This window comes from Macaca fascicularis, chromosome 6 (assembly GCF_037993035.2).
Source record: "Macaca fascicularis isolate 582-1 chromosome 6, T2T-MFA8v1.1".
Lineage (NCBI taxonomy): Eukaryota > Metazoa > Chordata > Mammalia > Primates > Cercopithecidae > Macaca > Macaca fascicularis.
The window spans coordinates 135545005-135689183 of NC_088380.1; the positions used below are offsets into that span (position 1 = coordinate 135545005).

At 36.8% G+C, this 144179-nt stretch overlaps 2 protein-coding genes across 5 annotated transcripts in view; both read left to right on the forward strand.

Moving 5' to 3' along the window:
* The first annotated feature begins 12431 nt into the window (after positions 1-12431).
* On the forward strand, positions 12432-97127 carry SLC27A6 (solute carrier family 27 member 6). Of its 4 annotated transcripts, XM_045394194.2 has the most exons (11): positions 12432-12612; positions 13133-13876; positions 26191-26394; positions 29665-29823; positions 31110-31234; positions 56320-56514; positions 64004-64094; positions 67868-68066; positions 69035-69132; positions 70581-70711; positions 74113-74643. In XM_045394194.2, exons 2-11 carry the CDS (start codon positions 13396-13398, stop codon positions 74287-74289), a joined length of 1860 nt encoding a protein of 619 aa, XP_045250129.2. In that variant the 5' UTR covers positions 12432-12612; positions 13133-13395; the 3' UTR covers positions 74290-74643. The 4 variants fall into 4 exon arrangements, with proteins under 4 accessions (XP_045250129.2, XP_015307331.2, XP_065402783.1 ...); XM_015451845.4 differs by lacking the exons at positions 12432-12612; positions 74113-74643 and adding an exon at positions 97000-97127 and having other exon boundaries at positions 12787-13876; XM_065546711.1 differs by lacking the exon at positions 12432-12612 and having other exon boundaries at positions 12787-13876.
* Positions 97128-133220: 36093 nt separating this feature from the next.
* ISOC1 (isochorismatase domain containing 1) overlaps positions 133221-144179 on the forward strand; it is a 20070-nt gene continuing 9111 nt past the window's right edge. Inside the window, exons 1-2 of the mRNA XM_005557680.3 lie at positions 133221-133545; positions 144073-144179. The exon at positions 144073-144179 is cut by the window's right edge and continues 13 nt beyond it. Coding sequence (XP_005557737.1) covers positions 133237-133545; positions 144073-144179 — 416 coding nt within the window. The 5' untranslated portion in view covers positions 133221-133236. The remainder of the gene's footprint in view (positions 133546-144072) is intronic.

Sequence of the window (144179 nt, forward strand, 5' to 3'; positions counted from 1 at the left end):
AACAGACACAGAAAATTATTTGGTCCACCTGGTCAGATAGGTATGTTCTGTAGAGTATGAGTCATTATGTCAGGTGGACATCATTAGGTGACCCTGAAGCTCAGATTTTGTATGCTTAATATCACCAGTAGTTCACCAGTATCATGCCAAGGCACAGGTAGAATGCCAGAAATAAGCTTTTCTGGTAAAATGTGACTGAATTAATTAGGATTTCTCTAGAACCTTTTCAAAAATAGTCCTGAGTTTCAAGAGGCACTCAGATACCTCACCTTTGACCAATGATGTGCCCAGATGACAGCAGCCAGTTCTAACTGTGCTTCTACTCTTCCCATTAAGTCCTCTAGCCTGAGTTTCTTCTGAAATGTTATTGATAGAAGATGTGTCCCTTATACTCTAATTTTTAGAGATAGGTGCAAATCACAAGTCTATTTCAGTTTTCAGGTTATTCGAACAGGGCCACAAGATCTGTCACTGACTGTTTCTTGGAGACCTATAGCTGTGATGGAGTAGCAGGCTTTCTCCATCTTTTTCTGTCTTTCATTAGCCAAAAAAACCAAAAACCAAAAAACAACAACAACAACAAAAAAAGTCAAATTTGTAATTCTATTCATGACATTTTCAGATTGAAAATAGTCCAGATTAGGCCTTTTGGAATCTTTCTGTGAGTTCAGAAGTTAATTGTAAAGAGTTGACAAGTTTTTCTTGTTGAAAACATCAGACATTCCTTGTGTGTAACCATTAGGTTTTCATTTGATATTATATAAGGCAGCTCATGAACTTTATTGATTTAAGGAGCCAAAATGTGTGTGCCTCCTAAAGCAAGTCAGGACATACATTATTATAATAGTTTGGAGAACAACTTTCTTTGAAGTGTGTGGCCTGAATTTTGAGGCCACATTGCTCACCATATCTCTCATCTCTGAGAAGGTCTATTTGTTTAGTTTAGCTTTTGCTTTAAATGTGTTTTCCTAATTCGCTATATAATATAAACAGGAAATTTAGTACTGCAAGGAGCATAAAACTGATATGGATTTTGAATTATATAATTTCATGTCAAATAAAACAAAATTTACATTCTATAGGCATGAAATACTTAAACAATGGCCTTAGGATATAGAATAAAAACCTTTACAATAGATAACTTTAGTTAACTTGTACATATTTGTGAGAACATCTTATGTATTTCCTAGTATTTCCTACTTTTCCTTATTGAAATGTAGTCTTATTAGAGACTTCTTTTTCACTTGCCCAGTATTCTCATACACCGATGCAGTACATGCCAATGGTACAACCAATACAAAGGGGAAATTGTCAAGATCCAGAAAATTCACAGATGTTTACCCTTTGACTCAGCAATCCCGTTTCTAAGAAGCTATCCTAAAGTTACAGCTAGAAAAGTGTGTAACATGTACAGACTCATTAATTGTAACACTATTTGTAATGGCAAAAAAAATGGAAGCAAGCCTAAATGTCTGTCAGTAGGGAGGGAGTTGAATAAGTTATTATATTATCCCACAGTGAAGTATATGCAACCATATCTAAAATGAAGAGGCTGCCTGCATAATGATAGGTTGTGATCACCAGGATCCTTTAAGTGAAAAAGGCAAGCGGCAGATCACTGTATACAGCAAGCTATGTTTTGTAAAATAAAAAAGGGAAAAATATAAATATGTATGTATTTCTTGTATTTGCAGAAAGAAATATTGGAAGAGTGAACTGAAAGCAAAAATTACTACTATAAATGCACTGGCAATAAGGGTGAAAGGGTTAAGATGAAAGCCAAATTTTCTGAGTTTATATGTATGTGTAAAAGATATATATATTTTAAACTTAATGTTTTACATATTTAGAATATGATAGTAAAAACAACATTAAAAAGCACTTGTCAATTACAGAGACAAGTATTGCAGGAAGTCTTCACTTTGCAAGTTGATTGTTGAGGAAAGAATTGACTCTTCCACTCATTTTATTATAAGAACTGTATTTCAGAATAATCATATGATTCTTGTTAATAAAATAAAGCTGTTTTTGGAGATAAATGTCAGCTAGTAGGATCATTTTTCAACTCTATGAAATAATTGATTCAGGCAATCAATGGGCAATCACTAAAGGATACTAAAATAATTGAGTGAAAGATTGATAGAAAACTGAACATTCACAGAGGGTCCAAGTACCCCTTCCTGGTACTTGTGCAGCAGCACACTGAAAGAGGAAAAACGTAATCAAACGTGACCACCTGAAACCTGTAGTCAGGTATCATCATCAATAGCAATGTGTTGTCCAATTCACAACAAGCAGATATTAGGTTTATCCTGATGTAATATGACATAAAGTACATAGCATCACCTATGAAGTATTCTTGCCAAAACGTTTAACGTGAGTTTCATGAAGACTGTAAGTATAATTATCAGTTTACATGAAATTAAACATGGTAATTAGACTTAGCATATTTCAGGGGTAATTAGGGGACAGAGTAACACATTAAACGAGAGCAGGGAGAAGCAGTCAGACCAATGCAGAAGGTGGGACACTCTACAAGATCTGTGACCTGTTCTAACAAGTAAACCTCTGGCAAATATAAAGAGGTTGTGATAGGAAATTGATTCTAGTTTAGGCAAACAAACTCTATAATACATTATGAAAAAAATTAAATGTGAACTAAATATTAGAAGGTATTAAAGAATTATTAATTTTATCAGGATTGATCATGGTATTGTGATTAGGTAGGAAAATGTCTTTTTGTCAGAGATGCACCCTGAGATATTTTGGGGGAGAAATGCCATGTCGTCTGCAATTTATTTAAAATATCTAAAGATAAATGGATACGACAATTTGAATATAATACTAACAATCATTAAACTTGTGTGATGAGCATGTTGAGGGGGTGGGTCAATATTTTATTGTTTCTACCATTATGTATATTTCACATTTTTTATTTAATGAAAAGTTAAAAATTAAAATTGAAACAAAGAAACAGCAACTGGCTATGACTTTCCTGGGCCCATTTTCCCTTCCTGATGGCCAGGAGAGAGCGAGAGCTGAAGCAGCTGCCTTGAATTCATAAGCGGAAACCTCCAGTTGGCAGAGTGGTGCCAGCCCTGGGCCACCAGTGCTAAACCAACTGCCTACCCAGGGAAAGATAATTATTATAATCAAGTCATTGAAAAAACATTTTAAAAAAATTCAGTGCTGTAAAATTTCAGAATATATTCAGGTGAGATTTCCACTGTACATCTCAGAATTCCCACTCTCCCCTCGTACACCCTCGAGACTAAATCTTAGACCTTTTGAGAAATCCAAGAGTGGGAGCACATGGAACGACTCACTGCAACACTGGAGCATTGTTAATTCCTAACAACAGTTGCCAGAGAGTTTCTTTGATTTACTTCACTAATGATCAAATGAGCTTCCTCCATGTAGGTGGCTTATAAAATAGAAAGGAAGCTGGCTTGAGGACTCAGTGTCCTCATTTATTTATTTACATAAATATCTTTTCCAAACAGTAAATTTTGTCAACATCGAGAAAGGGGAATTGTCATAACTGGAAGTATCTGGACATAAGACAGCTGTTTAAAAAAAATGAATAAAATACATAAGTAAAATATCTTCTTGGCAGGGTCCTGACTGCCATAAATTTCTAGGCATAGTTTGTAATGCGTGGTAGAAGTGATGGTTAAATATTTCATTTGTTTGGAAATTGTTCTTAAGTCTATCATTATAGGACCACTTATTTGGTGCTATAAAATTTTTATATTTTAAGAAGTGTTTGAGGTGTCAGACATGTAGTAATGTTAACAGCCCCCAATTCTCAAACAGCACACCTCTTATTTTTTTTTTTATTTATTGTACTTTAAGTTCTATGGTACATGTGCACAATGTGCAGGTTTGTTACATACGTATACATGTGCCATGTTGGTGTGCTGCACCCCTTAACTCGACATTTACATTAGGTATATCTCCTAATGCTATCCCTTCGCCGTCCCCCAACCCCACGACAGGCCCCAGTATGTGATGTTCCCCACCCTGTGTTCAATTCCCACCTATGATTGAGAACATGCAGTGTTTGGTTTTCTGTCCTTGTGATAGTTTGCTTCAAATCATGGTTTCCAGCTTCATCCATGTCTCCAAAAAGGACATGAACTCATCTTTTTTTATGGCTGCATAGAATTCCATGGTGTATATGTGCCACATTTTCTTAATCCAGTCTATCATTGATGGACATTTGGGTTGGTTCCAAGTCTTTGCTATTGTGAATAGTGCCACAATAAACATACGTGTGCATGTGTCTTTATAGCAGCATGATTTAGAATCCTTTGGGTATATACCCAGTAATGGGATGGCTGGGTCAAATGGTATTTCTAGTTCTAGATCCTTGAGGAATCACCACACTGTCTTCCACAATGGCTGAACTAGTTCACAGTCCCACCAACAGTGTAAAAGTGTTCCTATTTCTCTACATCCTCTCCAGCATCTGTTGACTCATGACTTTTTAATGATTGCCATTCTAACTGGTATGAGATGGTATCTCATTGTGGTTTTGATTTGCATTTCTCTGATGGCCAGTGATGATGAGCATTTTTCAGGTGTCTGTTGGCTGCATAAATGTCTTCTTTTGAGAAGTGTCTGATCATATCCTTTGCCCACTTTTTGATGGGGTCGTTTGATTTTTTCTTGTAAAGTTAAGTTCTTTGTGGATTCTGGATATTAGCTGTTTGTCAGATGGGTAGATTGTAAAAATTTTCTCCCATTCTGTAGGTTGCCTGTTCACTCTGATGGTAGTTTCTTTTGTTGTGCAGAAGCTCTTTAGTTTAATTAGATCCCATTTGTCAATTTTGGCTTTTGTTGCCATTGCTTTTGGTGTTTTAGTCCTGAAGTCCTTGCCCATGCCTATGTCCTGAATGGTATTGCCTAGGTTTTCTTCTAGGGTTGTTATGGTTTTAGGTCTAACATTTAAGTCTTTAATCCACCTTGAGTTAAGTTTTGTATAAGGTGTAAGGAAGAGATCCAGTTTCAGCTTTCTACATATGGCTAGCCAGTTTTCCCAACACCATTTATTAAATAGGGAATCCTTTCCCCATTTCTTGTTTTTGTCAGGTTTTTCAAAGATCAGATGGTTGTAGATGTCTGGTATTATTTCTGAGGTCTGGGTTCCATTCGATTTGTCTATGTCTCTGTTTTGGTACTAGTACCATGCTGTTTTGGTTACAATAGCCTTGTAGTATAGTTTGAAGTCAGGTAGCATGATGCCTCCAGCTTTGTTCTTTTTGCTTAGGATTGTCTTGGCAATTCGGGCTCTATTTTGGTTCCATATGAACTTTAAAGTAGTTTTTTCCAATTTTGTGAAGAAAGTCATTGGTAGCTTGATGGGACAGCATTGAATCTATAAATTACCTTGGGCAATATGGCCATTTTCATGATGTTGATTCTTCCTATCCATGAGCATGGAATGTTGTTCCATTTGTTTGTGTCTTCTTTTATTTCATTTAGCAGTGGTTTGTAGTTCTCCTTGAAGAGGTCCTTCACATCCTTTGTAAGTTGGATTCCTAGGTATTTTATTCTCTTTGAAACAATTGTGAATGGGAGTTCACTCATGATTTGGCTCTCTGTCTGTTCTTGGTGTATAGGAATGCTTGTGATTTTTCAACATTGATTTTGTATCCTGAGACTTTGCTGAAGTTGCTTATCATCTTAAGGAGATTTTGGGCTGAGATGAGGGAGTTTTCTAAATATACTATCATGTCATCTTCAAACAGGGACAATTTGACTTCCTCTTTTCTTAATTGAATACCCTTTATTTCTTTCTCGTGCCTGATTGCCCTGACCAGGATTTCCAACACTATATTGAATAGGAATGGTGAGAGAGGGCATGCCTGTCTTGTGCCAGTTTTCAAAGGGAATGCTTCCAGTTTTTGCCCATTCAGTATGATATTGGCTGTGAGGTTTGTCATAAATAGCTCTTATTATTTTGAGATACGTCCCATCAATACCTAGTTTATTGAGAGATTTTAGCATGAAGGGCTGTTGAATTTTGTCAAAGGCCTTTTCTGCATCTATTGAGATAATCATGTGGTATTTTTCATTGGTTTTGTTTATATGATTGATTACATTTATTGATTTGCATATGTTGAACTAGCGTTCCATCCCAGGGATGAAGGCAACTTGATTGTAGTGGATAAGCTTTTTGATGTGCTGCTGGAGTCGGTTTCCCAGTATTTTAATGAGGAGTTTTGCATCGATGATCATCAGGGATATTGGTCTAAAATTCCCTTTTTTTGCTGTGTCTCTGTCAGGCTTTGGTATCAGGATGATGTTGGCCTCATAAAATGAGTTGGGGAGGATTCTTTCTTTTTCTATTGATTGGAATAGTTTCAGAAGGAATGGTACCAGCTCCTCTTTCTATCTCTGGTAGAATTCGGCTGTGAATTCATCTTGTCCTGCACTTTTTGGTTTGTAGGCTATTAATTATTGCCTCAATTTCAGAGCCTGTTATTGGTCTAATCAGGGATTCAACTTCTTCTTGGTTCACTCTTGGAAGGGTATATGTGTCCAGGAATTTATCCATTTCTTCTAGATTTTCCAGTTTATTTGCATAGAGGTGTTTATAGTATTCTCTGATGGCAGTTTATGTTTCCGCGGGATTGGTGGTTATATCCACTTTATCCTTTTTTATTGCATCTATTTGAATCTTGTTTCTTTTCTTCTTTATTAGTCTTGCTAGTTGTCTATCAATTTTGTTGATCTTTTCAAAAAACCAGCTCCTGGATTCATTGATTTTTTGAAGGGTTTTTGTGTCTCTATCTCATTCTGTTCTGCTCTGATCTTAGTTATTTCTTGCCTTCTGCTAGCTTTTGAATGTGTTTGCTCTTGCTTCTCTAGTTCTTTTAATTGTGATGTTAGGGTGTCATTTTTAGATCTTTGCTGCTTTCTCTTTTGGGCATTTAGTGCTAAAAATTTCCCTCTATACACTGCTTTAAATGTGTCCCAGAGATTCTGGTATGTTGTGTCTTTGTTCTCATTGGTTTCAAAGAACATCTTTATTTCTGCCTTCATTTTGTTATGTACCCAGTAGTCATTCAGGAGCAGGTTGTTCAGTTTCCATGTAGTTGAGCGGTTTGATCGAGTTTCTTAGTCCTGAGTTCTAGTTTGATTGCATTGTAGTCTGGGAGACAGTTTGTTATAATTTCTGTTCTTTTACATTTGCTGAGGAGTGCTTTACTTCCAACTATGTGGTCAATTTTGGAATAAGTGTGATGTGGTGCTGAGGAGAATGTATATTCTGTTGATTTGGAGTGGAAAGTTCTGTAGATGTTTATTAGGTCCAGTTGGTGCAGAGCAGAGTTCAAGTCCTGGATATCCTTGCTAACTTTCTGTCTCATTGATCTGTCTAATATTGACAGTGGGGTGTTAAAGTCTCCCATTATTATTGTGTGGGAGTCTAAGTCTCTTTGTAGGTCTCTAAGGACTTCCTTTATTAATCTGGGTGCTCCTGTATTGGGTGCATATACATTTAGGATAGTTAGCTCTTCTTGTTGAATTGATCTCTTTACCATTATGTAATGGCCTTGTCTCTTGACCCTTGTTGGTTTAAAGTTTGTTTTATCAGAGACTTAGGAATGCAACTCCTGCTTTTTTTGTTTGTTTGTTTTCCACTTGGTAGGTCTTTCTCCATCCCTTTATTTTGAGCCTTATGTGTGTCTGTGCAAGTGAGATGGGTATCCTGAATACAGCACACTGATGGGTCTTGACTGTATCCAATTTGCCAATCTTTTAATTGGAGCATTTAGCCCATTTACATTTAATGTTAATTTTGTTATGTGTGAATTTGATCCTGTCATTACAATATTAGCTGGTTATTTTGCTCGTTACTTGATGCAGGTTCTTCCTAGCACTGATAATCTTTACAATTTGGCATGTTTTTGCAGTGGCTGGTACCAGTTGATCCTCTCCATGTTTAGTGCTTCCTTCAGGAGCTCTTGTAAGGCAGGCCTGTGGTTACAAAAGCTCTCAGCATTTGCTTGTCTGTAAAGGATTTTATTTCTCCTTCACTTATGAAGCTTAGTTTGGCTGGATATGAAATTCTGGGTTGAAAATTCTTTTCTTTAAGAATGTTGAGTATTGGCCCCACTCTCTTCTGGCTTGTAGAGTTTCTGCTGAGAGATCTGCTGTTAGTCTCATGGGCCTCCCTTTGTGGGAAACCTGACCTTTCTCTCTTTAACATTTTTCTCTCTTTAACATTTTTTCCTTCATTTCAACTTTGGTGAATCTGACAATTATGTGTCTTGGGGTTGCTCTTCTCAAGGAGTATCTTTGTGGTGTTCACTGTATTTGCTGAATTTGAATGTTGGCCTGCCTTGCTAGGTTGGGAAGTTCTGGATAATATCCTGAAGAGTGTTTTCCAACTTGGTTCCATTCTCCCCGTCACTTTCAGGTACACCTATCAGATGTAGATTTGGTGTTTTCACATAGTCCCATATTTCTTGGAGGCTTTGTTCATTTCTTTTTACTTTTTTTTCTCTAAGCTTCTCTTCTGGCTTCATTTCATTCATTTGATCTTCAATCACTGATACCCTTTCTTCCACTTGATCGTATCGGCTACTGAAGCTTGGCATGGGTCATGTAGTTCTCATGCCATGGTTTTCAGCTCCATCAGGTCATTTAAAGTCTTCTCTACAATTTATTCTACTTAGCCATTTGTCTAATCTTTTTTCAAGGTTTTTAGCTTCTTTGTGATGGGTTCAATCATCCTCCTTTAATTCAGAGAAGTTTGTTATTACCAATCATCTGAAGCCTTCTTCTCTCAACTTGTTAACGTTATTCTCCACCCAGCTTTGTTCTGTTGCTGGTGAGGAGCTGCATTCCTTTGGAGGAGAAGAGGTGCTTCTTTTTAGATTTTAGATTTTTAGAATTTTCAGCTTTTCTGCTCTGGTTTCTCCCCATCTTTGTGATTTTATCTACCTTTGGTCTTTGATGATGGTGATGTACAGATGGGGTTTGGTGTGGATGTCCTTTCTGTTTGTTAGTTTTCCTTCTAACAGTCAAGACCCTCAGCTGCAGGTCTGTTGGAGTTTGCTGGAGGTCCACTCCAGACCCTGTTTGCCTGGGTATCACCAGCAGAAGCTGCAGAACAGCAAATATTGCAGAATGGCAAATGTTGCCACCTGATCCTTCCTCTGGAAGCTTCATCTCAGAGGGGCACCCAGCATATGAGGTGTCAGTCAGCCCCTACTGGGAGGTGACTCCCAGTTAGGCTACTCAGGGGTCAGGGACCCACTTGAGGAGGTAGTCTGTCTGTTATCATATCTCAAACTGCATGCTGGGAGAACCACTGCTGTCTTCAAAGCTGTCAGACAGGGATGTTTAAGTCTGCAGAAGTGTCTGCTGCCTTTTGTTCAGCTATACCCTGCCCCCAGAGGTGGAGTCTACAGAGGTAGGCAGGCTTCCTTGAGCTGTGGTGGGCTCCACCCAGTTCGAGCTTCATTGCCACTTTTTTACCTACTCAAGTCTCTGCAATGGCAGACCCCCCTCCCCTAGCTTTGCTACTGCCTTGCAGTTAGATCTCAGACTGCTGTGCTAGCAGTGAGCAACGCTCCGTGCACGCCTCTTATTTTTAATGTTCAGTTTGCTTCATGAGTCCTTGTGTTGAGTAATAATCTGGACAATGATTATTCATTAATACAAATAAACATTAGATTATAGGAAGAGTAAACTTCCCATGAAAACCAAAGTTATCATCAGATCCTAAAAGCAGTAATTAAAAACTGAGCAGGACCCCATTCCCAGGTAGAATTGTAAAGTGGATGACTCCTACATCCAGCATTCTCCCATTCATTTTCAGAGCCATCCAACTCCCTCACTCACTTCACTGCCATCCCCTTTCCCAAGACCCAGCTGCAGTCTAGATAGTCAGTTTCTTGGCCCATTTCAAGCACTCATCATGATGTTTAGCCACCAACCCAGCATTGTTTGGCATCTTTCTAAATTTCTTGGTTTTTACTGAAACCTCCCATAATCCAAATGATGACTGCTATAGAATTGCATCAGAAGACATGAAGACAAGTGATTTGACAGCACAGAGTCAGAATGCTTAGGCTAGAGTGGCAAAATCCTGTGGGCTCCATGTCTGTCATATGTTGCTATTTGTTCAGTCTTACTTTGGTCTACTCACTAAACAATTTGTCTTCTACAGAGCTGAGGGTGCAACGGTGGTCGGTAGTGGGTTAAAGAGGAAAGTCAAATCAGAAATGAAGAAGGGGTTGAGGAGACCATATGTAGATTAAAAATAAACTTTTTTTGGCATTGATTTTCATTTAGTCACAATATTTTTATTTTCAAGTTACATTAAAGAAAAACATACAGTCTTTATATTTTCTAAAGGAGAACCAGAGAAATATCACACTATTCCTATTCAAAAGTAATGTTAGCAGGAATGTCTAGACTATTTCTATGTGTTTATTTCTCTTTATTTTAGTGAAATAATAGATTTACTCACTTGCAACTAACTGTCGCTGTATTTCTCCCATTTCAAAATACTAATTATTCTAGCTAAAAATTGTATTTATTTTACTTAGCTGCCTTTGGTAGCATTTGAAAGTGAATGCAAAATTTCTGGACAAAATAGAAACAGATACATGGGCTAATATAGGTATATACACAATACTGTTAACTGTCCCAAGATTTTTCATTGATTACCTCTTCCATGGTGAGATTTCAGGCATAAAATTGGTTTGGGTTAGTACAAATTCTGGCCCAACATATACTTACTTGTAGTTCTTCCTAATAAATCAAACAAGCTCACATTTATGGTGCTGAATATATTCTAGATTCATTGTATCTGTAATTGCTAAAAATTTAGTTTCATGCCTTAGGATGGTATTAGAATGTCCATGATAAGAAAAATAAGTGTAGCAAAATGAGGTTTTTTTGTGAATTTAATTTTATTCATTTTAAAATGTGGTCCTCTATTATAAATGGCATTCCCTTCCTTCTTTAAAATGTTGAAATAAATCCTCTCTTTATGAAACAATGGTAACAGTAGATGGTCAGTGTTGTAATGTGTGCTTAATGTTTTAAATGTAGCAAGATAAAAGAAATGCCACGCCTATCTTTCTGTATCTCCTCTGTAGAAGGACAGATTTGACTCATTAAAACTACAAAAGTCTGAGACCAACTGCTTCATATTATTTTGTGTTCTTTAAATGTTATTTGGAGGTGACTTAAGTAGACTAAAGCTAGAAGAGAAAACAATAGAATGTCAAAGACGTTTTTCAAGTTGTAAACTAACATTGCAAGTTATAAGCTACTTGATACTATTTTTTAATTAAAAAGATATTTCTGAATCGAAAAGATCAGAGCTTCTGAGTAAATTTAGAAAGCATTTTTTTGTCATTTACAGAAAAGGGCTTTAAGAGCCTATGTTCCTTTGGCTTTCAGAGAGCTCTTCACTGTGACTTCAAAGTAATCATTTTCAGATGAATAAACTGGAGCTCGTCTTTGGAATTATCAGTTTTTCTTTTATTACAGAATCTGAGGTTAGCCAGAATCCATCTGCAGAACATAAGGCAGAAGAGAGAAACACCTGACAAGCTGAGGCCATCCTTAATTATTTTAACACATGCAATTAACCATTTATATTCACTTAAAAGCAGACAGCTAGGATGATGGTGTCTGCTAGAAAAAATACGTGTAATGAAATGTTCTTTAGTTTTTTTATCTTTAGTACAATTTCATCTTCGTATAAAACTTTGTTATCCATTCCACTAACTTGTTACTTCTCCCCACTCCCTTTAGAATCCTTAGTTTGAAGACATAATTCTTTAAATGATCTGTCTCGGGGAGGGGGGAATCCTGTTATTTTTAAGGACTGAAAATAGCATTATAAACTTCGTTTTATTTTTAAATATGAATATCGACTGAAGCTGTCAATCAATATTGTTGCCAGATTTTGTAAAATGCACTGTCTTGGCCCTCTAACGACAGAGTTCTAATATAAATGTAAAAACCAATCTATCAATATGTTTTCCAAAAATACTTTTTGTAAAGAACAGTACAGTTTTGTGATGTGTCCAAATATGCCTTTCTTACAAAAATTATTGGATCTGTCCAGTTCATAAATATTCCTTCCCTCCCTCCCTCCCTGCCGCTCTCTCTCTCTCTCTCTCTCTCTGCAGTTTTTTGGTGTTTGTTCTTTTCTTTCCATTCTCTAGTTATTAACTGGTTCAATGGGTGACCTTTTGTGCGACACTGTTCTACCTTACCAGCCTCGCCAGGGCCCCCGCGCCGCCCAATTCTAGCAACCCTGGTTCTCCTGTGACCCCAAGCCTTCCAGATCCCTAGGTTTCCCCCCACGGGACTGTCACATTCTTCCCCGCCAGAGACGCCAGTCGCGGGCCTCCTCCCTGGGGTGTGAGCAGGTCGGCACGACACACTTCTCCAGACGCGCGCCCAGGGACGAGCTGGCGGAGGGGCCCAGGCAGTTCCAGCTGCGGCACTCCAGTGGAAGTGGTTGGCACTGAGCCTGGAGGCCGAAGGAGGGGGGCAACACTCCTGCCGCGATTCGGAGGAGAGCTACACTAGGCCAGCCTAACGACACTCGGAGTGCGAGCTGCGGCTGGGGTAGGGGCAGCCCCTTCCAGTGGGCGTGTGGGTCACCTAGGAGCAGTTCTCGGGGACCCGTTGCATCCGAGGGACTGGGCGGGGTTGGGCGGGGCTGGACGGGGCTGGACGCGGGCAGCGCTCAGGAGTCCTGGAACTCGCTGGCCCTGCGGCCACGGGCAGAGGCGTGGTCCTGAGCCCCTGCGCGGTTTCTGGTGCGTAGAGACTTTAAATCACTGCGCTTCGCAGTCATCATCACCCCAGCTTTTCTCGGCTGGAATTCAGCCTCCAACTCAAGATCACGGGAAAGACTACCTGAGAGGAGAAAAGCTTCTGTCCCTGTACCTTCTTCTGAGGGTGGTGAGGTTTGTTTAGGGTCGCAGAATCAGGGAGGACTGACCCAGCCCTCACAGAAAAGAGGGCTGGAAAGTCCTGGAGAACCCGCAGAGCACGGGCCGCTGTCGCGGTTGGGAGGCGAGGGCGCAGCGCTGGGGTGGTAGATTCCGAGACCCCTGAGGGTGGCTGTGTTGGTTTCTCGCAGGAGTCGGAGGCTCCCTGCTCTCCAGCCGCCCAGTGACCCAAGATTAATCTTCAGCACCACTTGGGGCGACCTTTTCAGTGCAAAGCTCTGATTCTGTTTCTCAGGATTCCTCCCCACCCCATTCCGCCCCGGAAAAGCTGACAAGAACTTCAGGTGTAAGCCCTGAGTAGTGAGGACCAGCGGTCCCCGCGGAGAGCTGTGCCTGGAAGAGAAGGACGCTGGTGGGGCTGAGATCAGAGCTGCCTTCTGGTCCCGTGGCCCCCATGCTTCTGTCATGGCTAACAGTTCTAGGGGCTGGAATGGTCGTCCTGCACTTCGTGCAGAAACTCCTGTTCCCTTACTTTTGGGATGACTTCTTATTCCTGGTGAAGGTGGTGCTCATTATAATTCGGCTGAAGAAGTACGAAAAGAGAGGGGAGCTGGTGACTGTACTGGATAAATTCTTGAGTCATGCCAAAAGACAACCTCGGAAACCTTTCATCATCTATGAGGGAGACATCTACACCTATCAGGATGTAGACAAAAGGAGTAGCAGAGTGGCCCATGTTTTCCTGAACCATTCCTCTCTGAAAAAGGGGGACACCGTGGCTCTACTGATGAGCAATGAGCCGGACTTCGTTCACGTGTGGTTCGGCCTCGCCAAGCTGGGCTGCGTGGTGGCCTTTCTCAACTCCAACATTCGCTCCAACTCCCTCCTGAATTGCATCCGCGCCTGTGGGCCCACAGCCCTAGTGGTGGGCGCAGGTAGAGTATGGGGTGTGGTCTGCTTATACAGAATGGCAACCCACCTGCTTTCCTACCTTTTTTTTTTTTTTTCTTTAGGATAATTCATAACTAATATTTTGGGTGAATGAAGTGTGCATGTTAAGAGTACAAAATAGTTTTACAATTCTATGCTGATTTAACACCTATCTCCTCCTTTCAGGCATGCAGTTTCAGAAAACTTTTATGAAATCTCTGCTTTCTACCATTTTGAGACAGGGACAGTTTCACTGCTATTGGTACCTTCAGTGAGTGCACGAACACACAGAGAACTTGGTCAGTTCTAAATTTTATCAGCTCTGACAAAATGATGAATAGGAAAGTTATCTGACTTCATTGTGACACACCCACCTACCTCTAATTGTACATTATCAGCGATGACTACATTTGCAGAAGAGATATGTTTAATGGAAAGTACATTAATTCCTTTCTTCATGTCTGCTCCTATTTTATACTGTCTGCAAGCTAGGACTTGCCTAGCAAGGCTGTGCTCCCACCTGTGAGCCAGAAAGTGGGCTCTTGGCAGACTCTAGGACCCTTTCTATTTCTTCTTCTGATCCATGCGTGCATCTTTTTCTTTTTTTCACGAAGTTCTACCCTTCCTCCTCCCCCTTCCTTGGAGTTAGGACATCTTAGGCTACAAATATTTACCCTGAACTGTAAAGAAAAGCCTGGGGTTTAGTGGCTAATTAGTAAAGAACCTAGGAAGATGGGTTGCTTAATGAAATAGAATTGAAATATGAAAAATGATACTTATTTGGTGTAATCTGAATGGTTGATGCAGATTCTTCTTCAATGGGGAAGGAAGGTGCAGAAAGAGGAAGATCAATTGCAAGGACCATAATGAAAATATTTAAGTATTTTAGATTAATAGATACATACCAATATCTTGTATAAAGTTTTTAAACTCACAGAATATGGAAAAATATATTTACACACTGGTGATCTCTAAGGTATAGAATTTTTCAAATAACCTTTATCATATAATATTTATATATCAAACAAAAATGAGTTAGGCAGTATACGGAAAATGGGTTAGTCCTTCAAGGCTATCACTCTTCCTAGTTCTTTTCAGTTCAACTTGTGGTCTGATAAAGTAAAAAATGTTTACTTTTTCTTATTTATATATTTATTTATGTATTTATTTATTAATTATTACACTTTAAGTTCTAGGGTACATGTGCACAACATGCAGGTTTATTACATATGTATATATGTGCCATGTTGGTGTGCTGCACCCATTAACTCGTCATTTACATTAGGTATTCCTCCTAATGCTATCCCTCCCCCTGCCCCCAACCCAATGACAGGCCCCAGTGTGTGATGCTCCCCACCCTGTGTTCAAGTGTTCTCATTGTTCAGTTCCCACCTATGAGTGAGAACATGCGGTGTTTGGTTTTCTGTCCTTGTGATAGTTTGCTTCGAATCATGGTTTCCAGCTTCATCCATGTCCCTACAAAGGACATGAACTCATCCTTTTTTATGGCTACATAGTATTCCGTGATGTACATGTGCCACATTTTTTTAATGCAGTCTATCATTGATGGACATTTGGGTTGGTTCCAAGTCTTTGCTATTGTGAACAGTGCCACAATAAACATACGTGTGCATGTGTCTTTATAGCAGCATGATTTAGAATCCTTTGGGTATATACCCAGTAATGGGATGGCTGGGTCAAATGGTATTTCTAGTTCTAGATCCTTGAGGAATCACCACACCGTCTTCCACAATGGCTGAACTAGTTTACAGTCCCACCAACAGTGTAAAAGCGTTCCTATTTCTCCACATCCTCTCCAGCACCTGTTTCCTGACATTTCAGCCATTCTAACTGGTGTGAGATGGTTGTCTCATTATGGTTTTGATTTGCATTTCTCTGATGGCCAGTGATGATGAGCATTTTTCTTGTGCCTGTTGGTTGCATACATGTCTTTATTTGAGAAGTGTCTGATCATATCCTTTGCCCACTTTTTGATGGGGTTGTTTGAATTTTTTCTTGTAAAGTTGTTTAAGTTCTTTGTAGATTCTGGGTATTAGCCGTTTGTCAGATGGGTAGATTGTAAAAATTTTCCCCCATTCTGTAGGTTGCCTGTTCACTCTAGTGGTAGTTTCTTTTGCTGTGCAGAAGCTCTCTAGTTTAATTAGATCCCATTTGCCAATTTTGACTTTTGTTGCCATTGCTTTTGGTGTTTTAGTCCTGAAGTCCTTGCCCATGCCTATGTCCTGAATGGTATTGCCTAGGTCTTCTTCTAGGGTTTTTATGGTTTTAGATCTAATGTTTAAGTCTTTAATCCATCTTGAGTTAATTTTTGTATAAGGTGTAAGGAAGAGATCCAGTTTCAGCTTTCTACATATGGCTAGCCAGTTTTCCCAGCACTATTAATTAAATAGGGAATCCTTTCCCCATTTCTTGTTTTTTTCAGGTTTTTCAAAGATCAGATGGTTGTAGATGTGTGGTATGAGGTCTCTGTTTTGTTCCATTGGTCTATCTCTCTGTTTTGGTACCAATATCTTGCTGTTTTGGTTGCTATAGCCCTGTAGTATAGTTTGAAGTCAGGTAGTGTGATGCCTCCAGCTTTGTTCTTTTTGCTTAGGATTGTCTTGGCAATGTGGGCTTTTTTTTGGTTCCATGTGAACTTTAAAGTAGTTTTTTCCAATTTTGTGAAGAAAGTCATTGGTAGCTTGATGGGATGGCATTGAATCTATAAATTACCTTTCACGATAATGATTCTTTTCATGATACTGATTCTTCCTACCCATGAGCATGGAATGTTCTTCCATTTGTTTGAGTCCTATTTTATTTTTCTTGAGCAGTGGTTTGTGGTTCTCCTTGAAGGCGTCCTTCACATCCCTTGTTAGTTGGATTCCTAGGTGTTTTATTCTCTTTGAAACAATTGTGAATGAGAGTTCACTCATGATTTGACTCTCTGTCTGTTATTGGTGTATTGAAATGCTTGTGATTTTTGCACATTGATTTTGTATCCTGAGACTTTGCTTAGGTTGCTTATCAGATTAAGGAGATTTTGGGCTGAGATGATGGGGTTTTCTAAATATATAATCATGTCATCTTCAAACAGGGACAATTTGACTTCCTCTTTTCCAGTTGAATACCCTTTATTTCTTTCTCCTGCCTGATTGCCCTGGCCAGGATTTCCAACACTACGTTGAATAGGAGTGGTGAGAGAGGGCATCCCTGTCTTGTGCCAGTTTTCAAAGGGAATGCTTCTAGTTTTTGCCCATTCACTATGATATTGGATGTGGGTTTGTCATAAATAGTTCTTATTATTTTGAGATACATCCCAGCAATACCTAATTTATTGAGAGTTTTTAGCATGAAGGGCTGTTTAATTTTTTTGAAGGCTTTTCTGCATCTATTGAGATAATCATGTGTTTTTTGTCTTTGATTCTGTTTATATGATGGATTAAGTTTATTGTTTTGCATGTGTTGAACCAGCCTTACATCCAAGGGATGAAGCCAACTTGATCGTGTTGGATAAGCTTTTTGATGTGCTGCTGGATAAGGTTTGCCAGTATTTTATTGAGGATTTTTGCATCGGTGTTCATCAGGGATATTGATCTAAAATTCTCTTTTTCTGTTTTGTCTCTGCCATGCTTTGGTATCAGGATGATGCTGACCTCATGAGTTAGGGAGGATTTCATCTTTTTCTATTGATTGGAATAGTTTCAGAAGGAACGGTAGCAACTCCTTTTTGTACCTCTGGTAGAATTTGGTTGTGAACCCATCTTGTCCTGCATTTTTTTTTTGGTTGGTAGGCTATTAATTATTGCATCAATTTCAGAGGCTGTTGTAGCTCTATTCAGAGATTCAACTTCTTCCTGGTTTAGTCTTGGGAGGATGTATGTTTCCAGCAATTTATCCATTTTGTCTAGATTTTCTAGTTTATTTGCATAGAGGTGTTTATAGTATTCTCTGATGGTAGTTTGTATTTCCGTGGGATCGGTGGTGATATCCACTGTATAATTTTTTTATTGCGTCTCTTTGATTCTTCTCTGTTTTCTTCTTTATTAGTCTTGCTAGTGGTCTATCAGGTTTTTTTTTTTTTTTTTTTTTTTTGATCTTTTCAAAAAACCGTCTCCTGGATTCACTGATTTTTTGAAGCGTTTTTTTTGTGTCTCTATCTCCTTCTGTTCTGCTCTGATCTTAGTTATTTCTTGCCTTCTGTTAGCTTTTGAATGTGTTTGCTCTTGCTTCTCTAGTTCTTTTAATTGTGATCTTAGGGTAGTGACTTTAGATCTTTCCTGCTTTCTCCTGTGCATTTAGTGCTAAAAATTTCCCTCCACACACTGCTTTAAATGTATCCCAGAGATTCTGGTATGTTGTGTCTTTGTTCTCATTGGTTTCAAAGAACATCTTTATTTCTGCCTTCATTTCATTATTTACCCAGTAGTCATTCAGATGCAGGTTGATCAGTTTCCATGTAGTTGTGCGGTTTTGAGTGAGTTTCTTAATCCTGAGTTCTAATTTGATTACACTGTGGTCTGAGAGAGAGTTTGTTATAATTTTTTTTCTTTTACATTTCCTGAGGAGTGCTTTACTTCCAACTATGTGGTCAATTTTGGAATAAGTGTGATGTGGTGCTGAGAAGAATGTATATTCTGTTGATTTGGGGTGGAGAGTTCTGTAGCTGTCTATTAGGTCTGCTTGGTGCAGAGCTGAGTTTAAGTCCTGGATATCCTTGTTAACTTTCTGTCTCGTTGATCTGTCTAATATTGACAGTGGGGTGTTAAAGTCTCCCATTATTATCGTGTGGTAGTCTAAGTCTCTTTGTAGGTCTCTAAGGACTTGCTTTATGAATCTGGGTGCTCCTGTATTGGTGCATATATATTTAGGATAGTTACCTCTTCTTGTTGAATTGATCCCTTTACCATTTTGTAAGGGCCTTCTTTGTCTCTTTTGATATTTGTTTTTTTAAAGTCTGTTTTATCAGAGACTAGGATTGCATCCCCTGCTTTTTGTTTTGTTTTGTTTTCCATTTGCTTGGTAGATCTCCCTCCATCCCTTCATTTTGAGCCTATGTGTGTCTCTGCAGGTGAGATGGGTCTCCTGAATACAGCACACTGATGGGTCTTGACTCTTTACCCAATTTGCCAGTCTGTGTCTTTTACTTGGGGAATTTAGCCCATTTACATTTAAGGCTAATATTGTTATGTGTGAGTTTGATCCTGTCATTATGATTTTAGCTGGTTATTTTGCTCATTAGTTGATGCAGTTTCCTCCTAGCATCAATAGTCTTTACAATTTGGTGTGTTTTTGCAGTGGCTGGTACCAGTTGTTCCTTTCCATGTTTAGTCTTCCTTCAGGAGCTCTTGTAAGGTAGGCCTGTGGTGACAAAATCCCTGAGCATTTGCTTGTCTGTAAAGGATTTTATTTCTCTTTCACTTATGAAGCTTAGTTTGACTGGAAATGAAATTCTGGGTTGAAAATTCTTTTTCTTTAAGAATGTTGAATATTGGCTGCCACTCTCTTCTGGCTTGTAGAGTTTGTGCTGAAAGATCTGCTGTTAGTCTGATGGACTTCCCTTTGTGGGTAACTTGACCTTTCTATCTGGCTGCCCTTAACTTTTTTTCCTTCATTTCAACTTTGGTGATTCTGACAATTATGTGTCTTGGGGTTGCTCTTCTCGAGGAGTATCTTTGTGGAGTTCTCTGTATTTGCTGAATTTGAATGTTGGCCTGCCTTGCTAGGTTGGGAAGTTCTCCTGGATAATATCCTGAAGAGTGTTTTCCAACTTGGTTCCATTCTCCCCATCACTTTCAGATACAACAATCAAACATAGATTTGGTGTTTTCACATAGTCCCATATTTCTTGGAGACTTTGTTTCTTTTTGCTCTTTTTTTCTCTAAGCTTCTCTTATTGCTTAATTTCATTCATTTGATCTTCAATCACTGATATCCTTTCTGATATCGTTTCAATCCTTGATTGAATCGGCTACTGAAGCTTATGCATGTGTCATGTAGTTCTTGTGCCATGGTTTTCAGCTCCATCAGGTCATTTAAGGTCATATCTACGCTGTTCATTCTAGTTAGCCATTTGTTTAATATTTTTTCATGGTTTTTGGCTTCTTTGTGATGGGTTTGAACATCCTGCTTTAGCTCAGAGAAGTTTGTTATTACCTGTCTTCTGAAGCCTGCTTCTGTCAACTCATCAAATTCATTTTCCATCTAGTTTTGTTCCATTGCTGGCAAGGAGCTATGATCCTTTGAAAGAGAAGAGGTGCTCTGATTTTTAGAATTTTCAGCTTTTCTTCTTTGGTTTCTCCCCATCTTTGTGGTTTTATCTACCTTTGTTCTTTGATGATGGTGACCTACAAATGGCATTTTTTGTGTGGATATCCTTTTTGTTAGTGTTGATGCTATTCCTTTCTGTTTGTTAGTTTTCCTTCTAACAGTCAAGACCCTTAGCTGCAGGTCTGTTGGAGTTTACTGGAGGTCCACTCCAGACCCTGTTTGCCTGGGTATCACCAGCAGAGGCTGCAGAACAGCAAATGTTGCTGCCTGATCCTTCCTCTGGAAGCTTCATCTCAGAGGGGCACACAGCTGTATGAGATGTCAGTCAGCCCCTACTGGGAGGTGTCTTCCAGTTAGGCTACTCGGGGGTCAGGGACATACTTGAGGAGGCAGTCTGTCCGTTCTCAGATCTTAAACTCCCGGCTGGGAGAACCACTGCTCTCTTCAGAGCTGTCAGACAGGGATGTTTAAGTCTGCAGAAGTGTCTGCTGCCTTTTATTCAGCTATGCCCTGCCCCCAGAGGTGGAGACTACAGAGGCAGGCAGGCCTGGTTGTGCTGAGGTGGGCTCCACCCAGTTCGAGCTTCCCGGCCCCTTTGTTTATTTAGTGAAGCCTCAGCAGTTGCGGACACCCCTCCTCCAGCCTTGCTGCCACCTCGCAGTTCAATCTCAGACTGCTGTGCTAGCAGTGAGCAAGGCTCCATGGGCGTGGGACCCACCGAGCCAGGCACGGGATATAATTTCCTGGTGTGCCATTTTCTAAGATAGTTGGAAAAGCGCAGTATTAGGGTGGGAGTGTCCTGAGTTTCCAGGTACCATCTGTCACAGCTCCCCTTGGCTGGGAAAGGGAATTCTCTGACCCCTTGTGCTTCCCAGGTGAGGCGATGCCCCACCCTGCTTTGGCTCACACTCTGTGGGCCACACCCACTGTCCAACAAGTCCCAGTGACATGAACCCAGTACCTCAGCTGGAAATGCAGAAATCAACTGTCTTTTGCATTGCTCATGCTGGGAGCTATAGACTGGTCCTGTTCCTATTCAGCTATCTTGGAACGATAAAAACACAAATGCTTACTGTTGAGCACTGATTTTAATCTTGTTTTCACTACAGGAGGAAAGGGTCTGGGGGCAAATGTAAACTGTGCTAATAATTCACTACAGGAGGAAAGGGTGTGGGGGCAAATGTAAATTGTGCTAATAATTGATAAAGCTATAAGTTCTGTTTGCAAGGGCCAACCAAGAGGGCCACAGTGTCCCTGAAAAGATGGAAACATTCCAAAGCTGGTTTCCTGAAAGATTCATCTTAAAGTACATAGGACTGGTTATTTCTCAAAATAAAGCATTCAGACTTTTCTGTTGACTGAATTGTTGTTTAAGTAGAACCAATTAATTTTGAAATTTTACTTGTGCCAGCTTTTACTTTGCTTGCCAATAACTAATCACATTGTTTCCTTATTTTTGTTTTTAATACCAACAATCAGTTTTTGTATTTTAAAAAGCCACTTTGGGATACTGAAGTTTTAAGCCAAGACTATTTAGTTGATTGGCTCAGTAAGTAGGTTGCTGGAGAAGTCAACCATTCTTTCTGGCATACCTTCAAACATAAATGAGATATATGTTTTCCAAAGATGGAAAAATTCTATTTTGATTAATTAACAGATTTTGTAATAAGATGTAGCTTATATCATAGTCACTTTTATACTTAAAATACTGTATTGTTGGCATCTGGAATCTCATTGGTAAACAATATAAACATATTGTTTTTAGCACATTAAATTTCAGATTTCTTGGATTGTCATTGGACGTTTCTGATGGTGTACTATTAAATCATTATATCCCCACAGAGAGTATATTGAGGTAGAAAGATGAATCATGTGGTTCAGACAGAGGTAAGCCAGACAGACCCCTATAGCAGTAGGCTATATCGTACAGCCTAGGTGTGTAGTAGGCTATATCACATAGGTTTGATCAATGATTATCATTGGGTCTTGTGTGAATTAAATGTAAAGAACCCAACAGAATACCAGAATCATAAAGTATATTCAACAAATGGATGCAATCATCATTTTTAACTACGTAATGGCAGAGACAGCCACCCATAGTAAGGAGTCACTTTTGCCCAGGTCTCTTCATTTGAGATTTGTTGTATGGAGGGAAACCCACGTAGTGTGTTACACAACCCTATTGAGTTGACTTTAAACATCTTTCTTGTCCTCTCCAGTAGCAGTACATCCATAACTACTTCCCAACCCTCAGTGGCCAAGGTTGGAATGCACTCAGATACAAGTTTGGAGTGAGGTCACTAGCTCTTCTCTGGCCAAAAAGAAGAGGGTTCTTCTACTGTTAATAACTAAGAGGTCATGAGGGAAATAGCCCTGATGGGGTCCGAGTCTTGCAGAAATACTACCTTAGTATTCACTGCCTTTTAAATATATATATATGTATTTTTATATATTATATATAATATATATTAAATATATATATATCATTTACTTACTAATGATTCTGTCTGTAGATTGCTTTCATCTGCATTTGCTCTTCTAATTTCACCACTTTCTTACTGAAAAATAGCAAGCCAGATGCAACATGCCTTCTTGTGCCATTTCAGTAATAATTATTCATTGGCAACAGGTGATGTGTTCAAAATAACATCAAATGAAGTGTTTGACTTTTTCTTTTTGTGTGTAATTTTGGTTATAATAATACGTATAAATTATGTTATAATAATATTCCATCTGCTCCCCTCAAAAATGTGGGAACAACTGAGACTGAAAACACATAAACCCACTTAGAAACTTGTGTGCATATATTCAGGCCAGTTAAATCATGCCAGGGAAAAATATGTGATTGCAATAGAAAGATTTGTGCTTCTGTTATTCATCAATTTTATATCTCATTCCTTGAGAACTTTGCTATGTTAAGTGAGCCCCAACTCACCCTGCCTGGTTATACCCATTTGGGTAGGAAGAGGAAGGGTATGGTCTGACTTGGAAACAAAACACGCCAGAATCACTAGAAGCACTTCTCCCATGTAAGGACCTGGATTCCCAATCTGTTTCTCTCCCTTCCAGGGTCTGTGATCTCCTCTTTTCAGCCTTCAACTTTCTATTTAATGAGCTTGAGCTCATTGTATGTCATCATCATCACAACCAACAGTAGTAGTAATAACAACAACCTCTGCAGACACCATTTAAGGAGGACTGATTCTGGGTCAGGCACCATAATGAATGGTTTATATAGTCCATTTAGTTATCTCAGCAACTGTATAAGTTGTATGGAGTCACTTTTCAAAAGAGGAGAGGGAGACTCAGATAAATGAAGTGACTTGTCCAAGGTCACACAACTAGCAAGTATCAGAAGTGGCATTTGAATCCAGTTTCTCTGGCTGAAAATCCTATACTCTAGGGAATCAATCCAGAATTCCAGTGTTTTCCTGAAACTATATGTTTTTGTTTTTAAGCTGGTGGGATCCACAGTGTAAGTTGGAACCCATTCTTGTGCAGTTTTCCTGTATTCCAGGTGTTAACTTTTCTTATTCTTCACTCCCTTCTCACAGGTTCCAATTCCTGCTCCCATAAACAAATAATATAGCCAACACTTCATGTTGAATCCTTATATTTTTAAGGAAAAATAATTTATATTTGTCAGAACTGATAACATGATTGATGCATAAGCAATTTGATTCACAAATCTTTAAATTGTCTTGGCAAGCAACATATGAAAAATCCAAGAGGAATAGAAGTTTAATCAGCTTGTGTTCGAATAAAATTATTTAATCAGGTTAACATGACTTTCAGATGATGATTTCAACAGCAGTGTATTGCAAGCTGTCCAAATATGTATTTTGATATATTTTTCTAACACTATTATTAGTTTTTATTTTATATCGAGGAAAGATATGATATAGCAAAAGCAATCTAAAATTATTTTTAACTTCACAAATGATACAGTTTGAAAACTAAGTCAAATAAGCCATTTTCTCCAGCGTTCTTTGAGTATTGTTGTTAAAGCACATATAATATCCACTAACAGGAAAAACAAGTCAAATAGCTTAACTTCTAAACTGTATCAGAACAATGGGTTTTTGACAACCTAATTGCAAGCTTTGTGTTGAAAAATGGGTGAAATAGGGAAATAATTTTTTGAAATAATGTTTAAGGAGAAATTACTAATACTACCAGCTCTATAAAGATATTTTAAAGCTATACTTACTAAAAAGTATAATATCACCAAACTAGACAGAGAATTGAGTGGAACAGCCTGAGTTACCAATGGAAAAGAGAAGAATTATTTAATAAATCATGTTTAGATAACTGATTTTAAAAATACATGTAATGAATGGCAGTGTAGTAGTATAGGTCTTAAAGTTAACAGGATAGATTTCGAAGTCTAGTATATTTGAATGAAAACACAAACTATCATGTATTAACTTACGCAGGTCAGTCAGTTTTTTCTAATGTTCAATTGCCTTCAAATTCCTTATGTTCAGTCTCCTTAAAATGAAGATAAAACATACTTCCTAGAGTTAGTATGATTATTAATAAACTAATATTTGTATAAATAGCTGGCATATTAGTCATGATAAACTGAATTTTTGGACCTTATATGAAGTATTAATATCTATAGCTCAATATGAATTGCTTGAAGACATTGTTTATTTAAGCATCAATTTTCTTAGAAACCATAGCTACCCATGCATTATGTGACAAGCCTGTTGAACTGCTCTACACAATAGGGTGGTAACTATAAGCATGTGGCAAGATCTGTAATTTCACTTTGAATTCTAATGTTGCTTTGCAGTATGGAAAGCTAAAGTTAACCATTTGTAGCTCAATTTCATATTAGGTTTATTAGTGCCTAAAAGTTTAAAGTTGAAATGCTTACCAATGCATTAACAGCTATAATCAATCAATTCCCATCCCATATCTTTGAAAGTATTAGCTTGTTTTATGTAGAATAATATAGTTTTTAGTGCAGCATAAATAATATAATTCATACTAATGGCATATTAGAGGGATATATAAAATTTTTACCCATATATTTTGCAGTCTCAAAAATGTGAATAAGATCTAATGTTGATGAAGAAACAAGAAATCAATTTGTAAAATAAATGCTAAAGGATTTTACGCAGGGATTATAATTAACATTTTTGTACTTGCAACCCCACGTAATAAAGTACACTGCATGTGGGAGGAAAAAAATATGTAAGTTCTGAATGAACATGCTTCTTTGAAAACAGAAATTAAGCCTACAATGTAGACTTTGTTAAAGGTCATAGAAAATCCAGCTGTCGGGCTGGGCGCAGTGGCTCATGTCTATAATCCCAGCACTTTGGGAGGCCAAGGTGGATGGATCACCTGAGGTCAGGAGCTCGAGACCAGCCTGGCCAACATGGTGAAAACCCCATCTCTACTAAAAATACAAAAATTAACCAGGTGTGGTGGCAGGCACAATTCAGATCCAAAGTCTGAATTGTAAACATTGTACCCAGTAGGTGATTTCTCAATCTTCGCCTCTCTCTCCCACCCTCCCCCATTTTGGAGTACCCACTCACTTAACTTTTGGCTTTGGAATGATTTCTAAACCACAATGATCTTGTTTCAGAGCAGTCAGGAGATTCTCCCAAATGTTTTGCATTACAGTGAAACTGAAGAGTAACCTACAGACAGCTTTTTGGAATAACTAGCTACCGAGTTGTACTTCAAGGAAAATGTTCAGTGCAGTATCCTGAATTTAGATTCAGACAGAGTTTTAAATAGTTTTATTTAAAAATTGGCAGGGGAAAACCCATAATTTGAATAATAGAGTCTCTTAAATTCAGTCTGAATTGGACTGCTTGCATTGGTCTGTCAGGCGATAACTAAATTTCCCTTTCAGGTGGTCCTGTTGAAACAGAACCATAAAATGGCTGTGATATTACTTGTCCAACATGAGAAAGAAATCAGCGTTTTATTTACATTTGATCCCTGTTTCAATACACAAAAGCAACTCCAAAGTGAATGGTTTGAGATTTAAGGTTTGCTTACCTCTTCCCAACCCTTTGGCTTTTAGATTTGCTTGGAACTGTAGAAGAAATCCTTCCAAGCCTCTCAGAAAATATCAGTGTTTGGGGGATGAAAGATTCAGTTCCACAAGGCATAATTTCACTCAAAGAAAAACTGAGCACCTCATCTGATGAGCCCGTGCCACGCAGCCGCCATGTTGTCTCACTCCTCAAGTCTACTTGTCTTTACATTTTTACCTCTGGAACAACAGGTATGATCCAATTATTCTGAAGGCTAAAATGAATGCGACAAATTTGCAAAGCAATGGTGTTGGGCAAATTTCTACCATAGGTAGTGACCAACCATCTGAGAATGCATGCTTGCAAGAAGATGTAAGGATCTCAGATGCTAGAACTTTTCAACTTGAATGGAAAGTTAATTATTTTAACTTATACTTGAAAAGTCATCTTGTTCGTTTGGCGTTTGTCCCATTTGACAATATTTTCTTAAAGTTTGGTAGTACAAAGGGCACGGGAGTGTCCAAACACCCTGATCCAGTCTCATTGCTCAGTGTATGATACTTGACTTTTCAGGCAAGATCTTTGTTAGCTTCTCTGATCCTTAAATTTGTGATATCTAAAATGAAGAAATTAGTTTAAATAGTTTCTACTGATTCTTTTGGATTTAAAAAGTGTTTTAATGTACTTGAAAAAAACAGTTCTCTATATTCCTGTGTAAATTATTAAATCCTAAGCATAGTCCAGGTATAACTGCAATTTAGGCACCTGTCGCTGACTCTCCTGATTTTGGTTAGGGTAATTGAATTATATGACAAACAAGAAATCTTGAAGGCATTGCAAGTTTGGACAAAGATACAGCATAAAATCAAGTAAATAAACTTTATTTTATGTAAACAGCAGCAATAACAAAGAATAATAAAACTGCCTGAGAATTCAAAAGAAGGGCCTGGCACAGTGACTCACACCTATAATCACATATTTTGGGGGCCAAGGCAGGAGGATTACTTGAGACCAAGTGTTTGAGGCCAGCCTGGGCAACATAGTGAGACCCCATATCTAAAAAAAAAAAAAAATAGCCAGGTGCAGTGGCATGCACCTGTAATACCAGCTACTCAGGAGGCTAAGGCAGGATAATCATTCTATCCCAGAAGTTCGGGATTATAGTGAGCCGATTGCACCACTGCACTCCAGCCTGGGCAACAGAGTGAGACTCAGTCTTAAGAAAGAAGAGAAAGAGAATTCAAAAGATATGTTAAACTTAATTGATTTCTAGGAAAAACTGAGTGGTATTAATGGTAGCCTAAATAGGCTTTCATTATTAATTTGAAGATGATTGGTGATTTGACTTAGACATATTAAGAGTATTCTGTTACTTATTTCTTGTGCATAGGTTGTAAGCAACTATTGCATAGTAAAATTTTTCTTACATTTTAAAAATCTATTCAGTTCCTAATTGTAATCCCTTTTAGACTGGAGAATAGGATGTATTTTTTTTTTTATTTTTTTTACTATGATTAGAACAGCTTTGATAAATGAACTGAAAACTGCTAATATGTGTGTGGCTACTCTGTCCAGACTCAGGGAGCTTCTTTCTGAGATTCTTCAGGCTACCTAAACAGATCTACTGAATAATTACAGGTCTAGAAGTTCACAGATTGAGCAGATACACAGTCCCTTAGGACAAAAAGAATGGAACTAGAGATGACAGCTACAAAATTTTAGAAAAGGAGATGATGACTGAGTGTGGTGGCAGATACTGCAGACCCAAGAAGCTGAAGCTTATGGTAAAGCCTTGAAGAAAACTCATTTGCCCCCACCAAACCCCAGAAAGGCTCAGAAGTTGGGTACCAGGTACCTCAAAGAGCAGAAAATAAATGTGGAAATTTTATGGGAAGTTTGTTTAAGAAGGAACTGTAGTCCTGGATTGCTTCTTCCACCCTGATAGAAGTCCTGAGGTGTATTCTCTGGAAAAGATGAACTTCTGAAAATACCAGGAAGAACAGGGGTTTAAAAAGTAGGGGATATAAGAGAACATCTCCCTCTCTGTAAATATGTGTATATGTATATGTATATACATATATATATATAAGTTCTCTTTAATATATGTAACTTCTTTTAACACTTGACTGTTTTAATCATTAAGATTCTTGTCTGAGGAATCTGAATAGCCCATGTGTAAAAATTGAAAGACACTGATCATGATGGATTCCCCCAACAGAATGTTCTGGACAGTGAAACCAACTAGTAAATACGTGTTCTTCAGGCACAGAGATTCTAGTTAATGTTTTGCTTGTTTATTTTGTGTTTTTGTGTCTGCACTTTTAAACATAAACTGATAGTCAATAGTCTCCAGATATTTGAAAAAATCCTCCTGAATATATTCTAGATTAGATTGAGACCAATACAAACCAAAGATAAAAAGGATGTTGGAGAAAACTGACAAGATAGAGAGGAGAAATTTTCAAAAAATTGTTATTGCTAATATTCTGAAAGATGGGGACAAAAAGGGTCAATAATATAAAAATAACATACTTCAAAAAGAGGAATATTCAGAGAACACAAGTGTTGGAAAATAAATCTCTCAAAAAGTGAAGCAAAAGGTAAGAGTAGAAAAATAGGATAGACAAGATTAGGAAATTAGTGATTCTGTCCAGGAGGGCTATTTTTAAAAAAATCAAGAGTTCTAAAGATGAAAGGATGAACACACAAATAAATGTAACCAAAAAAAGCAATGAGGAAAAAAAAAAAACAAAAAAAAAAACAGAAATAATGAAGGAACGAGAAGAAGGGGATGTGAAATTTTTTTTTTTTCAAATTCAAAAATATCTAGAACTGTAAGACCTGAGTTGTCAGACTGAAAAGGTCTACAAATTTCCCAGCAAAATGGATAGATGAGACTGGTCCCAGTACAAGTCATCATGATATTATAGACTACTGAAAACTAATAGAAGATTCCAAAAATGAAATAATAGAAATACCATGTTGCATCCAAAGCATAAGAAATCAGGAAGACTGATAATTGCTCAACATATATAATGGAAGTCAGAAGATTATAGAGCAATGCCTTCAAAGTCCTGCATAAAAATAATTTCTTACCTAGAATTCTTTACAAGCAGCCATTCAAGTGTATGGGTGGAAAAAAAAGACATATTCAGACACATGAGGACTCACAAAAACTTACCTCCCAAATACTCTTTATCAGATAGCTACTGAAACCAAATGTGTACTACCACTGTAATTAATTTCTAGAATCTTAGATCTATACAGAAAGGCCAACTATAAAATTACATAGTGTTTGAGATACAGTCCTACTTAGCAACCTGTCAAAGGAGCGTTGCTAAAGTCAGAATGGCCTCTTTTACAAAGCAGATAGACTATGATATATTTTGTGTCAATTGCTAGTGTAGTTGTTATCAGCATCATCTTCCTTTCTATTACTTCCTTTCTAGTTATATGAATATGTATGCATATGTATATGTATGTATGTGTGTATATATGTTTCCCGTTTTCTTTTCTTCCAGGTCTACCAAAAGCAGCTGTGATTAGTCAGCTGCAGGCTTTAAGGGGTTCTGCTGTCCTGTGGGCTTTTGGTTGTACTGCTGATGACATTGTTTATATAACCCTTCCTCTGTATCATAGTTCAGCAGCTATCCTGGGAATTTCTGGATGTGTTGAGTTGGGTAAGGCTTTATTTTCTTTTTGGTAAGTTTTCAAAATGCCTAATAATTAGAACAAGTGTTTATTAACATTTGAAGCTTTATTGGTAGAATTTAGAGCGATTATATGCATATTATTTTATTATAACAATATTTATTTTAAAAAACCACACAATTTTATGGCATATTCAGTGTTTTCCTGAGGTGAAAAGAACAGTTTTCTGAGGATTTGGCCATGTAGCTGGAGCTGGCTATTGGCTGGGCTTCTCCCTCCTTGTGGTCACTCACCCTCAAACAATCTAGCCCCAGATTCCTCAAATGGTGTAGAAATGTTCCAAGGGAGTGAGTATGGAAGCTGCATACTTAAGGCCTACTCTGGAAAGTCACATAGGTTATTTCACCTTCATTCCATCGATCAGAGCAAGTCATGGGCCAGCCTAGATTCAAGATTCCAGGAGATATAGAAGCCACCTCTTGAAGGGAGAAGGAGCAAATATACATTACAAAAGTAAGAGCCTTGAAGAAATTGCTGAGGCCATCTTTGCAAACAATCTGCCATAGACACTCAATAAATTAGTTGGTAGAGCTCGTGACTCAGTAGATTCCATTCATAAACATGCAAGATTATGTGTCAGTTTCTAGACGTCACATAATATACAAACAGTGGAGATCATTTGCTACTTGTATTTGTCTAAAATGCTGTAATTTTTAGAATAGAATATTTAGAATATTATCAATATCCACCATAAATAAAGATGAAGGTCAAGACATTAAAATCTTCACTGGACATACATTGTTGTGAAAACTAGGTTCTGCAGTCATTTAAGAACTGTTTTGTTAGTACTATCTTGCCAATTCAACCTTACTAACAGTTGACTGCAAGATAAGTTGAGACTGCTTTAAAGTTTTAAAAATGAATAATATGTATACATTCAAATTCAAAAGTAAATGAATATTCTTGGCTTCTATGAAGAAGGATGACTCTTATCAATAGCGATGCTCTAATACTTTAACTCTTTTACTTATTTTGACTGTTGCTTTTGTCCTGTGTATTGCAAAAAGCATATAGAATTACAAAAATATAGAATAAAAAATAGAATTAAAAAATATAGAATTACAATATTTTTAACAGAGTTTTTGGACAATAAAATCAGTGTTTCCAAATGAGTTTGATACAAATTACTGACGATGAGTTATTAAAGTTTTAAAATGAGCAAACATATTCTAGACAGAAAAACATAATTTATGTTTTATGTTCATTCTGCCCTTGAATTTTTTTCCCTAGTGCCTGTTTTTGTGTTTTCTTATAGGTGCCACTTGTGTGTTAAAGAAGAAATTCTCAGCAAGCCAGTTTTGGAATGACTGCAAGAAGTATGATGTGACTGTGTTTCAGTATATTGGAGAACTTTGTCGCTACCTTTGCAAACAATCTACGGTAGGTGTAATCATTATCAGAAAAAAATATGTCAGAAAGAATAAGTATTAAGATAGAAAAAGTTATTTTTATTTCTTTGTTTATACTCTACCTTTGTTACTGGTGGGTCTTTGTTCTTAGAGCTCCCAAGATGGTGGCAGGCTGCTCCCAAGATGGTGGCAAGCCTTGTGTTCTCTCACCTGGGGTTCTTGGCTTCACAGATTCCAAGGAATGGAACTCTGGGCCATGCAGTGGGTGTCATAGCTCTATTAGAAGCCATGGGTCATGTAAGAGAACCCTGGAACCCAGCGACTAGTGTTCAGCTCAATTAGGACGAACCCCGGCACTTAGCAGCGCAGAAACAATGGTGAGCCTCTAGCCCCATGGGGAGCAGCAATGGGCACCTTGCTCGATTAGAAGCACAGCAGACACCCTGCGGGATCCAGAGGGGTAGAAGTCAGCAGCGGGTCTGCCACTGCGGCAACCACCAGTGGTGGATGGTGAGCGAAAACTCAGTTTGAGTCGGAATAAACGCGGACCAGAAGAGTGTGCAGTTGCAAGATTTAATAGAGTGAAACAGAGCTCCCATACAAGAGGGGACCCAAAGCAGGTTGCCACTGCCAGCTCGAATGCCTGGGATTTTATCCAGATCTTTGTCCCTCCCTCTGTGCTCTCAGGCAATAGATGATTGACTATTTCTTTACCACCTGCTTTTAGCCTAATTGGTATTTTAGTGAGCTCTCTTTACTACTTGCTTGTTCAGGTGTGAGCTGAGTTACAAGCCCGGTGTTTAAAGGTGGGTGCAGTCACCTTCCCCAGCTAGGCTTAGGAATTCTTAGTTAGCCTAGGAAATACAGCTAGTCCTGTCTCTCACCTTCTTTCAGAACATAGTTTAGCTGACTTACAAAGATGCATGCAATACCCCAAGATAAAATAAGACAAGTGAAAGAAAATAAACAGACAGCTATCCAAGAATGTACTAATGTGCTTTTTACTGTAGCAAGATAGGACAGACCCAAAGACTTTGTGTTTAGACTAATTAAAATTTCTATAAACATAACATGCAGCAGATTATGAAATTAGATTCATGCTATGTTTACAGAAAGCAATTATTCTAAGGTTAAAATAATCTTTTAAAATGCTGTTCTTTAAAAAAATAACTACTGACCACTGACACTGATTATAATTTATTTTCTATTTTTTCTTTTGAGTAAGTGATTATATTAGGACTTTTTTTTTGTTTTACTTTAAATTAAAAAAAAAAACACCTCATATTGCTTTGATTTGCACTTGTCTCCTTACCTGAAGAAGTCATTTCCACATTCTTTTGATCAACTGCCACCATCTGAAAAATAGAGAAGCAGAGACAGTTGCAATAGCCTGAAGTTTATCTTTATCGGTTCATTTTTTTTTTGCCCTCAGAAGTTATTTTCTGTTTCCTGGTTTCATTTATATCTCTAAATGCTTCTTCTTTAACTTTATGATTTTCTAAACATTCTTGAGACTATAAAGAAGTGACTTTCTTTAATCAAATTTATTTAATTCTTTAATTATATTATTTTATTATTTATTATTATAAATAATTCATCTTTAGTTATCTGATTATTTTACAAATAAAATCCGCATCGGCCCCTTCAAGAATGACAGTAGAGTAGGATATTGCCCTGCGTGGGGTGGGGCAACAGAACCTTGGTCTTTGAGACCCACCTTTCCTAGACTAGAGGATCTCACTTATCACCTCTGCCATCATCACACCTACTTAAGGCATGAATGGTGTGCTGGGATATCTTCTCTTCTTCTCTTTGGCTAAAATCTGGACATGTAACTTTTCAGTTACCCAGAGCACAGCTGACACTAGGTTGGAGGCATTTAAATAAGACTTTTTAAAGATACAAGATTACATAGGGAAGATGGACACACAAAAAAATGTGAAATTGGATAATCTGATGTACAAATTGCTTTGATTTATTTTGAGCTTGGAGTTTACCAAGGAGAAACCTCCAGTCGAGCTTCTGACCCACCTCCGTGTGGCAGAAGCCATTCTTACTCATTTTTTGTCTGGAGTGCTTCAAATAACTATAGATTCCATAGATTCATAGCCAAGACAAAGAGTTTCAGATAATTGTTTTACATTTTTTGAATTTTTTTCTCTTCAAGGAGACCTTACTTCAGATAAGGGATGTAGTCTTAAACTAAAGAACCCCAGTAATACACTTAGAATGCCATAACCTCACATATTTTCTCTTCTAGTTTTCGTTGTACTTTTTGGTAATGTGATATCTGGAGTAGGTTAATTTAGGGAATTAATGCCCTCCAGTAAGATTAAGGTCACCTTCAGATGAGATTTCATGACTTTAGTACAGAATACAGTAGGTGCTACCTAGTGAAGCTCATCTGTTTTCTAAACCACATGCTCCACCATTCCTGTTTCCTGTCAGCCATTAATGGTGACATTAGTTTGTGTAATGTCATTGATCAGTAAATATTTATCGAATGGTTGAATATATGGATTTACTTATTTCTAAAATTTACCAACTTAAATAATGCTGCATTTAGTGTCTTCATGCAATTGAGCTAATTTAGGTTTTCAGAAGTGAATGTAAATAGCCAAAGTATATGGATGCTTCTGCGATTTTTAGAAAATATTTCTAAATTGCTCTTCACAGTGGTTGAAGTGATTTAGAATCTCATGCACATTGTAGGAGTATGCCTGTTGCACAGTGTCTGTCAGTACTGGGTGTTATTAAAAATAGTGGTTTTCCAGTTGTGCTTCTTGGAAAATTAGAAGCTCTTTTAAGCTCCCTCAAAAGTTCCTGAAACATGGTGAGTCAGAGTAAAAGCAGGCCAATTTCCAAGGCCCACCCTTTCAAATATCATGAATTAAACCCAATTTCCTGAGCACCTCAATAATACTTTGTTTGAACAAAGGATGCCTCAGTGGTTTTTAATTAGAGAAGTAAATTTGAGTATTTACTTTTGTTTATAATTGTATAGACTAGACACAAACATATATTAATGTGCTCTGTTAAGATTGCTGGCAAGGCGGGAGAGTTTTCCAGCTGTATTTCCCTTTTAAAAATATCTCTTTTGTGTCTTGTACTCATTTATTTCTTTGGTACATAATGTTTTACCTTATCCATTTGAACTTCCACTTCATATAATAAAGATATTAATAGTTTTTCATATTGGTTACAAATCTTTTCTCAGTGTTTTCCTTTAAATTTTTTAATGAAATGAAATATTCTTTTTAACTCTCTGAATCTGTATTGCACTGATTTGGAGAAAAGATTATAGCTTCAGAGAATTAGAACTGAGCATTGAAAACAGAATACCTGATTGCTTTTTAATTAATTTAATTTTTAGGGGTGGGCATGGTGATTCATGCCTGTAATCCCAGCACTTTGGGAGGCCAAGGTGGGCAGATCACTTGAGGTCAGGAGTTTGAGGTCAGCCTGGTCAATATGGGGAAACCATCTCTACTAAAAATACAAAATTAATATTATTTAAATACAAAAATACAATATGGGGAAATGATCTCTACTAAAAATACAAAAATTAGCCGGGCATGGTGGCAACCACCTGTAATCCCAGCTACCCAGGAGGCTGAGACAGGAGAATTGCTTAAACCCATGAGATGGAGGTTGTGTGAGCCGAGATTGTGCCACTGTACTCCAGCCTGGGTGACAGAGCAAGACTCTGACTCAAAAAATAATAATAATTTAATTTTTAATTTTAATTTTTGACTAAATCTCTTTGAAGAAAAAATGATGTTTATGAAATAATCTGCAAATGCTTACCTGAATGCAAACTGAGGAAGAAAGAAGGAAATATATATATCTTTACCCAAAGGAAAACTTAACATTTTTTTTTAAGCAGAGAAGCATTGTACTAGCTAATCCCCTTTGTTGACCTCACACAAAATGAGTACAAGCTGTTCTTGGCATTAAAAATTAGGAAAAGGAGAAAGTCATTCTGTTATGACATCTTTTCCCTTCAAGGAGATCTTACATTTTTGCTGTCCAATATTCCTTTCAATGACATTCCCTTGAAAGGAAGGCACAGTTTCTGCTGCACAGCCAGCACATCAGTGGATTCAGGTAGAGCCAGAGAATGAACACATGACATGGTCCTGGTCCTCACCTTCAAAGAATTAAAATGGAATGTCTCATAAGCCATGGTTTGAAGCCCCACAGACAGTTATTTAAAAGAAAGCAAAACCATGTGTTTTTAAAACAGATTCAGATTTGTTGACAATCTCAGGGTAAGTAGCATATTCCAAAGGAAATTTACCTGCAGGCAGAAGTCACAGTGTGAGTTGAATGTTTATGTGTAGCTGCACAAAGACTCCCTAGGGTTGGTTTTCTCTGGCCAGAAGCATTTATCCATTCCCGTCTCTCAAACATGCACCCCATCCCTCACTGCTTTTCTTTTTCGCAACTCCAGTTACAAAAGTTATTTTGGCATAAATATTAGATGTACTTCTTTAAAACTGCTGGCAGCAGCGTTATCCAGAAAAAGAGACTGACTCCTGTTAGTCATGGTGAGATGAAGTTGTTCTTCTCTTCCCCTGAGACTAGGAAAGCAGCTCTCCCTCACTTTTAATCTACCAAGTTTTCTAGGTTACTAAAGCACCATCGTACAATCTGATTGGGTCTAGTTCTGTATTAATATTAATGTTGTCTTTAACATTGATTGGTGAGGAATGTGTTGGAACTGTAGACATCAGTAATCTTCCTGGGGAGTCTTGCTGCAGAGTTTGTCTTATATAAATAATTCTTCCTAACACAGTCAACAGTTAGCCATATCTAGGGATATATCTAGGGATAGCACCTTATATGTAACATATTCATTTACTCATTCATTCATTCATTCATTCATTCAAGTAATATTATAGGATTAGATATACAGGGACATGCAGGACAAATCAAACTGCTTCTCTCATGGAATTTATACTCTCTTTGATGAGGGGGAGAGAAAATAAACCCAGCAAACACAGAGGAAAAGTAATTACAGACAATGGCAAGTGTTATGAAGAAACAAAACAGGATGCGGTGATGGAGAATAATGGGCTGTGGGAGTAGGACATTGCCAATTAGACTGGGTGGTCAGAAAAGACTTCACAAAAATAGTAATCTATGAGCTGAGGACCTGATATGACAAGTGGGATCCAGGAACAGAAAAGCTGGGAGGTGGCAGTCATGACAGAAGAAACTGAAAAGGAAGAGGCCCACAGAAAACACCACCTGAATGTTTGAAGAGAAGGAGGGTGTGCCGGTAAATCCATTGACAAGATCTTGTAGGGCTTGAATCTTTGTAATCTTGAAGGAGAAACTTGGATTTTATTCCTATCAGGGTAGTTGAAAAAAGATGAAGGAAAAACTGGGGAAAAAAGTATACCAGTTTGGGATCTATTTTGAAGGAAAGCTAACAAGACTTGTTAGATCAAGGATAGGAAGTGAAGGAATGGGTAGAATCGAGGATAAGTCCCAGGTTTTGGCTCAAACATCTAGGGAAATTATGAACTATTTTCTGAGATAAAGAAAACTGAGATTCAAGGAATTAAAATTAATTTTTTAGATCTGTTAAGTTTGATATATTGTACATCCAGATGAAGAAGTTAAATAGGCAATTGGATGTAGGAAGCTGAAGCTCAAATAGTACAAAAAACGGGACCTAATTAGCAAAACAAGGACCTACAGTGTGATGCATGTATGATGCTTATTTTTCAAGCTACTATTTGTAGTTTGACATTTAGGCTATGTAATTTGTCTATATATGTCATTGTAGAACACCCACATTTTGACATTCTCAAGGCATAGTCTATACTTATTAGTAATGTATTTTCTAAAAATTATATCCCTCTCCCTTGTTTTGTTTTCTTAAAAGCTAAGAAATTCCCTGGGAGCCAGAAAACATCTTTATGATTCTGAATACTTTTGGTAAAGAATATTGAAATTTGACAAAATGTCTTACACTTGTCTCCCATTATAAAACGGGAGCTCTTTTAAAGTACCAGTGTATTCAATAAATATTTTTTATTCATTTTTAAACTATACAAATTGTGTTAAATTTTTCATGAGTAATGCTTAGACAATCCTGCAGTGAGCCCCTAAGAGTTTACAGGTTTTTTTTAAATTATTATTTTGTTTTGTTTTTCTGAGGCTGACAAGATGAAAATTTTGTAACACAAGAAGCAATTTATGGCAGTGTGAGAGTGTTTCAGTTTGAAAGGAAACCTGCTTTCTTTTCTCCAAAAGAATCTATCGTTCCTTCAAGAGTTTTCTTTGTCGTATCTAGATATGATTTGGGAATGAAGAAGATTCAGTAGTGCCAGAGAATAAGATTCCAATAGGAGAGATCGAATGATGCTAACTTGATCTTGGTATCTTGAACTTGCTTGTTTGTTCATTTGTTTTGCCAGTTACTTTTTGAGTGGGACAAAAGACAGTCATAGGCTAAAATCTTGGCTTTACCTTGTGCCTGGTTAAGTGCATTCTATTTATTCTTTTTTCTCTATTGAAAATGGGAATATTAAAAACATTTGCTCTTTCATCATATTTTCATTTTCTTAGTTCCTATGAGTGTCTTATCGTGTTTCCTCCTTTTCGTGTCCTGTAAAAGATGTAATCTATTAAAGTATTAACTTTTGGAAAACTTTTCCCACCATATCTTAGTAACTTTTTAAAACTAGTATTTTAAAATTAATGTAAACTATAATTGTTATCAAGATGTTCTGACATAGTTTCATTACAATTCTCTGTAGCTTTCAAAACAATCGATTTTGCCTGTAAGATCTAGTTACTTAAAGATATTTATGTATTTTTTATTATTTCATTCCCTAAGTATTTGAAGCATATTATTATATGGTTGAGAAAGTAATCTCTCTTTTAAAACCCGGTTTTCCTTAAATAAGTCAAAGATATATTTACGTTTTCATAATAGATACAAAAGCATTTAGAAAAGTTGGTAAGGTGCCAGAAACTCTTTTCTGCTTAGAAACTGTAAATGTAGAAATACAAGGGGATAACATAAATAGCTGCTAGCAGCCTAAATGCTAGTGGAATTGCACAGGAATTTGTGAATATTTTTGGGTGTTTTAGAACCATGTGTATATATTAAAGGCTTTTTATAAGTGCTAATTTTAATAGCTAATGATTCACATTTCATAGGTAGCAGTGCATGTAAAATATACACGTCTTTTTCTATCTGTCCTTTATGCTATTTATGCTAATTCCATTGAGGATACATATATCCCTTCTTTGTAAAATTTCCCAAGAAATTTAGCTTTATGTAGGAATCCGTCTGATAGTGCATTGGCTATGGAATCTAGTGACATAGGCTCAATTTCAACCTCCTGTTGTTTGACTTTCAGTTGCTCACTCCTCTTCTTTAAGCCATAATTCTTCTCTTTATATAAAATAAGTAACAATACCTACTTCTTCTAATTGACCCTTGATTCTCATAATCCAGTTATGAGATATATGTGAAAAACTGTAAATGAGGAAGCCAAATACAAATGGAAGGTTTTTAAACAAAAGGTAGGTTGAGTGCAGTGGCTCATGCCTGTAATCCCAGCACTTTGGGAAACCAAGGCAGGAGGATTGCTTGAGGCCAGAAGTTTGAGATCAATTTAGACAACACAGTGAGAGTCCCATCTCTACAAAAAAAAAAAAAAAAAAAAAAAGCCAGGGGTGGGGATGTATGCCAGTAGCAGTCCATGCTAGGGGGGAGGCTGAGGTGGCAGGATTATTTGCGCCCAGAAGTTTGAAGCTGCAGTGAGCTGTGAAGCTTGGGTGACAGAGCAAGACCTTGTCTCAAAAAAAAAAATTAGTAATGTTTTACATGAATGTATTAACAAAATTAGAGTAATTTTGTAGAATGTATTTATGAAATTAGAGTAATTTTGTAGGTATTGAAAACTAATTGGTCTTTGACTAATAAAAATTATGTAATACTGATTTTTAAATTCCATATAAATAGATTATGATTATTTTAAAATAAAACTTTAATAATAAAATATTAACAATTTTATGGTGACTTGTCACAAAAAGACTAAAAAAACCAGAAACCCTAAAAATATTATGCATGTCTCCTCTTAGATTCTGTATTCTTATTGTAGATGTGGTATATTAGTAGGATTTTCCCACATTTGATATTAATTTAACATTTAAAAACTTATGTCCAGGATTATTTCTTTGAGTATTCATTTGCTATTTTCTACATTGCCTATTCCTTAAATTGTCTATTCCTGAACTATCTTGCTATGGACACATAAAGTGAAGGTCAGGAATGGTTAATCTTTGCTCTGCAGTGAGGGCTTGTCAGGAAATACAAGAATATTCAGCAAATGATAGCCTACTAGAATTCTCCATGATCACATCATTTTTCCCAGTGGGGGGAAAACACAATGAATTGAGAAGATCAAGGATTTGATTACAACTTTTCTATTAATTTGCCATGTGACATAAGGCAATTCATTGAATTAATTTATTTGCCCCTTGGAGTTGGGGAGCCTGAAATTTAAGCCTAACCAACAACCATGTCTTATGAGCTTTGTGATCTTGGGCTAGTTCTTGTTCTTTCATCTATATAAGGAATGTAATAACAATTACATCCAGAAGTGATAGGATGATTAATGATTTAACTCCAATAGAAACAGGTTGACTACAATAGGGGGTGCTCTCTGGAAGAAGCCTCACAAGATTTTTTAATTATCATAGTGAATATGCCAAAACTAAAGATGTAGTCTTCAGCCTTCCAGGACCAGGACTCAATTTATCAGTACATGTCTTTAGGTTGGACTCATGTAAACCAGGCTCAAGAATGCCAGTTTATGACTTCAAAGTCTCCTCATTGCTGGACCTTCCTTGATCTTCTTGACTAAATGTTTGCATGCCCTAGACTCACTCTCAAACCTTTACTCTTTTCACTCTATTGTCACTCCATGGATAGACTCCTGGTTGCAAATACCATCTACAACTTAACTCTCAAATTGGTATCTCCAATCCTGTCTTCTCCCTTGATTTCTAGATTCCTACCTGACGTGTCCACTGAGAAATCTGACATCTTACCTCAAAAATAGCCAAAGTCCAACTTTTTACACCCCCGCTCCATCAAAATGTAATCTTTGTCTCCATCTTGACTGTCTTAGTTAATGGCAACTCCGTTCTTCCAGGTGATCAATCAAAAACCAAACCAAACCTAAACAAAAACCAAAAAACAAAACACAACAAAACAAAAAAATTAGGAATCTTCCTTGAAGCTTTCTCTTTCTCTCATACGTCCTATCCAATCCATGAGCAAATCTTTCAGATTCTACCTTTAGCTATATCCATAATCAAACCTCACCTTACAAATTACACTGTTATTTAGATGTAAGTGCTTCCTTCCTCTAGAAACTTTTGCAATAGCCTCTTCTTAACTCCGCTCTTGACCCCTAAATTCTATTCTTGCCATAGCAGTTGGAATGATTCTGTTAAAATATAAATTGGTAAATGTGAAATTACTACTCAAATCCCTCTGATGGTTTTACTTGGAAGAAAACCCAGATCTCTTCAGCATCGCCTGCATGGCTCTATGGGATCTGTTTCCTTCTGCCATGATCTCCCTGACCCCCCAGCTCCCCACATAGTTTATTCCTTGTTTACTCCAGCCTATCTGCCTCCTTGCCTTTCCTTCACTACACCGGGACTCTCCTCCCTTGGACTGTTCCTCCCCTAGATATTGTATAGGTCACTCCCTAACCCATCAAATACCTCCTAGAGTGGGCTTCTCTGACCTCAAGCTCCACAAATGTCTGTTGTGGTCACCCTACCAACTTGATGGGCTCCCTACCCAAAGTTTGGGTAGACTGATGTTATACATGCATCAAGAGAATACAAAAAGGTTAATTACTGACAGACCCTTCTGAGGAGAGAAACGAAGAGTTCCAGGCATGTCCAAAAATGGCTGGAGAGCAGGGGAAAAGACTGGCTCAACTTCTATGTGATAAAGGAACATCACTAGGGTGAAAGTTCCTGGACTTCAGGCCTGCATATGTTGATCTGCACATACCGCTGGTGCCCAAAGAAGGAGCACTGGGCATTCTTATCATCTTGCTGAAGATGAAAGGATAGTGATGTGGTGTGAAAGCTGTGAGCAGTCATGCCTGAAGAATGCAGATGGACACTGGATTATGAGGTCTGTCTTATTCTTGAAAGTGGCTTCTTTCACTGCTTTATTTTTCTTCCTAGAGCTTATAATTCCATTACATATTTTATATATAATCTCTTTATTCTCTCTTAATCTTCTTCCCTCCACTATTACATAAGTTCTATTATGTATTATTATATCCTTAGTGCCTAGAATGGTGCATGACACATAGTAGATCCTCAACATTTGTTAATATTTAAACAAAAGAGAGTAGCAAATAGAACAACTCCAGTTGCTGGGATACTCGTGTGCTCATGACCAACATAATCTTTCCCTAGTCTCAGACCTGCAAGGAAAGCTAAATTCTACAGAACGTTGGTGTTTCTGGAGGAGACAAAGTCCAACAAGGGAATTTGGATAAATCAAAGTTTCCATCATTGCAGGCAGGGAGTTGGGACTCTGATGCATTCAGGTCACTGCGGAAATTACCTTGCTAATGGGCCCCTGCACTTTTCAGAACTTTTCATTAATGAGCACTGGTATTTGTAGCTCAAGTGACAGTTTTTCTGAGTTTCTAGGAAAAATCAGCCTCCCTTCACATCTACAAATCCTTTTCTTAGGTGAGTTAACACAGTTATTCAAGTTAGAGCCAAGTCGTGCAGACTCTTGGAGCTGGTCTTTCTCTACAAGGTGCCTTTGAATGTTCTGGGTCTGGGGCATTTGCTTTTCCTCCACTGTTCTCCCATGTGCTGCAGGATAGAAAGCAGCTATTCAAAGTAGTCTGTAAGTGGCAGTTCCTATCCCTGTACTATTATGTCTGGAAAATGAGGAGTTTGAAATAAGCCCACTTTGTGCTGTAAGACTTGAAATCACAGAAGTCTTTTCAAACTATCTTTTGTGACTTAAAATCTTTGTTAAACTGATGGCTGTCATCTCTGAAACCATGGCCTACCCAAACTCAGGCTTGAGTTAAAGGCAACATTGAAAAGATTTTCAGGGGCAGCTGGAACCTGTGCTGTCTTGACCTTGTAGGCCACTCATTTTAAATGATACCAAATCCTTTCTTAAAAGAAGTCCATACTCTTTCCCCTCACCACTCCTTTCCTGCTTCAGTAAAAGAGAGTCTGATCTCTTTTAAGTCTGTTTTCTGCCCCAGTTCTCTGACATCCTGTTCACATTTAGTGTTACTTCTTATTGACTCTGCGATAGCCATTTGACTTGGTGTCCATATTGTTTCAGTGTATAATATTGGAGTGTCTGTGAAGAAAGCAAACTGTTGGAATGTATTGTCTTTCTTATTATTACATAAGGTGTGTTGGTGTGACACATGTATATGTATAATTGTGAGTAGGTTTTAGGAAAAATAAGTCTTATAATCCCTAACATATGTTTATATTTTAGATGATCTTTTAGGAGTTAGACCATGCTTTTATGCATTAAATGGTTAGTTATTTAAGGCTGAAGGCAGAAATGATTTGCTTCTTCGTTTTCACTATGAATTTGTTTCCTTCCTGTCTCTTCACCTATCAACAAACATTCTTTTGTTTCATGAAAAAATTAAAGTTGATATAAAATTACCTGTATTTAAATAGAGCTTGAGAGGTTCACTTTTCTTAGGCATATAAAGAGGTTATTCAGCCTGAGTATGTTAGAGATTCTCTGAGTAGGAATAACCACATGTTTTAGAAGAAAGGGGCTTTGTTTTTAGGAGGGCATTGTTAGAGGCCTGAGTATTTCGGGAAATGAATAAATAAATTCTTGACCTTGTAGGAGGTACCTACAGTTCAACTCACTGTGCAGCAGCTCAGCAGACACTGCTGGGAAAACATCTCTCAAAGAACCTTTTGAAGAAACCAGAGTTTTGGTTCAAGTCGATATGACTCCTTTATTGGTATCATCACATCAATTTGATGAATGGTCCTGAACGCTAGAGGGATATATCTATTGAAATCCAAGACCTTGGGATGTCTGTATTAAAAGCTCTGGGCCACTAAGCAAGTTCTCTTTTAAATTTTAAAAGGAATTTCAAGTAGTTGAAGATGAAATGAGCATTTTCTACATGTTTGAATGTGGCTTACTCAATGTGTGTATGCAAACATATAAGCATCTGACAAATAAAATTGAAATATTCCAATACTTTTTCAGCTTCATTGAGTAAAGAACAAAACCACTGAATTAGAAACTCATGTTTTGATGACTTCCTATTACTGAAGCCATGGGAACAGGATGGGTAAATAGAGAATGGGCTTTTGAGGCTTTTTAAAGCTGGTTTCCTCACCACTCCCTCCATCCTTCCCCATCTTGTTCCTTCCCTCTCTTGTTCCTTCCCTCGTACCTTCGTTCCCTCGTTCCTTCGTTCCTCCTTTCCTTCCTTCCTTCCTTCCTTCCTTCCTTCTTTCCTTCCTTCCTTCCTTCCTTCCTTCCTTCCTTCCTTCCTTCCTTCCTTCCTTCCTTCCATAAATATGTTGTGAACACTTCTTATGTAGCAGGTCCTATTGCAGGCCACGCTGTAAGTCATGGGGTACAGCAGAGGACAGAGCAGACAACAATCCCTGCCTTTATAGAGCTTACATTTTAATGAGTTCAAGTTATGTCTGTATCTTATGTGACCTTGGATCTGAACTTCATTTCTCCCTATGCAAAATGAGAAAAATGCTTCTTATTTTATAGGGTTATTGTGATGATTAACATGAGACAATACAATACTTTGATATGGGGACTCAAGCATGTTTTCTCTTTGTTTCCCCTGACCTAGCAGCCCACATGGGTTTTGCTCCTGTCCTGCATTCTCTGAATTTGTCCTCTTTCTTGCTCTTTCTCTACTTTGGTTTTTGAGTACCCGTGAGTCTCAGTGCCTTTATTTCTATGTGTACGCAAGTCTTATTTGTGTGCTTTGGCGTGTTTGCCTCTCACTATGTCTTTCTTTGTATTTGCCTCTGTATGTCTAGTTTGTGTCTTTCTTTTTTGATCTGTGTGTGTGTGTGTGTACGAGAGAGAGAGAGAGCAAGAGAGAATCTGTGTGCATACATCTCTGTCTCTGCATTTTTCTCTCTTAGAATGTGAGTTTCTCTCTGTCTCTGTGAATTTGTCTAAGTTTTAAAATAAAAGTTATGTGAAAAGGAATTTGAAAGAAAGTGACTTTATTCCAGTGAACAGTTTGCAGACTGGAAGATACAGCCTTTGTTATGAAACTTAGGTACATTCCAGAGAACAAAGGGAAGGTTGAGTTTTTATAGCAACAGTTCTGCTCAGGTTTCCAATCATGTTCATTTATGCAAATGAAATACTCAAACTTGCTGAGTTTTGATTGGTTGATGTAGCTGAGTTCTGACTGATCAATTCAAGCCACAGCTTATTGGTTGGTTCAGGAAAAATGAGCAATAAGAGTTAGCTATGAAAGCCTTAACAGTAGGCCAGTGCAGTAGCTCATGCCTATAATCCCAGCACTTTGGGAGTTTAAGGTGGGAGGATCACTTGAGCCCAGGAGTTCAAGACCAGCCTGGGCCATATAGTGAGACCCTGTCTCTACAAAGTTAAAAAATTAGGTAGGTATGGTGGCACATGCCTGTAGTCCCAGTTACTTGGGAGGCTGAGGCAGGAGGATTGCTTGAGCCCAGGGGTTCAAGACCAGCCTATGCAACATAGTGGGACCTCATCTCTACAAAAGTAAAAAATTAGCTAGGTGTGGTGGTGCATGCCTGTAGTCTTAGTTACTTGGGAAGGTGAGGTGGGAGGATTGCTTGAGCATGAGACGTTGAGGCTTGCAGTGAGCTGAGATTGCCCCACTGTACTCCAGCCTGGGTGACACAGTGAGATCCTGTCTCAAAACAAAACAAAACAAAACAAAACAAAACAAAACAAAACACCTTAGACTCAAAGTTAAGCAGATGTATGTGAGCTTTCTGAGAACTCAGAGAACGTGTGTGACCTCTAGTCAAAAAACAGCTCATTGGTTCTATTTTATGTTTAGGCCCAGTTAGCCACTCAGGACTTATCTTGAGGGATTGTCTCATTCAGGTTCATATTTGGATCGCTACATGAATGTGTGTGAGTATCTCTCTGTGTTCCTCTCACAGTGTGAGTCCCTCTGTCTTTGTGTGTGTCATACTGTGTTTAGGTTTCTATAATGTCGATTTGACTCTGTCTTTTTTTCTGTTTTGTTCATTTATATTCTCGCTCTCGTCTGCCCTTTCTCCCCTTGCTCCCTAGCTCTGACTCTGTCTGGCTCTGCCTCTCATCTTTTTCTCTTGCTCTGTGAGTCTCTCTTGCTTTCTTTCTCTCTAAGTCTCCCTCTCCTTCACTTTCACTCTCTTTCCTGCTTTTCATCAGTCTTTCACGCTCTCTGTCACTTCACATCTTTCACTTGTGTGTGTGTGTGTGTTTTTGTGTATTCATTTATTTAATTGTACTCATTATATTTATACATGCCCTCTCATTCCTATCCCAATATAGCTTAGATATTCAGTGATATTTAGGTAGCAATCTCATATCTCAAGAAGAATAAAAAGGAATAGAGATTTATTCTAAAGAAGCCGTAAGGGGATTTATGGACTGAGAAGAGGAGTTTGAAAAATTACAGATGGATATTGTCAAGATTTGGTTGTATTTTAGGTGATGTACCACTGATTTCACAGTATCTCAAAACTGATCAATATAAAACCAGATATAATTAACAACCATCAGGCCCTCATCTCTATGTTTAGATAGTCCGAGGTCACTTTTTAAGACTCTCTTTGCTGATCTTGATGATTTTTCTTCTCCAATGGTTGTCATTCTGCTGAGCCTGCTGTTCTATTTCCTTGACTACAACCTAGGTTCTCATCATCATCACCCTCATCGTCTTTTGCCTGAACTACTTCAGGTGCTATCCCTGACCCCACTAACTTTCCATCCATCATGCCAGGTGGGGGCAGGTTATTGTTCCATCATCAGTCTCTCCTTGATGCCCTCCCCTGGCTTCCAGTCTTCTTCCAGGGTTCACCAGTAGAGTTTCACAACATAAACAGTTGGTTTTTTTTAAAAGGCTCACCTGACCAATATTTTGTCCACCTACCAATATGCCCAATGTGTATAGGAAGTCATGCTTTTGAATGCTTTGACTAGGCTATTTTCCCCACTACATATATTAACTCCCAGTTATTTCTAATGGGATAAAGCCCTTTCCTGAGAAGGAAACATAAATGGAAAATACATGGGAATCTGGACAAGGAAACTTTATGAACCAATATTTGTAGCACCAATGTATTGGCCAATTAACCAGATGGTGCTTAACTTGTTTTAATACTAAGAAGTTTTTGCTATTTGGACTTTTTATCATTTAGGAAAAGGTTCAGCAAGCTTTTTCTGTAAAGCACCAACCAAGTGAGTAAATATTTTAGACTTCATGGGTTATACTGTCTTTCTCACAACTATTTAATTCCACCTATGTATCTCAAAAGCAGCCATAGATGAACCATAAATATGTCTGGTTGTGTTTTAATAAAATATTATTTGCAAAAACAGGATGTGGCTCAGATTTGGCCCCTGCAGGCTGTAGTTTGCCAAGACCCAATTTAGACTTTATGATAATATCTTATTATGTATTCCATATAGGTAAAATTTTCATTCCTGTGCACACTCGTTTTTTAAAGCTTTTTTTCTTTCCCACCTTTCATTTATGTATATGTGCATGAGTGTATGTGTGTGTGTGTGTGTGTGTGCGCCAAAAATATAGATAACTTTTGGGCTTTCTACAGGGTTTCATATAATTTTCATTATTATTATAAATAAAGGAATCATATTATTTTCATTTACATATAATTCCATACTCATAATTTGAATCAAGAAAACAAAAACCTAAAACATGTTACTAGTAACTTTCAAGAAATATCTCGATAATAGCAACACTAATTGTATCACATATTTTATGTAAATTATGTCATTTATGTTTTACTATTTTGTAAGTGTTATGTTTAGATTCTTAACTACCATTTAAAACAAGATTTTAGAGAATTGTTTTAAAGTATTTTGTGTATGTGTGCTTACTGAGTCAGCGTAAAGATGTTTGTAAAATTTTAGACTTTTATTAATTGAAGACCTTTTATTTGTAAATCTTATTTAAAGTGCAGTTGAATAGATTTAAAATTAAACTTTCATGAAATCTGAATTGACCATCATTATATAGAGTAAAAAATGTTACATCCTTGTCATAAAGTTAATTCTAGATGAATGTAATAGGTAAATGTAAAGAAGATAAGAAGAAAATAATATATAGAATTTTTTGCTTATATAATGGGAAAGAAAAATTTAAATCACATATTTAGTAGCAATATTAATAAGAACAGAGAATGATCCATTTAATTATTAAAAACATTGAATATAGCTGGGCACAGTCCGCCTATAATCCCAGCACTTTGGGAGACTGAGGCGGGTGGATCACAAGGTCAGGAGTTCAGGACCAGCCTGGCCAAGATGGTAAAACCCCGTCTCTACTAAAAATACAAAAGTACAAAAATTAGCCAGGCGTGGTGGCATGTGCCTGTAATCCCAGCTAGTTGGGAGGCTGGAGCAGAGAATTGCTTAAACCCAGGAGGCGGAGGTTGCAGTGAGCCGAGATCATGCCACTGCACTCCAGCCTATGCGGCAGAGCGAGACTCAGTCTTAAAAATGGAAACAAAACAAAACAAAAAAAGAATATAATGTTAAAAATAAAAATCAAATTAAAAGAAATAAATGCTTGTAATTATTTTAAAAAGTGTCAATCTTCTTAATATACTATTAAAAGACAAGCATTCAACTTGGTTAAAAACAAAGAAAAAGAAATTAAATACAAAATATTTTCTTATCAAATTGTAATTTTAAATTAAATGAAATGTCATATTTTTAAGAATTCTTCATTGAAGAGGTATCCATCTCCCTCTCCTCAATAAGATATAAATAGGAATGTCCTTGTTAGCCAACAATTTGGTAACAAAGCCATAAAAATATTTATAACTATTGGCTTCTTCCAGGGATCTGTCCTTATGAGATGCAAAAATTTATAGATAAAATATAAAATATTCACTCTACTGTCTATAATGATGAACATTTAAGAACAATGTAGCAATTCAGAAACAGATGATGAAGAGGTAAATTGTGATATAATTATATGATAATATGAGCGTGGAACATCATATATTTGAATGATAATAATTTAGAATAATGTCCAGAATTTATTAATAAATTATAATATATGGCCATATTATGGTGATTATAACTTTTAATGTATATATAGATATGTAACATAATATTCATATAGTGAGATTACATATTATTTCATTTTTTATTTTTCTGTATTCTCTAAATGTTCTCTGATGTATGTATATTTCAACATCAAAAGAAATACACATTTTCTTTTCCCACATAACACTAAACAATAGATCAATTGATCTTTCCTCATACCTTTCAAAGCATGATCTTCTGGGTTTTCTTTAAAGGAAAGACAAAATTTTTAAAAGAGATCTTGGATATTAGAGAAATGAATTTGATATTTTGGGACAAAAGTCTTGATCCTAGTTTTGAAAATTTGATTCTCTGTATCAACTAAATTTCTTAGGATGATTGTTTTTATTTAGCAAGCTTAATGGCTATAGCCCACACAAGTTAAAGCCTGTGGAATTTTGTTTATAAACCACCTTCATATTGGATTTCAGAGAATGCCAACGCATTTTATCAATAATGATACTTGCTAAAACTCATCTCATACCTGAAAAGCTTCCAAGCTTTTATACTATATAAAAGATTGTTCTCTGTTCAAGCAAAATAAATCCTCAGATTTGCAATGCTGCTGTTTGATGTGGGAAAATGGCAGTGGAAAATCCAAGAGCCAGTTCCATGCCAGGCAGGCAAAATCTGCCATGCCCATAGGAGGCGGGAACCAGAACAGAACTGCTGTGGGTTGTATTTACTGGGAGAAAAGAACCCTCTGTCTCGAAAGGAACTACAGATGGAGTCTTTTCTCCATTTGCAGAATAATTACCTTAAACCTCATTTGTGTAGGTCCAAGGAAATCAACAGGTGAGGGTGTTGTTTCACATAATTCCACAGTTTTGGCTATCTTATTATTTTCTTTTTTCTTTTTTTTTTTTTTTTTTGAGATGGAGTCACTCTGTCACCCAGGTTGGAGTGCAGTGGTGCAATCTTGGGTCACTGCAACCTCCTCCTCCCGGGTTCAAGCAATTCTCCTGACTCAGCCTCCTGAGTAGCTGGGACTACGGGTACCCACCGCCATGCCCAACTAATTTTTGTATTCTTGGTGGAGGCAGGATTTCTCCATATTGGCCAAGCTGGTCTCGAACTCCTGACCTCAGGTGATCCACCCACCTCAGCCTGCCAAAGTGCTGAGGCATAAGCCACCGTGCCCAGCCTCAATTGAATTTTTAAAAATCAAAACAGTGCTTTTACACAGTTATAAAAATGAAATAGTACTCTTAGAGTAAGAAATACCTCTGCATTATCAGTACTTGCTCTCTAGAAGTAAGCATCTTTAATTCTTCTAGGACATTTTTAGTTATTATTTATCTCCATATTTCTCAGTAAAGTATGTATTCTACTATTTTTTGATTTTTCCATTTTAACTGTCATCTACCTGGCTTCCTCCTCACATACTCACTATCCACACACATATATTTGTTCTTTGTCTGTGACACCAATAAAATTATGATAGTTTAAAAATATTTTTATGACCAGTTTTTAAATTATTGTAAAGAAGCGACAATATATAAATTTTATTCATAGGTGAGACATACTGTATTTATTTCATTACAACTTTTTTCCTTTTATTCCTTATAAATAATAGTTGTCTCATTTTTATATTTTAAATTTAGCTTTCTAATGTCTATCACAAATCCATCTCAAACTCCCCATCATAGCTAACATTTCTTTGTGTGTATGTGTGTCACTCTGTCGCCCAGCCTGGAGCGCAGTGGCACGATCTCGGCTCACTGCAACCTCTGTCTCCTGGGTTCAAGCATTCTCCTGCCCCAGCCTCCTGAGTAGCTGGGACTACAGGTGCACGCCACCATGCCAGGCTAATTTTTTGTATTTTTTAGTAGAAATGGGGTTTCACCTTGTTGCCCAGGCTGGTCTCTTAACTCCTGAGCTCAGGCAATCCACCTGCCTCAGCCTCCCAATATACTGGGATTACAGACATGAGCCACTGTGCCTGGAGCTAACATTTCTTAGTAAGATTTAATAACATATTGTGTGTTTTTAATAAATCGCATTTTTTAAAGGCGTCCCTCCTGATGTGCTGAATCAGTGAGTCACTGTCCTCCCAAATGTGAACAACATTCTGATTTCTCCCAGTATAAATTAGTTTTGCTTGTTCCTCAAAAACAGAATCTAAATGAAATTATATATATGTGTCCTTTTGACCTTGCTTCTTTGATTCAGCACTATGTCAATGAGATTAATCTTTGTTTTAAGGTATAGCAGTAGTTCATTTTTTCTCATCGCTTTAGTTATGGCAGGCAAAAAAAAAAAAAAAATGGCCCCTTCAAATATGTTCATACCCTAATTCCTGGAATGTGTGAATATGTGTGCAGTAGAAACATTGGCAAAAGGGATTTTGCAGATGTGATTACAGTTACAGAACTTAAAACAGGAAGATTATCCGGGTGGATACAATATAATCATATGAGACTAATTGAAAGCAGATGATTTTCTCTGGCTGCAAGCAAGGGAGACTCAGCATAGGGGAAGCTGGAGATTTGGAAGATGACGGGTACTCAATGTGTCATTTGTTGTTCTTATATGTAGAAGCCTATGTGGAAGAACTGGAGAGAGGCCTCTATGATCTAAGGGCAGCCCCCAGCTGATAGCCAGCAAAGAAAAGAGAGTCTTAGTCCTACACCCTCCAGGAACTTGATTCTGTCAAGAACCTACCTGAGCTTGGAAGCAGATACTTCCGAGAGTCTCCTAATAAGACCCTGGCCAGTCAACACTTTCATTTCAGTTTTGTGAGTCCTGAATCACACAATCCAGTGAAGTTGATGTGGACTTCTGACCTACAGACATTGTGAGATAGTAACTTGGCATTGTTTGAAGGGTCCAAGTTTGTGAAAATTTGTAGGGCAGCAATAGAAAACTAATAGAAGACTATTCCATTATGTTACTATAACACAACATTTAAAAAATATCTATTTTACTATTGATGGATTTGGATTGCTTTCAATTGAGACTTAATATGATTAATGATGCTAGGAACATTCTTATATGTGTCTTTTGGCAGATGTATGTACATATTTCTATTGGTAATTAGGAGTGGAATGGATAGGTTGTATTATATGCATATTTCAGCATTAGAAGATATTGCTAATCAAAGTGGCAGCAGTAATAGGCACTCCTGCCCATGGTCTATGAGAGTGCCAGTTGTTCCATGTCCTTGCCAACACCTGTTGGAAAATTTATAGTGCTAAAGAAGAAATCACAATGTTTGTAAATGTTTGTTGCTACTTCATGGTGTTTTGATTTGTAGCCTCTGATGATGAATGATGTTAAGCATATTCTCATATACTTACTGGATGCTTGGAGATATTCTTTGAGAAGTACCTGCTCAACACTGTCAATCATTCAAGCAGTCCATAAACAACACCATAGCTTCTTGATTGGCTCACCATATTTCCATAAAACTGGTTAGTAAGGAAAGAATGAACTCAGATGGATTTATACAGCACAGAAAGCATGATAACCTTCTGTTCACATCTCAAGTTCACAACAGTTCCCTCTCCCCACACATCCTATGGGGAATGCAGAGGTGGGCCTAGGTGGATGCTACATCTGTGGCATAGGTCTGTGCCTCAGCTGAGAACACTGCCCTTAGGAGCTTCCCAGTCATTTAAGGGGCTGCTGATAAACCTGTCCTTTCTTTATATCTGAGAAAGAGTTAATAAAGATATGCAAGTAAATCTTCTTGTATGTAAACAAATTTTCTACGAGAAGAGGAGGGAGACTTTACTATCATGGAAAGTAAATAAATTTTCTCTGTGACCCAAAAACCATCTCTAGCTTCCAAGCCTGTTTGCCACACAAATACCCTTGAAAAGATATGTATATAGATATAGCTATATACAGTTACATAAATATACATATACATACATATATTATAGTTCGATACAAATATATGCACATACATTATATAAGTATATATACTTATATATAAGTATATATAAGTATATTATATAAGATATATATCAAACTATTATTTATACATATATACTTTTTAAAATATAAAAATATGTATTTTTAATGTATTGCTTTTGCTGCATAGCATAATTTTTATTCTGTCTTATTTTTCTTATACAGTTCAGAATATTTTTTTAATTTCCATTGTAATTTTTTTCTTTTACCCATGGGTTGTTTAAACTTGTATTATTATTATGCAAACATTTGGAGATTTTCTAGTTTTCTTTTTGTAATTGATCTATGGTTTAATTTTATTGTGGTCAGAGAACATAGTTTGAATGAAGCCTAATGCTTTGAATTTGGCTGACACTTGCTGTAAAACTCAACAAATGATTGATCTATTTTTGATAAATGTTTCATGGGTACTTGAAAAAAATGTGCATTCTTCAGTGACTTGTTATACTGTTCTTTATACATACATTAGGTCAAGTTGGTTAGTTTTCTTTAAACTTCCATATTCTTATGGTTTTTTTCCTGCTTATTCTATCAGTAGAGAGATAAGTTAAAAATATCTCAGTCTATTTTAGCTCTGTCAATTTTTGCTTTATATAGTTGACTACATTCTTAGGTAAATAGAAATTTAAGGTTGCTATCCATACAGTGAATTGACCCTTTTATTATTATTAATTATCCCTCTTTATCTCCAGGAGTGTTTCTTTACTTAAGGTCTACTTTGTCAGATATTAGTATAGTCATACTAACTTCCTCTTGTATGGCTTACGTTTTTCCATCCAACTACCTTCAATTTTGGGCTCATGTAAGATTTAAGATGTAGTTTTCATAATCAGTATATAGTTGAATTTTATATTTTTATGCATTCTAAAAGTTTTTTCCATGATTGCATATTTAGTCCATTTACATTTGATGTATTTATGATATATTTGCTTTTATAGCTTCTATCTTCCTATTTTTTCTTGTTGTCTAATCTGTTATTTGTTCCCTTTCCCCCTTAATCTTCTTGTGAAATAATATTTTTATTATTAGTTTTCATTGATTATCTCTTTAATTATACATCCTTTTATATTTGTTTTATTTATTGAAGTATTTGTCTTTGAGTAATTACCTAGAAGGATACAAGATTAATTTTTAACTTACTACATTCTATCTTCAAATAGCATATTTTCCACTTCTTTACAATGCAAGAACTTTGTAACACTTCTCTTTTCTGGTCCTCTTCATTCCTTCCTGGTTTTTGTTTCTTTGCTCCTATATAATATTGTTTTCTTTGGTGCTAAGAACTGCCTTTAGTGTTCCATCTGTATCATTGTACTAAAAACAAAATATTCCATTTTTATTTGTCTGAAAACATGTTTTTCCTTTAGTTTTGAATAATTCTTTAGCTGAATATAGAATCCTAGGTTGACAATTATTTTCTTGTACTAGCTTTAAAATATTATCATATTGTCTTCCAGGCTTATGGTCATTGTTGAAATGTCAGCCTTAAATATTCATGTTGCCCCTTTGGAAACGATGTTTCTATTTCTTTCTGCCTGCTTTTAAAATTCTCCCTCTTTGTTTCTCTAATTTTTATATACTTTTTCTTCTTAGCAATTTTGCCAAAAAATGTCTAACTGTATTTCCCTGGTATTTAATCTGTCTGAGGTTTTAGTTGTGTGTGTGTGTGTGTGTGTGTTTTTTTTTTTTTTTTTTTTTTTTTTTTCATGGCTTCACGTCTTTCTATCACTTTTGGAAAATTCTCAGTTAAAATCTCTTCAGAATTACCTCTTCTCCATTCATTTTATTATTCTATAGGGCTCCACTTGTAGGTATTTTTGACATGTACTTTGTGTGAGGCACTAAATACCTGATGGCACATAGCTGGGATTTGTCAACAAAAGGCTCAGGTTCTAGGGTGATTAAGTGAGGATCCAGCCATTTTATTGAGATACTTCCAGAAGTCAGTATCTTTTCTCTTGGACTGACCAGTTTCCTTGATAGTAACTGAATAGCTTCCTGCTCTGGTATATGATTTGGGGTGTCGGAATTCTGATACCAGAGCAGGAGAAGAGTTTAGTGATCTCATCTTTTAGTATGTAGACTTTCATTTAACCCTTCTGTTTTCTATAATGTTAACTTGAAATAAAAATTTCATAGAGATGCATCTCTAAGCAAAGAGATTATCTGGAAACGAAAGATTGCAATTTGGAACACATAGAACAGCGTAGCCTCTAGGTGTGTCTGAGGAACAAAAGGAACGGCTGGGGTTTAATTGGGAAAACAAGCAAAGTTATATAAGCTGTTTTGAAGGAAGTTTCACTGGTACTGGCAGTGTCTTATTGGAGCTGGCGAGTTCTGATTGATGAGTGTCAACAATTACCAGGTAAGACTTAGAGTTACAGTAGGTCTTTGTGCTTTTGCTTTTCAATTACAAAAACAGTTTCTGGAACAGGCATGCATGACCTCGGTGCCTTTCTCCATGGCCTCCGAATCCATTTTAGTTGGGCATGATGTGAAGGACTCTATTTTATAAAATTAATTTTCACAGTAAGTTCCTCAACCCAAACTGGTGTCTGGTTAGACATCTCCAGAGACAAATTTCCAGTCTTTGGCCAATGTGTAGCAAGGGCAGACTCCCAGACGCTTTGTCTGTATTTAGATATTTAGTTATACAACTGCTTCTTAAACAAATTTCCTACTAGGCTTTCTGCTTTCCTCATTCTTTTTGATGCTTGCTTGACACTTTCAGGAGCCTTTGTTGGGTGCTAAGCTGCAGGCTTAGATTTCAGCCTTATCCATTCTGCTCAAACACATGTCCTTTTGTCTCTTCACTTTTCAGTTTCCAAAATTACCTCTCAACTCACTTCTGTTTATTCTTGAAAATTCATAGATTAAAATATTCCCTTTAAAACCATTTAAATGGTGTTTAGAGAAGAAACTGAAATGAATAATGTGATCCATTGATCATTTTAAATTATAGGTAGCAAAGAAGCCAATTTCTCTATTTTATTGTTGTTGCTGATTTATTATTACATCTTGTTATTTTGCATTTTTTGGTGATGATGGAGGTAATCAGAGCAAATAATGGATTTATTGTGACTACACTGATAATATATTCTTACTCTAATTTTAGGTGAGTGTAAAAGTTCATGTTAGTTAAAACATTACTTATTGAATATAGAACAAAATAGAATCCTATATCTTCCTTTAATTCTAAAATATGAACAAAAAGTAAAAATGTGAGAATATTCTAAAATAATAGTCACATACAGTTGCCATAATATTTACAAGTCAAATATTACTTTGATTCTATGGCCTCAAATTATTGTTTACTCTATGTTATTCACTGTGTATTAACTATACACTACAGTATATAAGGAAGACAGTTATTATTACCTTTCTTAAAATAGATGAATAAACTGAGAATCAGAGTTAGGAGTTAATATCTTGTTCAGAATTATATAGCTAATTACTGCTAAGCCTGGACATCCAAACTTAAGTATGTTTCATAATATTATCAAAGTAATGCTTTTTTTCTTCCTGAAAAATGCTTTCTTCTTTACCTGACATTTACTCAAAAAAGCCTTTAGTGATCTGCAATTTAGAATGAGCTGTTCCCAGATATGGAAAAACACAAACTGTATTATTCTTGGCCAGTGTTACTTTCATTAGAATTTGGACACAGTTCTGCAATAGACTTATACACATATTTTAGCTTCCCTTCTATTATTGCACAATGCAGTTTACTTCTGTGACATTTTTCATTTAAATAATAATAATGAAAGAAACAACTGGAAACTGGAATTAATTACAAGTAAAACATTTTCCTCTAACAGAGAGAAGGAGAAAGGGATCATAAGGTGCGTTTGGCAATTGGAAACGGTATGCGGAGTGATGTATGGAGAGAATTTTTAGACAGATTTGGAAATATAAAGGTGTGTGAACTTTATGCAGCTACTGAATCAAACATATCTTTCATGAACTACACTGGGAAAATTGGAGCAATTGGGAGAGCAAATTTCTTTCACAAAGTAAGTACAGCATTTTCCTTATTAAAGAAATACATTGGCGCGGTGGCGCACGCCTAATTCCAGCACTTTGGGAGGCCGAGGTGGGCAGATCATGAGGTCAGGAGATAAAGACCATCCTGGCTAACACGGTGAAACCCCGACTCTACTAAAAATACAAAAACAAAATTAGCCGGGCATGGTGGCGGGCACCTGTAGTGCCAGCTACTCGGGAGGCTGAGGCGGAAGAATGGCGTGAACCCGGGAGGCAGAGCTTGCAGTGAGCGGAGATCACGCGACTGCACTCCAGCCTCCCCCACCACCCCCCCCCCCCCCCACCCGCCAAAAAAAAGCACATTGAGGTCTGCCAGCTTTCTTGGATATTGTGCTTGTAAATTGTGGTAAATATTATCACCTTTTTTTTTTTTTTTTTTTTTTTTTTTTTAAATTTCTAGAAATAGAGTAGTGGCCTCAGTGTGAGAGACGAGGGTACAGGTTTTGTGAACCTCAGTTATCTTCCGTGTTTTCTCTCTCATGTCACCATAATGATGCCTTTTCTTGTTCAGTTTCCAAATTTAATGATGTAATTTATAAATAGCAAGCATAGGCCCTGATATATGTTAATTTGACTCTTTCCGTTTTCCTTAAGTGTTTTTATTCCACTATTTCTACTTATCTTTCAATGTTTATACCACTCAATTCTATACCGGCTTTTAATAATTTTAAAACTATATTAAGATACCACTAAAATCTTAAAAGTAGCCAAATAAATCAACTTTTTAGGAGGAGAAGATTGACAGCTGATTTCTCAATAGCAACCACAAAACACAAAAGACAGTGGACATTTACCTTCCACTGGCTTGGAAAAAATAACTGTCAAACTGGAACTTATATTCAACAATAATTTTTTCAGAACAAAGGCAAAAATAAACATAGCAGTCTCAACCTTTATAAAGCAAAACTGATATAGCTGCAAGAGAAAATAAATCTTCAATAATCTATAATAATAAACTGCTAATTGACATATGAAAACCCTGCATCTAACAACTGCAGTGTGTCTATTGTATTCAAACACTTTTGAAACATTTACAGAAGTTCCTGGGCCAGTTGGGTAATTCCAACAAATTTCAAAGGATTGAATATATTTAAATTATGTTCTCTGAAAACAGTTTAATTGTTGGTAGAAATAATTTTTGTAAAAGACAACTAGATAACCTCCTATATATTTGGAAATAAAACATTTCTAAATTTCCATTCATCAAAGAAAAAATCATAATAGAAATTAGAAGATACTGTGAGCTACCTCCTAATGAAAATATTACATGGAAAAACTTGTGCACTTAGCCAAGAATACCTGAAAATTGGATGGAGCTCAGTAACCATCTCTGTAAGTTAACTTTTAAAAGGACATCTAAAATAAACTCAAAAGAAATAAAAGGAAGGACGTAATAAAGAGCAGAAATTAATGACATAGAAAAAATATTTGGTGAGGAATATAAAAATAGATAGAAATATAATTTTTAAAAAGTAAAGAAATCGAATCTGATTGATAGAAGGCAGAAATAATATCAGGAATGGAAAAGGGAACATTGCTGCTGATACTTTAGACATTAAGACAGTAAAAGAGGATAGGTTGAATAAGTTCATATCAATAAACTTGAAATTATTAGATGAATTGGAAAAATTTCTAGAAATGTACAACTTACTAGAGTTGACTCGAATTATTTTATCACACTAAATGAAATAAATTCATACTCCAACATCTTCCCTTAGTTTCAGATAGCTTTCCCACTCAGGATAGTGAATATTCAAGAGCAAATGATTCCTCTCCTACAAACTCTTCCAGATAATGCAGAAGGAGAAAAAACTTCCCAACTCACTTTCTGACTCCTAAACCTGACATAACAGTGCAGGAACAAAAGTACTTCCTACAGGCACACATGTATGAGGAAAGTCTTTGTTTGATAATCTCTCCCCTCAGGTGTGTTTCCTTAGTGGCCTCACCTGTTCTCTGAAAGTAGCACTATCCTATATTATTGCTTTTGAGATTTCCAGAGCTCCCTACTCAAGCCATATTTAGAGCTGCTTTTAAAGAGATCTTTAAGAATCCCATAATGCGAACTTTGGTGCATTTTTATCACTTTCATCCCTAACTGCTTTAGCTTTATAGGTAAAGTTTTCTGTATAATAAACTGCCATACCTCAAAGAACACCTGGAAGCAACAAAGTATTTGCTTTTCTAATCCGTGGTGATTTTTTCAGTGTCTGGAAGGAATTGGCAGACATGTGTTTTTCATGCCGTAGCAGCTCACTTTTTCAGTCTAGTTGCCCAAAGCTAGTGTAAATAACGGTAATGCTCTAAACCTAAAGAAAATGCAAACTATTTTTATAATGCATTCTTTTGGGATTTTGAGGGTATAGTTGACATCTCAGAAATGCACTTTATTCTGAACAAAAGCATTTTGGGGAAAGTAAGTGCTGATTTTACTGAGTTTTACATTCCTTGCGGTTAATTTTCTCAATTCATTGCACTGGTTCCTTTACAAATTTGGTATTGATATTGAGCCGCTTTGTGAAGCTGAGTCATTCTAAAGCAACCAACAAGGGTATGATGATTTGTATTTTATATTACTGACTTTATTATAATTTTCTAATTCTTTAAATTTTCTGTCAACTGTAATAATGTCAATCATGTAAAAAGTCATGGTTGTCTTCAATTTATTTGGAAAACCTCTGTTTTTCAACTCATTTTAGTTTTCTTTTTCAGTTTGGAAATGAAAAAACAAAGTTGTGCCTAATACTACATGTCTTCTAGTCTGCCTTTTATCATTTTATTCACATGTTGTTTTCTTAGATAGTGGGTAACTAGAAAAATTTGGTTCAATGATTTTCTCATAATTAAGTGAGGAGATTTGATAAGTGTCTCTCAAAAATGCTAGCCTAATGGAGGCTCATGCTTATTATCTGGGAGGGAAGCAGTCTCCAGAGATAAAATGTTACAAGTGAAGTATAATTATAAGGCAGCAACAGAGTTCCTATAACCCATTGTCTTTATGTGCTACACTTACTATTTTAATGCATAAAACTGAAGAAATACTGTCCCACATATTCTCCCAAGGCAAACAATATAAAAAATTTAGTGACACCTTATTTGAGAGACAAACTCAAGTAGAATTATGAACTACTCTTTTTCTGTAGTATTTTCACCTGGGGAAAATAGGAAGAGTCAAACATAAAATACAAAGATAAAGCTTGAAAAAAGGGAGAAAATGAATCTAAATAAAAGGCAGATGAAAAAAATGAATGCACATTTTATACATACATGAAATAAAGCTCAGAAAAAAAACAGAAAATGAATCAAAAATAAAAGGCAGCTGGAAAAAAAATGAATGCACATCAAAATAGTAAGTTTCCCAAAACGACCAGGAAATGTTTAGAGAAACAATTTCTCACAGGCTTGAAAAATTGCAATAATATTCTCTTTAAAAATAAGAGCGCAGAAAAGAAAAAGGATCAAGGACAAACATAAATCAACAAAATGAACTAAAAAGTAAGCATGCTCAGCTCAAAGAAAAAAATAGAGGAAAAAATGTAAATATTACACAAATGAGCATCACATAAAAGAACTTAAAATCAAAAGGAATGTACATGTTGTTAGGGAGAAAGATGAGCGGAATTAAGGAGTCCCACAAACACAGTAAAAAGAGCAAGCAAATGATAATTTAAAAATGAAGAAAAAGGATTTTGAAAACATAGACAATGATCTGATACATCCTTAATTGGTGTTCCTGCAGAAAAGAACAGATCAAAGAAAAAAATAATTATTTCTACCGTAGTAGAAGAACATTTCCTTAAGGTACAAACTTGAATCTTTAGCAAAAGAGTACACTATATGGGGCAGAATACTTATAATAAAAATATATCCTGGTGAAATTATGAAACAAAAAGAACCTTAAGGAGATTTTGAGGTAGGAAAAGCAAAGGATGAGCAAAGTGTAGCACAGGTGAGGGTGGGAAATATCTCAGGCATTCTCAAAATAAAACACTCAAGGTTAGGAAACAAGGAAAGAGTTGACTTCACCTAAGAATTTTTCTAGGATGTTTTCTCAAAGTTTTAAGAAATCAGAATCTATAATACCCTCATATTTATAGGAATGCAATATTTCTTTGTAAAATTCACTGAATGAAAAATAATGACCAACTTGAAGATAAACCGTAACTTAGAAATGAAAGAATGACCTTCAGTTAAAATGCCTGATGGTGAACGTTGAGTCAATTCTCATATAGAAGATTGAACCACTCTGAATTGTTTTTACATGGAATAAAACTTGACAATGTAAAAATAATTATAACACTAACAAAAATGGGAGTTGGGAGGGAGGAAAGGAAGAAATGGTAATTCTCCTGTCATATTGGCAAATCCATAGATACAATGGGATTTAAAATTTAAATACCATCTAAACCTAAATTTAAAAATAATATATGAGATTAATAAAATGGCTCATTTCTTTAACCATTTTCATAAGCTGTTTTATTGCCTTAAAAGTAGGCATCTTTTAGGGATAAGAAAAGTTAGACAACTTCAAAATAAGAGAACAGTCCCCACAAGACCACTCATTTCTGACATCAGTTATAATTTCAGGAGTCCCTGAAGACCACTCTCAGGTTTGATAATTTGCTAAAAGGACTCACAAAACTCAGCTTATCACATCTAAAGGATCTAGATTATAATCATCCTAGGGATGTCATATGTAAGGCAGAATCCAGGAGGGTACCAAGGGTGAAGCTTCCAGATATGCTGTGTTGTGGAGTCAGAACAGCATTACTTTCCTGGAATTGTGTAAAAATATGCACAAACTAGTGCCAACTGGGAAAGCTCATGGGAGCCTTGATGTCCAGTCTTTCTGGGGGCTTGGTTGTGTAATTCAGGTTGACTGCTCACATGGCTTACCTCCATCTCTGCCCCTTAGGAGGTCAAGCTGGGTGATGCAAAGCCCCCAGCCTACCTCACATTGTTCATGTGCCTCAGAGACCCCATTCTAAATCATACTGTTGCCATCTAGTTGCCCAGAGGTCTTAGACAAAAAAATGCACTCCTATTAAGAATGATATTCCAAGGACTTAGAGGTCACCTCCCAGAAGCTGGGATCTTTTTTGGGGACAAGGTTAAATTCTTTACTACACAGGGACTGATAACTCTATTCCCGACTCTACCGTTATTTCACTTTGTGACTTTAACAAGTTACTTTTCTCTCGGTTCAGAGTTTCCTCGTGTATTAACGAAGGAAATTAACTTTGTGTTCCTTTTCCAACTCATAAATTTACAAATCTGAATCTGCAAAGATAGGTAGGTATGGATAAAACCTCCCAGGGCCAATGCGTACAGCTACATAGGTGTGTGTTCATTGCACAGTTCTGCTATGAATGGGACCCCCTGCAGCTGTGCTCCAGACATGTACACATACACACATACATAAACATGTACATTTGGGGGATTTTAAGGTGTGGCATCTATTTTTTGAATTTGTAGTATAATGCAGCCATTATACATGATTTTTGTAATATCATGAGGACCTCCTGAAGGCAGGAAGGAGAATAGAAATATTTCTAGCTGAGCATTAATCCTCTGCTCCAGGGTACTGCTAGAAAATGCTGTGATATATTTAATTTTATTTGAATTATAAAATTATTCAATTTCTGACCATCAAGTCCCCTTTTTCTGATAACAGACACACTGTAATTTGCTGTGGAATGAATCTCACCCACATACATGGTTGCCCAATTAATCTAAAAGAAATAACACTGAAGCTGACATCACAAGTCACTGGGCAAATTTTCCAAAAAGCAAAACATGTTAAAATAGGAGAAAAAAGAATAAGTAATGGACAGGGGTCTGTTCTTGTTTGGCCAAGATGATAAAGGCAGTTCCGGAATTTCTGGACTCTTTCTTTCTACTAGCCATTAGGCAAGTGGCCAATATCCTGTTATCCCAATTATAGACAAAGACCAACAAGATGCAAGTTCATATTTTAATAAACAGTCTTTATATCTAGAATAACAATATATTTGCCTTGTTGCCTCTTTCATTGGTCATTGGCTCTAATCCTAAAATAGGATAATATTAATTTCTACCTTAGAGGATGTTTTGATGATTACATTAAACAGTGCCCCGCATATAGTTAGTGCCCAATGAATGTTCATTGCTCTCATTTATATTTTAATTCAAATAATGCGTTGTGATTCAAGTTACATGCTTATTTTACTAATGCTAAGAACCAGAGGTATTTGCATTTAATCTTTGATGATAAATAATACTATTGCATCTATCTCAATCATCTTATCTTTTCCCACTTATTTGTTCTATATTTGTTCATTTTCTCCTGCTTTTCCCCCATTCATCTTTGTTCTATATTTGTTCATTTCTCTTCTCCTGCTTTCCCCCCATTCATCTTTCTTTATTATTATTTTATTTCACTTCATTTTATTACATTCATGTTAGTTTACCATTTTCTAACTGAGCTTGCTTAATTGCTGAGTAGAACCTCAGTTTTCTTATAGAATAAAAATGAGAGGGCTGGGTGAAGTGGCTCATGCCTGTAAGCCCAGCTGCATGGGGGGCTAAGTTGGTAGGATTGCTTGAGCCTGGGAGGCAGAGGTTGCAGTGAGACGAGATCTCCTCACTGCACTGCAGCCTGGGTGACAAGAGTGAAACACTGTCTCAAAATATATATATATATATATAGGAGGAGATTGGACTAAACCAGTCTGCAGTTCTCTCCCAGGGTGGGAATTTAGTGGACAAATGAGCCTGCATGACATGATAATATGGACATGATAGGAGCAGAGTAACTGAAAACATTTGGGGATGAGAGGAGACATCCAATTTTTGCTTCCTGATGTGATGGGTGTTTTCTAATCAATTTATCATCCCATACCGAAGAGTGTGGAGAAGCACTAAATGTTAGTTTAGGAGCATTAAAGTGAAAGGCTCAGGGGAAAGGTTTACAGGAAAAGGACAAAGTGGCTGTCAAGTAAACATACTTTTTAGGCATTTGATATGTTTTGGCTTTTTTGTTTGTTTGTTTTTTTAGATACTGTGAGGAAAAAATAAACAATACCATTCTTACATTAATGTAGCTTACATTTTAGTTCTATGAAAACTTTTCACTTCCAGGGCTACTTTAAATAAATGGCTGCGGAAAATGGTCCTTTTACGGGCAGTTAACAGACTATTCATTGAATGCCTGGATTGTTTCAGTATCTTGATTAAAATTAGTATTGTTTTGCTAAGTAAAGTGTACCACAAAAGAAATGAAAGTAAACGCCAGTAAATGACTGCTGTTTACTAATACCTTTAGTTTTGAGTTTTAAATATTTAATTTGCCTTCAGTAGAAGTTGTTTTAATAAATCCATATTCCAACATTTATTTCAATTAGCATAGTCTACTATAGTAGATGTCATTGCACAAGTAACTAAATGCTTGTTTCTATTTGATTTTTTTTTGTTTTGCAGCTTCTTTCCACTTTTGACTTAATAAAGTATGACTTTCAGAAAGATGAACCCATGAGAAATGAACAGGGTTGGTGTATTCATGTGAAAAAAGGTAAGACTTCTATTTGAAGACATCTTCTCAAGCAAAGTTTCTGATCTACCATATACAGATATCCCTTGGTATCCGCGGGGGATTGGTTCTAGGACCCTGGGTAGACACCAAAATTCATGGATGCTTGTCCTTATATAAAATGATACAGTATTTGCCTATGAGGTATGCACATCCTCCTGTATACTTTAAACAGGTTGATTATAATACCCAATACAATGTAAACGCTACATAAACAGGGTCATATGGTATTTTTTATTTGTATTATTTTTATTGTTGTATTATTTTACCTTTTTTCCCCAAATATTTTCTATCCAAGGTTGGTTGAATTCGCAGATGTGGAATCACAGATATGGAGGGCCCTCTGTGATTATTAGTGAATTTCAAAAGGAGAGGATGACGAGGTCCACTGTGTAATTTAACTTTGGAATTTTAATGCAGGTGGAACAATTACTTAGATGTTAAGAGCCCCAGAGGGATCATTCAGATAGTAAATTATTAAAATAAAAAAGTGGTAACTATTTGGCTCATGCTATTCTTAATCTACAACTTGTAGTATGAACAGTGGCAAATGTCCAATATCTAAATTAGTGAATTATTTCATCATTCTAGATATAGTGTAAAGTCAGGCCAACTTGGATTTAAACATGGTCTCTGACACTTAGAAATGGTGCAACTTTGGACAGATTACTTAACCCGTCTAAGTCTTATTTTCTTCATATGTAAAGTAGAAGTGACAATATTTATTCAGTGAGGACAATTAAATGGGATGTATGTATATTCCTGGGGGACCTGGTATGTGGCTTGTTACTTTCCTCTCCTCAGCTTCTCCCTCTCACTCCCCTCCATTCTCTACCGAGGTAGACTTTCTTACAATTTTAGGTTAGAAATTTTCATGAAAGCAAGTACCTCAATTAACTTGCTGCTGCATATAATCACATTAGAAAATAAAATGTAGAGATGTGCACTTAGAATTGTTTAGAGATCCAGTATGAATAAATCAGGCCAAAATTAATTTTTATTGCCTTAAAATATGTTGAAACTACATTTCAGAAGTGACTTCCTAAATCTTTACTTCAAATGTGAAGATAAGGTGGCAAACCTGTTTTTATTTTCTGGTAGCTGAAAGATGAAAAAAAAAAATGCAAACTTTGTCTATTAAAAAACAAATCTCCCGAATCTCTGAATTTCAAGCCTACTGGCTTTTATCACATGTTTCTCCAATTCTATTCTATAGACACTGGCCATGGAATTTCTGAGGAAAGTGCAAAGAACTTAAGCACTCTTTTCTACTGGTCTATTTCTTACAATTACAATAATATCTGATATTAAAACTTGAATCCCAGAACTGTGCTTATGCACCCTCAGGTTTTCTTAAAAAGCTGGTTGACCCCAAATATCTGTTTTTCTATTTTGGATTCTCATTATGAGCTACTCAGTATTTTTTCCATTAAGGCATTTTGTCTTCACAATGTAAATTATGCCCAACAAGAAAGATGTAAATACACTGTGACCTATTTAAACATTTGCAACAATTAGTTTGTCAGAAAAGAAACTGTCACCTGTATCCTGAAAACGAATAAAAGAAACCAAAGAACATACATTTTAAGGGAGATGTAAGAGTCTTGAAAAATTCTGAAATATAGGGAATGTAGACTGACAGAATATATCACAGAGGTGAGGCTTTGGAGTCAGATGTTCCTGGATGGATATACACACACACACACACACACACACACACATACACACGTGCGCACACACACACACACATATATATATATATACACACACACACACACACTCCTATTCCTGCATTTGACAGCTGTATGACATTGGGCAAATTCCTTTTTTTATGCCTCAGTTTTTTCACCTTAAAATGAAGATATTGGCCGGGTGCGGTGGCTCACGCCTGTAATCCCAGCACTTTGGGAGGCCGAGGTGGGTGGATCACTAGGTCAGGAGATCGAGACCATCCTGACTAACATGGTGAAACCCCGTCTCTACTAAAAAAATACAAAAAATTAGCCGGGCGTGGTGGTGGGCACCTGTAGTCCCAGCTACTCGGGAGGCTGAGGCAGGAGAATGGCGTGAACCAGGGAGGTAGAGCTTGCAGTGAGCCCAGATCATGCCACTGCACTCCAGCCTGGGCGACAGAGCGAGACTCTTGTCTCAAAAAAAAAAAAAGAAGAAGAAGAAGATATTATCAGGGCCTTTCTTGTAGGTTTGTGATGAGAATTAAATGGATTACATATGTAAAACACTCAGAATAGTGACCGTTACCCAAAAAGTGCTCAATAGGTATAATAGTGGTGATGATAATGATGGTGATGATGATGATATGATGGTGTTGGGAATGATGATGATGACGATAATGATGATGCTATCAGACGCTGCTGGAGCAGCGAAGATTTGCTTTGGCTAGTGACCTATGTGCCCTTGAAAGCCAGAATGACCAGGAGTGGGAGAAATGGGAGTCGAGTAAAGACTATTGACTGGGTGTGGTGGCTCATGCCAGTAATCCCAATACTTTTGGAGCCTGAGGTGGGAGAATTGCTTAAGCCCAAGAGTTCTAGATCAGCTGGGCAACCTGGTGAGACCTTGTGTTTCCAAAAAAATTTCAAAATTAGTTGGGCCTGGTGGCATGCACCCGGAACCCCCTCTACTTGGGAAGTTGAGGTGGGAGGATCGGCTGAGTCTGGTAAGACAAGGCTGTGGTGGGCCATGATCATGCCACTGCACTCCAGCTTGGGTCACAGAGTGAGACTTACTTTTTTAAGAGCCTTAAAAGACAGAAATCACTCTGTATTATAGTTTGCTGGACTCCAACTTCATCTAGTCACATGAACACTGCATTTCTTTATAGCAGGCATAGCAAGTGGACAATAGCCTTGAAGACTTCCAGAGCAGTGATTGCTGCTGTCCTTTTTTCTTTTGCCTTCTCTTCAAAGTAGCTTTTACCTTACAGATTGCTGAGAAAAATCTTAATTAATTTGAATAAGTTTGATTGGAAAATTATTTCAGATGTGTCTAAACGTAACTGAAACTAGTAAGTATCATGGAATAGGAAATCTTTTCAATGGCTCATCTCTTTCCCATCAAAGATTTCCAGAATAGCATACCAGAGGAATAAACCATTTTGTTATAATAAATAAAATGTATTTGTGTATTGGATGAGAGATAGTATTATACAGAAACCTTGCCACACAAAGTCATAAAAAGTTAAATTTGAGTTCTAGTTCCATTTATCTCTCTGAGCATAGCAGCTGTTGTCCCTCTTTGGGTCCTAGTTCCTTGCTGGTAAAATAGGGATTATATCAAAGGATTTCCATGCAGAATAAGCAAGGTGACATTTGCAAAGGGCTCATGGTAAATGCCCAATAAAGAAAATGCTATCGTTATGTTATTAACACTATTACTACTGTTGTTATTTATATAACAAATGTCAATATTATCTGTGGTAACATCTACATAATCCAAAACAAAAGTAGCCATTGGTCTATCCACCTGGGAAGTATAAGAAATCTAATGAGCCTTTTCTTTCCATTCAATTCCTTTTTATTAGTTTCTCCAAAGTAATTTGTATTTGTGGTAATCTATGAAAGGATGTGCTAGATATAGGCACCAAGGGTAAATGGTGTCAAATACAGAAATAGGTTCAGAGGAAGCTGAGATAAGCAGCATTGGTTGTGCTGGCCAGATATAATATAGATACATGCATGATGTGTGTAACAATAGTTTTAATCGAATGGCTGCAAAAATGTCGTTCTTTCTTGCAGGAGAACCTGGACTTCTCATTTCTCGAGTGCATGCAAAAAATCCCTTCTTTGGCTATGCTGGGCCTTACAAGCACACAAAAGACAAATTGCTTTGTGATGTTTTTAAGAAGGGAGATGTTTACCTTAACACTGGAGACTTGATAGTCCAGGATCAGGACAATTTCCTTTATTTTTGGGACCGTACCGGAGACACTTTCAGGTATGAAATATCATGGGATGCACAGCTTGTTCTGTAATTGTGAACCATGCTTCTATAGAAACATCAGAGACCACATATGCTTTAGCTTTCAAGGCAGACAGAGCCCTTTTATCTCCATGTCTTCTCATTAAAAAATTTATTGGCCATCTGTTTCTAGACTGAACCACAAGTTAAATTTTGTTGTGAAATTTTATAATTATTTTATTGAATCAGTTTAGAACAAATCAGTGAGCTTCTTTTTAAGGAAATAAAGCTGGCAGACAGAGGTAAAATATAAATGGTAGGGTTAAAACAAAAAGCCAGTTTGGTCAACTGTAGTCTAATTCTTGGCCTAATGATAAAAATTTTGAAACAGCAAAAATCCCCTTTCATACTTTTCCTTTTTTAATTCCCTAAGATTAGTTTAGGTCTATGAAATTATTTTGCTTTACTAGTCCAATGACTTGAATGAATGCTTGAATAAGTAACTTTCTACATCCTTGCCTTCTTGTACCGTGTTATAAGCTCACTTTATATAAAGTTATTTCAATTAAAACAAAATATTCATTCAAAAGCATTAAAGGAGCCAAAGGGGTTAACACCTAGAAACTGAAATGGGTCAGTGGATTAAAAGGCAACTAGAGCTTTACTTTCAATTCTTATCACCAGAGAAAAGGAATGTTTTGTACTTCATTGTTATTTTACAAAATAATATTTTTGTAATGATAATCCTTATAATTATTTTATTTTTATGTATATTATAGAACATAGAAAGTAATTTATACAATGAGATATAAAGTAATTTTAACTAAAAGACCAATGCTGATTTTGTTGAATTACCAACAAAGTGCTTTCTTAGAAATGCCTTTCAGCTTATGTTGGTCAGTAGGTGCTTGCACAGAGCCAAATACAAGACACTAAAACTAAAACTGGGTACCTAGTTTTTCCAATATAGGTGCACTAACTGGAATTTGATTTTTTTTATTTAGATGGAAAGGAGAAAATGTCTCAACCACTGAGGTTGTTGATGTTATTGGAATGTTGGATTTCATACAGGAAACAAACGTCTATGGTGTGGCTATATCAGGTATAAATATATTTCAGATTTGGGAAAGATTCTTAGAATAGAATTTCCACTATTCTGTAGTTTTGCAATAGTCTTGCTAATTCAACATTTTAATTTTTGTGTATTAAGATAAATATTTTATTACTGCCTTGGCAAGTAATGCCCTTGACCAAGCTAACAAAGTTCATGGTTACTTCACGGGGAAGGTACCAACTGAATTTTAATGCCTGTGTGTATTTTTAAGCAAAGCTTGAAAACTCTGATCAATGACTCACTACTAGGAATCAGTTACAGCTTTTTATTAGTCTATTATTTTTCTTTTTATGACTAGTGTTTGTACATACCACTAAACAAGAACATGTTCTACTTTAAATGTTTAAAAACACTTTTAGTTAAGATGGCTCTTTATAAAAATTACTTTTAAATTTGGACTCATTATCCTTATAATTATGCATATGAGGATTGTCTCATGATGTTGAAAATGTCACAGAAAAGTGACCAATTTGAAGTCATAAGACAGCCATTCTCCATTTTTCAGCAAATGCTTTTAGGTGCAGGGGAGATCAGTGATGTGAGTGTTTGGGTGGGAGAGCAGAAGAAGGGAATGACTACTTAATAAATAGCCACCGAGTGTTGGAGAAAGATTCCAGGACATTCTGACCCCTGTAAAGATCCACAGGTGGCATGATAATCATTAAATGATTTCTGGAATTAATTATGGAAATACGAGTTTCTAGTTTCTTAAAAATATGCCCTTCAGCTGGGGTGGGGGCTCACGCCTGTAATCCCAGCACTTTGGGAGGCCGAGGCAGGCGGATCATGAGGTCAGGTGATTGAGACCATCCTGGCTAACACGGTGAAACCCTGTCTCTACGAAAAATGCAAAAAATTAGCCGGGCATGGTCGCAGGCGCCTGTAGTCCCAGATACTCAGGAGGCTGAGGCAGGAGAATGGCATGAACCCGGGACGCAGAGCTTGCAGTGAGCCAAGATCGCACCACTGCACTCCAGCCTGGGGGACAGAGCGAAACTTCGTCTCAATAAATAAATAAATAAATAAATAAATAAATAAATAAATAAAATATGCCCTTCATATTTTACATTAAAGCTTAGGATATATATTTCTGCTGGAATATAGTTGCCTTTTAATAAATGTTTTCTTTCTTAATATTTGTTTTAGTGGTGGTAGGATGCAAATTCATTGTAATTTATAGTGTTGCCCATTCCATGTATTTCATTTCTGTAGTATAGGCAATTAGAGATAGACTCTGGTCTTCCCTGTCCTTAGATGTTTCTAGGGGGTAAATCATATGTTCGGGGAAGGATACAGACTTTTTTATGCTACTGTTGTCTTATTATTACTGAAATAGATTTAATGTCTCCATGTGTGCCAATTAGCATGTACAGAATTATCTTTTAAAGCTTATTTGGTACTTACAAATGGCTCTATTTGAAACTTTTTTTTTTCAGGTTATGAAGGAAGAGCAGGAATGGCTTCTATTATTTTAAAACCAAATAAATCTTTAGATTTGGAAAAAGTTTATGAACAAGTTGTAACATCTTTACCAGCTTATGCGTGTCCACGATTTTTAAGAATTCAGGTAATTTTAGCAGCGCAGTTTACTATTAAATATAAAACCAGGAAACAAGGAGGTAGTTTAATTGCAAAATAATATCGTATCTTTTAGATAACATGTGAGTTATGTGAGAGGCGTGGCATGTGGAGTTGATGCAGATCGACGCCATATTTGAAGCCTAATTATAAAGGGGGCATGGTGAAATGCTAGGGCATACCTGTCTTTGTCCTAATTATAGAATTGCTCTCTTCCTCTTCAGTCAGGACCTCAGAGCAAAATGATGGTCCCAGTGACAGTGGCAATCCAAAACCACATCTTACTTACGTCTTGTGAAAACATTTGGTGCTATGTGCCTAGAATTAGGTTCCATTAAGGAGACATCAAAGAGATGGCAAGATGTGTGCAGAACATAAAGGCATTTGGCTTTAGGCAATCCTGCTTTTAATTTTTATTGCTGTTCTGTCCAAATTCCCCGTCACCTGGACCTTCCACATGTGAGAAATTCTGAGCTTATTTATTCTGGGATGAGGACTTAATCTCTTGTTAGGTTACTGGTAGAAGTACAGTAAAAAGAAAACAAATATCCTTAACTACTGGGTAACTTTACTTATTTATTCAACCATTCGTTTATTTAATATTTTGCATCAAATATAATTTCCCCAAATTAGTACTCATCATCTCTTAACATCCAACCACACAGATATTTTTTTTTTCTGAATACATTTGTTATTTCACTATTAGACCCCTAGTGGAGCAGTAGCCTGTATCATAGTCAGGTTTATAGTATTTGCCAAGCAATCACTGCAGCCAAGTCACTGCTTATTCCATGGGACACATCCTCTGAACTATCATAATACATATTTCGTTTGCCTTTTTTGTTTTGAGTTTTTACATTGTCTCAGATTATTTTAACAACAACCCTCTGAAACACTAAAGGTGAGTAACTATGAAGCAGAAGTAATATATTTTCAATGAAATTTTTTGAGATAGTTGTAGATTCACATGCAGTTGTAAGAAATAAGAGAGAACTTGTATATCCTTCACCTGGTTTCCCCCAAGGATAACATTTTGCAGATCTGTTACAACCAGGATGTCAACATAATCCACCCATCTTATTAAAAATTCTCCTGCTTTACTTACACTCATTTGTGGGTGTATATTTTCTATACAGTTTTATCACCCATGCAACTTCATGCATTCATGACCACAGTAAAGATATGAACAATTTCAAAATCACAAGTTTCCCTCATGTTGTCCTTTTACAACCATACCAATCTCCCTCTTGTCCCTCCTCATCCTAAGCCCACCCCATAAGTAATATATTTTGATGGAGTAGAAAGTTGATAGGATAAATAATATTTTAAGAATTTTTTTCCAGGGCAACATAAAATTCACTTTAATTAAGTGGAAAAAATATTTTAGCACAAGACTACTTTAGAAGATTAGATCAGCCTTGCACAAATTTAGAAAGCATTTTAGGATCTTTAAACACCTAAAAAGAACATGGACTATGACTGTTATGTTTATTCAAGTATTTGCTATAGTTAGAAATAAAGCCTGACAGCAGTCAAATATTTGTTTAATAAATGAGTGTTAGTAATAAATGATCTCATAAAAGGAATGCAAAAGTAAAAGTTACTTCTGATAAAATGAGTCAAACAAGTATTGTATTACAAATCTATTTAGCACAAATTAAAAAATAGAACTCTTTTTGCCAGTAAGTCACAAAAAAAGTGAAATGTTATAATATTCAGTGTGGCTGGGATAAAATGAACTTGGTCCTTTTATTTCTACTCATGGAAACACAAATTGTTATAACCTCTCTAGAAAACAATTTGGTAATATATGATCACACTCTTAACAGTTTGCATATATTTTGACTTAGTCAAAATACATCTTAGGAAGTAATCAAAGATGTATAAATGTTATATATGCATACATTTCTCAAAAGACTATAGTAGTAAAAATTTTGATACTCTCTAAAAGTTCATGAATAAGGGCAAAGTTAATTAAAATATGACAATTAAATGAGACCTTATAAAACAATTTTCTAAGTTCTATTTTGAAGAAAATTACAGGACCCAGGAAAATATACTTTGTATAGTATTAAGCTTAAAAATGGCAGAAAACTAAATTGTATAAATACTGTGAGCTGCTGATTTTTAAGAGAAGAGTAAAAGGATATATGTGCTTGTATAGCCATATCTATACTGTTGGATCAGGGGAGATGCAGGAGGGAAGGGAGATCAGGGAAGGGGGTTCAAAGTGAAGTTGACTCAAATAGTCCAAAAGGATAAATAAAAATGGCCAAGCTACTCATAGAATGTTGTATGGGTCTCTACATGTCATCTCACTTAAACAGACCGTTTATCCATACCTGAGATTCCCACAAAGAGATACACTCTTATCTCCTTTAAACACCTTGAAACAGAGATTCTTAAACTTTCTAGACTCATGGCATCTTTAATGTCTCATAGCACTCTTGGGTCAAAGCAAATACCTAAACATGTGTTTATTCACTAGTTAAGGAAAAACAATAAGTATTTAGGTCTAACAAATGAGTAGCCACCTGAAAAAATAATCCATATAAATAAATAAATGCTTTCATTTCATTTTCAAATAACTGCAGTCACTTATTAAGGAGATGTAAGTTGGGCACTGCACAGTTCTTCAGACCTTGGAATTAGATTGGATTGGACAGGGACAGTCTGATTTCATGTTTCACGATGATTTTTGGCTGTACTTGCTTTTTATCCCAGCAGCTACCAAAAACCCAAATTGCAAAGATAATGACATAATTGAATGTATTACAAATTACTACTGAAACTGTGAACCTTGAGCTAGTAGTTTGTGAGTGGTGACTAACAGATGGCACTGAGTTTCTCTTGAAAACAAGATATCCTGTGAGGACCTTGGAAATTCACTGAGATACCTCAAGTTTTACAGCATTGAAATAACCCCTCTGGGTAAATTTAAGCCATGTTTTAGAACATTCTGTACCCCATCTAGCTCTTACAGTATTCTGCTTTTTATAATAGATTTGTGTGTACTTGTAGTAGAAATCGCTGTCTTTTGTGGCTTTTATCTCTTCAGCATCTTACAGCATTCTCTATACATAATATTATATTGGCATTGAATTGAAGAGATAACCTATGTGTTTTAGACATAATTATAATCAGTTTAATGATTATGTTCATAATTCTTATATGCTGAATGAGTTTATATTTGAGTAAAGTTTACAGGTAAATCAAATATTTTAATATTCTAGAACACATTTTTTTATTTATAGTGTTAAATTATTAGAAAATACAGAGATCACTAGATATAAAATGTTATAATTTAATATTACGGTCTATAGTATTAACTCTATATTAATATATTATAGTTATTAAATGATTCTACTCATCCTGGTAATTGCTTTACAGGAAAAAATGGAAGCAACAGGAACATTCAAACTATTGAAGTATCGGTTGGTGGAAGAAGGATTTAATCCACTGAAAATTTCTGAACCACTTTACTTCATGGATAACTTGAAAAAGTCTTATGTTCCACTGACCAGGGAACTTTATGATCAAATAATGTTAGGGGAGATAAAACTTTAAGATTTTTATATCTAGAACTTTCATATGCTTTCTTAGGAAGAGTGAGAGGAGACTGTATGATTCTTTACTATGAAATGGGGAAAAGGAGCTAACATTATTTAGGCATGTGCTATGTTTCCTTAATATGAGAGAGAATTTTTTTAGTTGCATAATGATTTTTTCTTTTAATTGATATAAACTTTAGTTGATTATTCTTTTTGCCTGTTTGGAGATTCAGTGCATAACTAAATATTTGCTGTAATATTAAAGGGTTTAAATAATAAATGGTGGCTAGCGGTTTGGACAATCACTAAAAATGTACTTTCTAATATGTAAAGTTACTAATTTTGAATAAAAGACTAAATTTTTCTGAAATATTTTAATTTTATGTGTCCCGTCCTATAATCCAATAACATAATTTAGATTAAAAATGTGTTTTCAGTATAGTTTGAAGTCAGGTAGCATGATACCTCCAGCTTTGTTCTTTGTGCTTAGGATTGTCTTGGCTATGTGGGTTCTTTTTTGGTTCCATATGAAACTTAAAGTAGATTTTTCCAATTCTGTGAAGAAAGTCAATGGTAGCTTGATGGGGATGGCATTGAATCTATAAATTACTTTGGGCATTATGGCCATTTTCACGATATTGAGTCTTCCTATCCATGAGCATGTCATGTCTTTCTATTTATTTGGTGTCCTCTCTTATTTCCTTGAGCAGTGGTTTGTAGTTCTCCTTGAAGAGGTCCTTCACATCCCTTGTAAGTTGTGTTCCTAGGTATTTTATTCTATTTGTAGCAATTGTGAATGGAGTTCACTCATGATTTGGCGGTTTGTCTGTTATTGGTGTATAGGAATGCTTGTGATTTCTGCATATTGATTTTTTGTCCTGAGACTGCTGAAGTTACTTATCAGCTTAAGGAGATTTTGAGCTAGATGGTGGGGTTTTCTAAATATACAATCATGTCATCTGCAAACAGAGACAATTTGACTTCTTTTTTTCTATTTGAATACCTTTACTCCTTTCTCTTGCCTGATTGCCCTGGCCAGAACTTCCAACACTATGTTGAATAGGAGTGGTGAGAGAGGGTATCCTTGCCTTGTGCCGGTTTTCAAAGGGAATGCTTCCAGTTTTTGCCCATTCAGTATGATATTGGCTGTGGGTTTGTCATAAATAGCTCTTATTATTTTGAGATATAGTCCCTCAATACCTAGTTTATTGAGAGTTTTTAGCATGAAATGCTGTTGAATTTTGTCAAAGGCCTTTTCTGCATCTATTGAGATAATCATGTGGTTTTTGTCATTGGTTCTCTTTATGTGATGGATTATGTTTATTGATTTGTGTATGTTGAACCAGCCTTGCATCCCAGGGATGAAGCCGACTTGATTCTGGTGAGTAAGTTTTTTGATATGTTGCTGGATTCAGTTCGTCAGTATTTCATTGAGGATTTTTACATCGATGCTCATCAGGGATATTGGCCTGAGATTTTCTTTTTTGTTGTTGTGTCTCTGCCAGGTTTTGGTATCAGGATGATGCTGGCCTTATGAAATGAGTTAGAGAGGACTACCTCTTTTTCTATTGTTTGGAGTAGTTTCAGAAGGATTGATACCAGCTCCTGTCTGTACCTCTGGTAAAATTCAGCTGTGAATCCGTCTGGTCCTGGACATTTTTTGGTAGGTAGGCTATTAATTACTGCCTCAATTTTAGAGCCTGATATTGGTCTATTCAGAGATTCGACTTCTTCCTGGTTTAGGCTTGGGAGGGTGTGTGCGTGTTCAGGAATTTATCCATTTCTTCTAGATTTTCTAGTTTATTTGCATAGAGGTGTTTATAGTATTTTCTGTTGGTAGTTTGTATTTCTGTGGGATCAGTGGTGATATTCCCTTTATTATTTTGTTATTGCATCTATTTGATTCTTCTCTCTTTAATTCTTCATTAGTCTGGGTTGCAGTCTATTTTGTTGATCTTTTCAAAAAACCAGCTCCTGTATTCATTGGCTTTTTTGAAGGGTTTTTTGTGTCTCTATCTCTTTCACTTCTGCTCTGATCTCAGTTATTTCTTGCTTCTGCTAACTTTTGAATTTATTTGCTCTTCAAACTATACTACAAGACTACAGTAACCAAAACAGCATGGTACTGGTACCAAAACAGATATATAGACCAATGGAACAGAGCAGAGGCCTCAGAACTAACACCACACATATACAACCATCTGACCTTTGACAAACCTGACACAAACAAGCAATGGGGAAAAGATTCCCTATTTAATAAATGGTATTAGGAAAACTGGCTAGCTATATGCATAAAACTGAAACTGGACCCCTTCCTTACACCTTATACAAAAATTAAGTCAAGATGGATTAAAGACTGCAACGTAAGACCTAAAACAATAAAAATCCTAGAAGAAAACCTAGGCAATACCATTCAGGACATAGGCATGGGCAAAGACTTCATGTCTAAAACACCAAAAGAAATGGCAACAAAAGCCAAAATTGACACATGGGATCTAATTAAACTAAATAGTTTCTGCACAGCAAAAGAAACTACCATCAGAGTGAACAGGCAACCTAGAATGGGAGAAAAGTTTTGCAGTCTATCCATCTGACAAAGGGCTAATAAATAATAATAATCTACAAAGAACTTAAGCAAACTTACAAGAAAAAAACAACCCCATCAAAAAGTGGGTGAAGGATATGAAGGGACACTTCTGAAAAGAAGAGATTTATGCAACCAACAAACGTATGAAAAACTAATCATCACTGTTCATTAGAGAAATGCATATCAAAACCACAATGAGATACCATCTCATGCCAGTTAGAATGGTGATCATTAAAAAGTGAGGAAACAACAGATGCTGGAGAGGATGTGGAGAAACAGGAATGCTTTTACACTGTAGGTGGGAGTGCAAATTAGTTAAACCATTGTGGAAGACAATGTGGTGATTCCTCAAGGATCTAGAACTAGAAATACCATTTGACCCAGCAATCCCATTACTGGGTATATACCCAAAGGATTATAAATCATTCTGCTATGAAGACACATGCACATGTTTGTTTATTGTGGCACTATTCACAATAGCAAGACTTGGAACCAACCCAAATGTCCATCAGTGGTAGACCGACTGGATAAAGAAAATGTGGCACATATACACCATGGAATACTATGCAGTCATAAAAAAGGATGAGTTCATGTCCTTTGCAGGGACATGGATGAAGCTGGAAACCATCATTCTCTGCAAACTAACACAAGAACAGAAAACCAAACACCTCAAATTCTCACTCATAAGCGGGAGGTGAACAATGAGAATACGTGGACGCAGGGAGGGGAACATCATACACCAGGGCCTGTTAGGTGGTGGGGGCCTAGGGAAGGAATAGCATTAGGAGAAATACCTAATGTAGGTGACGGGTTAATGAGTGTTGCAAACCACCATGGCACATGTATACCTATGTAACAAAACTGCACGCTGTGCACACGTACCCCATAACTTAAAGTATAATAATAATAAGTGTTTTCAGTTTTTGTTCTGGTGTACTTAATTGTTTACTTCCAATCAAAGAAAGCTGACTGACTAAATGCAAGCACTGATATCTCCTTTGTGTTAAACCCACATTAAGATGATTGAAGAAATATAAATATATGAAACAGCAGATCAGGAAAACTGGTAAGCTCAGAGCACTTAGGAATTTTTGGAAGATATATAAAAGGGATAACTTGATAAAATCCAACAGATCTGTCTAAACCACTCATCATACTGGAAAAGGGTAGACTAGAATAGAACCATGGAATTATCATCAAGATCAAAAACAAAAAGGGCTACAAGTTTGGACAATTTTGTGAGTAGTTAATGGGGAAATTTATTATAAGGATAATCTAATGAGCACAATTGTGCTTATCTCAAGCTGGAAGCACCAGGCTCCAGTATTCCCTTCAAGCTAGAACCGCAGAAATGACTCAATATGGTGAGGTATCTTCCATAGGAAGAACCCCCTGTGCCCATAAACCCAGTTCCATGTACAACCAAAAGGAAAGTTTTCCTTGCTTCAGGCAGTCTCTCATATGCTAAAAGGATTGCTTTGATTGGAACAGAAGTTGTAGAGAGTTTAATTTTGTAAATGCTGAGAAATCATGTCATAAAGTTAAAACATTTTTTAAAATGTAAAAGTTAACCACAAATAGCGTAGAAATAAAATGTCAAATTTTATGAGACATATAATTTTGTAAAAAGTAGGAATTTTGAAAGAGAAACAACAAAAAATAGTAAATAGAAAAAATACATGTAAGCATACTCATATAACAATATATAAATTAGAATGGATTAATTTCCTTTATTAAAACATATTAATAAATGAATAAATAGACATTTATTTTTATATCTGTAATTAGCCTGGTTTTTTGCCTTTCCCACTAAAAATGATTTTGCCTTTATTTACATAGTTTTAATTTGTAAGTGTTGGCGGCCGGGTGCGGTGGCTCAAGCCTGTAATCCCAGCACTTTGGGAGGCCGAGGCGGGCGGATCACAAGGTCAGGAGATCGAGACCACAGTGAAACCCCGTCTCTACTAAAAATACAAAAAATTAGCCGGGCGCGGTGGCGGGCGCCTGTAGTCCCAGCTACTCGGGAGGCTGAGGCAGGAGAATGGCGGGAACCCGGGAGGCGGAGCTTGCAGTGAGCCGAGATCGCGCCACTGCACTCCAGCCTGGGCAACAGCGTGAGACTCCGTCTCAAAAAAAAAAAAAATAAATAAATAATAATAATAATAATAATTTGTAAGTGTTCTTTAAGTACCATGAATCTGAGTGAACATGTTTCTTATTTCTTACTCTTTAGAAACTTCCGAGATTTAATCATGATTGTGAAGTAGGCATACATATATCACCCCACTGGATATATGGGTAAACTCCTCCTCCTGCCAAATCTGTTGCAATGAAAGACAAAATGTTATAGCGAGAACAACCCATTTGAAAATGGAGGGTTGGGACTAGATACAGTGACTCATCTGTAAATTCAGGCCTTAGGGAGGTTAAATGGAATCGCATGAGCCCAGGAGCTTAAGACCAGCTTGGGTAACATAGTGAGACCCCTGTTTTTACTAAATAAATAAATAAATAAATAAGGCTGGGCATGGTGGCAAGTGCCTGTAGCACCAGCTACTCAGGAGGCTGGCCCCAGGAGGTCAAGGCTGCGATGATCTATGTTTGTACCACTGAACCCCAGCCTGGGTGACAGAACGAGACTCTCTTAAAAATATTACTAAAAAATATAAAACAGGTGAGTTTAGATTAGCAAAGAAACCATGAGAGAAGAGTGGGGAAACAAAACATCAAACTATGTGCAGTGAAAAACTACTTCAAAGGAAAAAGAACTCCAACCACACAGTAAACACATAAAAACAAAGATGGGGCCTCTGTGTAATTACAGAGTATCCTGATTATTAATTATCAGGATACTTAATTCTAGAAAATTGAAGCCATGAATTTTCTTGCCTTTTTCTTACTTACAGAAAACTTCTAGCATCAGATAAAATAATTCATGACATAAAAATAATATGTCATTAATTTAACAACTTCTTTAAGACAAGACAATAAAGATTAAAGTTTTTAAAGAGCTAGAAACTAGGGAGAATAGTTGTCACATTTATAGTATATAAAAAATACTTACAAATATAAAGGCAAAATAATTTTAATGAGAAAAATGTGAGAACAGGCAATGTGGGGAAATTTTAGCTTACTAGTACTTCAGTTGAGGGTATAAATACGTACAGCCATTCTGGAAAGCAATATGGCAGTACTTATTAAAATGCTAAACGTATATACCATTCAACATGGCATTCTACTTCTAGAGAACATGTAATACCTTTAATACATTATACACATGTGCACAAAGAGTCTTAATCTTTATCCCTTTTAATAAAAATAATTATACATCAGAAGAAAGAAAAATAAATGTGAATACAGTCATATGGTAGAATATTATGTGATCATAAAATAATAAGGTAGGCTAACATATACTGATTCGTAAAGCCATACTATACATTAAAAAATTCATATTGCTGAACAATTCATACAATAAGATAAAGTTATGTAAACATTCTATAAAACTATTTTATATATGCATGTATAAATACATAGAAAAGTATCTGAAAAATATTATACTAATAACAGTGTTTATCTCTAGTGAAGAAAGTTGTATTTAGGCATTGAGAAATGTGGAGAATTGTAAAGAAATGGAAAGAAGATGAAGGAAGTAAATTTTGAATTATTCAGGTGATATAAATACTTTTATTATAAAAATACTTCTAAAGTATATGATGTAAAAGTTTAAATTCCCTTTCATTTACACTTTTACATCATATACTTTAGAAGTATTTTTATGATAAAATATATCACCTGAAAATTTAAGAAATGTATGAGAGGAAACATTTATTTAATGACCTTCATTATTATATAAAGGTTTTCCCATCACAAATCTACATTTATAGTGGAAAAATTTCTTGAATTAAAAAATAATTAGAACGTGGGTAAAAAAAGAGAGCAAGATTTGCTCTATAAATACAGCTGCATTACCATTACAATTAACCTAATAAATAGAAAAGAGCTAAATTATAAATATATATCAACTAGTGATAACCACAATGACAAAAAGCAGGAGTCATGGCATTTACTTCTTACAAAGTAGAATTCAAATGGGAAATATTAAAAAAACAAGTAATAGATACAATATTTAAAGTAATTTCAAGCATGTGAGGATACAGTAAGAAAGTAACCATTTGTAAACCAGAAAAAAGGTCCTATCCTAACAAATAGGACACATCTATTCTATTAGTTCTGTCCCTCTAGAGAACCCTCTAGAGACACAGATAGGTCAGCACCTTAATCTTGGACATCCCGGCCTACAAAATTGTGAAAAAGGAATATTTGTTGTTTAAGCCACCCAGTCTATGGTATTTTGTTACAGAAGCCCAAACTTACGAAGATACTCAGCAGACCTAAAATTGAAAAAGTGCAAAGAAAACCATGCCAAGGGCATTAAAATCAAACTGCTGGCAAATCAAATTTAAAACAAATTCTTGAAAGGAGTCAGAAAAAAAAATTACATAATGGAATAACAGTTTGAAATATGTCTGACTTTTCTTCAAAGGTAGGATGGACAGAAGAAAACGGAACAATATCTTTAAGATCCTACATAAACAAAAAACTGTCAAAGCAGAATCCTACCGGCAGTGAAAATATCCTTCAACAATAAAGGTAAAATAAAGGCGGCTTCAGATAAAAGATATCTACAAGAATTCATAGCTAGGAGTCCTGTCTAAAGAAATGCTAAAGGAGGCTGTTTAAACTAAAAAAAAAAAAAAACAGATGGAAACCTATCTCTTCAGGAAGAAATAAATAGTTATTAGAAATAGTAAATATGTGGGTAAATATAAAATATTATTTTATTTCTCTCAATTTAACAAAAGTATATAACTATTTAAAGCAAAATTTATAACATTGTCTTCTTGGTTTAAACTTACCATAGATGAAATACAAATGGCAACCATAAGCATAAAGAATGGTAAATCCAATGGAAAATAACAGATACTTATTCAGCAACAGGAAACAAATCTTAAAACTCATGACTAATTAGGAAACTCCAATTTGAAATAAAGATGATATATCTATCTAGATCTGGCAATATATAAATACTAGGACTTTTATAGGCATTGTTGATGGAATATAAATGGGTGCAGTATAAATGAGTGTAAGTGCTCTGGAAACAGTATCTACGAGAACACAAAACACATAACTTTGACTCATCAATTCTAATTGAAAGGGTTTTTGTTTGTTTGATTTTTGTGTGTGTTTTATTTGAGACAGAAGGGCTGCATTGCAGTGGCCCATCTCAGCTCACTGCAACCTCTACCTCCCGGATTCAGGTGATACTTGTGCCTCAGCCACCCTAGTAGCTGGGATTACAGGAATGCACCATCACACCAGCTAATGTTTGTATTTTTAGTAGAGATGAAGTTTTGCCATGTTGGCCAGACTGGTCTCAAACTCCTGCCCTTAAGCAACCTGCCTGCCTTGAACTCTCAAAGTGCTGGGGCTACAGGCATGAGCCACTGCACCCAGCCAACAATTCTATTTGTAGGAGTCATGTCAAATTTATGTCAGGATTTATGTCAAAATATGTTCAATTAAGGATAGCATTTATTAATAATAGTATTTGGAGACAACCTTAAAAAAGTTAAATAAAAATCGATAAAATCAATACTTTGTTATGCTCTGCAATTATTACAAACAGTGACTGACATCTCAGCATATACTGATGTGGAATAATACCCATGCTGTATCCCAAAGGGGAGGAAAAAAAAGAGTACAGAGTACTTATTATTTATTTGTTAAAAATACATTGAGAATTAGAAGTATTTGTAAAGACAATTTAAACAATTTTAATTAATTAAGAAGTGTGGAGTTGGATGGAGTATAGGTGACTTGTTACTTTTTAGTTTATACTCTGTATTATTTGAATTTAAAAATTGCTGTATTCTGCTTATGTGTTCTTTCAAGACAATTAGAAAAGTCAAATAAATTGCTTTCTTTAAGAAAAATATAAGGCAGAAAGCAAGAAATTGATTAAGTAGTATTATATTAATAGGAGGGAATTTAAGATACTCAGCCATTTCTCAGTAGAAATAAATATTAAGCTGATATTATCTCTGTTGCTATATTTCATTTTACTACAGATTTCACCACTTTTTGACATACTTAGATGAATTATTTTAAGACCATTAAAAAGGAGACTACAAAACATCTGATATTTTTAACAAATCTTATACATGAGAGTTAATTTATGAGGAAAAATACTCTAGCTATTGATTCTCCCCAAATTGCCATAAATTTGTGTGTAAATTTTAACATGTATAACAAAAGCCAAGTTTGAACCACATTTGAGATTATCTTTCTTTGAAGTCATGTTATATCTGTTGCTGTTTTACTAGTGAAGGGATTTATTACTGGAACTGTGGCTTTTATACAAAGAAACTTGGAGCAATGTCTTCAGTAAATTAAAATCAAAGTTAAAATGCGGCACTAAAAATGTCAGTGGAGTTTATTTTATGAACTTCTTGCAGTGCTTTTCCTTATTCAGAATATTGGTTTCTTGATTTAATGTAGCCTGACATTTAATCTATGTAAACTATTTGACTGTAATCCTTTTAGAGATAGAATCATATCTTCATGATTACTATCTGTGTACTATGTCACATTTCAACCATGAGGTAAAAGACTTGAAAATGTGAATGAATACCTGTTTCTCATTTCAACACACCTAACCTTGTAAACAGTGATAGCTCTTCCTTCCCCATAAAATCACTACATGAAGTCTTTATTACCTTCCTCCCCAGCATCCAACAAAACATAAATGTTTCTCAAGGCTAGAGTGCAAAACCAAACTTTTGTGATATTTTTTAAAATGCACACTCATGGTTGTCACCTAGATGTACTAAATCAGAAACACTTGAGTGTAAGCCTTGGGAACTTATATTTTTAACAAGGATTTTGAATTCTTGTCATGTGTAATATTCTACTTCTTTATTCTCATTCTCTGTCTCTGCCTCCCAGATTTTCCTCTGGGCCCTCTTGCAACCCCAAACCTGACTAAGTACATCAAATTCCTTATAAATATTCAGTGTATTCCCAAAGCCATCCTTCCAACTATTTACCTTATTAGAAACCTTTCTGGCTGGGCACGGTGGCTCATGCTTGCAATCCCAGCACTTTGGGAGGCCGAGGCAGGCAGATCACTTGAGGACAGGAGTTCGAGATCAGCCTGGCCAACATGGTGTAACCCCGTCTCTACTAAAACTACAAAAAAAAAAAAAAAAAAAAAAAATTAGCCGGGCATGATAGCAGACACCTGTAATCCCAGCTACTTGGGAGCCTAAGGTAGGAGAATCGCTCGAACCCAGGAGGAGGAGGTTGCATGAGTCAAGATCATGCCATTGCAATGCAGCCTGGGCAACAAAAGTGAAGCTCCATCTCAAAATAAAAAAAAAAAAAAGAAAGAAAAGAATAAAAAAGAAGCCTTGCTGTCCCTGGAGGATACAATTTAACTCCACTAAAGTGGAGGCTCTAACTCTTGTACACCATATATCGCTGTCAAGAGGTGGTGTGTTCCTTGTACCTCATGGTCCCTTCTAGACTATTATGCTTTCTGCACCTATGAGTGCCCTGCCATTTTGCTGCAATGTACTCGCCTCTTGGTCCTTACACCTCATTTTCTGACAAGCTCATCAAAGGGTCCACAGTTTTCTTCTCACCCTAATTCATATGATCAGCCAATACCAATCTCCATCTAATCATCTCAGGTTTTTTCCACTTTGACTACAACATACTTTCCCATGCTTTTCCAATCTTTCATTTTCCACCTACCCCACTATGTTCAGCTGATGGCTCTCCTTGTTCTTAATTGAGAATATACAAGTCATCAGATGGGGACACCATCATTTTCATAATATCCTAAACAACTTACATTTATAGGCCAGTTACCTTTATTCTTTTTGCCATGAAATGAATGTCTTTTTGTTATCAAAAGGCATGCTCGGCCGGGCACGGTGGCTCACGCCTGTAGTCTCAGCACTTTGAGAGGCCGAGGTGGGCAGATCACGAGGTCAGGAGATCGAGACCATCCTGGCTAACACGGTGAAACCCCGTCTCTACTAAAAATACAAAAAAATTAGCAGGGTGTGGTGGCAGGAGTCCTGTAGTCCCAGCTACTTGGGAGGTTGAGGCAGGAGAATGGCGTGAACCCGGGAGGCAGAGCTTGCAGTGAGCTGAGATCGCACCACTGCACTTCAGCCTGGGCGACACAGCAAGACTCCATCTCAAAAAAACAAAAAAGGCATGCTCATAATTTATGTTTCAGAAATCATCTTCTCTCCCCCTCTCAAGAATCATTTCTAAATGTCAGCAGGATGGCAGAATACAAGGCTCAGGACTCTCTCTACCCACAGACATACCAAATAAACAGTTACACTTGGATCAATACCCTCCAAGAAAGATCCAGCAACTACTTGAGGGACTCCTGCACACTAGACAACTTAGAAAATACATCAAAACGGGCAAGAAAAACTGAGATAGTCTCATCATTAACCCTACCCCTAACACAGTACCATACAATGTGGAAGGAACCCCCATTTCCCAGCTTTGCCCCAAGGAGTGAAGGGTCCTGAGGTACTAGCCCCTGACTTGACTAACCCAGGAAGCTGATGGGGAATGAACGAATAAAACTCAAGTATTCACTACCTCCCCAGGACCACAGAGAACAAAATGGCAGTTTCAAACAAGTGTGCAAGCACTTCCCACACCTCTTTCTCCAGCTCAGTGCAGACTTAGCAGGCAGTAAAGCCCAACTTTCAGCTCCTCTCTGAAAAGGTAGACTGTACCTCTAAACTTACAACTTTTCCAGATGCTGTTTGAGCATCTGGCTTCTAACTACCTTTCATCTGGGAGCTGAGAGGGCAGGCAATCACTAGTCCTCTGGGCACTTGAATGGGCATGTGCTCACTTCCTTGGATTCTGTTTTCCAGCTTCCTTCAGCAATAAAAACAAGCCTCCAGCTTCTGCCTGGAAATAGTTGGACCATACATCTATACCACCCACTCAACTTTTCTGGCTGCTATCTGAGGGACTGGCCTCTAATCTGCCTGTCTTTGTAAGCTGATAGGCCCAGCATTTGCTATGCTGGTGGGGAGACAGAGAACAAAGCAATGTTTTGCAAGTACATGCAATCTAAATGAGCATGCAGGCATTTGTCACAGCTCCCTTTCTCAGCTCAGTGCAGAGCCAGCCAGCAATAAACTCCCACTTTCAGCTTCTCCCTCAGGAGAGAAAAAAACTGGGCCACACATCTAGCACCACAACTTTTCCAGGTGATACAAAGAAATAGGAAATATTTAGAAATACCAAACAGAAATCATAGAACTAAAAAATACAATTAACTGCACTGAAAATTTTAGTAGAAGGGTTCAATAGCATACTGTATCAAGCACAAGAAAGGATCAGTGAACTCAAATACATACAGGTCGTTGAAATCATCCTGTTACAGGCGCAAAAAGAAAAAGAATAAAAAATGAGGATAACTTCAGGAATTTATGGGACACGATCAAGCCAAACAATATATTTATTATGAGACTGTTAGAAGAAAATGAAGAAAAGGAGAAAAAGTTTATTCAAATGAATGGTGGCTGAAAACCTCCAAAAATGGGGTACAGAAATAAACATCCATATCCAGGAAGGACCCAGACAAAACACCAAATAAGATGACACCAAAGAGCCCCACACCAAGACACATTATAATCAAATTTTCAAAAGTTAAAAACAAAGAATTCTGAAAGCAGCAAGAAGAAAACTGACTTATCATGTACAAGGAAACCCCAATAAAACAATGAGTGTTTTTTTATTCCCAGTAGAAACTTTGCAGACCAAAAGAAAGTGGAAGAATATATTCAAAGTACTAAAGGAAGAAAACTGCGAACCAAGAATACTGTATGTGGAAAACGTGTCCTTCAAAAATGAGGAGATAAAGACTTTTGCAGACAAACAAAAGCTGAGGAAGTTTACCACCACTAGACTTACCTTATAAGAAATACTAAATAAAGTTCTTCAAGTTGAAATGAAAGGACCCTAAACAGCAAAAGAAGAGCATAGGAAAGTGTGAAACTCATTGGCAAAGATAAATATATAGATAATATTACTATAATGATGGTGGGTAAATTGCTTTTAATTCTAGTATAAAAGTTGAAAAACAAGTATTAAAAATAACTATAACTAAATTATGTTAATGGGTGCACAAGATAAATGAATGTAAATTGTGATATCAGTAGCATTTTGGGGAGTCAGAAGAGGTAAAAGTGTACACTTCGTGCATGCAGGCGAAGCTGTTATCTGCTTAGGCTGTTATAACTAAAAGATATCACATGTAACCTCCATGTTAACCATAAAAAACTATAGACATTACACAAAGGAAAAGGAAGAATTAAAACTTATAAATACAAAAAAGCAATAAAACACAAAGACAATAGGAGAAAAAACAAATCAAATAATTACAAGACAAACCAAAAGAGTTCACAAAATGGCAATAGTAAATCCTTCCCTATCAGTTATTACTTTAAATGTAATTGGATTAAACTTCCCAATCAAAAGATGTAGAGTGACTGAATGGATGAAAAGCAAGTTCAAATTATATGTTCTCTACAAGAAATTCACTTTAAATTAAAAAACAAAATGAAAGTAGCGAAATAAAAGATATTCCATGCAAATGATAATCAAAATAATGCAGGAGTGGCTATATGTTTATCAGACAATTAGATTTAAAGTTGAAACTGTCCCTAGAGACAAACAGCATCATTATATAATCATAAAAGGGTAAATTCAACAGGAAAATATAGCAATTGTAAATATCTATGCACCCAAAATCAGAACACCCAACTATAAAAAGAAATACTAATAGATCTAAAAGGAGAAAGTGATAGCAATACAATGATAGAATATTTCAATTACCCCGTTTTCAACAAAGGACAGAATATCCAGGAAAAACAATTAACAAAGAAGCAGCAGAATGACACTACAAACCAAATGGGCCTGACAGACATACATAGATCTTTCACTCAACAGGAAAATATACATTCTTCTCAAGTGTATATAAAACATTCTTCAGGATAGATCACATGTTATGTCACAAAACAAGAGTTACCCAATTTAAGAAGATTGAAATCACATTATATTGATCAGGGTTCTCCACATAAATGGAACCAATAGGAGGGAGGGAGTGAGGGAGTGAGAGGAATGGAACCAATAGGAGGGGGAGAGAGAGAGAGAGAAACAGATAAATAGGAAACTTATGGAAATGGGGTCATGTGATTATGAAGGCTGAAAAGTACCACAGTATGCCATCTGCCAGGTGCAGAACAAGGAAAGCCAATGATGCAATTCAGCCTGACTCAGAAAGCTTGAGACCCAGAGGAGCCAATGTTGTAAATCCCAGTCCAAGACTGAAAGCCTAAGTACTCCAGGAGTGGGAGTTTGGGGGTGCTATTCTAAGTCCAGGAATCCTAAGGTCTGAGAACCAGAAGCTATAATATACAAAAGGAGAAAATAGATGTCCTGCCTCAAGAAGAAAGAGAGAAATTTGCCCTTCCTTCATCTTTTTATTCTACTTGGACTCGCAATGGATTGATGGATGCCCACCTTCATTTGTGAGGGCCAATACTCTTTACTCTGTCTACTAATTCAAATGCTAATTTCTTCTAGAAACATTATCATAGCACACCCACTTATAATGTTTTACCAGTTGTCTAGATATTCCTTAGCCCAGTCAAGTTGACACGTACAATTAACCAACACAAGTTTACCTTTTATTAACTTGGCACCTAAATCCACTCCTTAACCCACACCTAATTTTCAAATAAATACAAAAACAAGGTCATAATACCACCTGACATGATACAGTTATCCTGCATACAACAGAAAAAGCACAGACCCCTTTCCCAGAAGAAAAGATAAAGTATTTGAGTGATATTTACTCTTTTTGTTATATCCCATAACGTAAATACTATATAATTAGCAATGCTTAAATACTGATATAAGGTCAATACATCTTATACATTATATAGAGAACAAGAGAAGAAAGAAAACAAAAGATATTATACACACACATACACACACACACACAATAAACAAACAAAAAAAGAATGTATTCAGCCAACACCATAACTCCCTTCTTGGTCTGTTGACTCAAAGGCATGAGGAGGCCAAGTGGCCAGGTAGCAGTCTTAACTTCCAGTTTAATGTGATATTGTGATAATGATTATCACAACGATTATTGTGATATCACCTGATGGAAGCACTCCTTCTTCTGGAGCTAAGACCTCTTGGCCAGCAGAACATAAAATTGTGGGAACAAGAAGAAAAATCTTTGCTAGTAGGTCACTGTGGTAATGATGAGTGGTGCCACTCTCATTTCCATTCGTTGGTTCCTGATTCATAAATCCTAGCCATGAGAGAAAGATATTGTACACTGACTTAGATAATATACACCCTTCTGGAGAACTCTGCCCCAGTCCTGCAAAGTATTGTCACCTAGCTGGCAGTATCACTATTTCTTCAAATGGATATTCCACTGTCCTATCAATCCAGCTGCTTTAGGATAGTGAGGAACATGATAAGAACAGTGAATTCCATGAATCTAGGCCTTTTGCCTTGCCTCTGTCTGTGAAGTGAGTTTCTTGGTCAAAGCAATACATTGTGGAATACCATGATGATAGATAAGGCATTCTATAAATAAACAGATGGTAATTTTGGCAGAAGCATTGCATGTAGGGAAGACAAATCTGTATTGAGAGTATCTATTCCAGTAAGGACAAAATGCTACCCCTTCCTTGAAAGAAGTGAACTAATGTAATCAACTTGTGACCAGGTAGCTGGCTAATCAGCCTGGGGAATAGTGCCATGTGTTGGTCTCTGCTTCTGGCAGATTGGGCACTCAGTGATGGCTGTAGACAGGTTGGCCTCGGTAAATAGAAGTTTATATTGCTTATCTCATACATAATTTTTATTTCTGCCACCATGGCCACTTTGTTTATGAGAATGAGTGGCTGGGAAAGAGGATGACTGGTAGCCAGAGATCAGGTCACTATATCCACTTGATTATTAAAATACTCCTCTGCTGAATTTACCCCTGATAAGCATTTATGTAGAACACAAACATCTTGACCATTCAGAATGTTTATTGACCATTCAGAGTGGCTTCATGACCATTCAGAATGATCCATCTGTATACCTCTTTTTAAATTTCTTTGTCATCAATTTTCTAATAATGTTCCTTAGTCCTTGACCATCAAGCAAAACCATTGAGTACAGCCCCTAAATTGCAGATATCCACTTTTGGATGGTACTTGCAGAAACATCTGTAAGCCAGGCTGACGTTTTCTCTTTCTCTGTCAACTAATAGGTAACTATCCATGAAGCTGAGAGTGCAGAGTGGGAGAGAGAAGGCAGTGTAGCAGGAGTCGGGACCATGTACATTCAGGCTCTTTCTTCATACAAATTACTTGTGTTTTCAGAGTTTTTTTCAGGGCCTGATAACCTATATATCACTTCTATTTAATGATGGAGTGCTGCTGTGGTTGCCCATATGGCTTGATGGGTCAGATAACACCTTGTTCATGATAGGAAGCTCAGGTCACATGGTAACTTGGTGGCCAATGATCAAGTGTGCATTTTCTACTAACACTTAGCAGCAGGCCTGTAATTCAACCATAGGGACCTGCCAAAGGCTCCAAATAGCATTCCTACGTGCCCCTGATGTTTCAAGTACCACTGGACATACTGGATCATAAGGCACAATGATCTGCTGGCAGAGCAGCTTGCACAGAAGCCTAGACTTGTTGCAGAGCCTTCTCTTGCTCTGGGACCCACTTAAGACAAGCAGCTTTTTGGATCACTCATTAATCTCGCTAGAGCAACACAACCAAATGGTAACTATGACAGAAATACAGTCAAATGACAAATGAAAAACTGGGGGAAATATCTGGAATTAACATCACAGATAAGGCGTAATTTCTTAAATGGAAATCTCTTCGGTCTTGTTTAGTAAAAGATAAGTAACACCGTAGAAAAATGGGGAAAAGGCATGAACATAGACAAAATAATCCCTAGGGGCGTGAAAAAGTCCAACTTTATTTATTGTAAGAGAAATATTTATTGAAATTACACTTATCAAGGAAATGGGGAATCAGATGTTCTCATATATTGCTCGTGGGAACATAGAATTATCTAACTGTATGGAAGTCAGTTCAGCAATATATATCAACACTATAATACCATGTGTCTTTGACCCAGCATTCTCATTTCTGGGAATGTATTCAACAGATGCATCTGGATTTATAAAAGAAATATTTACAAGGTCATTAATTCAACCATGATGTGTAATAGAACAATCTTGGAAATAATCCAAGAGTGCATTAATAGTGGCTGCTTAAATAAATTATGATACATGCATCAAAACTACAATAAAAATTAAGCAACTCTGTATATTAATTTGGAAAGATCTCCCAAATATATTGTTAAATGGAAAACTTCAGGCATTAAAGATATATCTTGAATCATAAAATATTGCAGATATGATGCCAGCTTCACGGCTGCTCAGACTTTGGCCTACATCTGCTGCAAATCCCTTTTTTTCTCTAAGACCCATAAAAAACTCAAAAGTCTTTGTACTACCTGATAAATGGGTCAAAGCAATATTCACCAGTGCAAAATTGTGCAATTGCTCCCAAAACCCTAGGAGACTTCCCACATGTTTTACTATTTGAGAGTTACAAAAAACAGTAACTTGTCCTTTACTTTGAAGAGAGTATCTCAATAGGACATTCCTTACAACTGGGCTTCTGTGCCTCTAAAAACTTCACTGATATGTGAAGCCCTTGGATCTTTGTAGAATTTCTACAAAGATTGAAACGTCTACCTTCTAAAGTTAATGTAACAAATGGAAGCAAGGCTTCCAACATAGTTGGCATTTTTTTTATCATTCTGTAGGATGATACATGCATCAAAACAACAAGTAAGCTACTGTCATCCACTATGATCGCTCTACTTTATGCAGGCACCAAACTGATAAATTGTTTGGGGGTGTGATGGAGACTATTACCCTTTAAGTCTCTGAGGGTGGTACAAATCTCTGTCATTCCTCGGGGGATGTAAAAATCATTTTTAATTTTGATGTATATCTTAGGCTGAGGACACAGAATTTAAGGGCTTCTACTTGTATTTTCCTACTACTATTGATCTCACTCTTTAGGTGAAGAAAGCACTATATGGTTTGTGCCACTTGCTTGATGTATTCATTTCTATTGTATGTTTCAGAACTGGGGAAATGACCACAGGGTATGTCTGTGAACCCATCTGAGCCACGAGGAAGCCAATAATCACTTTAACTGCTGATTCTTACTTACTCCTATTCCAACACATTGGCCATGATTTACTGCAGTTCTCAGTACATTAAAATCAGTCCTTGATTCAACAGTCCTAAAAAAAACTTTGGGTATTCTTTCCCCATAAGTAATGGCCATGGGTCTCTGAGGAGAATAGGAATTTACTACTCTATATAATTGCCCAAGTATTACAGGATCCTTCTTCATGGGGACCCAGGCTCTTCAGTCAAAAAGGGGTTATTGCGCAGTTCTTCAGGGGAGGGGCAGCAAGAATAAGAAATACTGATTGGCTTCCTCAAATGCTCCTTTAAGCAGTGTGAAGATGAGGGAGAGGAGAAGAATATGAAAAATGGAATTCCTGCCAAAATCCAAGTTGCCAGGACAAAAAAACAGGGGAAAAAGGTGACTTTCCAATTTTAATTTTTAATATAAGTAATGTCCTTAGGAGAATGTAGAAAAGAGGAGTTCAAGAAGAATGGGACTTTCATCTAGAGAAGAATTTTTCCAGTCTTAGCAATGGAGAGACACGTGAGAAGTGATAAAAAATCTTTAAGAAACAAAATGAATACTACGACTCCAATGTTGGCAGGAAATTAGTGAGAAAGACATTGGACTTCAAGAGGCCTGGAGGGAATGAGGAGCATTTCAGTGGCTAACTGTGTGGATATTTGGGAACCAAATAAAACAATGACTGTTTCAGAGACTGTTGCATGGCTGGTAACTCAAGGCTATCTTTCCTCAAATGTCTTCCGCACACTCTCAAGAACTTAGACCTAATGTCTGTGAAAATGGTAGGAGAAAGGTCAAAATTAGTGTTGTTCTCTTGCTTTTCAAAATGGAAATTAGATTAATTGAGGTTAGAAATAAAATTTAAATTCCCCAGAGGGTAACTTAATTCTTAACACACAGGAAAAATTGCCTGAATGAATCTTTACAGATAGATACTCAGAGAATCATCTATCAATGACTTGTACTTCTTGGAACTTCTGGTATGATGCACAAGGTGGATCTCTTAGAATTGACAGACATTTTGCCTCTTTCTCTCTGTTTGTAAATTAGGACTGGGATGGGAGGAGCAGCCAAGAGATTTTATAAGCCACAGTGTGCATGATGGATGAGAACACAGGACACATACCAGCGAAGGGCAGGTCGTATAATAACGTTATGCTAACAGATTGGAAATGCAAATAATCAGGGAGCTCATGTGCTATCTTTCTCACTGTGACTCTACTTTGTGCTATTTATTGAATGTACTATTACTTATAAGTGGATGTCTGAGCCAAAAATATGTCATTTTCTACAGACATAGGTTTTAAAAATTGGGGAAAATTAAAATATTAATGTATTAAGAGTAACAATATTCAGACCATATATTATATTCTTGTTCAAACAAGCTAAAAATATTGAAGATGATACATGAAAGCTTATGCCAAAAATGCAAAAGTGTAATGAACAAATTCCTGTTAGACTGAGTTTAATAAACAAAAAGGCACTTCTTTTTTGATGTTACCACAGAAACCCAATAAGAGAGAAATGTGATCTAACTGGCTTAAATAAAAGATAATGATGAAACCTATTTTCATAAATATGCATTAGTCAAATATTTTGATGATTAAAAAGCAAGCCTAACTATTATACCTACAAAGGAAGTCTATAAATAATCAAATGCTTTTTATCAACATCAAAATATCTGATTTTTCTATTTCCTTAACTTTGTAGCCTATTGAAATAAAAAATGAGAACATTATTTGAAGCTATTATGATCTGATTGTATGCTATATGAAAGCATGAAAAGACATTTGGATCAAATGGAGTGTGCATTAAAAGAAATCAACTGTTTTTTAGAAAATAGGGGGAAGTTCTATATATATTATATAAAAGAACAAAATAATAAATCAGGTTTCTCACATGCTTTATAGAAAATGTTACTTATCGACACTGGACTAAAAAAAGACTGTGTGCACAACCCATAGATAACCCAAGTCTTACTGAGAGAAAACATCAGACAAATCCTAATTGAGAACATTCTACAAAATACCTGACCAGCACTCCTGAAAATCACCAAGGTCAGGAAAAACAAAAAATGGTAACTAAATGTAATGTGATGTCGTGAATAGGGTTCTGGATCAGGAAAGGACATTAGGTAAAAACTAAGGAAAATTGAATAAATAATAATGTAGTAATATTGCTCATTAATTTTCACAAATATATCACCCTAATTTAAGATATAATAATAGGGGAAACTGGGTGTTGGACATATATATGGGTGCCCTCTATATGACCCAATTTTCCTGTAAATATAAAAGTATCCTAAAATAAAATGTTTATTTTTAAAAAAATCCCCCCCTCCAAAAAAATCCTGTGAATCTGTTTAATGTACTGCAGTATGAACATGATTTCAGAGGGTGAACAGTTAATAAATGTTTTTATGACAGCTCAATAAATCCATCCCCTTCTCTAAGGTTTTCAGGTTTACTTTCTGGCACTACAAGAGATACTCTAGGCTCAACTTGCTTACTACTTGCCCCAGTCCGGCCATCAGCCATTCCTGTTTCCTTTTATTGGAGAATAGAAGAATCTAAGGACTGGGATGTTACTGGTGTTTTGTTGCTTCTAGGCCCTGCCAGCTGGCTGACAGATCAAGGAAATATACCTGGTATATTAACCTATATATATCTGTGAATTTTTTTTGAGTGTAATCATATATAATTATATTAAGCTAAACATTAGTTCATATTTAGGACTCCAACTCTAAATCATTACCTGTGTGGATCATTCCAGTCTTCTGTCTTTGTGTATCTGTGGCCTCTCAATCCATGGATGTTCTTTTACTTGGCCATCCTTCCCCCATGGTTCAAGGGTATAGTAAGCATTTAGTGATTCTGCATAAATGTTCTGCATATCAATATTCAAGTATTTGTTAAATGTGTATGATTTTGATTTAAAGTTATCAGCACCAAATGAAGGCTAGGAGGCTAAATTAAACAGAAATTAAATTGGCTAAAGTTAGAGATACCTTTTTTAAAAAGTATATGTTACTGAGTAAGCTTATTTGTATAATTGGAATTTTAATTTTATCTACTTATATATTGGGCACTTTGGGAAAATATACTGTCTTCACATAGGAGAGATATCATTTGAACATATTCTATAAACTAAAAATAAACAATAGAAATTGTTCTTGATTATTACTGATAGTGATTTTTTTTTTTTTTTTTTTTTACTTTTTTAAAGATTTTTCTGGTCAAACAGTGCCATCTGTCTACTGGCCCACATTGCAGATGCATAAGTTTAACACTGTAGCAAATATTTTCTTTTAATTAATAATTTCTGAAAATTAGATTCACTGGCACCTTGACTTTATCTGATGTCTAGCAATTATGAGTTCCTATTTAAACTCATAAGTTGTTTCAAGTCATAAACTTCATAAATAAAGTGAAACTGGAGTCAAGATTTCTCTGTTCTCTGTCATCACAGCTTTGCCTTTTTACCAGCTGGGTGACCTTAACAAGTTACCTCTCTGAGCCTTGTTTTCTTCATCTGTAAAATACAGATTATAAGTCTACCTTTAAAAATATTGTAAAGATGAAATTAACAAAAGATATAAAGGCCCTGAATATGCTCAAAAGAAAAGTTTGTTGCATTTATCTACAGAACATAAAAATTGTTTTTAGCCTTCATTTTGCAAAAATAGAGATGCCCATTTCTCTAATTTCAGGGTTCCATTGTACAATGTTATTTCAATTGAATGGATCAATGGACACATTAATTTAGAAAAATAATACTTAAATTTATAGCCATTGACTTATTTGGACAATAATTGAATTTATAGCAGCAGAAATGATGAAAGATACCTTTACTTTCCCATAAAAATGTAATTATAGTGGAGAGTAACATTCCTGAAGGGATGAGTTCCCAAATTTTATTAATCAATATATTATGGCAATTATCATAATTAACAAAACAAATTATATTCCTCAGTACTATTCATTACAAACCTATCTAAATTCCATATCCAACAATCAGCAAGATAATACAGGAATAAATAGCATATATAACATTTATTTACTTTTACTTAGCAGACTCCAGGAAGAGGGAATGTGCTTGGTTGGGAAAGGGTTGAAGGAGGAACATGAGAAGAGAAGAAATGAGTTGGACATAAGAAATTTAGAGGCTGGGCGCAGTGGCTCATGCCTGTAATCCCAGCATTTTGTGAGGCTGAGACGGGCAGATTACCTGAGGTCAGGAGTTCAAGATGAGCCTGACCAACGTGGAGAAATCCTGTCTCTATTAAAAATACAAAATTAACCAGGTGTAGTGATGCATGCCTGAATTCCAGCTATTTGGGAAGCTGAAGTAGGAGAATTGCTTGAACCCGGGGAGATGGAGGTTGTGGTGAGCCAAGATCATGCCATTGCACTCCAGCCTGGGCAACAAGGCAAAGTTCTGTCTCAAAAAAAAAAAAAAGAAGAAAATTTAGAAAGATACTCCTTGAAGCTCCTTGCTGATGGAATAGTTCACTGGAGTATAAGTGGCAAGATACAGGGGTAAGAGTCTCTAACTCCAAAAAACAAAACAAAACAAAACAAAACAAAAATGTAATGAAGACCCAATTTGTTTAATTTCCTAAGCCTATCTTAAGTGGTGGCAGTGATAATGATAATGATGATTTTACCCTCTTCCATTAATAAGGAACAATAAAGTTTGTGTAATTGACCTTCACTTGAAGGGTAAAACTTGTTGGTCTTGGTATTCTCTTCACTAGTGACTTATTAAGAATGAAAATGAGAAGAGGAGGTGGAGCAAGATGGTCAAATAGAACCATTCACTGATCATCCTCCCCGCAGGAACACCAAATTGAACAACTATCTACATAATAAAGCACCTTCATAAGAAGCAAAAATCAGGTGAGTGGTCACAGTACCTGATTTTAATTTATATCACTGAAGGAGGCACTGAAAGGGGTAGGGAAGACAGTCTTGAATTGTTGATGCCACCACTCCTCCATGTGGCAGTGGCCACATGGGGCAGAGACAGAACCTGTGCATTTGGGGAAGGGAGAGCACAGTGACTATGAGACTTTGCATTAGAACTCAGTTCTGACATAATAGCAGAAAGTGACACCAGGCAGAATTCAGCCAGCACCCGTGGAGGGAATATTTATACTAGCCCTAGGCAGAGTAGAATCACCCATCCCAGCAGTTAAAATCTGAGTTCCGGCAAGCCTCACTACCATGGGCTAAAGTGCTCTGGAACCCTGAATAAACTTGAAAGGCAACCTAGGCCACAAGGACTGCAATTCCTGGCCAGGTCCAGGTGGGGTGTTGGGGTTGGAGCCAGTGAACATGGGGGGCATGTGACCTAATGAGATATCAGCTGGGCAGTCGAGGCAGTGCTTGCACTACCCTTCCCTCAACCCCAGGCAGCACAGTTTGCAACTCCAGGAAAGACTCCTTCCCTCTGCTTGAGGAGAAGAGAGGGAAGAGTAAAGAGGACTTTGTCTTGTAACGTGGATACCAACTCAGCCACAGTAGGATAGGGCAATGGGCAGAGTCCTGAGACTCCCATTCGAAGCCCTACCTCTCAGAAAACATTTCTAGACATACCTTGGGCCAGAAGGGAACCTGCTGCCTTGAAGGGAAGGGCCTAATCCTGGCAGGATTCATCACCTGCTGAGTAAAGAGCCCTTGGACCCTGAATAGTGAGCAGTGGTAGCCAGGCAGTACTTGCTCTGGGCCTTGGTGAGACTCAGAGGTGGGCTGGTTTCAGGTGTGACCCAGAAAATTCCCAACTGTGGTGGCTGTGAGAAACTCCTGCTTGAGAAAAGGAGAGGAAAAAGTAAAGGCTACTTTGTCTTGTAGCTTAGGTACCAGCTTGACCACAGTGGGGAAGAGCACAAAGTAGACTCTTGGGGTCTCCAATTCTAGGCGTTGGCTCTTGGATGGCATTTCTGGACATGTCCTGGCCCAGAGGGGAGCCCACTGCCCTCAGTAGAGAGTCCCAAGCCTGGAAGCATACACTGCAAGCTGACTAAAGAGCCCTTGGGCCTTGAGTGAACATCATCAGTAGCCAGGCAGTACTAATTGTGGGCCTGAGGTTGTGGTGGCCATGGGGAGAGACTTCCTTGCTTGCAGAAAGGGGAAGGAAGAGTGGGAAAGATTTTGTCTTGTAGCTTTCATGTCAAACATGAAGGAGAAATGAAGATTTTCTAGACAAACAAAAACTGAGGGAATCCATTAACACCAGACCTGTACTACTGGAAATGCTAAAGGAAGTTCTTCAATATGAAAGAAAAATACAATAATGAACAGTAAGAAATCATCTGAAGGTGCAAAACTCACGAGTAATAGTAAGTACACGAAAAACATTCAATATTATAGCTTGATAGTTATGGTGTATGAACTACTCATTCCTTGAGTAGGAAGGATAAACAATGAACCAATCAAAAATAACAGCTACAAATTTCAAGCCATAGACATTAAAATAAGATATAAACTAAAAGAATAAAACATTAAAAGTGGGGAGACAAAGTTGAAGTGTAGATTTTTTATTAGTTTTATTTTTGTGTTTTTCTGCTTATGAAATCAGTGTTGTCATTAGTTTAACATAATGGGTTATAAGATATTATTTGCAAGCCTCCTGGTAACCTTAAATAAAAAAACATACAACAGATACACAAAAAATAAAAAGCAAGAAATTAAAACACAAGAAAATCACCTTTACTAAAAAAAAAGAAAGTAAAAAAAGAATGAAGAGATGACCATAAAACAAGCAGAAAACAAATAACAAAATGGCAGGTGTAGATTCGTTTTTTTTTTCTTTTCTTCTTTTCTTTTTTCTTTTCTTTTTTTTTTTTTTTTTTTTTTTTTTGAGATGGACTCTTGCTCTGTCACCCAGGCTGGAGTGCAGTGGTACAATATTGGCTCACTGCAACCTCCACCTCCCAGGTTCAAACAATTCTCCTGCCTCAGCTTCCCAAGTAGCTGGGACTACAGGTGTGTGCCACCACGCCCAGCTAATTTTTTGTATTTTTAATAGAGATGGGGTTTCACCATGCTAGCCAGGATGGTCTCAATCTCCTGACCTCATGATCCACCTGCTTCAGCCTCCCAAAGTGCTGGGATTACAGGCGTGAGCCACTGCACCCGGCCAGGAATAAGTTCTTATTCATCAATAATAACATTGAATGTAAACGGACAAAACTTTCCAATCAAAAGACACAAAATGGCTGAATGGATTAAAAAGAAAGAACCCAATGATCTGTTGCCTACAAGAAACATATTTCACCCACAGACTGAAAATGAAGAGATGGAAAGATATTCCATGAAAATGGAAATTAAAAAAGAGAAAAAGTAGCTATACTTACATAAGACAAAAGAGATTTCAAGATAAAAACTGTATAAAAAGACAAAGAATGCCATCATTCAGCAAAAGGATATAACAATTATAAATATATCTTCACCCAACACTGAAGAACCCATGTATATAAAGCAAATATTATTACAGCTAAAGAGATATATGGATCAGAATAAGATAATAGCTGGAGACTTCAACACCCTACTTTCAGTATCTGGCAGATCTTACAGACACAAAAGCAACAAACACTGGACTTAATATGCACTGTAGATCAAATGGACCTAATAGATATTTACAGAACATTTCATCCAAGAGCTGCAGAATATACATTCTTTCCCTCAGCACATGGATCATTCTCAAGGGTTGATCATATGGTAGCACACAAAACAAGTCTTAAGAAATTCAAAAAAATTGAGAATATATGAAATATCTTCTCTCACCACAATGGAATAAAACTAGAATCAATAATAAGAGAAATTTTGGAGACTGTACAAGCACATGGAAATTAAGCAATATGCTCCTGAATGCCCAGTGGGTCAATGAAAAAGTTAAGAAGAAAATTAAACATTTTCTTGAAACAAATGATAATGGAAACATAACATATCAAAACCTTTGGAAAATAGTGAAAGCACTATTAAAAGGAAAGTTTACAGCTATAAGCATCTATATAAAAAAGCTAAACAATTTTAAATGAATAACCTAAAAGTACATCTTAAAGAAAAGGAAAAGCAAGAGAAAACCAAATCTGAAATTAATAGAAGAAAAGAAATCACAAAGATCAGAGCAGAATTAAAATTGAAATGAAGAAAACAAGACAAAAAATCAACAAAATAAAAAGTTGTTTTTTAAAAATGATAAACCAAATTGACAAGCTAGTAGCCAGACTAAGTAAAAAAGAGAGAAGACTGAAATAAATAAAATCAGAGAAGAAAAAGGAGACATTACAACTCAGACCACAGAAATTTGAAAGATCATTAGAGGATACTGGGAACAACTATGTCTCAATAGATTGGAAAACTTAGAAGAAATGAACACATTCCTAGGCACACATAACCTACCAGGATTGAACCATGAAGAAATCCAAAACCTGCACAGATCAATAACAAGTAATAAGATTGAAGCCCTAATAAAATGTCTCTCAGCAAAGAAAGTTCTGGGAACTGATGGCTTCACTGCAGAATTTTACCAAAGACTTAAGAACTAATACCAAGTATACTCAAAACTATTCTAAAAAATAAAGGAGCGGGGAATACTTCCAAACTCATTCTACAAGATCAATATTACCCTGATACCAAAATCAGGCAAAGACACATCAAAACAAGAAAACTACAGGCCAATATCCCTGATGAATATTGATGTAAAAATTCTCAACAAAACATTAGCACACCAAATTCAACATTACATTAAAAAGATCATTCATCAGGACAAAGTCAGTTTTATCCCAGGGATGCAAGAATGGTTCAAGATACACAAATCAATCATTTTGACATGTCATATTGACAGAATGAAGGACAGAAACCATATGATCATTTCAATGGATGCTGAAAAGCATTTCATAAAATTCAACATCCCTTCATGACAAAAAACCCTCAAAAAATGGATATAGAAGGAACAGACTTCAACACAATAAAAACTATATATGCAGACCCATATCTGGTGTCATACTGGATATGGCAAAACTGAAAGCCTTTCCTCTTAGATCTGGAACATGACAAGGATACTCACTTTCATCACTATTATTCAACGTATTACTGGACATCTTAGCTACAACAATCAGACCACAAAAAAAAAAAAAAAAAGGAAATAAAGGGCATCTGAATTGGAAAGGAAGAAGTTAAATTATCATTTTTTACAGATTATGTAATCTTATTGGAAAAACCTAAATACTCCATCAAAAACTATTATAACTGATAAACAAATTAAGTAAAGTTGCAGGATACAAAATCAATATACAAAAATAAGCAGCATTTTTATTTCAGCAATGAACTATCTGAAAAAGAAATCAAGAAAGTAACCCATTTATGATAGCTAAAACTAAAATAAAATACCAAGGAATAAGCTTAACAAAGAAGTGAAAGATCTCTACAATGAAAACAATAAAATGTTGATGCAAGAAACTGAAGGGGACACACACAATAATATAACAACATTCCCAGTTCTTATACAGGAAGAATTAATGTTGTTATGATGTCCATATCACCCAAAGCAATCTACAGACTCAGTGCAATCCCCAACAAAATATGAATAACATGTTTCACAGAAATAGAAAAAAAATCCTAAAACTTATGTGGAACCATAAAAGATTCAGAATAGACAAAGCTGTCCTTAGCAAAAAGAATGAAACTACGGGAATCACATTACCTGACTTCAAATTGTACTACAGAGCCATAGTAACCAGAACAGCATGGTACTGGCATAAAACAGACCAATGGAACAAAATAGAGAACCAAGAAACAAATCTATATACTGACACTGAACTCATTTTCAACAAAGGTGCCAAGAACATTCATTTGGGAAAGGATGGTCTCTTCAGTAAAGGGTGCTGGGAAAACTGGATATACATATGTAGGAAAATGGAACTAGACTTCTGTCTCTCTCACCATATACAAAAATTAAGTCAAAGTGGATTAAAGATTTAAATGTAACACACGAAACTACTAGAAGAAGACTTTGGGGAAATTCTCCAGGATATTCAATGGGCCAAATATTTCTTGAGTAATACCTTATAAACACAGGCTGCCAAAGCAAAAATGAACAAATAGCATCACATCAACTTAAAAAGCTTCTGAACAGCAAAGGAAAAGAAAAAGTGAAGAGACAACCCACAGAATGGGAAAAAATATTTGAAAACTATCCACCTGACAAGGAATTAATAATCAGAATATACATAAAGCTCAAACAACTGCTACATGAATGATTTTCTTAATTTCTCTATAAATTCCCAGAAAACCTTTGAAATCATTCATGACTATGATGTTATTCCATAAGTTCTTCCAGCAGGCATTTATAGCTTCTGGTTTTAATTCATCCATTGCAACTTTGATGAATGTTTTTTCATCAGAAATAGTGAATGATATCCAGCCTTAAATTATGTCCAGATTATAGTCTGCATCAATTGCTGATCTATTAAAAATCAAGTACCAGGTGAATGAATGTGACCTTGACAAACCAAGTGATGCCTTGGTTAAGGGGCTGAAGCAGTTAGGTTGTTATTTAGAGATATAAGGGCAATCTCAACATTTTCATTTTCAAGGCAGAGAGATTCAGGATGGCCAGGTGAATTGTCTATTATTAATAAGATTTTAAATGCCAACCTTTCCTCTTCCAAGTATTTGTTCACTCCTGGGATGAAACAGTGGTAGAACCATCTCATAAACTAGATGGCTGTCACCTACGTTTTCTTATTGTGTAGCCATAACGGGGGCCATTAATTTTTGTTTTTGTTTTTGACAACACTTTCTACACTGTGCATGACTTTATCATATGTCCTACATTTCCACTTAGTACCAGAGTTGATCTGTCCTTTCATGTGATTCCCTGGAGCCTCCTTTGCACTTTTATGTATTTAGGTTCTATTGAGCATCTTCTTCCAGAACAGTGTGGTTTCACTGCAGTTGGAGACTTGCTTTGGATGGCTTCCTTTCCCCTTACACAGCTTCTTCAACTCTGCTGGAAATGTAGTACCAGTTTCTTCATTGGCAGATATCACCTTTCCAGTCAATTTTATATTTTTCAGTCCAAACCCATGCTTAAATCCAAGTATCCTTTACTTGCAGTAAATGCCTTGCTTCCCTCATTTCAAGGGAATCTGTTGCTTAAGTCTTACAGGCTCAATGCTTTCTAGGCTTTCTAGTGCAGCACATGTAGTCAAACATGTTTCTGTTCATGTCTTACACCTACAAATTTAATGCCTTTTTCATCTTATCTAAACACTTATCATGCACTGTGGCCATAACATTTGGAGCTTGAGGTGTGACAGCAAACCTAGCACGAATTTTTTTTCCTTTCTTTACAATGTTATGAATGAAAGACTCCCTCTTACCATAGATTTTAGCAACTTCAGCATATATATTTCTTTCCTTATTAAGTTGAGAATTTTAAGCTTTTAAAAGATATTTTATCACTTCTCTTTGACATATCTGAATTGCCAGTATCACTACTCTTGGGTTTTGAGCCTTTTTAAGTAAATTAAGGATCACCTAAAGCCAACCACTGAGATACCACCACAATTGATCTGATAACCCACAGGACTGAGAAGTGACTAACAGGTGGGTGTTTTCTACAGCGTGGAGAGGCTGAACAGAGGGGGGATTGACACCCGGAGCAGGACAGAGTGGGATAGCATGAGATTTCATCATGCTACTAAGAATCACGCACAAGTTAAAACTTGTGAATTGCTTGTTTCTGGAATTTTTCATTTAAGATTTTCAGACTATGGTTGACCGCAGGTTACTGAAATCTCAGAAAGCAAAACTGGGGTTCAAGGGGGACTCCTGTATGCCTCCTGCCTTGTTAATATACAGCTCCCCTCATAGAGTTTAATTCTCTGCATTATTAATAACTTACACCAGGAGAACACACCACCTTCATGGGTGGGTGCCTGAATTCCTTTCCTGTTACCATATAGAATAATATTTACATTGTGCTTTGAAAAATACAGTTGTCTAGCAAAAGCAATATTATTACTTCAACAAAATTTCAAAAATATAAATTTAATGAAAGAGAGAATGAGAAGTTCCACTCATATTATTTGGCAACATCTGAGGTTTAGGATTGAAGACCTTCAATAAGGAGAGGGTGATGAGGATGAGTTATCCATTTTTAATTATTTTTGTGCGTTTTTTCCTGCGGTATAAACTTTCAACCACTGTGACTAGAAAAGAGCAAGCTGTAAAGGTGTGAATTATTTTCTGCCTCAGCACATTTCATTCCTCATAATATTTTAAAAATCTAAAATTTAACTTACATCAAGAAAAAATTCAATAAAATTACACATGCACAAAATAACTGGTTAATTTTCACATTTCTGTCTCTCACCTGTGCAGATAAGTTTTTATTCTAACCTGAATATTTTTGCTCTCTAATACCTGAAGCCAACCACTGAGCTACCACCACAGTTGATCTGATAATCCACAAGGCTCCTACGTGACTAACAGGTGAGTGGTCTGTACAGCGTGGAGATGCTGAACAATGGGAGGGGATTCACTTCCAGAGTAGGACAGAGTGGGACGGTATGAGATTTCACCACGCTACTTAGAATCACTCACAAATTAAAACTTGTGAATTGTTGATTTCATTGCTTTCTTAAGTAGAGACATTTTCGCTTCACAAGTCACCTAATTTCAAGAATTCCACATCATTTAAAGATCTTCCCCTATATATATTCACTCTCATACTTGCCCTTTCCTTGTCTATATGAATTTGAGAATAAGACTTCACACTTGTATTTCTCACCCAGTTATCCCAGGAATGACCCCCTTCTCTTCTGTCCTCAACACCCCTTAACCAGCTAGGGCAAGAAGTATCCATTACCTCCAGGTAGGCTTATTAATTATGGCAGAACACAGAAAAAAGTCAGTACTTAGTTTATGAGCTTCAGAAGCTTAAGCCGCAAAGTCAGTCACAGCCAGTGTTTTCTGTCTCAGCAGATAATATTCAAGTTTGCCAGGCTGTAAGTGGGTGGATACAATAGGGTTAGATGTTGGCGTGATTCCCAGAGACAAGGTTCTGTGCCCTGGCTGAAATCTCAGGCCAAATGCCAGGGAAAAGAAGAATAGAAACCCTAATTAGAGGATGGAAGTTTTGAACAGAAGTTCAAGTAAATCCTTGGGCAATAGCAAGATCCCAAGGGTTCCTGCATCCAACATGGTATATACAGTGTGGGCAGGAGTTGCCTGTGGCAGGTCTGAGCAAAAAGGGTCTGCGAAAGCCTGGGAGACTTATTTTTTTGCCAGTATGGCTTGGGAGTACAGCCTTGGAGTATTTTTCCAGGCTCTCTAGAGAGGCATTGCTGTAATGAAACAATTGGAACAAAAAGCTCTAAGGTTGGGGAGAAGACTCAGCTGCAAGTGATGTAGGCTAGATGGGATAATATGATGAGGTAGATTTCAGCAGATGCCAGCATGAAGTTATCATAGTAAATAAGGACTAATTTCATCTCCTGTGCACCTTTGTGACCTGATACACTCACTAGTCACTACTTAGGTTTTCTCATCTTCTCCCATGTTTACTTTGCTGCAGGATAGGAATTAATTACTTCTTTGTTGTAAAACTTTTAACTCAAATAGTGTCTGCCTACTTATTTATCAAATTCAGAATTTTAAGAATATGTGTATATCTGAAGTATAATAATGAAAAAGGGATTTGAACCTGATTTGTGGAAAATATTGAGTCAATTTGGAGTATCATGTGCACGTGGATTGGCTTAAAAATTAATTTTTAAAACACCTCACTTAATAATAGAACACTCTTATTACAGTTTAAAATTGCAGTATACTAAAAGTTTGTTTAAAAATAACAGAATATAAATTCTATAAGTGATTATAGTTCAGAGTGAGAGATGTTTGGGAAGAACATAAAAAATTGAAGGAAAAAATAAACTCTTTTCAAATGTGCTGATGGCGATGTTTGAATATTTGAAAAGCAGATGGGTCACAGCCTTAACATGCATGACCTAGATGATAATAAACAAACTACTGTAATGCATTTTTTTGCTAATACATCTGTATAAGCAGATTTAATAATTCAGAGAAATTATTGTACACTGATTTTGTTGACTTTAAAAGTTAGTTCTTTTCCTATAATTGCAATGTGATTAATCCCTCCAGGTTATATAAACCTAAAATTCTTTTTAAAATGACATAGCAACAGTGCAAAATGGAGTATATTTCTATTGTCTAGCATGGTGCCTGGTACATAGGTATTTTAAAAACAATGGTTTTTGAAATAATCAATGTGATTTCCTTTTCTAAATATTATGTTACTAATGTTAATGCAATTTAAAATTGCCTTATCTTAAAAACTCATAAAGAGAATGGGGTCAACAAAAAAACCACAACACTTTATCTTGACAATATTTCTGTGAAATAATGTTTTTCTCACTGCATTTTCATAATTTTTTTACACTTAAGTACAAAACCCTTTGATTATTTATATCATGTACTTTCTCCTTGTTCTTCTTCTTCTTCTTCTTCTTCTTCTTCTTTCTTCTTTCTTCCTTCTTCCTTCTTCTTCCTCCTCCTCCTCCTCCTCCTCCTCCTCCTCCTCCTCCTCCTCCTCCTCCTCCTCCTCCTCCTCTTCTTCTTCTTCTTCTTCTTCTTCTTCTTCTTCTTCTTCTTCTTCTTCTTCTTCTTCTTCTTCTTCTTTTTTAATGAAAGAGGCTCCCTATGTTGCCCAGGTTGGACTCAAGTGCGTGGGCTCACATCATCCTCTAGCCTCAGTCTCCCAACTAGATGAGACTACAGGTAGCATCATCATGCCTGCCTTCATGTACTTTTAAATCAAGATGCCTACTAATTTTTCTTTTTTAAAAAAATATTTTGTCAATTAGTCTCAAAATATAAGATAATTTGACCAGGTTGTCATAGTGTACAGATTTTACATTACAGGATTAAAAGAGACAATAAAGAACATTAATATCCTATGGGTATAAGTATCTAATTTTAAAAGCTTTTCATATTCCATGGAGTGGCTATTGAAACCACTATGTCCTACCAAGCATTAGAGGTAAGTTAAAAATGCTTAACTGACGTTTACAGTTACTATTAATTTTATTTGACTAACGTACAAAGTAATGATAATTAACCAAAAACCAATATGTGTGAGAGAGATTATAATATAGATAATGTGGTAGATAGAACAATGTGTCCCCATAGCATCCAAATTAAGATGTCTACATCTTAATTCCCAGAACTTGTGAATATGTTACCTTAAATGCAAAAGGAATTTTGCAGGTATGATTAAATTAAATATATCGAGATGGGAAGATTAGCCTGGATTATGCAGGTGGGCCCAGTGTAATCATCGGGGATCTAGTAAGGGAAAGAAGGAGGCAGGGTGGTTAGAGATATGAAGATAAAAGCAGAGAGATTAGAAGATGCTAGGCTGTTGGCCATGAAGATGGAGGCAGGTGCCCTGTGTCAAACAATGCAAGTGGCCCCTAGAAGCTGGAAAGGCAAGGAACAGCTTCTCCCACTAGAGCCTGCAGAAGGAATGCAGTTCCACAGACATCCTGATCTTAGGACTTCTGACATTCAGAGCTGTAAGATAATAAGTTTGTGTTGCTTTTAAGCCATTTAGTTTGTGGGAATTCACCACAATAGTTAAAACTAATATAGATGCCAAGGTCTATGTCAGGTCAGTAGGGGCCTACCCCATGTTTCTTAAATCTTCTTGGAACTGGTGCTTCATATCATAGGATTGTGAGACGGCTCACTCACTAGGAAGCAAGCAACATGAAGAACCTACAGCATGGAGTTCTTAATTTGGAAAATAGATCCCTCAGGAGATCTCTGCTTCCCCAACAAATTGTGTGCGTTTACCTGGGGAAAGTATCTGTAGCTTTCCACAGTTTCCCAAAATAAGTCCAGGGAGGGCTTAAAAAAAGGTTAAGAACTACACAATTAGAACAATGATTCTAATTCTGGTTTATTTAATTTCTGATTCAGGTTTATTTAATTTTATTAAGTAATTTGTAAAATTGAAGTTTATTGTTAAAATTGCAATGATAGAAGGAAATATTTCAACAACAAAATAAATAATACAGGTAAATATAAGTAATCTGTAAAATTGCAGATTATCAGGAAAATTGCAACCATATGGGGAAATGATATTTCAATGACAAATATAAGTAAATAGAGGGGAGATAACACATCCAGAGGTAAAAAACTGAAGACTCTCAAATTCCAGACTACAGATGAGGTTTTTTAGGGCTTGCTCAGGTGTCCAAGTGATACACACTTAACTCCTATAGCAACGGAAGATGCTCTGGTTTAGGCTATTTTTCTGACTCCTGTTGGCACTGTGTTAGTAACCAGTAGACTTCTGGATTTGCAGCGAGTCACCTTGGTAGCCATTTAATTTAACAGGTTCTTATTTAATTTCCACAAGATTCCCTGAAGGTCAGAGAATTTCCTGAGGCACATAACTATTTGGGAGGGCTCTGGGATTTTAATACAGGCCTGAATTTTCATTGAATCTAGGAAGCAGTGAGATGGTGGGGGGAAGGAATCAATTTCTTAAGTAACATGCAAGGGAAAGAGTATTTTGAGCAGCTACCTAGAGCTATAAAGCTCTTCTCAGTGGTGATTCAGCACCAGCAGCAGCAGCATCCCCTGGGAACTTGTTAAAAATGCAGTTCTCAGGCTCCACTCCAGACCTACCTACAGAACTGGAAACTCTGGGGACAGAACTCAGTAATCTGTGTTTTAATAAGCCCTTCTGGTGTTTCTAATTCCAAAGTATGAGAACCACTGACCTCTCTATCTGCCAATAGAGCATATTGCATTGATTTCTGTGTTCAGAAAACAATAGTTAAATTAGCGGTTAATTTTCCCAAAGTGGGAGGGAGATGGAAAGGGGAAAGAATGAAGGCAAAGCAAGTTAACAGAAAAAGGAGAAATTAACTTGATTTTTCTTTGTCTTCTTTTTTCTCCTTTAAAAACTATAAGTGCAATCCTTTCCTGATCATTTGTGGCTGAAGAAAATGTATTTCTTTCTAGGGCATAGGCTTCTAACCTGGAGACTATCAGGAGGCTGTGAGAAAGCTTCTAGGGGTTTATGAGCCTCCTAGGCCTCTTCCCTGTGACTGCATTTTCATCATGGGTCAATAGTTCAGCCTTAGCTAATTTACTATAGTCTTAACAGCTAAGTTTATAATACCAAGTATGTTCATCAAAGTCAAATTAGATTAAGGCAAAATACATTGGCTGGGGCTGATTTAAAGCAAACACCAAAGGACATAGTTACTTTAATTCAAAAATTTCTTAGCTATTCTAACTCTACATATTTACTCAACTCTAGCACTGTCTTTCTTAGTTTTAAGGCTCATCCAGGTATGCCAAAATCTAGGATCACCATATGACAAGTGCTAAATGGGACAGGGTGCTGTGATAATGTGTAAACCAAGCAAACAATGATGTGTGATTTTAATCTAAATTCCAAAGACCAGTGTAAATACTAGAGATTACTAGATGCCATGAATTATAGTTAGTACCTCAAAACCCCTTTTCTCAGCTGTTATTTTGTATCACACTTTTGGGAATGCCCTCCTTTATTACTTTTGCCATCTCACATATTCACCCTATAATTACCACTAACATTTGCTTTGGTTGATAGACTGGATGTCCTTGAAGTCTAGGGGCAGTCTTACTGGTGAGAATATAGCCTTTCTGGAACTTCAGAACTCCCTTTCATCTCATAACATAATTCAAGTTCAATCATGCGTAGATTCTTTCCTTAAAATCTTGTTAAATTTGTTCACAAATTAATTTATTTTGAGTATTCATTATGTGGATGACTATTAAAATTACTTTATTTCTCTTGTTTATAACATTTATATTATAAATCAACCTCAACTGATATTTCCAAGTGTTGCTTAATCAATGTATCTTGCATAGTTTAGGGTATGATAGTGCCTCATGTACACAGCTAACCTTCTATACATATTTATGTGTACCTGTATTAAATGACTTTTGCCTACCTTCTGTTGTTAAAATGTACTACAGTTTCATGGCCAACCACTCTCATTGCTTTCTATCAAGAGTCCTCTTTCTCACTTGGTATTTTTTCTATCAATTATAAACTTTTTCCATTATATTTATCCTCCAAGTCCCCTAGGTCTACCTTCATCTCCAAATTTAGCTCCTTCTAGGGAAAAAAATAGCCCTCCCTTGACTTTGCATCCTTTTATAGCTACCAAAGTCTTCTATGCCCTTGTTACTTCCATTTCCTTACTTCCTTTGCATCTTAACTCACTGAAATCTTATATTTTGATGCCATAGTGATGTTAAAATTGCTGTCTAGAAGTTCTTAATGATAAACATATTGTTAAATCCAACGGTTTTCAGTATTTTCTGTTTATATTTACAGACTTTATTTGACATTTTGAGCACTTAATTTTCTTGAAACTCTAATGTCTTGACTTCTCGGTAATAACTTTCTTCCAGTTCTACTCTGTTTTATCTCAAAGGCCTTTACCCCTCTTTTTAAATTCATTTCTTAAAGATTGAAAGATCTCAGGATTTCAGCCTACTGTATTTCTGATAATAGCAAATGTCTTCATTATCTATCCACCTAATCATTCAAGTCAGAAACTGTTCTTTGCTTTTCACATAAGACCTTAAAATATATCTCTTAATTATCTTCCTTCATTAGTTATTGTTTCTCAACATCATTCACTACCTTGCTAATCACAGTCTTTATTCAGTAGTCATCAGGGACTTTGATTTTTACCCGAAAATCTTTCCTATTCCATAGTTTCCAAACAGAATTGCATTACGCAAAGTTTGTGGTATTAAAGTAACTGAGTCCCTCTCGTCTCTGACTGCACATTTTTTATTCACACTAAGAAAAGCAACCAAAATCCTTTGAATTATGTAAAACTAACTCCCTTAAGAACATTTAAGTTATGGTATATGTCTCACAGAGCCTGTTACCATCTGGCTCTGTTTTCATTATCAAGAATAACCAAGCATAACAACTTATGAAATTTAGATGGGAAGGAAATGTCAAATGAGCCTACAATTCAACATTATTTGCATACTAGCTAAACTGCCAACTATTTGAGAGCAGATCCAAAGAGCAACAATAGATCTTAGGAAAACTGAGAAAAAGTGGAATTTGTCTTCTGTACATATTCACCTTCATTTCCGCACTTCCTTTCAGCTTCTTGGTGGTCCTTTCAGATTATAAGTAGTTGGAGTCCACTTGCTGCAAATTGCTAATATTTTATCTATTATTATTATATTTCTGCTTAGGGTTAGCTAAGTTAAAGGAAGCTGATATTAAACATCCTTGTATAAGACGTGTGCCCATTTTAATATTGATGAAATTGGGTCCTGGAGAATGTACAGAATAAATCCACTAAACTCTTGACTTGTAAATGTTAAAAATAAGTGCTCAAAATATGTCAATAAAATAAGTGCTCAAGAATGTCAAAGTCTGCAAATACTAAATATAATACTGATGATTGAATTAAGAGATTCTCTGACTTTAATGAGATTTTTATACTATTATTTTTAAGAAGTTTAAGAATTGAAGAAACCATTTTAATGTGGTTTGAAAGAGGTGAAATGATAGCCTTTATACCAGGTTAAAAAGAGAGAGAGAGAGGAATTCCCTTAACTGATAGCAGCAAACTAGATAATTAGGACAGTCTTCCCACTGAAAGAAAACCTAGAAAACCTGCATAAAATGTTCTAAAAAATTTACTCGACAGATCAACATCTTAACAAGGTAGTAACAAATTACCTAACGAGAAAGCAGAAATTCAGGAGTGGCATCTGGGGCTGCTTTGGCCCAGGCCCCTTTGATCACCCCAGAAGTGGTGCCAGGGAAGCTCAGCAGCACTGCTGAAATAATTTTTGACATATGAGACAAAAGTTGGACTCCATAGCCCATCAATGGTGGGGACCCTTTTAAATCCACAATGCTTTAGATTAGGGTTCAAAAGATTACATTCTAGGAAAAGGGGTAAACTGGAAATGAAATCAGCTCTTGCAGAGACAATACAATAGCTTTAAGTCAGCTGAGAACTTCTAAAAGAAATCCCAATTCTAGCACTTAGTACATTTACATTTAATGTAACTAGTATTTGAGTTTATAACTAAATCAATAGTGTTTGTGTTAAAGCCTAGAATCTTGGTATTCGCTTTCTATATATCCTGCCTCTTTGTTGTTCTTTTTCTTAAGTTTGTGACTTCTTTTACCTTCTACCCATTTATCTTCCTCTAACATGAATTTTACCTTGAAATAAGTTTCAGTTGCTTAAATCTATGGACTGAATGAAGAAGTCTTTCATTAGTTTTGGTAAAGTTTTTGCTGTTATCTTTTCAAATATTTTTCTGTCTCATTTTCTTTTTTTCCTTCTGGGAGTTCAATTAAATGTATGTTAGAATTTCTAGAAAAATACAACTTACAGAAATGGATAAAGAAATTGTAAACATAAATATTCGTCTATTGAGTAAATTCAATCTATAATTAAAGACAATATACGGCTAAAATAATTAGGATATTGTCACAATAATGTAAAGACAGCAAAATAGAACAATGATGAGGCTTGGAAACGCAGAAATATACCTGGGCACGTATGGACATTTGATTTGTGAGAAAAGAAGCACTGGAGAATGGTGAGGAAATGATATTGATTGCAAAATGTTATGCTGGGAAAATTGAATATTCATACGGAAAAATAATAAAAATATGTTTTAATACCATAAGCCGTAATCAAAAGTTACAAATTGATTGCAAATCTAAATGTAAAGGTCAATAAGGTTCTTAAATGATATAAAATCTTTATGAACTAAGGATTTGAAAAATTTTAAACAGAACCCAAACACTGGCTATTAATATGAAGGAAAAGATTAATATCTCTAATTCGGTTAAAATTAAGATCTTATATTTCTTTAAAGTTATCATTAAGAAGAAAATTCATGCCACAGCATATTATTAGAAAGCACTTTTCCTGTGTGTATATATACATATAATTATATGTTTAAAAAGAGACAGAGAGCTCACTTTTTATTGAAAAAATATATAATCCTAAGTGAATATCGAGAATGACAAAAAGTTATAACCTTATATTAGTAAAATAGCCTTTTTATTTTTGCATTTAACCCTTTGTGCATGAATGTTTTAATATTATAATCATGATATTCATGCAATTTTGGATGTTTTAACAAATATATTTTTGTTTCCTACTTTCTCTATTTTTAAAGTCTTCATAGATCTAAACAGAAAGTTATTATTTACCCATAGAAATATTTGAAGCTAATATATATTAATCTTTTAAACAAAAAGAAAAAATGATATCCAAAGATAGCTTCACATTTATGAATACAAAAAAGTATGGGACAAGTGAATGACACATGAGAAATATTTATTTAATAAAATAGTTTTAAACACTTCATATGTTTTATGGTTTCCATTATCAAAACTGAATAGATTAAAACCCAATCAAGTATGAGAAAAGCTTTCACATTTTAAACTTTGTGACAACCTTCAATGAAATAAAAATTTTTCTGAGTTAAAGCCTTAATATTTAAATTAATTACCCTCCTATTTTGTTTGGAAAGTGGAAGAGTAAGTCCATAATGATAAAACAACATAAAATATTTAGAATATATTATTATAAATTATAAAAAATATTTAATTGCAAGATGAAAATTTGTTATTAATTTTAAAATTGTAGAACGTGAGAATAAAACTCATACCATTCAAGCTGTAACACAACTCTTATTTAAAATTCATCATGGAATATGTTGGAATCAATCTTAATAAAAATATTTGTCTCAAATATAATGTAAGATTATGGCTGGGGGAACAAAATTGTATCCTATATTCTGCCACTTAACAAATTTTATAACCTTGGAAAACTTCTCTGTGTCTAAATATCCTTTATTGTATGAAGATGCTTATATGACAAAGGTTACAAGTTTCATTTATATTGCATTTTCTATATCTGTGTACATGTACAGATATATGTAAATATAAATGATAAGGCATTATTCTGGCCAAATTAGTTTTCTCAAATGTTATATTAATTGCTTTCCATTCACATAAACTTTTTCTTGGCAATAATATTCCACATTATTTTCAGTACAAAAGAGGCTATTTGATTTTAATAATTACTGGTTACTGAAACTAGTTACTTGTCAGGACTGTGATGCTTTCAGAGTGCAAGAATATCTGAACAAATTATATTTTTCTATTTTTTAACTTTCAATATTTACAATTTAGATAAATACAAACATAACACAGACAGATCAGCAGATGATATTGTTAATACACAGACTCTGGTTCTGTAAGTTTCAGGACCCAAAAGTCAGCTTTCTCCCAAACCCTCAGATGATGCCCACACCGCTGGTGCACAAACTACACTTCGATAGCAAGGGGGAGCTTCCTTGATTCGATTTAAAAGTTCCCCACACCTTTCTTTTCAAGGGTTACTCCCTTTGGTGTGTGGCATTCTGTATTTCTCTTCAGATTGTCCCATCATTTCTTGATGTTATTCCTGTTGAAGAACAGTATAATCTACATCTTGAAAAATACCCCGTGCTCTCTCATTTAGAATTTATTTTTCAGCCACTGTGTCACAGTTATTGAAAACAGTTGTGATATTAGGTATTTGCCTTTAACCAACATTTTCCATCTTAAAATAAATGTCCCTTTGTTTTCATAAATCTATTTTCTGTAAAGGGAAGGCTCTGTTGGGACAAAACAAACTAGATGCCAGAAGCACAGATATTAGACTTCAGTCCAAATGAGCTCAGGGGCTGCCAATTGCACAGGCAGGAAGAAAATGAGGAGAAAATTGATGAGAACTACATTTGCTAAAGGAGTCTTGGAGTATAAATTAGTCAGTCCACAAGGGAATTTAATTTGCAGATCTAGAAACTGAAAGATGAGTCTAGGCTAAAAAGTAAACTGTGTCATATTCCGCCTTTTCATGCTACATAGGGTTTTTAATTTGTTGCATTAATTTGACAAAGCACTGAGTTGGGGAGCTCCTTGTATCTGTCTTTTCCAGGCATCATCCTATGCCTAGTTTAGGATCAATAAAGGAAGTACCAGGTAGCCTCCTGATCCTGCTCACTGGGAAGGCTCATAGAAAAAAACTCTGAATTGGCAGTTTGCAGCAGTTCTTAACTTCCTGAACTGGTCTCCTACTGCTTCCCACCTTATGGTTGTCCGTTTCTGCTATACTCACGTGTGTGTGTGTGTGTGTGTGTGTGTGTGTGTGTGTGTGTGTGTATTGGAAGTTAACTTGTCTTTTTTTGTTGTTAATAAGTCTCCATATCAAAAGTTGCCACATCCAAACTTGAGGCAGAGGCTGATAAATTTAACACAGTGGTCCACAATACTGAGCTATGACTGAGTGTGATTTTGGGGTTGTCTTTCTTGGGGTGGGAATAGATATATTCTGTGTATGGAACAGAGTGTGAACCAATTGAACCAATATCTGGTAATCAGAATAGTGCCCGCTGGTAGTCACTATGCTGTTTATCAAATATTTCCAGTACACCTCTTTCCAGGCATATCATGGAAAGCACATCAATTCTCCCTGAAGTTTCCAATGGCCATGAGACTTGCCTTAGACAACCAAATGTAATCAGAAATGATATACAGTTGACCCTGAACAACACAAGTTTGAACTGTGCCAGTCAATTTATACATGTATTTTCTTTTACTTCTAACACCCCTGAGACAGCAAGATCAATCCTCTCTCTTCCTCCTTAGCCTACTCAATGTGAAGACCTCGAGGAGGAAGAGTTTTAGAATAATCCACTTCTGCTTAATGAATAGTAAATATATTTTCTCTTCTGTGATTTTCTTAATATTTTCTTTTGTCTGGCTTTATTGTAAGAATATAGTAGATTGTACATATGTAGCATACAAAATATGCATTAATTGACTATATTACAGTAAGGCTTCTGGTCAACAGTAGGCTATTAGTTTACTTTTGAGAGAGTCAAAATTTATACTTGAATTTTTTGACTGTGTAAGAGTTGGTGCTCCTAACCCCTATGTCGTTCAACAGTCAACTGTATATCAATTTGAGGAGGAAGTTCTGTTGTTCAGTAGGGTCTAGCTCCTGAGTAACTACATTGGGCAGAGACCATATGACATAAGCAACAAAACAATTTTGTTGGGTTAAGCCATTATTATTAGGGATTATTTGTTACTGCAATATGACCTAGTACCTCTAGACTTTAATTTGCCCAATCTCTGTCCTCCTAGTCCTTTCTGACTCTTTCCATCTTCTTTTTCTCATGTCTCTCCGATTTCCTTAAAGCTGTAGTGTTTGTTTCAGTCTGTACCTCATAACTGGGTGATGGGTGAGTTGACTGTTGAAGAGCACCTTAATGGTCAATTCATAAATAACTATCAACATCTATTCTTAAGGTCAACAATAGTAGATGTCATATTACTCAATACGAATTCATACTGACAATATGAATTATCTCTATGTCATCCGTAAATGACTCACATTAGCTAATGACTGTCCTTCCAAGTACTGGCCATATGCTTTTGTTGTAAATACTATTAACTAATGGACTGCAGCCATCATCTAAATTAGCAGATATTTAAGCCTGGATGAGCAGCATGAAAATCCTCCACAGTTGGCAGCACGTTTAGAGTCTGTTGTCTTTAGCTGCAGGAAAAGTGAACTGCAAGCGGTTCTGTCGCTTGTCTCTTTGATTTGCGTGGAATATACATTTGCCCTCAGCAATGCCTTCAGTGAACCACATGTATTAATAACAATAAAAACAACTTGGAAATAATTATAATTTCCCACCAGGGTAAACAAATATTTGTTTAATTTTTAACTTTATTTGTTAAACAATTTATCAAGGCCACAATATAGACAATGTCATTTGAGATATTTATATCTTAAAATGAGTTTAGTTTTGAGAACATACAGAACCCTGCAAATCAGAGTTAAAGTTAAATACAAATAAGAAAGAATTAAACAGTTAAGAGAATATGAAATCTAAATGTCCAATAAACATATGAAAAATAAAAAAATGAAAAATGAAAACCTCATGATTGATCAGTGAAAGGAAAATTAAAACCGTAGAAAGAGATCATTAAACATAGGATTGGCAGAAGGAAAAGGTGGGGGGCACTTAAAAGAATTCACAAAAAGCTATGGAAAATTGGATCTTATATATTCCTAGAGGAAAATGATTCAGTAAGAGGGTGATTTGCCTATATTTAATAAACCTCAGTATTACCATGTCCTATGACCTAGAAATTTTGCTTCTGATAATATATGCTAGGGAATCTATCACATATGTTCATAAGAAGATATTTAAAAGAATGTTACTTGCAATGTTTCCTTGGGATAGCAAAAAATTGGAAACCCCTTAACATCCAACTATGGTGATGAATGAATGGATTGTAGTATATTCATTTAACGAATTACTATGGAACTGTTAAAATAAAGAAGCTAGATCTAGAGAATCAATGCAGATATATATTAGACACATAATATTTCATGGGAAAAAAAACAAAGCAAGAGTGGATACCACTCATATAATTTAAAAAATCTAAATGTTATATTTTATGTAAACATACTTGCATAAACAGTAAAATACCTAGTCAGGAAAGACATATGCAAACTCAAGAAATGGTTTTCTGTGAAATTGATGAGTAGTAGTATTTAGGATTGTCAAAGGAACTTCAATGATATCTGTAATATTTTATTAAAGTTTTAGGTAAAAGAACAAAAAAGCCCAACAGTCAAATAGTCACTAAAAATTCAAAAACATAAAAAAGTCAAAAGTAAAAAACTCATACATTATAGTGACTAAAAATTTTTTAACCTATTTAAATGTATCATTTTTCCAAATGTCTTCTACTTTTAAAATTTAAAACATTTTATGAACATTTTTCAGTAGTATTATGTAGCCTTTGCAATAATAACTTTTAAATGCCTGCAGTCTATTCTACTGAATGCATATACCATGATTAACTTACTCCTATATTTAGGTTGCTCTGGTTCAACAGGAAGATCTGTAATAGATATAGTTGTATCGGGAGAACCCGCTCTCGATGCTTAACTTGGGTTCTTTTCTATTTCCTAAGTGTCTCGGCTGGGTTGAGAAATAAAGAGAAAGAGCACGAGAGAGAGAAATTTAAAACTGGATGTCCGGGGGAGACATCACATGGCGGTAGGATCCGTGATGTTCCCTGAGCCATAAAACCAGCAAGTTTTTATTAGTGATTTTCAAAAGGGGAGGGAGTGCAGGAATAGGGTGTGGGTCACAGAGATCACATACTTCACAAGGTAATAAAATATCACAAAGCAAATGGAGGCAGGGCGAGATCACAGGACTACCGGATGAGGCAAAATTAAAATTGCTAATGAAGTTTCAGGCAGGCATTGTCGTTGATAATATCTTCTCAGGAAACAGGGTTTGAGAGCAGACAACCTGTCTGACCAAAATTTATTAGGCGGGAATTTTCCTCCTCCTAATAAACCTGGGAGTGCTACAGGAGACCGAGGCTTATTTCATCCCTTCGACTTCAACCAGAAAAGATGGCACGCTGCTTAAGGGGCCATTTATAGGCCTACCCTCAGGGCGCATTCTCTTTCTCATGGATGTTCCTTGCTGAGAAAAAGAATTTAGCGATCTTTCTCCTATTTGCTTATGAAAGAGGAGAAATATAGCTCTCTTCCGTCAGGCTCACCAGCGGCCAGTTCAAAGTTACCTCTCTTGTTCCCTGAACATCGCTGTTATCCTGTTATTTTTTTAAGATACCCAGATTTCATATTGTTCAAACATACATGCTCTACAAGCAATTTGGGCAGTTGACACAATCACAGGGTCCTGAGGCGACATGCTTCCTCCTCAGTTTACGAAGAAGATGACGGGATTAAGAGATTAAAGTAAAGACAGGCATAGGAAAACACAAGGGTATTGATTGGGGAAGTGATAAGTGTCCGTGAAATCTTCACAATTTATGTTCAGAGATTACAGTAAAGACAGGCGTAAGAAATTATAAAAGTATTAATTTGGATAACTAATAAAAGTCCATGAAATCTTCACAATTTATGTTCTTCTGCCACGGCTTAAGCTGCTCCCTCCGTTTGGGGTCCCTGACTTCCCGCAACAAGTTGTATGTAAAACTTTAAAATAGTAATAATAATAGTAATTATTTATTAAATGATTACGTGAATGAGTACTTCAATAAGTACTTTAAACACACTATTTTATTTAATCTTCACCAAGTCCCCTTGAGAGTTAATTATCTGAACTGTAAGATGAGACAATTTGTAACTTGGCTAGGAGCCTCAGTTTGTAAGGGCTAGAGACAGCATTCAAATCTGAGTCTACCTGTGTGTCCCTGAAGATTGTGTGGTCTCAGTACTGGGTCTACATTATCTCTCTACCATGTTTGTGGTATAATATTCAGGCATATTTCTTTTGAAGGTTCTATATGGGTGAGGTTGTTAGTTAATCAGCAAAAGCTCAGTTTCTCTTGTTTTAGGACATATACCTAGACTACATTCCCAGTCTCTCTTACAGGTAGGTTGTTGGAACCGAACTGTCGATTCCCTCCTGGGCAGGGGTCGCCGCGAAGGATCACCGACACGAGATTTACAGTAGAGAGTTGTTTATTACTAGCGCGTTAGGGTCCCAAGTTTTAAGTTGGCCCTGGGACCCCGAGTGCTTGTTACAGGTTGCTTATATAGGCAAACACAAGTTTAAACACAGTTTAGGGTGCGAAAGGTAGGTGTATGATGAGTTTTTATCAGTGGGCCAGGGGTAGTGATGGATATTGCTTCTGGGTTAAAGCTCAAAGAGAGTATATCTTTGACTCGAGCAAAAAGCAGATCAAACATATTAAGGGACAGGGACTTTATGTCTCCTTAGTCCAAAATTTATGGGGTTGCCTGCTAGGAATTTGACAAGTTTGAGTCCACGGATGTTTAGTTTACAAAACCCTTTCCTAGGATCTAGGGGTTGCAGAAGAAGCTATAAATAGCTGGGTTATTGAGAGTACAGGAGTCTAGCAAGCTGTTTTAGAACGGTCTGTGTTTAAAAGCAAAAAAAAAAAAAAAATAAGGAATATCTAGAAAGGTTTGGATACTGCTTATTTCCAACTCAAACATGGCATTATTTTGATAGATTAAGAATTCATTAGTTCAGAAAATATCTCAACTGCATACAGTTTGTACAGCATACTTTTCTCATATTACTCTAAAAGCTCTGCACTTAAACTGATTGTGTATGTATAAGATGATAAAGTACACGATGAAACAAGGAGTCCTGCCAAAGATGAGAAAGTGGGGAAATTCCATAACCTAGGAAGACTGCCTTTAAAGGAGAAACCTCTTGTCATTTGACTTCTATCTTGGCACACTGTGTCTGGGGAATTCTCCGATATGAATTATTTTCACTTACTTCTGGTGATAGCAAATTTTTAAGGTCAAAAATTTACTGGGTTCAAATCTAGACAAGTCTGCTTAGTGATTAGTGGAGCTTCAGTAAGTTGTATAATCTCTCTCTGCCCCAGTTTTCTCATCAGTAAATGACAATAATCACAATATATAACTCAATTGCTGTGTGATTAAGTGAGTTATATGCATAAAATACCATAGTAGGCTGAATTATAGCTCCTGAAGATATCTGGTCCTAATTCCTGAATCCTGAAACACTAAGTGTTACTTTTTATGTTAAAAAGAGTCTTTACTGATATGATAAAGTTATGGATCTTTAGATGGGGGGGTTATTCGGGTGGACCCTAAATGCAGTCACATGTATTCATATAAGAGGGAACAGAAGGAGATTTGACCACAGGCAGATATAGACAAAGGTAGTGTGAAGATGGACTCAGATAAAAAGTGATGTGATCATAAATGAAGGAATTCCGGTAGCCACCAGAAGCCAGAAGAGGCAAGGAATGAATTATCTTTGAGAACCTCCAGAGAGAGCAGAGCTCTGCATCTTAATTTTGGCCCAGTGGTATTTATTTTGGACTTCTGGCCTCCAGAACTGAGAAAGAATAAATTTCTGTTGTTTTAAGTCACCCAGTTGGTGGTAATATGTTACAGCAGCCACAGGAAAAACTAATACAAATACTTAGACCCACACTGTAATATCCTAAGCATTATGAAAGTGTTTGCCATTACTGTTCCAAGACAATGGCCAAATTTCACACTTTGAGGTACCACAAACTAGAACAGCTTGAGGACCACTAACTGTGTATTTCCAAGAAACTTGTGTCTGATTACAGAACTTGGTTTTGGATAGGTTATTCTGACGAGGAAAGTAAAGATAATATTTCATTTGGCAGTTCACCTTCTACCAGTAGACTTCAATCAGATGAAATAGGGTAGAGAGGCCTGCATAGCCTTAGAGGAGACAGCAGCCAACCTCCAATGTCTTCTTTTGCTTAATTAAGATGTCTTATTTATATTCCAGGCAACGGAATCGCATGGAAGAGTGTGCAAGGCATTTATCAAAGCCTTGAAGACAGGGGCCCTAACCAGTAGCTGGAGGTAAAATTTGCTTCCCAAAGAATGATAAGAAATTCATGCGAGAGATCGTGGTCTACTATAGTGATGTAAGGGCTTCTGGAATCAGATAAACTGACTTCCTACTGAGTCCTTACACTGCAGTTTCAAGTTACATGGCCCCAAGTAGGCCATTACACCTCTCTGAGCCTCGTTCTTCTTTATAAACTGCTGGAGCCAGGGTGGAAGACGGGGAAGACAACTTTGCCACATTGGATTACTATATGTATCAAATTAAATAATGAATGTAAAGTTCTTATTTAGGGCCTGATTAGTGCTAAATATTCAATAAAGGTATTCCAATAAGGTGAAGCCAAAGCACAAATTCATTCAGAAACCTAGAAAGTAGACAATTGACTTAGAAGGCTAACAAAAAGTACACAATTTGTGCATAAAATGTTCCATTAAGTTTTTTCTTTGTTGTAGCCCCAAAGATTATTTTCTTTACTCTCTAAAGTTTAAAAATCCAGTAGCACCAGTGTTTGGGGGTAGCATATTAGTGAGGGAGGGGTTGTTCCTGTAATATAGTATGAGATCAAGATATTCCAATCAATTTTTTAATAAATCGGTAAAAAAAAAATCTGGCCTGTGATAGTAGATGTTGGCATCAAAGCAATATTAATTTTTCCAATCCTTTAGAAATCCTATTTTTGCCAAATTTAGTCTTCAGAAAGGAGGTTATGTGAAATCACTTAAACTCTTCATAGCTAGATTTTAAAATTTAATATGGGTACAGAATTGACAATATAAACTGGCCACAGAGGCCACGTAGAAAAGTCAGACATATATTACCTAAATAGAGAAAGCACTAGGCCTCTCTGTCTGCTTCAATCATAATGTTCATGTTTTGAAAGACCTGCCAAGATTGTGGGTAGAGTAATGGAGTGGAAACTGGGGCAAGTGTGATGTGCTGCCTTCACTGAGCAGAGCCAAAGAGGGAATGCCAAATAAGGCTAAACTTGTGTAGAATATAGCCCTCATTCTTTGTTTTCCACACAGAAGCCATTCCTTCTATCCTTAGTATCAAAATCCCTGCTCTTTTGTTTCAGGGTGGGCATGTGACCCACTTCTGGCCAATAACATGCTAGGAGAAGTTTATAGAGGGGCTTCTGGAAAATATGTTTCCTTTTTAATAATGACAAGTGAAGCAGAGAGTTTTCACCTTTGTGCTGCTCTTGCTTCCAGCCTCTGAATATAATTGTGTGATGCTTGGAACTACAGTGGCTACCATTGGACTGTGAGAGGAACGATTTGTAGAATTTGAGAGATGGCAATCTTAGAGTATCGTATTGCTCAGCTGCTGACACAACTATGGTCATCACCCTCCCCTGGACTTCTAATTATATGCAAAATATAAACTCTTATTATTTTAGGCATTCTGTTTCTTTCAAGTAAAAGAATTTGTAAATATGATATATACAAATAAATTCAATTGTCAAAACAGTATTTAGGCTTAAGATCCCTGGAGCACACGAAGATGTAACTACAGTTGACCCTTGAAAAACACAAGTTTGGGCCAGGCGTGGTGGCTCACACCAGTAATCCCAGCATTTTGGGAGGCCGAGGCAGGTGAATCACCTGAGGTCAGGAGTTGGAGACCAGCATGACCAACATGGAGAAACCCCATCTCTACTAAAAAAAGTACAAAAATTAGCCGGGCATGGTGGCAGGTTTCTGTAATCCCAGCTACTCAGGAGGCTGAGGCAGGAGAATTGCTTGATCCTGGGAGGTGGAGGTTGCAGTGAGCTGAGATCACACCATTGCACTCCAGCCTGGGCAACAGAGCAAGACTTTGTCTCAAAAAAAAAAAAAAAAAAAAAAGTTTGAACTGTGCCACTTATATGCTGATTTTTAAAGTAGATAGATTAGAAAATGTTTTGGAGATTTGGGACAATTTGAGAAAACTCATAACCTGTACAGAAATATTGTAAAAATTAAAAAGTTGAGTGTGTCATGAATATATAAAATATATGGATATACTAGTCTATTTATCATTTAATACCACAAAATATGTACAAGTCTATTATAAAAAGTTAAAATTTATCAAGACTTATGCACACACAGACTGAACATTGCACCATTCAAAGAGAAATGTAAACAAATGTGAAGATGAATTATTAAATCATAGATGCATAAAATTAACTATAGTGCATATTGTATTACTGTAATAAATTTTTAGCCACCTCCTGTTGCTACTGCTGTTAGCTCAAGTATTCTATCTGCTTAAAATGCCATGTGAGGCTTGGCGTGGTGGCTCACACCTGTAATCTCAGCACTTCAGGATACTGAGGTGGGGAAATCACTTGAGGTCAGGAGTTAATAACCAGCCTGACCAACATGATGAAACTCCATCTCCACTAAAAATACAAAAATTAGCCAGGTGTGATGGTGCATGCCTGTAATCCCAGCTACTGGGAAGGCTGAGGCAGGAGAATCACTTGAGCCCAGGAGGCATAGGTTGAACCCAGGAGGCAGAGGTTGCAGTGAGCTGAGATCGCACCACTGCACTCTAGCCTGGGTGACAGAGTGAGACTCTTGTCTCAAAAAAAAAAAAAAGTGCCATGTGAAGCCAATCACCTCTGTGTGAGCCATTTATGTCTTCAGCAAATTGCATATCACAGTAAAAAGTAATCTCTGGTGGATCTCCTGTATTTTTCATCCTGTTTAGTGCAATATCATAAACCTTGAATAATACCATGGGACCCGCACAAAGTACCACTAGTGATGCTGAAAGAGCTCCCAAGAAGCAGCGAAAAGCCATGACACTACAAGAAAAAGTCAAATTGCATGATATGTATTGTAGATTGAGGTTGCAGCTGTGGTTGCCCACCATTCCAGACAGATAATTCATCTTGGAAACAGACAATGTAAATTTAAGCTATCAATAAATATAGTACTATAAAAGAATTTTCTCTTTCGTATGAATTTCTTGGTAACATTTTCTTTTCTCTAACTTTATTGTAAGAATACAGTATATAATACATATAATACAGTATATAATACATATTATAATTATATAATGAATATAATTTCCTGTTTATGTTATCTATCAGTAAGGCTTCTGGTCACCAGTAGGTAATTAGTAGTTAAAATTTGGAGAAGTCAAAAGTTAAACACAGGGTTTTGACTGGGCAGGGGCTTGATTCCCTTAACCCTTGCCTTGTTCAAGGGTCAACTGCATATTATAATCTTTGGGGATAAGGTGGAAAATGACTAGAAATTACTTAACCAGAGGATTTTAAAAGTGTGAGGGAGAAAAACTCAATTTAGTTTAAATGTTCATTGATTTGCTCATGTATTATTGAGTTTCTATTATTCCCAGGAACTATACTGCTGGGCATACTCTGATAAGAGTTTGATAGAGTCTCTGCTTTCATTTAGTGTGTACACTTTATAAATAAACTTTTAAAGAAGATGACTACTGAATGGTAAGTGCTAAGAGAAAAATAAACACAATAATATGATAAGTATATGGGGTTCAGGTGAGGGAAACTACTCTAGATAGACCTAAAGGATGAGAAGGAGCCAGCATGGGAAAATTCTGGGACACAGTCTTACAAGAAGAGTAACTGCAAGACTTTGAAGCAGCAAAACTCTTACACAATCCATCGTGGTTGGAGCAGTAAGAGTTAAGAATACATAGATGAGAAAAGAGAAGAAAGGTAGATATTGTAAGGCCTGGCAGCCCAAGATACTTCATTTTAAATGTAGTAGGAAGCCAATAAGCTAACAAGAAGTTTTAAGCAGAGAAGTGAGGTGTTCTCACTTACGTTTCCAACAGTTCACTCTGCTGTGTACAGCATGGACTGGGGGGAAGAGTTAAAGCAGGAAAATCTTCAGCTAAGGTGGCCACAATGGATTACAGAAACTTCAATGACCTGAGAATAGTTTGGTAGAAGCAATGGACTTTACTGATAAAATGACTGTTGTGGTGTGTGAGGGCAGTAAGTTAAGAATAACTCACAGGTTTCTAGCTTGGTCACTGGGCCCAAAGTGCTGTCAATTTCTAACATGGAAGAAGACTTTGAAGAAAAAATGTTGATAGGATACAAATCAAGTGTTCCACTTTGACCATAGTATTTTTTAGAAGTACTGGAATATACAAGTGGAGAGGTCAAGTAGGCAGTTTGAGATACGAGTCTGAGGCTCAGGGAGAAGTCGGCACATGTAAATTATGGGCCTAGATCCTATCATTTAGGTGAAATAACAGAGGAAGAAGAAAAAAGTAATCAGGACTTCAGCCTATGAATGTGGACATTTAAAAGGGAGATAATAGAAGAACCGCAAGGGGAAAAAAAAAAAAAAAGGGTGACGGGGTAGGGTGCAGTGGCTCATGCCTGTAATCCCAACTACTTGGAAGGTCACGGCGGTTGGATCACTTGAGGCCAGGATTCTGAGACCAGCTTCGGCAATATAGCAAGACTATCTCTCCACAAAAATTTTTTAAAAAATAATTAACTGGACATGCATGTTTGTGGCACATGTTTGTAGTCCCAGCTACTCAGGAGGCTTCTGAGGTGGGAGGAATGCTTGAGCCTCAGAGTTTGAGGCTGCAGTAAGAAAAAAAAGGAAGGAAGGAAGGAAGGAAGAAGGAAGGAAGGAAGGAAGGAAGGAAGGAAGGAAGGAAGGAAGGAAGGAAGAAGCCTAGAGGAGGAAAACAGTGAGGAGAAAAGTAAGGGGGAATATGATGTAATAACAGAATTTCATAAGGTAGAGAGTGATCAGAGATGTGTTGAATATGTTTGAAAAGTGTAGTAATTGAGTGCATAGACATGGTCCTTAGCCAGACACATGGATTATGTATTGGGTAATGTGGAGATTATTGGTGACCTTGACAAGAGCAGTTTTAGTGGACAGAGGAAGGGAGAGGCCATAGTGGGGTGAGTTAATAAGTAAATAGAAAGAAGTTGAGTAGACTTTTTCAAAATGTTTTTCTATGGAGAGAAGAAAAATGGGATGATATTTGTAGAAAAGGAGTTATATTATCATCTCCTCACTTAAAAATAATATCATGCCCAATGAGAAAGATCCAGTAGACAGAGGTATATTGTTTATGTAGGAGAGGCATGGGGATAAGTGCAGAACAGAAGCTTCTGAGGGATGGTATCCAGAATCTAGGTGGGGCCTTTGGTGGGAGCAAGGAGACTTCCTTCAACTTATCTGGAGGAAAGAAGTCATTGCTAACTGCTGTGCTGACCTATAAGGCTCAAAGAATGACAAATCACAAAGCTGTCTTTGCCAAGGGTGACATGCCTACCTGCAGCACAGCAATGATGCCGGCAACAATGTGACCAAGAACTCCAAACAAGTCATTGATTAACTTAGGCAAGTTAAAACCAGGCAACATGTGATCAGTGTAGATATTGCTCAACTGTCTTAGGTTGTATGATTTCAAGATCTAAAGATAAATTTTTGAGACAATGGGAGTTGTGGGTTTGGGAAAGAGTTTATAATTTTTTTTCTTTCACTCCAGGAGTCCATTTATTTAAAAATGAACCAGACACAGCCCTGGACAGAAACTTCCTGATGAGATACATGAAAATTCTGAAATACAAAATATAATGAATTGTAAACATCTTTCTATCCACGAAGATGGTCATAGTGAGGTGGATGTACCAAAATAGAAATGTGTCTCTAAAAGTATATTCTTTAAAGAGAAGACTGAGCTAGGAATACCAGACCAGGCTAAAACTATGGCTGCCTTGAATATAGTAAAATACATATAAACTGTACAAGAGATATGGATAATAGACATTTAAAAATATGCAGTTATATATAACAGAAAGAAAATTATCTAATTAACTACTTCATTTTTCTATTCAAAAATTATGGCCAGGCACGGTGGCTCACGCCTATAATCCCAGCACTTTGGGAGGCCAAGGCAGGCGGATCACGAGGTCAGGAGATCGAGACCATCCTGGCTAACATGGTGAAACCCTATCTCTAAAAATACAAAATATTAGCCGGGTGTGGGGGTGGGCACCTGTAGTCCCAGCTACTGGGGAATGCTGAGGCAGGAGAATGGTGTGAACCCGGGAGGCAGGGCTTGCAGTGAGCCAAGATCGTGCCACTGCACTCCAGACTGGGGGACAGAGTGAGACTCTGTCTCAAAAAAAAAAAAAAAAAAAAAAAAAAAATTATTAACTTAGTAACTTAGTTGTATCTTTACTCACATTTTCTAGCCAGGTGTGGTTGCCTGTGCCTATAGTTTCAGCTACTTGGGAAGCTAAGATGGGATGATCCCTTGAGCCCAGGAGTTTGAGACTGCAATGAGCTATGATAATGTCACTGCACTCTGGCCTTGGTGACAGAGCAAGACCTCATCTCTAAAAAAAGATATCTTTCTAAACCTATATCCTTCTTAATCTAAAGAACTGATTGATTCTTTTCTCACTAGCAATTTTCTCTTTGACTTAAAAAGCCAGGGTTTTCACCCCTCTATTCCTCTGGAACTGCTCTTGTCAAAGTCACTAACAGCCTTTATGTCACCATAATCTCTATACTCATTCAAATCATACTTGATCTCTCAGTAGCATTTGATATAGTTGGCTACTTTTTCTATTAAGTTGAAATATAGGAAATTTATGTTTTTGTAGGTTTCGAATTATTTGGGCAATTTTATTTGGCTCGATCTAATAGTAATATTTTTTTCTTAAATTTCATTACTCTGGTGTTCAGGTTTTTTTGCTACTTCAGTATCAAATGCATGAATCTCATTCCTATCCCATTTATTCAATTTTAACTCTCTGTCATAGGTTCCATTTTCTATTCTAGCTATGATCTCCCTCGAGGTGATCTTATCTATTCCCATGATTTAAATAACTTCTTTGTGCAGATGTCTCATATTTCAAATCTATTCTCCATGAATATGAGATTCATACTCATATATGCAGCCTACCTCACCATCATCTACTTTTGATGCCCAATAAGCATCTCAAACTTAATGTGGTCAAAAGAGAATTCTTTTTTTCCCTCTCCATGTGCTTCTATCCTAGTCTTCTTCATCTTAGTAATGGCACTATAGCATTGCCAGATACTCAAGCACAAAAGCTAGGAGTCTTTCTGGATTTCTGCCTTTTCCTGACTTCCCCACATCTAATCGGTAAAAAGTCCTCTTCTTGATAGCACTTTCATCCATTCATTTCCATTTATAATACTAATAGCCTAGAGCAGGATTCCTCAACCTTGACAAAATTGACATTTTGTGTCAAATCATTTTTGTTGTATGGAGCTGTCCTGTGTAATGTTGGGGGTTTAGCACCATCCCTGGTCTCTCCCTGTTAGATGCCAGTAGCACCCCTTTTCCCAATTGTGACAACCAAAAATGTCTCCAGACAATGCCAAATATGCTCTAGGTCAAAACTGTCCCAGGCTGAGAACCACTTCTCTACAGCAATCTACCATCCATTACCTCTTGCCTGGATTACTGTAATAGTTAACCATAGGTCTCCCTTCTACTTGTGGCCTCCTACATGCAATTTTCTAAACAGCACTAAGATGATTCTTTTAAAATCATGAATCAGTTTATGTAATTTCCCTGATTAAAACATTTCACTCAGAATAAAACCAGATTCTTTATGGGGCCTTCAAGGCTCTACATGATATAGCCTTTCCTCACATCTCTGATCTCATTTCTTAGAATTCAACATGTTCCAACCACATCATTCCTCAAACATACTAGGCTTGTTACTTTCTAACAGCCTCTGTACTTGTTTTTCCATGTGTCTGGAATGCTCCTCCTTACCATTCAGATCTCAGCTTAAATGTTTCCTCCTAAAGAAAGTAGATCATAGGCAACCTATATCACTCCAGCAGAGTGCCATATTTTCTTCCTAGCCTTATCACTAACTAGGAATATCTCATTTATTTGTTTACGTGTTTATTGTCCACCTACCTCCAGTAGACTGTAAACACTATAATAGCATGGTCATCATCTTTCTTGTTCACCACAGAATTATTAATGTATATAGTTACTGATTTAATAGATGAAAAAGTCAAGCAATTCACTTTAATATTAACATGAGTTTTAATAACATTATTGGTGATAGTCACAGCTGGATGTGCCAACAATCAACTGTAAGACCTTTGGTGGTCTTATAGTTTATTTGGTTATAATAAAATGATATAAAAACAATAAATTCTTATTAATAATTTTGTTAGGTCATCTTTACAAGAATATATATATATATATATATGGTCTTTTCTGGTTCTAAAATATATCTGGTAGCTCTTCAAATCACTCGATTATAGCACATTCCATCTATGTATAAAACTCCATCTTGATTTTCTTCCTTTCCTTTGCAGAATATTTTCAGAGTTCCCCCACGGAGAAGACTGCAAAAGCTGTTTTGATACTTGACTTTTCTTGCCTGCTTTATCACAACATTTGAGAAACTACAAATGGAGTCAAAGAATCTTGTTTGGAGTCGGCTAAGTAAATCCAGTAATCCTCTAATAATAGCGACCTCAGGATTAATTTACAATAGAGAGAAATAACTCACCTAAAATATCACCTCTGACTGAATAATATCAATCAGGATTATTTTACAATATAGACAAATAGTTTGCCTAAAAATATCACCTTTGACTGAATATATCTTTGAATTTTCAATATAGTATCATGAAGATACATTTGGTGTAACAACTCTTCAACAAATATTTATAGTGTCAGGCAGTGTTCTAGGAGTTGTGACACAGCTGAGAACAAAATAAACAAGTCTCTGCTTTCATAATGTATACAAACGGTAACAAGTATTAAGAAGGAGAAGAAAAAGGAGGCAGGAAATAGGCCTAAAGTGGGATTATAGTGACATTTTATATAAGGCAGTAAAGGTGGGCCTTTTTGATTTGAGATACATATTTGTGCACAGACAAATGAGGGAGCAGAAGCTGTGTGGCTATCTGGGAGAAGAGAGTTTCCAGGCAGAAAGAATGGGAAGTACAAAGGATGAGGAACATTAAAGGGAATACTGGGGCTTCAGTAGAGAGAGTCGTGGCAGAAATTAGGATCAGAGAGATAAGACATTGGATTGTACTTTTTAAGGTAAAAATTTACATGTAATAAAATGCATCTCTTAAAGTACACAAGTAAAACATAGAATATTTCCATCACCCTACAAAATTATCCTGTGACCCCTTCCAATTAATCTAACTGCCTGACAGGTGAGCACTGTTCTGATTTTTATCACCAGATATTCATTTTATCTGTTTTGAACTTCATATGAATGGAATCATACCATATGTACTTTTTTTTTTTTTTTGAGATGGAGTCTCGCTCTGTCACCAGGCTGGAGCACAGTGGCGTGATCTTGGCTCACTGCAACCTCCACCTCCCAGGTTCAAGTCCTGCCTCAGTCTCCCGAGTAGCTTGGACTACTGGTACGCGCTACCACGCACAGCTAATTTTTGTATTTTTAGTAGAGACGGGGTTTCACCATGTTGGCAAGGATGGTCTTGATCTCTTGACCTCATGATCCGCCCGCCTCAGCCTCCCAAAGCGCTGGGATTACAGGCATGAGCCACCACACCTGGCCAATATGTACTCTTTTGTGTCTAGCTTCAGAATATTTATTTTCAGAGATTTTGTGATTAAAGAACAGGTGCGTATTCTACTATGTAAAATGTTGCCGTTATCAGTTTTTCCAAAATGGTGTGCCATTTTATGCACCTCTCCAATGTATAAAAGTTCTAGTTTCAATTGATCTTATTGTCTTTTAGTTTATCTGTTTTAATGAGTGTGAAATAGTATTTTTTTTTTTTGCAGATTTAATTTGCATTTTTCTGACAGCTAGTGATATTAAACACTTTATCATGTGCCTGTTGGGCAATATTTATCTGCTTTTGTAGAGTGTTTGAGACTTTTCCTCTATTTTAATCGAGTTGTCTTATTATTATTGATTAATAAGAGAACTTCATCTGTTCTGGTTGTTTTCATGGTAGTATAGTGTCTCTCTTATGGTGGTTTCTCTGGTGAGCATTGTCATGGCATAAGATCTTGCAATGGAGTGGTATCTGGAAAAAATATCATTTTGGCTCAGACGGGTTCAGACAACAGTTTTAAATGGGATCTCTCAAAGTGTGATGAGAACCAGAAAAAAAGTGACTATTTCTAGTTGCTTCGATACACTTGAGCAAGAAACGCCAAAGGATGGTCTTTTCATAACTTCAAAGCAGTGTGGTTCTCAAGTAGGGGGTATGTTTGCCCTGTGGGTGATAATTGGCAATGTCTGGAAACATTTTTGAATGCCATGACTAGAGGGAGAAGCGGTCACTAGGCATCTAGTGGTAGTAGAAGACAGTGATGCTGCTTAATATCCTACAAATGCTAAGACATTCCATCCCCAAGAAAGACAAATGTCCATTCCAGAAGTCAACGGCGTCAGTTGGGAAACCCTGCCTTAAAGGTTATTTTCTTAGAAGAAGACAGCTTTAATACCTAAAATCTAATTTTATGTTTAGACCATGCCTATCTTCGCAGGACTCAATTCCAAGGAACTTCTGTGCATAATGCATGCTTTCTAATTCGTTTATTATAGCGCCTTACAGTGTGCAGAAGACAGAGGATTGTTTTATTCGAAAGTGATCCCTTTTACAAGTAACTTAAAAACAGATATCCTCCGTTTGAATATAAAGTTCAGATTTTTGCTTTTAATATTAATAATATTTATATTACCAATTCAAGTCCTCCCGGAAATAGGTTGAGATGAATGGAGGCCAGATACCGAATTCATTCCTAGAGATACTGTGTTCTCTGGGACCGAAAAAAGACAAAACTTGAACCTTGACAGGCCCTCTAAGGAAGGATTAAATTCTGCTGATCTTCTTAGGGTATCTATCGGACTGTCCCTTTGGTTGTAAGATGCCTCTGCACAGAGCCAACAGGTAACTCGTCCTGGCGGCTCTGTGTACCCAACCACAACCCTAGACTGCCAAGAACACTGCTCATTCAAAGGCGAGCGAAGCCGGGAAGAGGGCCAGCGTTAGGGGAAGGGTGGCGCAAACCCTTGTGTGAGCTGTAGCACCGGGACAAGAACCACGGGGCAGCCCAAGCGAGTCTGGGGTCTGCAAGACCTCTAGGCGCTCTGCCGGCAGTCAGAACCGCAGCATAAGGGGCGCGAGCAGGGAGCTACTGGGACGCAGTGGCCGGGGAAGCTGGAGGGGGCGGACCCGGCCGGCGAGCGCAGGCGCTCCCCGGCTCACGCGCTCACCCCGGCCCCACCACCCGCCCTTCAGCCGCGGCCCGCCCTCCCGGGCGGGGAGGAGAATGCAAGAACCGCGGTCGTCAGGACCCGCCCCTTCGCCTCCGCGAGCCGGCGGGCGGGCTGGCGGCGCCGGGAGGCGGGGCCGCGGCGGCCGGCTGGGTGCGCCTCGGCGGCCTCGGAGCTCGCAGACGCTCAGGGGAACATGGCGGCTGCGGAGCCGGCGGTCCTTGCGCTCCCCAATAGTGGCGGCGTGGGCGCGGGGGCGCCGTCGGGCACGGTCCCGGTGCTCTTCTGTTTCTCTGTCTTCGCGCGACCCTTGTCGGTGCCGCACGGCGCGGGCTACGAGCTGCTCATCCAGAAGTTCCTCAGCCTGTACGGTGACCAGATCGACATGCACCGCAAATTCGTGGTGCAGCTCTTCGCCGAGGAGTGGGGCCAGTACGTGGACTTGCCCAAGGGCTTCGCGGTGAGCGAGCGCTGCAAGGTGCGCCTCGTGCCGCTGCAGATCCAGGTGGGTCCTGCGGGAGGCCGCGCGCCTCCCTGTTCCCGAGTCTTCCCCGTGCTGTCCCCGTCCCCGTCCACGCCTTCGCCGCGCTCCTCAGGTGCCCCGAGCCGCCCGGGCCCCGGGCCCTGCACGAGTGGCTGAGTCCGAAGGGCTGCGCGGCTTTCGCAAGTTCCGGGGCCGGCTGGGGAATGCCCCTGTCCAAAGGTGATGGTCACCAGCTATCCCCGGCGGGGACGTGGGCCTCGCAGCTGGTTTCAGCGCCCGCGAACGCCCCCACGTGTGTGGTCCTTGGTCGCCCGCAGTCGCTTTTTATGCCAGGAGCAGGTCCCAGTCAGTCTCCTGCGTAACCAAAGGGCTGTGCTGTAGTAGCTGTTTTTTTGGGGGGGGGGTGATGGGTGATGCAGAATGGGGGGAAATGAGATTGTGGGAAGCACTGGTCTTAGGGTTTGTTCCTAGAGTTAAGTTAACCACTTGCGGAAACGCAAACTTCGGGAGTCAAACCCTTCCCCCAGCCCTCCGCCTTCCCAGGCTCTTGGGTCCTTGGGCTTAAGAGCGCCCTAACCTTAAGCAAATAACCATTTGCTTAGCCTCCTCTTAGTAAAGTGTCTACTGACTTGATTATATTTTGTCGCCTTTTTTGAAAAAGTCATTTGACTCCAGGATTGTAATTCCTTCTTAAATACAAATACCCAACTTAAGCTAGACCTTGAGTTCCTGGGCCTGCTGGTTGGGATAGTTGTTCTACCTGAGGACTACTTACAAGCATTTATTTTAAGCTGTGCTCTCCTGCTAGGCGGGTTAATCTCCCGCCCTCTTTAGGATCAGAGCGTTCACTTGGCGAATTTGTATTTTGGAAAGGAAAGAATATAAGGTATAATTTAGGTAGTGCACTGTCAATATCATTTCTTTAGCTGAGAAACTGATAAGTCATTTTTTTTCAGAAGACCAAACTGAAATGTGGGATTCGGGGATAAAAGAGATTTTAATATTTAAGGGCTTTCGCGGTGAGCGAAAATGACACTCATTTTCTTTCTTTTTTGTTTTTAGTTTTTATGGGCACATAATAGTTGTACATATATATAGGAGACATGATATTTTGTTTCAAGCATACAGTGTAGTGATCAAATCAGGGTAATTGGAATATCCATCACCTCAAACATTTATCATTTGTTTGTTCCAAATTTACTTTTGTAGTTATTTTGAAATATACAATAAATTATTGTTAACTATAGTCACCCTATTGTGCTTCTGAACACTAGACCTTATTCCTATTATCTAACTTTGTTTTTTGTACCCATTAACAGTGCCATTTTCTTATGATTATTCCCTAGTTTTTTTCAGCTGTAGTTGGCAGCTGAATTGATGATGTTTCCTGTCACCCCAACACCTGTGTCAGAAGTGTCCAAAGCAGGTACTTTAGCTTGGATAAAGTTTCTGCATTCAGAGGACAAATTCTGAGAGACTGCACTGTCTACCACTGGAGAACCTGGAACCGGGTACAGTGATCTGATACCCCAGAATCTGACCTGCTGCCCAGACAGGGAATTGCAGTTCTTAGGTGCTTAAGACTCCCCATTTTTATATCTTCCAGCGTTTTCGTGTCTGGCATCTCTCTGCAGCCTTCTTTGTCAGTCCTTTTACGTTACTGCTGCCAGAATACTCAGATGTTGGATGCACCTTCGAGAAGTCCATTTATAAAGGCTAGAATCCAAATACTAACTGCGGAGGTCTGGGATTATACTTAGGATGCAGACTTCTTTATGAAGCATCTCCTGTTATGGCTGGGAGGGAGGCTGGGCTCTTATCTAAGATAATGCTATTCTAAACTAGCCCCCAGCTCTGTGAGAGTCCCCCCCCATCCAAGGTAGGATTTTTATATTTGAAAATTTCAGGACCTTGGTCTGGCAACTCTTAAAAACATTCTCGAAATTAATGAAATGTATGTACCTGAAAATGCTTGTACATTCTCAAAAGGCGTTGTGTAATTCTGGTCACCTGTGGCTTTTGAAATGTTTTGCTTGGTATAGATTATGTATAGTTCATTTTTTTGTGAGGTTTAAAATAACAGTAGCATTACTCTATTCCATCTTCAAAAGATATTTTTTCCACCAACTGGTCTAATAATTCTTAAGCATTAGTTATATTTTTGCACTTACATAGCTTTATATTTTTAATTCTTTTTTTTTTTTTTTTTTTTTTTGAGACGGAGTCTCGCTCTGTCACCCAGGCTGGAGTGCAGTGGCCGGATCTCAGCTCACTGCAAGCTCCGCCTCCCGGGTTCACGCCATTCTCCTGCCTCAGCCTCCCGAGTAGCTGGGACTACAGGCGCCTGCCACCTCGCCCGGCTAAGTTTTTGTATTTTTAGTAGAGACGGGGTTTCACTGTGTTAGCCAGGATGGTCTCGATCTCCTGACCTTGTGATCCGCCTGTCTCAGCCTCCCAAAGTGCTGGGATTACAGGCTTGAGCCACCGCGCCCGGCCTTTAATTCTTTAAAATATTTTCTCTTCTATATTATCTCATTTTAGTAGTTATATTTTGAATTCTTCTGATGCCTTTCCTAGCTTAGAGGTAGATAAAGGAAAGGGACATATACATAGATATGCGCACAGTATATACCGTATATACCTCTGATACCTATTTATGTCTATATGAGAAGAGAGAGATACATATACACACATACATGCATATGCATATGTGTGTATAATCTCAGAAAGTCATGATAATTCTCATGACTACTGTAGTATATTCTTTGTAACCTAACAGTATAATCCTAGAGACTTGGATGTTTTATGGCTATAAGAGACCATACAGTTCATTCCACAAACATGTGAGTGGCAGCTTTAAGTGCCTGGCATAGTGAATGCAAACTTGGATTCAATTCTTGTTCCTTACCTAATAAATGAAACTTTCACTTTGAAGAAGTGCAGAAGAACATAGGGAAGTGGAGGTGAGTAACTTGCTGCAGTTTACGTGGCAAGTCTCCGAATATGCCTGGCTAGGTTCTCCGCAAATGCGTGTGGAGGAGCTAGCCAGGCATATGCGGAGAGTCACTTACAGCCAAACACAGCACTACTGCTTGCATGTTTAATGAGAATTGAGCAGTCTGGAAAACAAGCCACAAACTTGAGCTCTTGTTTGTTCATTTGTCTTGATGCTGCTCCTTGTTCTTTGGAATAAATGGCTTGTCACTTAGGAAGACTCAAGGTGGCCCATCAGTGAGTCCATGTTACTGGGGATGTTAGGCCCCTTCTTGAAGGCAGGGACAAAGAGCACAGGTTTGGCCACATGTAGTTCATTGCGTAAATAGCGATTTATTATTTCTCCACACTTGGGCCCTGGAGCCTCTGTGGCCCTGGTTCACGTACTGTTAGCCTAGAATGTATTCTTCATTTGCGCCGTGGTGTGAGTTGCCTTCATGCTTGTTCTGACAGCTGTGGCTGATGACCTTGTGAAACACAGTGGCTGCCTTTGCCACACACTGCACCCGTGCTTGTTAGTGGTTCTGAGAACTGATCCTTAAAACCCCCATTGCCAGTATTAGGCTGTGGTAAGTTTTTGGTGACTTCTTTTCTCAAATATTCTGTCAAAGTAACAATGTCTGCTGACAGCTCAGGTAGATGAAGGCATAGCTCATGTTTCATGCTTAGTTTGTATGTCTGCAGCTAAATGCTTGAAATCTGATGAATTTTGAGACACAGGAAAGAATGTAAATGAGAGGATTATATAGTGGGGATTTAGGTCATTTTTATGACTTGAAAGTTTTAATTTTTCAAAAGGTATTTTCTAAGTTTTAACTAAAGGAAACATTTAACTATGGGAAGTTACGTAAATGTGGTATCATGCCACCACCAGTGAATTTTCCAGCCTGTGGCCAGCAAAGACACAGCCTTGGGAGAAGGGAGGAGGAAATGGACAGTGTAAGAAGGATGCCAGTGAGGGGATTTTACTTCTGTACATAGCATGGAAGGCTTTGGCAGCTTTCTGTGGCCAGAAGATAAGGGCTTCCCAGGGAAGGTTATTTTGACCTTTTCCCAAAATGATTAACTGGCAGGGCATTTTGCTCCAGCTTTCATTTTCTTGGAAGTTTATTGCTATTATTATTATTTTAAACAGGGGCATGAACATTTTATAGCTAGAAGAGACTGACAGGTTCATGGTGGGAAGGGAGGGAAGGCAGGAGGAAAGGAACCTTGTCTGCCTTTGGCTTGATAGTTTGAAGGTAGTGGTTTTTGATTACAGGACCTTTGCCTCAGGAGCATGGCAGGAAGAGTGGGTAGATGAGATAATGCTCAGTGAAGAGACAGCTGGATCCTGAGGTTGTTGTATTGTCTCCACCCCACTGGTTTGATGTGTGTCACTTAAAAAAATTAACATTCCAGAATAATACCTAAAGCATTGTATCCTTTTTGTTCCTTGTGAATACATTAGAGCTACCTATAAATAAACTGTGAGAGTAGGAGCTATAATCTGAATTTTGAATTTTTTTTCTTGCATTTAGTTAACCAAGGGAATCCTAATGTAGATTCAAATGTCCTTGTGGTCCTGGGCTTGTCTAGCTTCACGTTCACCCCAGTCTGAGGCACAGTCTTAAGAAGTCCTTCAGTCCTTACCCCTGGGGTGGGTGGAGACAGCTGGCCTCTTTTGGGGATTTAGAAAACTCATACCTTATCTGATAAGCTAGGGTTGTAACCTTATGCCTGTGACATCAGTGTTTACAATAGGTGAATATGTTGTAAAAATAAGAGCCAATAAGTATTATTTCACAGCCTAAACTAAAAACGACCCAGATCTGTTTTTCCAGGAACAATCTTGTTTCAGTGATTTGGTAAGGTTTTGGTAACATCTGGAAATCTACTTTATGAATTACTTTATGATTCACTTTCCTTATTCTGCTTATTATGTTAACATAACAAGTTACGCAATGTTAGCATTCCTATATATATTTATAGGTTTCTAAAGGGATCTTAATTGTATTTATCCTCATTAGAGGGTAAGTTTTAACATATGCTGAGTTTTATAGCATAGTTTTTCATATATGAGGGACATCAGAATAGCCTAATAAATTTATTGATTGATTATATGAAGCCCATTTAATCCTTGAAATACCCCTATAATGTAGATACTGTTTTCCTTGCTGTGTTATAGATAAGGAAGTTGCATTTGGAGATACTTACCTAAGTTCATGTAATCGAAATTAGTGAAATTGAGATTTGGATTCAGATTCTAATGCCTACTGAGGCTTCTGCTATAAAGAGAATCATTGTAACCTGGGGGAGTCACATCACAGACCTCTATTGTGAGTTGACATTGGAGCCAGGCCTTACTATAGCTGTGGTCATCGGATTTCCTCAGAAACACTTGGGAGTGAAATAATGATCCCCCAGGTCCCCTTCCAGACTTTCTCCCAGGCAGATCATGCCTATTTTGTGACTCTAATTGACTACCAAATTTTTTAAACATCACATTTACAGTTTCAAATTTTAATTATTCCAAATTGCTATAGTAATTTGCTATGGGGCTGGGTGATGTGAAAGGTCTTTTAAGTATGAAATCTAAGGTCAAATCCCAGCTATGACAATTCTTAAGAAAGTGGACAAAATATTTATACTTGAATCTGATCTCTTAAACTCTTGCTTGAGGAAGCCATTGGCTGTGATCATGTTTTTGTATTTAAATATATATATATATATATATATATATATATGTATTTGTATATGTATCATGCAAATGTGTTTGTCGGACTGTGTAGGCATATAGATATATGAAGGTGTGTAGATACATATATTTATATGTGATTTGTTTATATTCCTTGAATATGCATAGATCTGTAATTGCTATGCTTTTACTCCTGGTGACATTTGGTCCAGTCCACTTTTAATTTGCTGAGGCAGGACTGACTGTCTCACAGTTGCAACATGTAAAAGTTTGGCTACTGGAGATATTTTTAGTTACTTTAAAGATTTTGGTTTAAGAGAACTTCATGAGTCAAAGTAAGAAATTTCCAAAATGTAGAGAGTTGTGTGATTTTAACAGCCTGTTGGAATTCATGTGGATTTGGGGTGAGGATTTGGGAGGATTGGTTGGACATGAATAAAGTTTTTCAGTATGTTTTTGGTAGCCACAAAACTTCCTTTCTGTTTGTAAAATATAGAGGTTATTCCCCCAACTACCATAGCATAGGGAGGCCATTAAAAAAAACACTTTTTATTTTACAATAGCTTTAGATTAACAATAAAGTCGTAAAGATAGTACAGAGTTCCTATATTCCTGTACCCAGATTCCCTGTTGGTTTTTGCTTGTTTGTGAGACAGGGTCTTGCGCTGTTGCCCAGGCTGGACTGCAGCCTCAACCTCCCATTCTCAGAGGATCTCAGAGGTTTAGCCTCCTGAGGAGCTGGACCGCCAAGCTCAGCTAATCAAAAAAGAAAGAAAAGAGGAAAAAAAAATATATATATATATAAAATATATATATATTTTGTAGGTTGGGTATAGTGGTTCATGCCTGTAATCCCAGCACTTTGGGATGCCAAGGCAGGCAGATCACTTGAGCCCAGGAATTCAAGACCAGCCTGGGCAATATGGTGAAACCCCATCTCTACTAACAGTACAAAAATCAGCTGGGTGCAGTGACGCACGCCTGTAATCCTGGCCACTTGGGAGGCTGAGGCACAAGAATCACTTGAACCGGGAGGTGGAGGTTGCAGTGAGCTGAGATCGCACCACCGCACTCCAGCCTGAGCGACAGAGTGAGACTGTGTCTCAAAAAAATATGTTTTATAGAGACAAGGTCTCACCGTGTTGCCTAGGCCTTGCTCTCGCAATCCTGGGCTTAAACGATCCTCCCACCTTGGCCTCCGAAGTGCTGGGATTACCAGCATGAGCCACCATGCCCAGCCAGATTCCCTAACATTAATATTTGATATTCCTGGAATGCATTTGTCACAACCAAAGAACCAACATTGGTACTTTACTGTTAACCACACTTTATTCATATTTCACTAGCTTTTCCCTTATGTCCTTTTTCTGTTCCAAAATCCAATCTAGGATACCAATTACATTTAGTTGTCTTGTCTCCTTTGACTTGTCTAGTCTGTAACAGTTTCTCAGACTTTGTTTTTAATAACCTTGACAGTTTTAAGGAGCACTGGTCAGATATTTTGGTAGAATGTCCCTCAGTTTTGATTCATTTGATGTTTTTCTCATTGTTGGACCGGGGTTGTGAAATTTCAAGAGGAAGGTCATGAGGGTCATTCTCGTCACGTCATATCAAGGGTACATGTTATTAACATGGTGTCATTAATTACATTAATCTTGATCACCTGGCTGAGACATAGTCCTCAGGTCTCTCCACTGTAAAGTTGTTCTTCCCCCTTTATACTCTACTCTTTTTTTTTTTTTTTTTTGAGACAGAATTTCGCTCTGTCACCCAGGCTGGGGTGCAGTGGCCGGATCTCAGCTCACTGCAAGCTCCGCCTCCCGGGTTTAGGCCATTCTCCTGCCTCAGCCTCCCGAGTAGCTGGGACTACAGGCGCCCGCCACCTCGCCCGGCTAGTTTTTTTTTGTATTTTTTAGTAGAGACGGGGTTTCACCGTGTTAGCCAGGATGGTCTCGATCTCCTGACCTCGTGATCCGCCCGTCTCGGCCTCCCAAAGTGCTGGGATTACAGGCTTGAGCCACCGCGCCCGGCCATACTCTACTCTTAAGAAGCAAAGTACTAAGTGCAGTCACATTCAAGAGGATGTTGGAAGTTAAACACCTTACACAGATACTCTCCACATTGTATTCAAGAGCATGTGGAGAATGTCTATGAAAGGTAGGGTATTTTTTATTCGGTAAATTGTAACCTGTACTCTGCTTTAAAAACATTCCTTGCCATTGTATTCTCTGTGGTTTCTTTGTTTACTGAGTTTGTGGATGGTAAGTTCCTATACAAGAGAGATTTCGCAGGGCAGTGAGGATTTTAGGGCTATATTTTTGACCTCAATTTGTGTCTAATATGACACATCTGATGCGGTCCCCTGTCCAGAACTCATGGCTAAAATGAAGGGCAGGAAACATCAGCTAGCAAGAACTGGAGACCACAACTGTGGATATTTAGGATTCCTGGGATTTATTCCTTTAAACACCTCAACTTAAAAATGTCTTGACCATTTTATAATGTAGTCCTTCTGAAATATATAATTTAACAGTTTATTAATATATAATTTAACAGCTGGAATGATGTTTTCCTAATTTATAAGTTAGAACAGCTTGTTACTCCTCCACTGGAGGTCTAGACTATATCATTATTTGAGTTTTGATCTGTTTTTATTGTATTTTGAATCTTTTCTCTGTCAGCCATCATTTCTTGCTGCTATCAGTTTGCCTGCCTCCAGCGGTTTCCTTTCTGATTTGCTGTTTATAACCTTCTGTTAATTTAGAATCCAGACAATGAAACTTGTTAGGAATGTATACAGAGGTAGTCAATACAGTATAAAATAGGATCTGAGAGCTGGAATTCTAAGCAAGTGTAAGCTCTAAGCATGTTAGTGAATGGCATCCACCACACTTACGCAACTGCCCAGGAATTTTATTTTTCATACTTTTTTTTTTTTTTTTTTTTTTTTGCTGGTTCTCACCTGTTGTGGCATGGTGAGACTGGCTTAGTTGCATTACGGTTATTTCAACAGGCCTGCTGCAGGCAAACTGCTTTATGTAGTGTGCCCTTAACACGTTGTGGATGCTTAGGAGTCCATTATTCAAATTTATAAAAATGTAGATATTGAGCCTTTTGAGTCAATATTTGATGTTTACAGATAATTTAGTGATTGGTTTTTAAAATAGTATCCTAAATGCACAAAAATTGGCCTTCCCAGCAATGCATTTATATTTATATATAAGATCCTAGTCACTGCTTTTGAAAATGACCAAAGTGGAGGCATAATACTTGCATTAAAAATTAAGCAAAGAAACAGCCAAAGCTAGAATATATAATATGCTTGAGAATTTATTTTAATCATACTTTATTGGAAAAGTAGGAAAACCCTATACATAGGGTAAGAATTACAGGTGGCTCTCACATGGTAACATGAATTTGGTATTGGATTGTGCATGGCTAATTAATACACATCTATAGAGTCAGTACCAGAGGGAGATTAAAGTGCCAGGGTACTTCAGACCAGAACATAGATCAAACAAAGTGCAAACCAATTAGAATAGTTATATCATTAAGGATTAAATATTTCTTAATGGTTAATTTAATTCATGTAGTAATTGTTTCCGAAGAGTCAACCACCTGCAGAGACACTAAGGAGAGTCTAAGCCTGTGCTGGTGGTGCAGCCACACCATATAATCTGGACACAGACTCCTCTAGAATATTATTAATAATCGTTATCTGTAGGTGGTTTTAGGGGAAGCAAAATAGGATAATTAGAGGCATGATTTAAGGGAGCGGTTAGGAAGGGTGTTGATAGTGGTTCATTCAGGACCAGAACTCATCCTTTACAGAACTTCCTGCAATTTGCAAAAGAAAGAAAAGCACCTCAGACTTTTAAGAATCCAGTGAGAGTAAATTCTTATATTTAGTGGTGATTTTTGCTTTTTGGTGGATCCATATTGAGCCCAAATTGTTATAGACCAACTACAGCAATTAATACGAGGTTTGGAAATCTATCCACTTTTCGTCTTAATTCATTGACTTTCCTTATTGTGATAACTATAGTTTAAGAATGGAGATGTCAAATATGGGTCCCTTCCTTGTGAAGTAGACAACAGTTCATTTAACAGCAATGGTGTGCTTAGTATCATTTCGCTGCATTTTGTTTGAACTCTGAAAGTTATTCTTGAGAATAGTATATGCATATTTCTATCTTGATAGCAGTAATTCTGGATTTGCTTCTGTTTTTTGTTTTTAGTTTTTATGTTCCTGCTACAAATATTTTAAGTTTTACTTTTTATACTTACAAGCAGCAACATCAGATTTTTTTCTATTGTAACACTTTTTCTGATTATAAAGAAACTTCTTTAAATAACGTTCAGGAAATCTGTTTAAATAACACTTGGAAAATAAAGGAATGATATAAAAAAAAGAAATTACCAACACCCCTAATTATATAACCACTTGTTAATATTGTAATGTACTACTACTTTTATTCATATTTTTACATTATTGAAATACTATTGAACTTCACTTTTGAAAAATTAACATTATGAGTATTTTTCCTTGGATGGTATGAATTCTTTGAAGACATATATACATATATGTTTTAATTGGCTAAAGAATGTTTTGTCATGTGAATGTGTTAAAATGTGTTACACCATGTCTGTATTGTTGGTTGGTTCATTTCTGATTTCCACTATGAAAAGCAATTCAGAGAACATCTTTTTGGTTTTTTTTTTCCTGTAATTCAGATTTTTTTTTTTTGGATAATAGCTGTAGAAATTCACTTACTGACTCAAACAATAGGACCATTTTTCTTCCTTTATTGACCTCCACTGAAAATAATTGTCATTGTATAACAAGTGCTAAGTCATTCTTTTTCTTTTCTCCTCAGCTCACTACCCTGGGAAATCTTACACCTTCAAGCACTGTGTTTTTCTGCTGTGATATGCAAGAAAGGTTCAGACCAGCCATCAAGTATTTTGGGGATATTATTAGTGT

Excerpts from the sequence above, each read along its gene's own strand:
- SLC27A6 (XM_045394194.2), top strand. The coding sequence starts at position 13,396 with ATGCTTCTGTCATGGCTAACAGTTCTAGGGGCTGGAATGGTCGTCCTG. Across the intron at positions 56,515-64,003 it reads GAGCAAATTTCTTTCACAAA|CTTCTTTCCACTTTTGACTT; the intron begins GTAAGTACAGCA and ends TTTGTTTTGCAG. Across the intron at positions 70,712-74,112 it reads CACGATTTTTAAGAATTCAG|GAAAAAATGGAAGCAACAGG; the intron begins GTAATTTTAGCA and ends ATTGCTTTACAG.